General features: G+C 37.0%; 1 protein-coding gene across 1 annotated transcript; it reads left to right on the forward strand.

Annotated features, from left to right (window-relative positions):
- Positions 1-2,771: 2,771 nt before the first annotated feature.
- Positions 2,772-68,874, forward strand: LOC131072132 (clathrin interactor EPSIN 2). The gene is made up of 12 exons (XM_058008199.2): positions 2,772-2,977; positions 3,099-3,164; positions 3,496-3,547; positions 41,094-41,173; positions 41,282-41,360; positions 41,613-41,696; positions 41,889-42,034; positions 42,155-42,475; positions 53,913-54,064; positions 67,055-67,290; positions 67,474-67,885; positions 68,001-68,874. Exons 2-12 carry the CDS (start codon positions 3,124-3,126, stop codon positions 68,441-68,443), a joined length of 2,046 nt encoding a protein of 681 aa, XP_057864182.2. The 5' UTR covers positions 2,772-2,977; positions 3,099-3,123; the 3' UTR covers positions 68,444-68,874.
- Positions 68,875-144,179: the final 75,305 nt, after the last annotated feature.

Raw genomic sequence — 144,179 nt, forward strand, 5'->3', positions numbered from 1 at the left:
TAGTTACAGCAAAGAAAATAGCAATGTCTTGGAGTCTTTTATTTTCAAGCTCCAGGGCATCGATCATGGCATCGTTAGGAGAGATAGAGAAAGTACAAGTAGCCAAGGCAGGGTCCTTACCTCATCCCCCATCTCCGCCATTACAGTCTGCAGACAAAGCACTTACCAGAATGAATTTAGCCTCTTGTGAGACTTGCACTGCGTCACCAACAATTGCGTCTCAGAAGGACTTACCAAGGAATGCTTCCTCGACGACTTTAGTAAAGGGCACACGAGTCGTGTCCGCCCCATTAATCCCCGCCTCCATCGAACATTAACTGTTTCTGCCCTCCCTCGTACCTGCAATAACTGCACCCGTCTCGGCAAGTGGTCGGGAAACGAAAGGAAGAAGGAAACAAAGCTTACCATTGTGGAGGAGGTCTTATGCCTCCTCCACCCGTAGGATCGCTAGGGGTCCACGTCAACCCTAGTTGCAAACCCTACTTGCAGAGCGCCCACCCCAAAATCGTGATTTGAAAACCTTTAATATAAATATTTAATAATTCCCTTCAAATAATAGTTAATTATTTTGTGTCTCCCACACATAAAATAACTAACCAAATATTACATACAAACTTACAAGTGGACTCAAATAAATATCTGAAAGTAAATTTTTTTTAATTTATTTCACATAATTAAATTACTCCATGTTATGAAAGGTGTATAACACCTATTAGGGTATTTAAAAAGTGTGATGGTTAAGTTGTGGTGCTTTGTTCTTCAAGATTAAAACCCTATTGGGGTGTTATTGTTAATTTTTTATATTGGGGATGAGGTCCCCTATTTGTGGCCTCACCAATTTATAGCTCTAAGTAAAAAATGTTTACCCAATTTAAAAAAAAAGGTGTATAAAACCTATTCATGACAAAGAGTAGAAGGAAAATAATTTTGTTTTTCTTCCCATAAGTTTTTCATGTATGTCAAAGATACATTAAATTTTGTGAGGATTTTAATCATAGGTTGGGAGCTCAAGGGTGTAAACTATGTCATTTTGTAAGAGCTAGTTTGAGTGTTATAACTTTTATGTTAGTGTAGTTGTTTTATGGTTTTAGATGTCTAATTGAGACACATGAGGGTGTTGTAATTAGTTGGGTTCTATTTTTTAAGGATATATTCTTTCAAATTATCCTCGTGAAACCTACATATAATATTGTTATCTCAATAAAATGAAAATCAAAATATTTCTTCATTAATAGGATTCAAAATCCATCTACAAAATCAACAAGTTTGCATAGACTTAGAATCTAATTGGAGGATCTTTAAAATATCCAAAAGTGAATAAAATATTCTATTATAAGAAGTTCTAATGGTGTGTCTAGTTTGGGGAATTGATTGTTTAGGTCCATGTCTTGTGGGATCTATTCATAATATTGTATATAGACCTAGAACTGGACCACCTTGAACATCGACATATGTATTGATTCAATTTGATAGTTACTCAAGAATTTCATTTGATGATCGCCATCCATTTATAGTTCCAAACAAAACAATTTGAAGATGTAGTTCAATATAAATACCTTTATGACTCCTTGGGCAATAACATCACACAAATAATAAAGTTTGATTCTTAAAAAAATCATGATTATATAGTACCAACTACTAGAATAAGATTGACATTTTTGGCAATTTCTCATGTAAAGTCTTTACAAGAACTAATAATTATGCCACCATTTATGATAGATTTTTTAAAAAAGGAGAAAAGTAGAAGAAAATAGGTTGAAAGCCCTAGAAAGTAATTAATGTAAAAAATATAGTTATGAATTTAATGAAATTATCATTTCTATAAACACTCACAAGCTATTCACAAATATTGACAATTTAATACTCAAATTAAGTTTTTAATTCTTAGTAAAGCTTTTAATAAGTCTATTTTTCAACATTACAAATATTTTTTACAATTAACATATTATAAATTATTATTATTATCTTTTGTTGATATTTGAAATTAAAAATAAATGAAATCTTAAAGGTATACAATGACATCACTTCACTCTAATTATCAATATTAAGTTCAATAAATCAATAACTCCCCTCGCCATATTTGTAAATTTAAGAATAATTGAAATATGAATATTTGTTTATTTTAAATTATGATTCCAAATTTAAATTTAGCTTTTGAAAAGTTACATTTGAGTTGAATAATTAAATATTAGTTTTTTTTTTCAAATTTTAAAAATATTATTAAATTAAGCTTTAGAACTTCTCTTGTGAATTAAAATACTCTAATAATATAATATTTTTCATAATAATATAATAATAAAAATATAATATAATAATAAAATCATAATTAAATTTTCTTAAATATAAAATAGTCTCTATACAAAGATTATATGTATATACACTACCCAAAATTATATAAAATTATAGTTAAATATATATCATTTTTTATGCACCATCCAAATTATAATTAAAAGATACATTCCTTGAATGTTTTAAATTTTTTATTTTTTATTCCATGTATGTTAAGGGCAACGGTGATTACAAAATATAAAATTATAGTTAAATATATATCATTTTTTATACACCATCCAAATTATAATTAAAAATATATATTCCTTGTATGTTTTTTTAAAAAAATATTTTATTCCATGTATGTTAAGGGCAACGGTGATTACAAATAACTGTTTAAAAAATTAAATTGACAGGCAAGTTCGCCGTCAAATTTAGGCTATTTACTACAAACAGTGGCCAAAATAAATATTTTAAGAATTCCATTTCGCTTTCCAATCTTTCACCTTATACGTGGTTAAATAGAGAATACTTTTGAAGTGACGTTTTATTTCAAGCTGTCAATAATATTTATCCACGTAATGACACTTTTGTTTCTATCCCGAACATAAATGCACTGCGCAGATCTGATCGGCTAATCTACTGCTTCTTTTCACGGATCTGTGAGCAATTGAAGGAATTCTCCACACGTTATTTTGTTTTGATTAAGGTATGTAAAATTATTATCATTTTTTCAGAATGTTTTGAATTACGCAGCTGGAATTGTGATGGAAATAATTGATTTTAGTTTCACAAGCTAAATTTAAGCTTCAATGATGATATTCAATCAGGGGTTGAGCTTGGCTGATATCCAAAATGGATTTCTATAAAGTTTTGGATCAGACTGTCAGAGAAATGTGAGTTTTCTTCTCTTCTGGCATTGAACTTGAATGAATACTTTCATTATGCATGTATGGTAGGTTTAATACCGAATTCATGCAATGCTGCCTGATAATTGGCTGATCTGATGAAACGTCACTTAGATTTTAAATTACGGCAGCAGGTTTTTGGATTCCGTATTAACCCTGTTTTGAATCATTGTGAAATTAATTAGCTTAGAACACCAGTATTTTGGAATCTGCATTAACCTTGGGTAGATTAGGGTTGCATTGGTTTGGAATATGTATTAACCCTGGTTGTAGTCATTCTGAAATAATGTTATTTGTATTGAAATTGTTTTGACTGCAGAAAGAGAGAGGTGAATATTAAGGTTCTCAAAGTTCCTGAAATCGAACAGAAGGTTAGATTTCCTCTGATATTTTTCTTTTTCTTTTTCATGTAATTACTTGTTACTGACCTTGCAAAAGAGCTCTCTATCCAAACTTTATGTCTCTAGATCTGTTAGAATGCCCCTGATGTTGACCTTAGTAGGTGAGTTATAACACCTAAGATGCTTTAAACTAAATAAAGAGGAACGCACCTTCAAATGGTTTTTCTATGTAAACGGTGTGTCTTTAGACCTCCTGTAACAGTGCATCTAGTGTTGATTAGGGTCCGGAAAACTGGGATAAATTTACGCTTAACATGGCACTGACAAACTACGCAGGAACGCATAGTTAATCTCAGAACACCTTTAAGCTTACAAGCTACATATGTCCACCTGATCTTTTCTGTTGTGGCTTTCTTTAACATGGTCTATTCAATGTGAGGAGCTTGTGCAGCGGTACCTAAGCCAGGGTCAGTATTATACCTATATGAATCGCTGTGCCATTCCGCTATATTATGGTCGTTTGGATTTAAATTCAAATTAAAGGGAGATCACTGATAGAGAAGTTCAAAAATCAGGACAAACAACATTTAGGTTTCTTGTTATTGAGGAATGCCATTTGCTTGACGTGAAAAAAATAAAATAAAAAATAGATAGAGGATACCAATAAATGCCGATCGCTGTTACATAAATTACAAGAACCAGCCCTGCCAGTTGCTACTCAGGTAATTTTCTACTGTTGCAGACACATGGATTAGATGAAAATCGCTGCTGAGCTAGGAAGACCTGAGAGCGGGGAGCATAAGTAATCGAATGTGTATAAGCCCAGTTGTACATTATTTTTCTATTAAAACAGGGCTCCTGTAAATAACAAGGAAATGAGCCTACATAAAATTGCTGAAAATATGAACAGCTAAGAGTAGAAACACTCTTACAGGAAAATAAAAGCAATATACTGGTCCTACTCTGCCATGTTTTTACTGTTGCAAAAACTTGGCACTCACCACTGCTTAGCTAGGGTGACCTGAGAGTGGGGAGCATAAGTAGTTGAATGCATATAAGCCTATATGTACTTGTCTTTTTTTCTGCTTAAACAGAGATCCTGTAAATAACAAGGAAATGGGTTTATGTTGAAATAACGAAAATGTGAACAGCTAAGAGTAGAAATAATATTAGAAAATAAAGGCAATGTATGCTTGGATATTTTCCAGCTGTGGTTTGTATTTTGTTTTTAACACGCCCTCAGAAATGAGAATGTCATGGGGGCTGCAGTATGGGGATGGAATGATCCTTACCATTACCAGTGCCTAGGCCCCAACAGGGGACCATCCTTGGGATGCCCCTACAGAGCAGGAATGTACCCCCTTTGGTGGGATGTCCAGGTGTGCTTCAACTGTGCTGCGTTATCAGGACATCTGAGCAGCAAAAAGAAAAACCGGGACTTAATGTAAAAAAACCAATAGAAAAAACTTAAAAAAATCAACTCATTGGCATCCATTTTGCTATTGAAAAGCAAGAATGTAGCCAGGACTTATCAGGACATCTTTATAATATACACAGCCATTATTGAAACTTGGGGACCTATTAAAAAGAAGCAAGCTTGTGATCCCATTTTATTGGTGGTCAAAGTTTTATTTGAATGCCAAGTAGGAGCTTTGTTCTGTATCGAGCTTAATACTACTAAAGCATGGGAGGCTGCCGACAAGTCTCAACAAGATATCCTTACCCTATCCTTTTTTGAGGACATACATTGAACCTTTCAAACTTAATATTTTGCTAAACAAAGTCTTCAATGCATCTGCGATCTGGGAGGATCTACCAACAATGGTTCTTGTGGTAATCTGGAGATGATTTTCATGACTTATGGTAGGTTAACACTACTATGATTTGCAGTACACTAGAGCACCTCCTGGATGCTTGTGGTAACCCAAAGATCATCAATCCAGCTACAGATGCTGCACATACTCCAGTAGTGGTATAGGACATCCTCCACAAAATTGAGGTCTACAGTAAGTAGTAACTATACTTCTGCCAAACCTTTTGTGGTTTCTACCATGGCTTCAGCTGTTAAATTTAGAACCAGAAAAGCATAGAACCAATATTCTGAAACTCAAAATCACACAAGAACAAATTGCACAATTATTTATCCTGGGAAAACCCTCCACTTGAGGGTGAAAAACCCAGCCACACCAAAAACGATCCTTTATTGAATGCACAAATCTGAATACAATGTTCTCAAGCTTAATCAGGAGATAATCTAATCAGGATTGTTAACACTTAACAATCAACAGTAGAAGTCTTTTAACTGTTCAAGCAAAGCCTGCTAACTTCTACAATACATGCAACACATTATATGTTGGTTTTTGTAACTAGGTAGAAAAATAAAAGTTGAATTCTGATTGCCGAAGGCAACATTAGAATTCAACTTAAGTAATAGGGTTGGACCCATTCTTACTATGTGGCATGTGAATTAGTTATGTATTGTTCATTTGTAATGGGCTGGGCCCAATAACCACCATTTCCTAACGTGTGGACCCATAAATGTTCACACGCAACACATTATGTATTCCTCCACATGAAACGTGTGAAACACACACCTTAATGTAACGTGTGGACTTATTTGCATTTTATGTTGGCGCCAAAACAATAAATGGCCGACCTAAGGTCAGACCAAAATAAGGCGATGCCTCATATATATGCACATTCAATTGAAGGGAAAGAATCATCATTTTTGGTGCTGCAAAATACTTCTGCTGTAGTGCGAAATACTTCTGTTGGTGATGCGAAATACTACAGTCTGCTGCAAAGATAGCAAACAAGTTGAAGCCCTTGAATCACACACAAATCTGCTGTTATGAGATAAGTTTGTTTTCAGCTGATAATTGTGCCCTAGCTGGGTTGTTATTGTACTTACAATTCACTATAACATAATCAGATCTGAGGATCTGTTGTTGCTGGGTTTTTCCTCCAAGAGGGAGGTTTTCCCAGGGTATTTGCGTCTCTGTGTTCATTTTGTTTATCTCTATTTATCAGCAAACAATCTAATTAGGAGCTAATTCTAATTTCTGGGTTCTTATATTAATCTGAAAGGCTAATTTCAACATTATATATCTCACAGAGACTAGAAATAATGATTAACACATCAAGAAATGATCATATACAAAGTGACAGAAGCAGATACAGAGATTACTGAAGTAGATACTATAAAAACTCACAGACCCGATGATCACAGTTACAGATACAATATTGTCTCATCCAGACTTCTCTTGAATAATCACCACACTCTTGTTGTTTGTAACTAGGCTAAGAAAAAAGGGGGATTCAGGTTGCCTAAGGCAACATCCAAATCCCTAAAGGGCTGGGCCCTTTTGCCAAAGGGTAACGTGTAGAGCTGGACCCTTCACACCAAAGAAGATAGCGTGTTCCTAGATAGGGCCAGCCCTATAATGAATACGCCACACTCATGAAGTCCTAAATCAAATTGGCACCAAAATATATATTTAAAGCCGACTTCAAAGGGTATATGCACCATATAAATAAAGGCTATTTGGCAAGTTTAAAAACTATCATTCATTCATGCTCTTAGCAAAATTCATCTGCCTCTTGGTGTGCGAAAATAATTAGTGAACTTGGCGAATTTATCCAAGGAAGATATAGCGAATTTTGGTGCACCTTATTGTTGTTAGATGGTGCATTAAAGTGCAGACCTGAGAGACTCATACATGCACACATGAAGCAAACTTGAAAGTGCAGATTCAGTTGTAATGAAAGAGCAGACCTGGTGAATATAGAAGTGCAAACCTGGTGTATTAAAAGGGGCAGATCTGATTCATTCAAGTGTGCAGTTTGAAGATCCCAGATCTGAGTCCCATGATTTGAGCTAAGTATTGTATTGTTGCAATTCAGAATTGAATACATAATCAGACCTGTGGGTCTTTAGTGCTGGGTTTTTCCTCCTTGGAGGTTTTCCTAGGGTAATTGAGTTGGTCTCTTGTGCACTTGTTTTCTTTCTTTCGTTTACTTGCATATCATTTACTTAATGTTAATCTGAAATTAAATACTGAAAGTCTGATTGCTGGTCTGAGACACAAAAATTTACATGGTATCAGAGCTAAGGTTTTACTAACTTCAGATTTCAGTAAATTATTTGGTTGCATCTAGTTGCAGTTACAACCATAGTTCCAGGACTCGCCAGCGCTCGCCGAGTGACCCTAGCCGAGTCTTAGGGACTTGTGACTCTCTAGGACTCGCTATAGGCAAAAATCACTAGAAATTGTTTTTTTTTTGCCGAGTTTTGCCGATTTTTTTGAGTCCTGTCGATTTTTTGCCGAGTCCCGAGTTGGGTCAGCCTTGCCGAGTCCGAGTCTCGTTTCTATGGTTACAACCCACGCCATTCCATGTTCTGTCAACATAAAGATCGACATGTTCATTGTCTTAATCGAACCTCTTGCGAGATAAAATGAATTCTGATAATGATAGAAGACACTCCCGACTAGATCGTTGCCAGCAAGCACGAAACTCCCATACGAGCTTGAAACACGACGACGCTAGCAATTCAATGTGGACGGTGACGGTTATCATAGAGAGCCGTTTTACCTTCAATTATCTTTGAAGCATCAAAGACAAAAAAACATGAGAAACCATAGAAAATAGAACCGAACAGCAAGGCTCATGAAAGAAGCAGAAGAATGAAGTAATGGCTCAACATAGCCGAACTGAGAAAGCTTGAGAACACAGTAATCATCAACAAGGAGTTTGCACAACCATCGCAGGTGTAATGATGTCTCCTGCTGCTACAAAACATTAACACTCCCTCTTAGCAAAGGAGATATCATTTACAGATTTTCAAGTCATGAAGTCTCTCAACATGACAAACACAATGGCTACACCCATATGTGTAAAAAACAAACTCTATCACGGATTCTCTCAACGTGATAGCATCATGGATTCACTCAACATGATGTTCACAATGCTACTCCCATGTGTGAAATAAACATAAGCTCTCATCACATCCTCACTCAACGTGATGTTGTCATGGAGTCTCTCAACATGACATCCACTATGGCTACTCCCATGAGTGGAAAGAGCAACAAGGGCTTTCACCTCAAATTTCTTTGTCATAGAAAAAAATGCACTACAAGGGCTTTCACCTCAAATTTCTCCATCTTAGAGAAAAATGCATTACAAGGGCTTTCACCTCAAATTTCTTCGTCACAGAGAAAAATGTATTACAACATGAAATGAGGATCACTGAAGCTGAGACTCTCTCTCAACAAGAGCATCATTCTCCACAATACCAAGCTTATCTCGAAAATAAGAAATCTTCACTCTAGGAAGTGGCTTGGTGAGAATATCAGCTGTTTGCTCATCCGTGCAAATGTACTTGAGCTCAATTGCTTTCCTTTGAACCATATCTCTTAAATAATGATACTTGATCTCCACATGCTTGGTTCTATCATGAAAAACAAGATTAATTGAAAGCTTCACACTGCTTTGGTTGTCACAAAGAATCACAGTTGGTTCCAAAGGCTGCCCAAACAGTCCTACAAGAAGGTTTTGAAGCCACATTGCTTCTCGTGCTGCCACACAAGCTGCAACATATTCAGCTTTTGCTGTACTTTGAGCCACACATGACTGTTTCCTGCTGCACCAGGAAATCATAGCTGAACCTAAGCTGAAACAACAACGGGAAGTGCTCTTCCTGTCAGGCACACACCTTGCCCAATCTGAATCAGAAAAACCTTGCAAGTTCAGACCTTCACAAGAAGTATATTTCAGACCATATGCCACTATACCATGCACATATCTCAATATATGCTTAGCTGCAACAAGATGAATTTGTCTAGGCTCACACATGAACAGACTGAGAGTGTTAACAACATAACATATATCAGGCCTCGTATTGACTAAATACATCAATGATCCAATCAATTGCCTATACATAGTGGGATCAACTAAATCTGAACTAGCTGCAACCTCATGTAACTTTTTCAGATTTGCTTCCATAGGAGTTGACATAGACTTGCAATCTAACATACCAAATCTTTTCAAAATGTCAATAGCATATTTCCCTTGACCCAGGCTAAACTCATTTGGTCTTTTGCCACACTTCTAATCCAAGGAAGTAGTGCATAAGACCGAGATCTTTCATCTCGAATTCAAAAGCTAACTCTTTCTTACATTTAGCAATGAGATCATCCTCTCCAATAAGAAATAGATCATCAACATAAAGAACTAAAATTAATGCTTTATCATCAATAACCTTGAAGTAGAGATTTGGATCTGCATCATTTTTGAGGAAGCCCAAGCTCAATAAATAATGATCAATTCTTTCATACCATGCACGCGAAGCTTGCTTAAGGCCATACAAAGCCTTTTTCAATCTGCATACATGTGATTCCTTCGCATGAATCACAAAACCATTTGGCTGCTCAATAAATACCTCTTCTTCAATTACACCATTCAAGAATGCCGTCTTTATGTCCATTTGATGTAGTTTCCATCCTTTAACTTCTGCAATAGCAATGATAGTTCTGATAGAAGTGTACCGAGCTATAGGAGCAAATGTCTCCTCATAATCTATACCTTTTTTTTGAGAAAAACCTTTAGCTACAAATCTAGCTTTATACTTTTCAACACTTCCATCAGCTACATGTTTAGTTTTGAACAACCACTTAGAAGAAACAACAGATTTACCTTTAGGCCTAGGAACAATATTCCATACATCATTCTTGATAATGGATTGATACTCCTCCATCATGGCATCTCTCTATACTTGCTGATTCGAAGCCTCCTCAAAAGTTGAAGGTTCGGATTCAATAATGTGACTCATCAAGGCAACATAACCTACAAACTTATGAGGTCTCTTACTTTCTCTAGCAATAGACCACGAGGAGCTGCATATTTTTCAGCCTTTTGCATAGTATGCCTGGCCCACAAAGGTCTCTTCTTGTCACATGAAACATTACTTGGTCCAGCAGTGGTATCTATAGGATCGACAAGATCAATAGGATCTTCTAATTTAGGAGTCTCTGTCTGAATCTCAAAAGGGGAATCAGGGGCAGCAATATCCATATCTTGAGAAATCTCATGGTCTTCTCTATCAATTTGCATAGTATGCCTGGCCCACAAAGGTCTCTTCTTGTCACATGAAACATTACTTGGTCCAGCAGTGGTATCTATAGGATCGACAAGATCAATAGGATCTTCTAATTTAGGAGTCTCTGTCTGAATCTCAAAAGGGGAATCAGGGGCAGCAATATCCATATCTTGAGAAATCTCATGGTCTTCTCTATCAATTTGCATAGTATGCCTGGCCCACAAAGGTCTCTTCTTGTCACATGAAACATTACTTGGTCCAGCAGTGGTATCTATAGGATCGACAAGATCAATAGGATCTTCTAATTTAGGAGTCTCTGTCTGAATCTCAAAAGGGGAATCAGGGGCAGCAATATCCATATCTTGAGAAATCTCATTGTCTTCTCTATCAATTTCCATAGAAGTCTCTTTAGATCTTTTGCAAGATACATCTTCTTCAAATAAAACATCTTGTCATGTCCCCCTAATAAACTTTAAAAGGAAAGTATAAAAATGTATTAATTATTTTATATAAATTTTTTCCCTTCATTTATATAAATAATTAATACTTACAATGATGTCTTTAATTTTATTTCACTCCGTAACTAGTCCTAACTAGTACGAGATTCCTAACTAAATTGTGTTAATAAAAGGATGTTCGCATCCGAGAGTAAGGAGGCGATTTTATCAAACAATATTTGGAGACGAGAATTTCATCTTTTTGTTTGGCGGACTGCAAATAGACTTCAACCTCCTTTCGTCAGTGAAGATTGACCTATTGGTGGCAACGTGATAGCACAAACGGTGGATGGCAACGTGGTGGAAGCCGTGCGGGTATTTTATCGTGGAATGCCGCGAGACCAGAATATAATCTACATAATCCTTAAGAACATAACAGGTGCGGATGTCAGACACGGAGATCAGAGCATACTCTTCATATTTCTTATGAACGTATCGGGAGTGATCGACAGTTGCAGAGATGGTAATCTTCATATTCCTTATGATCGAATAAGAAGTGTTCAGAGACCAGTTGATTTATTAATGCTTGTATCGGGGTGTTCATTCTGGACGAGGAGACGGAGAATATGACAGTGTTCCACGGATGGTGGGGACGGGGAGACGGGGGGACGTGGGGACGGGCTTCGGGGACGGGGGGACAAAGGGAAAAAGTTTCGGGGACGGGTTTCGGGGACGGGGGGACTTGGGCCTGGGAGGGGGAAACGCGTTTTCGTGGAACACTGGAATATGATCATTTTGTAATAAATAGCAAGAAGGCCGATACCGGGAACATTATCTTGTGAGGAGTAAAAATAATACACAGCGGCATTGCGTGAAGGATGGCGATCAAGACACAATGACTGACGCGAGAGGATTATAACTATCTCGCAGTGACCGGGGACCAACCTTGGCGGACTAATCCGTAAGATTAAACAGAGACAATTCCGAGGGAAGCAGTGGTACGTGGTCGGGGCAGAGGCCTCACACACGGTCAGCCAGGGAGCGAACGTTGACATTACCGGAGGGCCACAGGCAACAAGTTGGCATTGACGACATCGCAATTTAGAAGGTGCACCCTGAAAAGCTTAACCAACTGATATTGAATTTGTATAAAAATTGTTCAATCTTACTATGTTGAATAACAAGTACAGAGGTTAAATTGATACTGTAAGAGTATATTAAAGAATTTCATAGGCATGACAAGAATCAATTGGCTAAACTACATAGTGTAGACACCTAAAATTGTCATGTCTAATTAAATAAATATTTTATTTATTTAATTACTTTAGCTTAATTCTTCTATTAATTAAATAAATCTTTATTTATTTAATTAATTCATTTATCCTCTTCTAGCCTTATTTCTCATTTAAATAAATACAGTTATTTATTTAAATTATCCCTTTCCTAAATTAAATAAATATTTTATTTATTTAATTGCCCTACTTCTTCTATTAATTAAATAAATCTTTATTTATTTAATTAATTCATTAACCTTTTCTACACATGACACATGTCATTCATCTCTTATTTCCTACACTACCTACCCCTTTCATTATTTTGGTATTTCTTATACCTACCCTCTAATCCTAGCCGACCTCTCTTTTTACACCTCTCAATCTTAACCCTCCATTTTCTATTGTGTCTTCTATTTAAGGAGATGCTTTCTTCATTACCAGAACCCTAATGACTAATTTTGGAGGACTTGGCTACACTACGATCCTACTTGCAACCACATTCCGTTCTTTGTTGAGCTCTTGTGCATACAAAAATCTGAGAGCAAGCATATCAAACAAGATCAATGGAGATAGGAAGAATGGAGATCAAAAACCCTAGTGGACATGTGATGGTATAATCTTTTTGATTTTTTGAGTTATTTTGCATTGTCTTAGGTTATCTTCATATGTTATGGTGGATCTTTGTTCATTGTTAGGCTAGGGTTTGGTGGTTGAATCCATTTTAGTCTTTCAATATTGTTGTTTATTGCTATCCATTTTCACCATATACATTTTGGCACGCCCGGTGGGACTCTTGTCCCTTTTGCATTTAACATTTTGTTGCAGATTTTGCATTTTTGAAGTTGCAGATCGGACGATTTCGACGACATTTTAGGTTTTTTTTTTTCGCGTCTGCGAGTGTTCGGATCGCGTTTTTGTATTTCAGAGGCGTCTGTGACATCTTTTATCGCGTCTGTGTTTCTGTCATTTTCTATTTTTGCAGGTTTCCGAAAGTCGCGTCTGTGATCCCGAATCGCGTCTGTGAACCCTCTGATCGCGTCTGAAGAATAAAAAGGCGTCTGTGTTCTGAAATCACGTCTGCGAATCACAGAGCCGCGTCTGTGTCGGATAGACGCGTCTGTGTCTGGTATAACAGCGTCTGTGCATTCTGTTTTGCAAAAAAATTTTTTTTTTTTTTTTTTCAAGTTTTTCGATTCGGGTTTTCGGATTTTGTACTTAGGGTTTCAGATCTGGTTTATTTTTGGCTAACCTTTGCAGATCTAGCTAACCTGGTTTGTGCAGCTTGCTTTGGAGGCAAATACGTTTTTGTTGAAGGCCCCTTTTCACAAAGTCTTTTTGGGTTTTCTTAAAATTTACCTAACTCGTGTGCTTGCAGGAAGGGGTTATCATTTGAAACAACCCAAACTACTAACAATTTTGTTGCAGGGCCTTAGCTAGGGTTTTGTAATTTTATTTGTGTGCCTTGTCTTCATAGCTTAGCAAACACTTCAATTGGTGCACTAAAATTGAACCATTGTCTTTTGTGTCTTGAGCAATAGGCTCTTTTTGTTTATTCTTTAGAGGGCCTGTCTTCCCGTGTGGTCATTAGGACTACTAGTGAGAAGAGAACGACCCAAGTGGTAGCGAGGAAAACCCACCTCATCCAAACCACTATAATCAAATGTATTCATGGTGAAAACTATGAATAACGTGTGCTGATTAGTTCATACCGACACTATGTCTCCCCATAAACCCGTTTGATCAAATTTATTTGATCATTTGTAGGGCGTAACCCCTACCGGCTGGGAGCCTTCTGTATTTACAGAGCTGAAAGTGCCGCATGTATGGCCACACGAGCGGATGCCCTTACTAGCACCTCATTGTTTTAGATGCCCAAATCCTTCTAGTTGTTGAGGCAAGAGGTCGGACCTCTGGTAGCGGCCCACACACATACGGTTCTTAGTAGAGATACAAAGTTCGCCATGGGGAGTTTTCATGGGGACTGATGCTTGGCTGACCCGAGAAGTGAGTGCCGAGGGTGGAGCCAGTGAGGTCAAGCATCTAAGTATCCGCTCTGAATAGCGTAGCCTCGGGGGTAAAACCCCATGTGGGATCAACAATTATTGTCCTGGCCAGCCATAAGAATTGTGCTTGACTTATGATAAACACTCAAACAATCAAGACAAAACAGCAAAACATTGTGTCTTTTGTGTTTTCAAGTGTATGCAAAAACTTTTTACATCAAACAACACACTTTTTTGGAGTCTAAACAGTCTGCAAACATTGGGTCATCAACACTGTGTCCTCTTGTCACGAAAAACAGTCGAAAAATCAGATTTGGTCACAGCAAAACAAATTCACAGATAGGAAAGATTGCACTAAGGTTACAGAAACGCGTCTGTGTCTGTTAAAACCGCGTCTGTGTCTGATAAACGCGTCTGTGAAGTACAGAATAGCGTCTGTGTTTTTATCAGCGTCTGTGTCGAACAGAGACACGTCTGTGTCTGGAAATAGCGTCTGTGAAGTATACAGGCGCGTCTGTGTCCGCAATTGCAAAAATCTGTCAGTCTTAGCAAACATCAACAGGAAATCTCAGAATCACGTTTGTGTCAAACAGAATAGCGTCTGTGTCTTAAAACCGCGTCTGTGAAGTATACAGAGGCGTCTGTGTCAGGATTTGAAAAAAGTCTAACAGTCAAGCAAACAAAGAAATCAGTTTCGGCACACTTGAGCTTCCTAGGTTATCTCTTCAGGTTCATCTAGCATTCAGCCTGTTCTAAGGTCTTACACAGTCCATCATTGCTTCATACCTCATACTTGAGTCAAAAAGTCACTTGCTTGTCCTCACTATACTTTGTCAACACACTACATACTACAACACTTTGCTAAGTGATCCCTCATCAAGGTTTCTTACCTTTGGGTCTCATTTGGTCTTACTTAGAGTCAAGGTCAGCTTACCTCATCAAGAGAAACTATCCTCTCTTTGGAAGTCACACCTACTCTACAACATACATACTTGGTCTTACACTTTGGACATTGCAAGTAAACTTCAGATTCATTTACACTCCATACAACTCTTGGTCTTACATACCCTTGTCATTTTCGTCTAAGTCTCTCACATATTGGTCTAACACCTAGTTCATGGTTGAAACCCGTCTTCAAAAATCTAGGAGAAAAGCTAAAGAAGCTCAAGGACCCGTAAACATGAGTTCTTATGAGTATGACAATGATGTCTTCTACAATCCTGAGCACACTACATTACCAGACATGAATGTTTATAGACACAATTCAAATATGGAAAGCGCAAACGCTATACACAACGCTACACACAATGATAATGTGGACAATTCTTCAATACTATCAGCAGACATACAAGAATCTATAATGGATCCTCAATTCAATAGATTGGTTGAAGAGATAATGAGGAGGGATCGTCAATACTTTCTAAACATGATGGCACAAAGTGGAGCTAAGATACCACATGATTTTGACTTATCTCAACTTATGGAAAGTCGACCTTCACAACAAACTCAACCAAATAGTGGAAGACCAAATAATATGATGCCGGAGTCACCATCAGTTTTGCTTCAGAAACCAGCAATCCCACATACACAAGCTCAAATGCACGATACTTACACTCAAAGACCATCATGGAGGCCTTATGTTCAAACACATGCTCAAGATATGGGTCAACCAAGACAAATGGATACTCAAGGACTTCCTCAAAATTTTGACACAAGAAGACCTCATGCCAAAATTGGGGGCAACACAATGGAAAATGAAAGGCCCATTGAATATGGTTTATATACACAAAACAGATATGGGGTTCCTCAACAAGAAATTATGCCAAGTGCTCCATACATGTCGCAACAATATAGACCTCCATATGGACATGTCTACGATCAGTATCATCCATACATGCAACAAGCTCCTCCTCAAATGGGTGTTTCAAACATGGGATATGCTACAAGAAATCCATCTCCTCCCAAAAATAATTTGGAGCAACAAATTAGAGATCTACAAAAGAAAGTGGAAGACATGGGCACATCAAAACCCACATATACTATGAGAGATATATGCCCTTATCCCTTTGATAAGAGCATTCCAATGCCTCCGTTTCCTCCGCACTTTGCAACACCGAAATTTGACAAATATAGAGGGAGAGGAGATCCCAAGGCACACATAAGACAATTCTTCACAGCTTGCATTGAGGTAGCGGCAGAAGAAACATACTTAATGAGGTTGTTCCCACAGAGCTTAGGAGATCAAGCGATGGAATGGTTTTCTCAATTACCTCCTGGTATTAAGTCATGGGGTGACTTGGCAGAGGCATTCATTCAACATTTCTCTTACAACATTGAAACAGATGTCTCAGTTACTACCTTGTGCAATACGAAACAAAAAGAAGGAGAATCTTTTGCGTCATTTTTGCAAAGATGGAGGAACTTAGCTAGCAGATGCTCTTGTGAAATCCCGCAAAAACAAATGGTGGAAATGTTCACACAAAATGTTAACAAGGCTATTGGTTATGATCTCAGAAAAGCTTGTTTGTCTACATTCAAGGATGTCATTGAAAAGGGCCTAGCAACAGAAAGAGTCTTAATTGAACAAGGAGTTATCAAACTATTCAAAGAAAACAAAGAGGACTTTAAGGGAAAAGACAAACCAAAGTTTTGGAACAAGAACAAGAACACAGTTAATGATGGTGTTGTTGATGCCAATACAGTGAGACCAAAGTTCATCTTTTCTGGATCAAATTCTACCAACAATCAAGTGAACAATCAAACAGCTTCCAAACCACGAAGGAAGTACACTCCATTGGGAGAACCACTTGAATCAGTATTCAAAAAGCTTGTAGCAAACAAAGTGATCACGGTCCCAGATTTTCCTCCATATGAACCAAAGGTAAAACCGAATTGGTGGAATGATGATGAATATTGTGAATTTCATAAGAGCAAGGGTCACAAGACAAGTAATTGCCATCGATTGAAAAACATTGTACAAGATCTCATTGACAGAGGAGATATTGAGATTGAGGGACATTCATCTAACCAAGAGCATGAGGTGTTTAAGGAACCATTCCCAAAACATGACAAGGGAAAAGGCAAAGTCACAGATGATCAAGCCAATTACACCAGAACATCTTACAATTATGATTCCACTATTAATCACATCTCAATGGACAATCATATTTCTACCATTACTATCAAAAATAAAAATCCTGAGAATCCTCCTCAGCGACCTAAAATTGTCCTAAAAGGTGTGGGATCTTCATCCGAAGCTACCTCTGAATGTCATGTTACAACCCGTCGAGGTAAGATCACATTGCCAGGAACCTCTTCTAAGAATACCAATCTTCCGTCAACTAAGCCTGAGTACGATCTTGTAGAGCAATTAGGGAAAACACCCGCACTCATCTCTATTCTTGAGCTCTTACGTATATCTCCTGCACATAAAGCTGTCCTTGACAAAACCTTGAGAGATACTGCTGTCCCTACGGATCTAAACGTGGATCAGTTTCAAGCCATGGTGGGATACCTATCCGTTCCACACTCCCTCACATTTACAGAAGCCGATGACGCCTCCATAAGTCAGCCTCACAATGCACCTCTACATATTGAAGCCTTCATACATAAACACCGAATAAAACGAGTCCTGATAGATGGAGGAGCAGGTCTTAATATTTGTACATTGAGCACCATCAGACAATTGGGATATTCTGACAAAGCTGTGAATGCTACAAACCAAATCACTATTAAGGCTTATGATGATGAAGAGCGCTCGTCCAAGGGCACGGTCATCTTACCACTCAGAATAGGGCCAGTAACAAAGGACGTGATTTGTCAAGTCCTGGATCTAGACCTCACGTATAACATATTGCTAGGACGTCCATGGATTCATGAAATGAGAGCGGTCCCATCAACATACCATCAGTGCATAAAATTTCCTCATAATGGAGTCGAGGTAACGGTCAATGGTGATCCAAATCCATTCATATATTGCAATAACTTGAGATCACATACTGAGATTATCATTCCCAGCAATCGTGAGGCTACTCCTTCTTCAGCATATATTGATCCTGAGTCATTAAAGCCCTCGACATCCAAACAAGGTGAACTTAGAGCCAAGTTTCAAGACAAAGGCATGGGAGAATACACTCTGAATCAAACAATGTTCTTACGACAAGTCATGAACTCCCCCAAGGAATATGGGCGACCACATCCAAATAAGCAAATCTCCATCATGCTCCTCAAATGGGATCCTACCGTCTTTCAAAAATGGGGCGAACTAGAGGAAGAAAGTTTATATAAAATGCTATATAAGGACGCTGGAGATGATACACATGATCAAATTATAATACCCTGTGAAAACTATGGTAAAGGTTTCAAAATTCTGCAGAGATTCGGGTATGATGGAAAAAGTCCTCTCGGACTACGCAAAGAAGGTGTCATGGAGCCTCTACAACCTGAGCTAACTACAAGAAGGGAACGCTCTAAGGGGCTTGGTTTTCTAAACCCCAAGATTCAACACAAGAAAACAAAACAGATATGGCGAGTCAAAGTGGCTGAAGTTCAACAAGAGGATAATTATTCCACAGACTCCAATAAGTGGGAATGGGGTTCAGACAAATCCTCCAGCGATTATGAACTTAATGAGACATTTAGAGAGCCAGATGAACCTACAGAGGAGGAGGAGTTTTACAAGAAATTCAGAGTTGGTCAAGAACCGACCCATAAGGATCCCGCACAAGCTTCGTTTCAGGGCCCTAGGTCAGGATCACATAGGATGAGGACACCTGTCCCTGAGGGTGCTACTAGTGATGATAATTTGGACTCACTCACGATCGACACTGATGAGGAGAGTGCCATTGACGACCTCGATGACTACCTTGACATACCTGAATATAACCACATCTTCACTATTAGCCTTGCGGATTCTAAAAACACTAAAGACCTTCCCCTCGTTCACCCCCAACTCATTGACTGGGATCAGGATGGACCACCACAGATCGATACATTTCAAAATGACGAAGCTATCGTGGATTATCTTGGCATTCGCGATGATCTTCCTCTTGGAGACCATAAAGCAGGATACGCCATAGAGCTAAATAACATGGCATACTTTGGTGAGGGTGTCGGGCCTTCTAGTCGCAAAAATGTGAAAATAAAGACAAAACAAGGGTCTTACGGCGAAAACCACACTGTGGCGCTCTCTGACTCTAAAAAAGTAAAAAGAAAGGACGTATCTGAGGGTGAAAACCTCTCTGAGGCGCCCGAAGATGGAAGGCTTGACATTCTCCCAACATCATACGAGGAAAAATCATCCATGTTGGTAGAGGAGACTATAAAGACAAACATTGGTACAGCCGAGGTTCCACACAACATATTTTTGGCTCAATCATTGACAGAGGCCGAGAAAGCAAGGTTCATAAGCTTCTTTAAGGCACGACAAGTCAACTTCGCATGGTCTTATGCTGATATGCCTGGACTAGACCCCGACTTAGTAATGCATCATTTAACAGTCAAACCGGGGGCAAAACCAGTAAAACAGAAATTGAGAAAAATGCATCCACAGGTGGCATTATTAGTCAAGGCAGAGCTGGAGAAATTACTAGATGTCGGATTCATACGCCCAATTGATTATCCTGAATGGATTTCCAACTTAGTGCCTGTTAGCAAACCAGATCGCAGCATCCGAATATGTACAGACTTCAGGGATATCAACAAGGCTTGTCCGAAGGATGATTTCCCATTACCAAACATTGATTTAATTGTTGATCTCACAGCAGGCCATGAGATGTTATCTTTAATGGACGGATTCTCTGGATATAATCAGATCAGGATTGCACCTGAAGATCAACATAAAACATCATTCACTTGTCCATGGGGAACCTTCTGCTGGAATGTCATGCCCTTTGGGCTGAAAAATGCAGGTGCCACGTATCAACGAGCCATGACGACTATCTTCCATGATCTCATGCATGTAAAGGTGGAAGATTATGTCGACGACCTTTTGGTTAAATCAATAGACAGAAATACACACTTGGACATACTTTCAGTTGCTTTTGATAGGCTGGAAAAATACAAGGTAAGATTAAATCCAAAGAAATGTGTCTTTGGAGTAACCTCCGGGAAGCTCCTAGGATTCATTGTGTCTAAAAGAGGAATAGAAGCGGATCCAGCAAAAGTCAAGGCTATCTTGGACATGCCGCCACCCAAGAATATCAGTCAACTTCGGTCTTTACAAGGGAGACTCCAGTCCATACGAAGATTCATAGCACAACTTGCAGATAAGTGTAATCCTTTCCAGCACCTGCTACACAAAAACATTAAGTTCAAATGGGACGAGAACTGTCAACAGGCTTTTCAGACACTTAAAGACTATCTTTTGAACCCGCCAGTTTTGATGCCACCAATTCCGAATCAACCATTGCTACTTTACATATCAGCTACTCCAACAGCACTGGGGGCACTACTAGCACAGCAAATACCTGACGGCAAGGAAAAAGCAGTCTACTATATCAGTCGCACATTAGTGGGATATGAGCTAAACTACACACCAATTGAGCGTGCATGTCTCGCTGTGGTCTTCGCTTCACAAAAATTACGACATTATATGCTCACTCACAAGACCAAGTTGATTGCCAGAATTGATCCACTAAAATATCTGCTCAACAAAGCTACACTTACTGGGCGACTGGCCAAGTGGGTAATGATTTTGAGTGAATTCGACATTGAATACGTGGACAGAAAAGCAATCAAAGGACAAGCCATTGCAGATCAACTGGCAGATGCTCCCATGATAGATGATGTTCCTCTACAGTCAGAATTTCTAGATGAGTCCATTCTAACAATATCACCTGCAAAGCTATGGCAACTATACTTTGATGGCTCATACACACAGCACGGGGCAGGAGCGGGTATACTCTTTATAACTCCCCAAGGCGATTCTATACCAAAGTCATACCGCTTATCATTTCCTTGCACCAACAATATAGCGGAATACGAGGCATTAACAACAGGGTTAAGAATTGCAGTTCAGTGGAAGATCCAGGAACTTCGTGTTTTTGGCGATTCTCAACTTGTCATCCGTCAAGCAACTGATGATTATCAAACAAAAGATGAAAAGCTAATGCCTTACAAACAACTGGTAGATGATCTGAAACAACACTTTGCAAAGATAGAGTTCGAGCAGATACCAAGAGAACAGAATCGCGCTGCTGATGCCATGGCTACAATTGCTTCACTCATTGACCTACCACAAAATGAGACCTGTTATGAGTTCCTGGTTGACAACCTGCTGATTCCGTCATATGAGATCACTCTCACGGAAATGATATGTGTTGTTGGTCTTGAATCCCAGTTATATGGTTCCATATTCACATACCTTCGCGACAACATTTTACCTCCCGATTTATCGAACAACCAACGTCGCACTTTCATCCGCCAATCCTCCCGATACGTTATCCTAGCTGATATCCTATACCGACGAGGTCTAGATGGCACCCTCCTTAGATGTTTAGAGAGTGACGAAGCTCAGATTGCGTTACGAGAAGTGCACGAAGGGATATGTGGTCCGCATACTAGTGGTCCTACCTTGGCCAAGAAACTCATCAGGACTGGATACTACTGGCCTACTATGGAAAAAGATGCATATCAGTTTGTCAAGAAGTGTAAGCAGTGTCAAATTCATGGAGACCTCATACACGCACCAGCACAAGAACTACAGCCACTTGCATCTCCTTGGCCCTTTTGTCAGTGGGGACTCGATCTCATAGGCAAGATTCACCCTCCTTCTTCCAACGGACATAAATTCATTATCACAGCCACAGAGTATTTCACAAAGTGGATTGAAGCTGTGCCTCTCACGCAAGTTACTGGGAAACAAATCGCTACTTTCATCCTGAACTACATCATTTGCCGATACGGGATTCCTACTTCCATTATTACCGACAACGGGCGTCCTTTCAAGAATCAGGATGTTCGTGAACTCTGTGAGCGATTCCATATCTCTCATCGTTTCTCCACACCATATTACCCCCAAGGTAATGGCCAAGCTGAGGCGTCTAACAAAACAATTCTCAAAATACTTAAAAAGACAGTCGACGACGCTGGCCGTAACTGGCATGTCCAACTCAATCCCGCACTTTGGGCCTATCGTACCAGTGTCCGCACACCTACAGGAGCTACACCTTACTCACTTGTCTATGGTGCTGAAGCCATCTTGCCTATTGAGGTCGAGTTACCTTCTTTACGGGTCTCCTTGAGAAACATAATCAACGATGAAGACTACAGGGTCTCTCGCTTACAAGAACTAGAACTGTTGGAGGAACGACGACACACTGCTTTTAATCATCTCAAGGCTTACCAACAACGAATGAGTCGCAGTTATAATCACAAGGTCAAGCCTCGCACATTTGAGGTAGGTGACTTAGTCCTCAGAGAGAACCCCAAGAATCAGCAAGATAGAGAAAAGAAGGGCAAATTTGAACCCAACTGGCTTGGTCCTTACATCATCACAGCAGCATATGGATCTGGGGCATATCAGCTCTCAACTACAGAAGGTGAATCTTTGGAGGATCCTATCAACAGCATGCACCTTCGCAGGTTCTACACATAAGCTCTTTTTGAGTATCCTAATGCAAAAATACAAAAAAAATCAAAAAAAATTCAAAAATACAAAAAAAAAATTATAAAACGAAAAAATTGTTACTTGGTGAAAACCTGGCAAACAGGCGCCTTGTGACAACAAAAAAATTGCAAAATCCAAAAAAGTAAAGAGAAATAATTTCGTCCAACGGTGAAAACCACTTCGGTGGCGCCCTGGGCAAGTACCATGGTGAAAACTGGGTCACCAGCGCCATGCGTAGGGACTTTGCTCCTCCCTCTTTCAGGATTCCCTTTCATTCTTTCACTTCGCACACAATCACGACCAATTCACCCACAATAAACTTACCCATTCCCATCATGGCTTGTTATTGATCTACCCGAGATTGGTTAGCCATTCATAATAAACCCTCCCTTTTCACTCTCTTTCCATCCATAATAAATCAGATCCTATCTGTGACTACGGCCAATTCCTGCGTCTAGTAATGGGTGTGGAACTGAGAACATCACATGTTTCGAGGAATACAGTTTCTTTCAGCTCTCTTCAGTCTATCCGCGCACAATTCGCAATAAAGCAACATTTTGCATCACAGATCCGCAATAAAGTTCCATCTTCTCCACAATAAGGTATCAGTTTCATGGATTCAGTCAGTTTCCAAGGAAACACAGCAGCAACAATGGGCTTCAACAAAATCAAATCTTTTAACAGACTCAGACAACATATGGTTCAGTGCTATCTATCCTTTTTGTGAAAGTAAACATTGTGACCACAATCAAAATTTGACTTAAACAAGTGACAAGAGACACAAACTTGAGGACTACAGTGGATGTTGGTGTCGAGTCTTGGTTTTCTTTTGGTTTTATCTTTTTGGTGACATGTCTTTTAGCTTTTCCGGGATGTCTTTGACTAGAGATTCTATCTCCACGATGTCTTTGACTAGAAAGGCGAGGATGGGGTATCGTCACTTATTTGCATTTGCTGTCTGTGGATTGTCTTTTAGTAATGCTATGACTTGTCCAAGGATATGAGGACACTGTGAGTCTAGTGTGAACTGGGGCATTCCTTGTTTGTGACTGTCTTATCTCCATGCAAACAGGTACAATGACTTTCTGGGCCGAACATATGCCTCGATTGTCATAACCTATTCTGCCATAATAAAGCTCAATGATGATAACGCACAAGAAGCTCTTTCACGTTCATATCTTCTGTCTTCCATCCCCCTTTCTTGATTGACTTCCATTGTCCTTCTCGAGTCCGCGTAGCCCGCTATCACATGACTGAGTATAATGACACACCAAAAACATGTGCATTTCATATAGTTGCACCTGCATCACCACATATAAGCATTTCATACATATAGATATTATAATGGCATCACATCCTGCATACAACACATGTTAGCACATCTCACATTTTCATTATATAAATAATCATTTGCATCACATACATTTTCATTTGCATCATGCATCACATATACAACATAAAAGAACAAAAATATATGGCCTTGCATCATATAAGCATCCATATCATAAAACATGCATCACATAAGAACATCTCATCACACAAGGTACACATGCATATAGCTGCCGCAAAAGATGAATCATCTCATATATATAATCAATCAAATGTGTCATAATACAATGATGTCAAAAGAATCATATGGCTACAAAAGAATCACCCGCAGGTGTCTACAATACAACAATGATACATCTACTGATACAATGGGAGCCCACTATAGCTATGAGGAACTCCCTCCCTCGGAGCCACCTCGCCTCGACGGAGTCTGAGCTGTAGATGGCCCTGCCCCTGGATCCCCCTGTCCCTCTGGTGGTGGTGGAGGCCCCATAACCCCACCGCTGGATGCCTGTCTCCTGCGGCTCCCTCCCGTAGCCGTCGCTGTGCGCGACGACCTCTGGAAGCTCCTAGCCCGCTGCTCTGCTGGCACGGCTGCATAATATAGATCCCTCCAGTAGGCGATCTCCTCTCCCGCTCGCAAAACATAGGCGTAGCCTGCCCCTGCATCCTCTGCTGCCCGCCTACCTGCCCTCAGAGCTGTCTCGGCCTCGGTATATCTCTGGATGGCCTGATCCCTCTCCCGCTCTGTGTCTCGGACCCTGATCCTGAGGTGGTTCCTCTCTCGAACCAAATCCTCAATCTCATCTGCCTGGCCCTGGCAGATCTCCCGCAGCCTCACCACCTCATCCTCCTCGGAGTCTCTGCTCTCCGCCCCTGCCTGTGGCTCCTCCTCTACAGGTGCCTGTCCCTGTGCCTCTGCCTGCACCTGTCCCTGTGCCTGTATAGGTACCTGTGGCTGTACCTGTCTCTGTCCCTCTGGCTGTACCTGTCTCTGTCCCTCTCTGGGACCCTGTGCTGCTGGCACCTGTAGGGGCAGTCCACCCCGTCCTCTCACCACTGGAGCTGCTCTCTCCTGACCTCCCTCCCTCCGAGGTGCTACCCGTCTCTCTCCCACCACTCCCCTCCGCCTCCGCCGGCCCCTACCTGCATCCCCTCCTCCCTCATCATCATCTCCTCCAACCTCTCCATCCACTGGCTCTGCCGGATCTGTCAACCTCGGAAATGGATGCTCTGCCCAGTACGCAGAATACTCTGCGTCCATCCCTGCATCATCTACCTCTGGCCACATGTCCCATGGCATCGGCATCATCTCTGCTAGCTGCATCACTGCCTGATCATAAGATAGCAGTGGGCCAAACTGCACCTGATCTCTAACAGTACGGGCATACATACCCGAGCCTCGGGGCATCCTCTGAATCCGGCCATACTGCCTGCATACCCTATCCACCAGCTGTCTCTCTAATATATAGGGCGTCCGTCCAATCAGGTACCTGCTCCGGAAGGTGTAGGGTAGCTCCAGTGCATCGTCACCCCACTCCTCGCACCCCAGGTACGGCCTCCAGATCACCATATCAATGTCATCAATGACTCTCCTCCAGTGCTCCAATCTCCCAATCCGAGGCTGGGATGTGATCATGGCATACAAATGAACAAAACTCTGTCCCTGTCCTCTGCCTCTGAAATGAATCGGCCTCGTCACTGGAAGGTGCTCATAGGCCCACACCTGCAATAGAGTCACACCGCAGCCCAGCCCCACTGATCCGTGGTATACAAACTGATGCAGCTCATAGTACAAATGTGCTAGGACACATGGCCCCCATGCATACCTAGTGTGCTCTGCCATCAGCGTCTCCAAGGCCCCTCCCCAGCCCACTGCCAATCCTCGTGTGGCCCTGTCTGGACACAGGTATCCACTGATAACTCCCCCAATAACTGCCGGCAATGCCAATCCTGTGGCAGTCATGGTGTCCCAGGCTACATGCCCTGCTCTCATCTCCAACTCAGGATCCTGAAAAACCCGTCTCAAGGCCTCCCTGTCATCGTCACGGTCGTAGGGGATCAACTCTCCATCAATAGGGACATGTAATATCCTGTATACATCCTCCAGTGTCACTGTCATCTCACCCATCGGCAGGTGAAACGTGCATGTCTCTGAGTGCCATCTCTCGGCCAATGCAGTCAGCAACCCCATGTTTGCCCGAAACTCAGGCACATAGAGCATATATGTGAGACCCATCTCCTCAATGGAAATCATGTCCTGGATGGACAACTCTGGACGCAGTCTCTGAGTCGATGGGAATCTCTCCCGTGACTCCAACATCGGCAAATACTCCTGCAGTCAAGCAAATCAATCTTGTCAGTTATCGTGGCATTCACTGTTTATCACAAAATGCTACTCGCTACCCAAATGCATATGGCTATCTACCCTAGTGACACTCACTGTTCATCACAAAGTGTTGCTATTTATCCTAGTAGTGCTCACTGTTCATCACAAAGTACTACGTGTGTGACATTCCCTGTTCATCACAAAGTGTCACTCACATTCGCACTCCCTGTTCATCACAAAGTGCTGCATATCCTGGTGCTCCCTGTTCATCACAAAGTGCCTTGATCTATCCTAATCTTCCTAGAGGACCTGCTTGAGTGTATCCTCTCAGCAGCTTATCCAATCGACAGCGTATGTTCATCACAGAACTGCCGATTTGACCTTAAGGACTAAAACTATGCATTTAAACACATAAACGCACTTTTTCAACACACACGCGCTTTTAACTCATAAACGCGCTTATAGACTGCATAAACGCGCCTCTGCAACACAGACGCGCTTTCTAAACACAAACGTGCCTATGCCAGACATAAACGCGACCAGGGAACACAGACGTCCCTGCATGACATAAACGCTATTCAAAAGCACAGACGCTACTACATTTCACAAACGCGTCCGCATTCAACACAAACGCGGTTCCAGGCACAGACGCGCCTGGACCCGACACAGACGCGCCTGTTGGACACAGACGCGCCTGGCGCTGACACAGACGCGGTTGCGCGTTTTTGCACTTTTAAACTACCCTATTTCTAGCGCATTTATTGCTCCTAAACATGCATTAATGACAAAACTTGAAATGCGTGAAAGTACGAGGAGGTTTTCGGGTACTTACTGGCTCTCCTGCATCGGCTGGTCGCTGGAATCGGCGGACACGATCGAATCTATGAACGAATGCCATCGCTGCTGACTGCTGCTGCTCTTTTCTCGCTCTGCACTGTGATCTCGTAAGGGTGTGAATGACAATGAGGATGTCTTTTGCCCGTGGTTTATCTTATAGCCTACCCTAGCCCTGCCCTTCATTTTCCCGAGTCAGTATTCTTCATCCTGTGATTTTGTCACATTATCCAATCAGCCCATTCTTTCCCATCTTTCTTATCGCGAGATTGTCTGCAATCTTTCCAGACTTTTTCATCCAATCTCTCGAGGGGGCATATCATTCCCATCCTGGGGCAACTCTGTATCAGTTCAGCTTATCTTCTTTGAAACAACGCGACAAGCCGCATTGTCTCAAAGAGGGGCAAAATGTAGACACCTAAAATTGTCATGTCTAATTAAATAAATATTTTATTTATTTAATTACTTTAGCTTAATTCTTCTATTAATTAAATAAATCTTTATTTATTTAATTAATTCATTTATCCTCTTCTAGCCTTATTTCTCATTTAAATAAATACAGTTATTTATTTAAATTATCCCTTTCCTAAATTAAATAAATATTTTATTTATTTAATTGCCCTACTTCTTCTATTAATTAAATAAATCTTTATTTATTTAATTAATTCATTAACCTTTTCTACACATGACACATGTCATTCATCTCTTATTTCCTACACTACCTACCCCTTTCATTATTTTGGTATTTCTTATACCTACCCTCTAATCCTAGCCGACCTCTCTTTTTACACCTCTCAATCTTAACCCTCCATTTTCTATTGTGTCTTCTATTTAAGGAGATGCTTTCTTCATTACCAGAACCCTAATGACTAATTTTGGAGGACTTGGCTACACTACGATCCTACTTGCAACCACATTCCGTTCTTTGTTGAGCTCTTGTGCATACAAAAATCTGAGAGCAAGCATATCAAACAAGATCAATGGAGATAGGAAGAATGGAGATCAAAAACCCTAGTGGACATGTGATGGTATAATCTTTTTGATTTTTTGAGTTATTTTGCATTGTCTTAGGTTATCTTCATATGTTATGGTGGATCTTTGTTCATTGTTAGGCTAGGGTTTGGTGGTTGAATCCATTTTAGTCTTTCAATATTGTTGTTTATTGCTATCCATTTTCACCATATACACATAGTATTCCACTGCATAAACTAATCATACACATCGTCTGGGGTCATTTTCTGTATAATTTGAATATATGCATTATGTGTAATAAATTATTAGCAAGGAATTTTACACATCTCTGCTGATTTCAATCTGCTTTTGACTCAGAATGTAGACTCTGTAAGCTTTTGAAGATTCATTGTAACCAACAAAAATTCCCTTCTTGCCTGAAGGTTCTAACTTAGACCTTTTATCTTTAGATACATGAATGTAAATTGGACACCCAAAAATTCTGAGATGACTAACTTTTGGTTTAATACCTGTGAATGCTTCTTCAGGAGTCATAATGTCTAGAATTTGATGAGGACTATGATTTTGAACATAAACAACTGTCCTGCAAGCTTCTACCCAAAGAAAGGTTTGAAGGCCTTGATCACGAATCATGGCTTTGGTTACCTCAACAATAGACCTGTTATTTCTTTCTGCAACACCATTTTGTTGTGGGTTATAGGGGACACAAAACTCCCTCTCAATCCCAGCTTCAATACAGAAATTTTGAAACACACCAGAAGTATATTCACCCCCATTGTCAGACCTTAAAACTTTGATCCTCTTGTGAGACAAATTCTCTACTAGAGCTTTGAACTCTTTAAATCTAGACAACACTTCATTAGACTCTTTAGTTTTCAGAAAATAAATCCAAGTCTTACGTGAGAAGTCATCAATAAAAGTAACATAGTACCAAAAACCACTTAAAGAAGCAACAGACATAGGACCGCACAAGTCAGAATGAATCAGCTCTAAGATTCCTTTTGCTCTACTTTCACTAGAGTGAAAAGGACTTTTAATGTTCTTACCTAGAGCACAACCTTTGCAGACACCATTGTGTTCTTGATTGAGCTTAGGAAGACCAACGACCATCTTCTCCATGGAGGAAAGAGCTCTGAAATTTAGATGAGCGAATCTTTTATGTCACAACTCAGTAGTAGCCATGGAATCATGTGCTAAGGCTTGAATAGGACGGGCTAAAAGTCTATAAAGGCTCTCATGACAAACACCAATTTCACTAGCTAACTTAATGCTAGTGTTCTTCTTCCATGCAAGAACTTTGCCTTCAGCAAATGCAACTTGGTATCCTTCATCTTCCAACGCTGAAATAGAAATCAGATTTCTCTTGATTCCAGGAATAAGCAGCACATCGCTCAGATGAAGAGGAATTCCTGAATCTAAATGAAAAGATGTAGATCCAGCACCTTTCACAGAATAACAAGCATCATCACCAATAGTAACTTGTAAATGAGTATCCTTTTCTATCAGGTTAGAGAGATGCTTACGGTAACATGTAATATGGTGAGAAGCTCCATTGTCAATCAGCCAAGTATCACTATCAGTAGGAACATTACTTGAAAGAGCAGATATTAATAAGAAACCCCTCTGAAATTTCACTCGATTCTCTATGAGGAGGAGCATTTTCAACATTTGTAGTAACAACTTGATGCTTGGGTCTTGTTGAACAATCTCTAGCAAAGTGATCAAACTTGTCACATCTGAAACACTGAATCCTTGAGAGATCCTTCTTTTTCTTAGGTTCAGGGGCTGAATCAGAATTCCTATCTTTGTATCTCTTGAAATTTCCTTTCCTTCCTTTCCTTTTAGAAGTATGGGCAGCAAGGCCATGATCTTCTTGACGGTGAGATTTTCGCCCATTTCCTCTTGCCTCTAATCTGCATTCCTCCTGAATAAAATCAGCTCTCCACCAATCAAACTTGGGTAGTTCATCTCTTCCACTAATTCCTTGAATGAAGGATTCCCAAGAGTGAGGAAGGCCATTCATGGCCAACATAACCAGGTCTTTGTCCTCAATAGAATCTCCAATAGCATCGAGCTGATCCTTCAATTCTGTAATCTTCATAAAGAAAGAAACAACAGATTCACCTCTAGCCATTTTAATATGAAGGAGTTGACGTCTCAAGGCTAGAGCTCTACTAGTGTTGAATTCATACAAGCTTTGAAGACACTCAAACATCTCTTTGGCTGAATTCAACTTGGATATAACAGGTACCACGTGATCCTTAACAAAATCAATCAAAATCTTTCTTGCCATGATAATGTTCTTTCTCCATTGAGCTTTTTTAGTGTCATCAGAAGGTTCAGCTATATCAGACGTCACGTAGTTGAGAAGATCATTCTCTTCAAGCGCAATTAGGACTCTGAATATCCATGAGGTAAAATTGGATGCACCATCCAACTTGTCTTCAACTTTGAGTCCATTCACCATTGTTGAAAGCTGAAATAAACAAGCTAGGAGACAAGTAAAGAACATTTCAAAGCTAAGCGTTCTGGTTCTGCATCTTTTTCTTTAAACCCGCTCTGATACCATGTTAAATTTAGAACCAGAAAAGCATAGAACCAATATTCTGAAACTCAAAATCACACAAGAACAAATTGCACAATTATTTATCCTGGGAAAACTCTCCACTTGAGGGTGAAAACCCCAACCACACCAAAAATGATCCTTTATTGAATGCACAAATCTGAATACAATGTTCTCAAGCTTAATTAGGAGATAATCTAATTAGGATTGTTAACACTTAACAATCAACAAGAGAAGTCTTTTAATTGTTCAAGCAAAGCCTGCTAACTTCTACAATACACGCAACACATTATATATCTCATAGATACTAGAAATAATGATTAACACATCAAGAAATGATCATACACTGATCATATACAAAGTGACAGAAGCAGATACAAAGATTACTAAAGCAGATGCTATAAAAATTCACAAACCCGATGATCACAGTTACAGATACAATATTGTCTCATCCAGACTTCTCTTGAATAATCACCACACGCTAACTCTCTTGTGCAAAGACTAGACATTGTCCATAATGTCTATATCGAAGGTAACTGAAAAGCCAATGCTTGATGCACGCTAAATGCTTAACGACAGTTATGCTGTGACGTCTTCACACATCGCCCCTTTGCAAATGGGGACCCCCACTTTTCGCTTTTTAGAGTAGAAGTTTTGCCTAGTTTCCTAGTGTTTGCCTAGTGCCGTCTAGGGTTTTTGAAGTTATAGGATCAAGTTGCTAACGTTGATATTTTAATGATCCTAAATTTTGCCTAAGTGTTGACCTTTTGAGCGTTAACGTGTTTTAAACACGCGCATCAGTGATTTTAAAGTGCCAAGGTATTCCGAGACCTTTTGGAGTTGTTTTCTCGCTCCTAAGGTATTATTTAAGTTGATTTCGCACTTTATCCCAATTTTTTCCTAGCGTTTCGCCCAATAGTTTGGAAAATTTGCCCAAGTCCAGTCTAATTTTGAAGTTTCTAAGTGATTTTGAGTGGTTAAAATGTCAAATTCCTAAGGGAAATCCATATTCCAAGGGTTAAAAGGTCAAATTCCATGCTAGAGGTGCTTTTCCCCTCATATTCCAGACTACCCACCCTTTTCCCCCACTCAAAATCCACACTACACATGGGTTTCCCCTGAAATCCATACTGGCTATGATTTTCCACCACTATTTATCCATGCCTAGGTTGTTTTTCCCCTAGAAGAGCTAAAATTTGGTTAAGTGTCAGGATTTTTCCAGACTGCCATCGATTTTCCACCAGGAGTGCGGACTGGAGTGTAGACTATAGTGCGGATGAAGTTGAGGATGATTCCATGCCTGGATCAATTTTCCACCAGGCTGTTTTGTGACAAGTTAGTGCGCATTTTTGTGCAGACTCTCAGTCCATGCCCAAGTCGATTTTCCACTGGGAGCAATATGACGAGTTTTAAGTCCAGAGTTTCATCCAGACTGAGGTCGAATTTCCACCAGGGAGTATTTTTTGCAAGTAAAGTGAATTTGGAGTGTGGATTTTGTGTCTAGACTGCCATTGATTTTCCCCTGGAGTGTTTTATGTGCATTTTGATGAAATTTGAGCATGGATTTTTATCCAAGCTTAAGGTCGATTTTCCCTTATGGGGAAATTTTTGACACTTAATGATTTTTAAAGGGATTTTTAAAATCCCAACTAAAGTCGATTTTCCCCTGGAGGCTCAATTTGGACTTAAATCGAAATATTTAATAAGTGAGCCCCATTTAATTGTTTTTAAATGATGATTAAGGATTATTTAAAATTTTAAAAGCAAAATTAAATAACTTGCAATAATCATTTAATATTTAAACCTTCTAGAAGCAAGTTAGTTTTACCAAACAAGTATATAAGCAAGTGTTTATCCCACATTACTTGTGTGATGAAAACTCAAGGTGAAAACATGTTTAAAGAGAGGTGACTAGCATTAAAATATCATTATATTTGCTGAGTGTGATTGCTAAGTTGCTGATTTGATTTTCTCCAGCTGGGCGATTTTGGTGAAGTGTCTACTTGACACATTTGGAGCTGAAAGTTAGTTTTGTTGTTCATTTTTTGCCTATTCCCAGCTGGGCGATATTTTTTGGCAGCCATTGGAGCAAGTTTTTGAGAGTAATTTCCAGATTTGGGAGGTGGCGCCATGGCTGAAGTTGGGCGATTTTATTTGGGAGGCTGATTCCTCCATATCTTGATGAATTTTGGTGATATTTTTGAGTGTTAAGGGGCTGCCATTATTTTCAGACCTTGCTGGGCACCATTGCTAGGAGTGATTTGATCTCCATTGTTGGTTGGGAACTCATTTTCAGAATTATTCTTCATTGCCCAGCTCATCCACACTAAGGTGATTTTGGTTAAGGGCTGTTTGGAAGAGTTTTCAGTGCATTTTCAAGGGCTGCCATTGTTGTTACAGTCTGAAACTCCATAGTTGCAGGTTGTCTTCAGACTGATTTTCATTTCCAGCCACTTGCCAACTTGGAAAATTTTACTTGGGCGTCATTTCTTATGAGTTTTTTGGGCATTTGGTGGAGCTTCCATTGCTGATCTAAGTTTGAAACTCCATTTTCAGATTTGTCTTCAGACTTAGATTTTTTTTTACCAGCCCTTTGTTTGTGTCCAGATTTGACAAACTTCACTTTGGGAAGGTGAAATTCATCAAATACAGGTGTTTCCTATGACTGCGACAGGTTTAAATGACTGATTTATTAAAGTTGCAGGTTGTCTTCAGACATTTGGGCAGCCATTGTTGGAGCTTGGAAGGGTGTCTTCAGACTTTAAGAACTAAAAATCAGACTTTTCCACACCCTTTTCCAAGCATTTTCAGAATTGTGGTATACTTCTGGGCACCATTTTTGACATTTTTCTGAGTATACCAGGTTGTCTTCAGACTGAAACTTCATTTCCAGCCACATAGTTGTGCCCAGATGTGACCATTTCTGAGTTTTGAAGGTCAAAATAATTTAAATGCAAGCATGTGACATGGCTGTGACCACTTCCAGCCATTGATATTCATCATTTTCAGAGTGTCTTCAGACTTTTTGGAGCCATTTTCAGACTTTTAGAGGGCGTATTCAGACTTAAGAATAAAAAAATCAGACTTCAATACACCATTTTCTGAGTATTTTTAGACATTGGAGGGCGTATTCAGACTTTGTCCTCAGAAAATCAGACTTTTATTACAACTTTGATATAAAAAACCAGTCACTTTCTGAGTTTTTTCAGACCTCCAAGTGATATTTCCAGACCCGGACATTCATTTTTGGGCTATACTTCCGGGCACCATTTTTGACATTTTTCTGAGTATACCAGGTTGTCTTCAGACTGAAACTTCATTTCCAGCCACATAGTTGTGCCCAGATGTGACCATTTCTGAGTTTTGAAGGTCAAAATAATTTAAATGCAAGCATGTGACATGGCTGTGACCACTTTCAGCCATTGATATTCATCATTTTCAGAGTGTCTTCAGACTTTTTGGAGCCATTTTCAGACTTTTAGAGGGCGTATTCAGACTTAAGAATAAAAAAATCAGACTTCAATACACCATTTTCTGAGTATTTTTAGACATTGGAGGGCATATTCAGACTTTGTCCTCAGAAAATCAGACTTTTATTACAACTTTGATATAAAAAACCAGTCACTTTCTGAGTTTTTTCAGACCTCCAAGTGATATTTCCAGACCCGGACATTCATTTTTGGGCTCCAAATACTTGATTTTCTGAGTTTACATGGATGCCTTAAGACTTAGCAATTATGATCAGACTTATCCTAAGTCTGAAAATTGGTTTTTTTGAAGAGATTTTTCCAGATTTCAATCCCGACCTTCATATTTTCCAAAGTTGGTGTTACAATTTTCTAAGACTACCTATCACATGTTGGGACAAATGTCAGGAACAAAGTCCTGATGGTGTTCGGATTTCCGCTCCATGGAATGGTGATCCAGTCAACACAAGATTTTCAAGGACAGTGAGTCTGGATGAGGGTCGGATTTCCACTGCAGGGCGGAATTACAAAGGAAGGAAGTTGTCCAGAAAGGCATCAAATTTCCACCAAGTGAAGAATAGACAAGGATAATGCGGATGGTTTTGAGGAATGATCAGTCCATATGTGGATGGATTTCCCACCAAGGTTGAAATCAAGTTTATCACATGGGTGTTTGATTCAATGCTTGTTTGTTTTGCAGGACTGTTATGAGGAAAGGAAGTACGATGATCAGGGCTTGAGTTGAAGGAGGATGCACGCAATGAGGATAAGGAAGATCAATACTTCAAAGATTGGATGGGGATTTCCAGATAGAGATTCCAGAAGGTGAAGATGAGGACTAGATCAATCATGAAGAAGACTTCACTTTGATGGTGAACAAATGAAGGAAAACAAGTTCAAGAAATGGACACAAAGGATTTTACACCAAGAAATCCAGAACTACATCAAGGAATTCCAACATCAAAGAGCGCCAAGGAAGGTTGGGAAATTTTCCAAACATAAGGAGGGAATAGTTCATGGAATTCCTAAACATAAGGATGGAATGCAAAGTATCATAAAGGATTCCAAACATTGTGAAGATGAAGAATGTACAAGGCAAATTGGTTAAGTTTATAAGGCAAGCTGCGGTGGCATCCTAGTCACCATTCGTTCAATCAAAGGGTACCAAGTCAACATTCATTCAAGGAGGGAATAGGTGACACATGGGCTACATCAAATATTATTTATCTTATCTACCCTCGTTTCTTATTGGCCAATGTAATGGTGGTTGTACAAACCCTAATTAAGGTTTTATCTTGTAATCTTGGCCGTTGATCTTGAATCAATCTAAGCCATTCATCTCTTTTGGGGCTCTATATAAACCTCATTGTCTCTCATTGCAAGAGAGAGTTTTTGTAGAATTGTTGGTATCTGCTGCAACTATTTGAATCATAATCATTGTTCAATTGTTGGTGATTTTGCTCTTCAAGTGTTGTATTTGCATTCATGGTTCTCAATTCCTCCAAGTTAGATTAGAATTTATTTTCATGTATGTTAGATTGAGTGAAAGATTTGTTGAATTCATTTGTGTGGAATCCTCAATCCATACCACTAGCCTCTTGCCGCTGGTAAGTGCGCCTTGTGTGGTCAACTGGAATTTTAAGTAAGCTTAACTTCAACTGTTACGCGTCCCTTGACAAGCATCAACTTGGATGGTGTCAACGTTTGATGGTGATAGCCTGAAAATCTTTAAGTATACCTTAGATGATTGCACTAAGCTTGTGTCAATACCTAATTGTGAGACCTTGCCTGGTTTGATTCCACCAGATCCATTCATCATTTCCTACATTCCTAGGCTTAGAATAGATTTCCTGAACCCTATTCCTTTTGCTCATTTTTTAGTAAGAATTAAGTCCGGAGCTTCATTGCCAAATCCTAAGTTATCGACATACTTATCCTGATCCATGATAAGATTGAGCATTCATGTACAACGTAAGTCCCCTTGTGATTCCAGCATTATCACATCAAACCACTAAACTTATCCACACGTCAAGACCTGACATTTCGTAACCTTGGAGTTTTCTCATTTGATCGCAAAGCATAGCATATGAGAGACTTTGTTCAAGAGAGGATAAGATACCTTGGTATTTTATTCTGTGTTCGCGTGTGCATAAAAAACACATCAACGAGTTACAACCCGCGCCGTTCCATGTTCCGTCAACATAAAGATCCATATGTTCATTGTCTTAATTGAACCTCTTGCCGGATAAAATGAATTCCAATAATGATAGAAGACACTCCCAACTAGATCATTGCCAGCAAGCACGAAATTCCCATACAAGCTTGAAACACGATGACACTAGCAATTCAATATGGACGGTGACAGTTATCATAGAGAGCCGTTTCACCTTCAATTATCTTTGAAGCATCAAAGACAAAAAAACGTGAGAAACCATAGAAAAATAGAACCGAACAGCAAGGCTCATGAAAGAAGTAGAAGAATGAAGGAATGGCTTAACATAGCCGAACTGAGAAAGCTTGAGAACAAGGAGTTCATCAACAAGGAGTTTGCACAACCATCGCAGGTATAATGATGTCTCTGCTGCTACAAAACATTAACATCAGCAAGGTCCAATACAGCTTCAGGCCAACTGCAAACTCTAACTCACACCGCATATCACCACACCGTTTTGAGCTTTATACTTAAGACATCGAATTGTGAAGTCCTTGTAGTAATCTAGGTTGCGTTCTTGAGGCTTGTGCTCTGCCATGCCATCTATCAGCACATCTCATGACCACCAGTCAGACAACTGTTGGAGATGGTGAGTCACACATGAAAATGGTTCCATTTCCATAGGAATGGCTCAAATCTTATGACAACACTCAGCCTTAATGACACACACACACACATGCATATCTGTAACATAGATGGATATATAAAGATAGATAGGTAGATAGCAAAAGATGGTAGTTATACATCTTTCCCAAGGGTATGCCATGTAAATTATGAATAGATAAATAAAAATACATTTACTGTTCCAGTTCTATATCTCTCTCTCTCTCTTTACACAATTTTCTCTCACAAAATCTTCTGTGCATTCATATAACTTCATCTAGATCCTTTTGTAGAGAGCTGTTCATGGGTTTTCAACCTAGGCTCTGAAATGGTTTTCGAGACTAGACAAACATATGCTATCAAGTTGAATTTACCAAAATCATTATTGATTCTGTTTCACATTGACATTTTATTGGCTCCTGTTTATGGTAGATATACTTAAATGTTCACATTTTAAAAATTCATTTAGTTTAATTTATTGTAAGGCATTTTTAACTTCTCTGTATTTAAATAATTCAACATTATATATTTATATATCATTTTAATAGCTATGCCCCCACCATCCCCAAAATCATGAAAACAATTTTCTCTCCTTGAATTAGATCCCCTCATCTTGAACTTAGAGAAACATTGGTTTTTAATTGTTAATTTCCTAGTTCTAGGTAGACTTTGGCTTTGATGACAACACTAAGGGGTATCTCTTCCAACGAAGTCCTTGGGTATCTACAACCATTTGTGTCCTTTGGGGTAAGCCAGAGCTAGAGGTGGATGTGATATTTAAGCTGTATCTGACCCTTAACATTTCTTGTGATGACTTGAATTGTGAAACTGGGGTGTTGCTATGGAAGCCTAGTGATTTATCACTCAAGATAATCTTATATACCACACACAGTTTTTGTGCTTTGCTGTTAATATTTCAACAGCTTTCTAGAAAGTTTCATCTCCTTGCAGTTGTTTAGAAGGTGTCTATTTTACCAAATGATATCAGAGTCTAGGTGAGCTTGTTGGAGTGGGTTTTGCAATCCATTTTCTAGAAAAAGGGACCTGTCAAAGGCTTGTGGTTCACTGACAGATGCACTTGGGAGGTCATAGGTTTGTTTCCTAGCTGGTTTAGGATTTTAAACTGCTAGTACAATTGGTGTTTGATCTTGCGTACTGTGTACAGATTTCTCTTTAGCTTCTAAGGAATTCAAAACTGTATAAGTCTAGTGTTTTAAATTGCTAGAAATCAGTTGCTAGTGATTGACCACCAACATCTGCAATGATCTCATAACCCAAAATTTCAATTATTAAATATTTATACTTCTATACGCTCAAGGTATGAGATTAATCAGGATAGAACTACAAAAATGGTAGCGTTGTCCTTAACATTATATTGGTTATACTAATATAATATAATAGGTCAATGTCTTTGACCAAGTTGGGAGAGGTGAATTATTTGACCAAGTTGGTTCAATAGTAATTGAATGATGACATACTAATAGAGCTGTCAATATTTGTAATACTTTTGTAGGATCTGTAACTAGGTCAACTTGATCATAGTTGACCAATGGGGATACTAATGTAGTTACTAATACTAGAAATTTGGAACCTTGCAAATGAAAACACCATTGAGTATTATTCAAGATTCTCCTTTGATCACATCATTAACTATTATTGAACATTCCTTTCAGTATTACTTAATATTCATATTGATTATCATTGAATACCATTTCTGTAATGCTTGGCTAGGATCTTAAATTAGGTTGATCTGATCCCAATTGACCAGTGAGAATACTAAGGTAATTACTAATATTAAAAATTAGGAACCTTGCAAATGAGAACAACATTAAGCATTATTTGAGATTCTTCTTTTATTACATAATTAACTATTATTGAACACATAGGAGCAAAAATAGTTTGCGGAAAAAAATGGCAAACCAAAGTATAGGGCTCAGTTGGTAGCTAAAGGCTTTTCACAGTGAGAATGTGTTGATTATGAGGAAACCTTTGCTCCTATAGCAAAGATGAGCACCATCCAACTAGTTCTAGCCATTGTAGCACAGTTTGGCTGGAAGGTCCATCAGATGGACGTAAAGAGTGCCTTCCTCAATGGTGACTTGAGGAAGAGGTCTACATGACGCAACCTCAAGGTTTCAAGGTTTCAGGAAAAGAGAACTAGGTATGAAGATTGGTGAAGGCTCTTTATGGCCTAAAACAAGCCCCCAGGGCTTGGTAGATCAAGATTGATCAGTATTTGATTGCACGAGGCTTTTAGGAGAAGGGTATTGGTGGCAGCTGTTTAGAAAACTTCCTGGGAATGCAATTGTTCTTTAAAATCTTTATAATTTTGATTATGATTGATATGAGACATGGCAAATATTTAGGACTGTTGACAGAACTCCAAGAAATTGTAAACCCTTGTTATATGGATATGAAGTTGAAATAAGTTGACCCTGTTGTCAAATGGAGAACTTCCTCTGGTTCCCTGAGGAGGTGTTATGTAGATGGACCATGGTGGATGGACTCGAGGAATTAGGTTGAGTCTAGGCATTTTTCCTTTCTAATTTATGTTCTTTTGTTGCATATAGCTTATTGTCACTGTTAGAGAGGTTCCTTATTAGTTTGGAAATAGTCAAGTTACTCAAGAAGCAGTTGTTTGACATTTGTAATTGGTCTTAAACAATAATGGCAGCAGATTGATGACTAAATCAGTTCTACCCAACTCATAGATGGCTGGATGTGCTTTAGTAATGAAGGTGATGTAACAAACCTGAGAAATTGAACACTCCTTGCTTAGCAGCTCTAAAAGCATGTGTATCAGGTCAAGGTATAGGTGACCGTAACTTGTTGGTTGATCTATATTAGTAGTTTCATCATCCTTTCAGTCATTATAAAATGCAACAGTGATTTTGACCTTGCAGAATACTTAGTGGATCAGATTTCACTGGCACCTTGCATTTCAGGTATATTGTATATATTTAAATATTATGAATTAAGTTGAATTTACATTGAGTATCTCGCTTTGTATAAGATCGGTAGGTTGGCCTACTCCTTGCTACTTTAGGTTCCTTGGTTATGACGAAGAATGGAAATTATAATGTATATTGTGATGTCAACACAGAAAATCTGGTTTTGTTGTTATTTTGTATAATTTTAGTTGAAGACACTCAAGTCAACAGACTTTCTGTTGATGTCCTTTCTTGGATTAAGTGAAAACAGGTTGGTAGAATTTTCAAATATCTCTGCTGATAAATTGTAATTGTTAAATATTTATAAAAAAGTATTGTAATTGTTTAATATTTATATGACTGTTTTCTGTTATTTATTGACTGCATTTTATATGACTTTTTTCTATCATTGGGAACACTTTTCGAGTACAAACTAAGAACAAAACAAGCAGAATAATAGTTATTAAATAATCATGCATATAATGAGATGTTGCAAATCTGCTTATACAAAAAACTTAGGTGACAAGTACAGCACAATCCTAATCAATAGCATTTTTCTAGGTAATGATGTAATAAATACCTATCACATGGATTCTTTAGAACATAATGAGGATTTTCTAATAGAGGGACACAAATTAAAAAAAGAAATACAGTCAACCTTTATGTGCAATTCCTCTTCCAACCTGAGTGCGGGTTGTGACAAATGAACGAGTACCATTTTGAAAGCAATTGAAATTTCAAATGGCAAATAACAGTCCACAACAACTTGAAATTGAAATGGGATCTCTTAACGGCATGGATTTAAGAAGATACTTTTTAGTTGAGAGAAACTTGTGCATTTTTAGCTAAATCTCTGATGATATCTTTTTGTCTGGCATTTCAAAGTAGACACTTGTTGATCACTTTCTTTATTTTCTAGGTACTTGATGCAACAAGCGATGAACCTTGGGGTCCACATGGGACAGTTATGGCTGAGATTGCTCAGGCTACAAAAAATTTGTAAGATAATCTTTTCAGCATTTTGCATGAGAACTCTCACACAGAATTACATTTCTTCTTGGCAATCATCCAAAAAATAATGGATAAAGCAATTTGTATTTGATGCAGCAATGAAAGCCAGTTGGTTATGGGTGCTCTCTGGAAAAGGGTTAGTGAAACTAGCAGAAACTGGCGTCATGTTTACAAGGTAGGCTGCTCTGCTCCTCCTCTGGCAGTTAGTAATTTCAAGCTGCATTTACTTGGCCCATGCCAGAAGTCAATCACTGTATTTGACTGGCCTGAGCTGACATTTGTAATTGTTTTTACATTTTTTTAGCAATTAAAGTGTTTCTGTTTTCATGCTTTTGTCAAAACAACAAAATTGATTTTGTTCTCATCTTATGGCACTTTCCGATTTGTATAATGTTATCTTAAGAAACTCATCTTTTGTGATCTCAAGGCATTGACTGTTCTGGAATATCTGGTGGCAAATGGATCTGAACGTGTTGTTGATGAACTTTTGGAACACACCTTCCAAATCTCGGTATAAGACCTCCCAAGACTACTTTTTTGCTGGCTTGGAAACTTACAGCAGCCAACTAAAATTAATTAGCTTGTAGATTTGGTTCTCGAACTGTTCTCTGCTACGTGGTAAATTTCTTTAGGCAGGTCTATCAAAATATTTAAGATTGCTGTTTTAGCAATGAGATTGATAGTTTGAGTTTTCATTGATTAGACACTTTCAGATTTCGAGTTTGTTGAACCAAATGGAAAGGATCAGGGAATCAATGTGAGAAAGAAGGCTCAGAATATTCTCTCTCTTATCAATGACAAAGATAAAATACGAGAAGTGAGACAAAAGGCGGCAGCCAATAGAGACAAGTAAGTGGCTAAGTATTCATTGGCTTCTTCCAAACATAACTGCAGAAAATCAATTATTGCATAACGAGCTTATTCTTTTTTCCATATGCATGTAACACAACATAAATCTATATTTTTTAGATATGGCGGTCTTTCTTCATCTGGAGGATACAAGCCTAGTTCATACTCAGGGTTTGGTGGTGGATACAATGGTGATCGTTATGATGATGATTGTTATGGAAGTCGGAATGGTGGCAAATCTGATGATAGTCCTAGGCAAAGAAAAGATGTTAATGCTAACAAGTACAAAGACCGAGATCTTAATGGCCAAGATGGTGGTGCTCTCCACAGCAAAAGTACAGATAAATATGAAGATGATGACTTTGCAAGAATCAGGGACCACGAAGATGATAGATTTGGCCCTAAAAAGGAGTATTATGATGAGGATAACTCTTTTTCAAGGTGCATTTCTGTTGCATTACTTTCATTTGCTTATTTGGTTTGTTTCTCAAATTCATTTTCAAAAATATCTACACAAATCAAATTGGTGTCTTATTGATTTCCTTTTCTAAGGCTAACGTTTGTGCAAGCAAATTTGTATCGTGATTAAAAAATGTCTTCTTTGCAATGTTTTGGTAAATGTTTCAATCTGGTTCAACCATTTGAAATGATTACAAGTTTGATGTTTTCTGATTTGAAATTCTAACCAAATTGGCATTACATGTTTAGATTAATATCTTCAATTAGTATTAAAATGTTGTTTTAATTACAGTGATAATACATTTTATTGTGAGAACTTAGAAATCCACTCGAAAATAACTTTTTAGGCCAACCAAAATACCAGATAGGGAGGATGCAAATTTGTATCCACAACTGGTGATTAAGGAGACTGACAAGTAAGGCTTATATTTATAATCATGTGCTAGTATGCACTTACACAAATATTTATGTATGTTTGAGTTCAACTATAGATGTCACTACAATTTTTACAAGTTATTGAGACCAAAGGAAGTTTTATCATTTGCTCTTTGCTTAGAGGAAGTTTATTTTTTTTTCTGTAATTGGGTTAGCTTCTGTTTATAGGCTGTATGGTAGAATCATTTGGCCTGGCCAGCAAGGTACTTGTTGTGACATTTTCACACATCGCCCCATTGCAAATGCGGACCCCCACTTTTTTGTTCGTATTTTAGTTCTTTTGCTTAGTTTGCTTTGCTTGGCAGTAGTTTCTTTAGTCTTTAACCTGTTGCTTGTGAGGGATGCAATGGCTTTGTCGTCAGGATGTGATCAAGTCAGGCAGTCTAGCAGCAGTCAGGTTCCCCTCTAGACTGTTTGGAGTCTTCTCAGCTCTCAATGCTTAAGCGGTCGATTGGAGTCAAGATGATCCCTGAATGATGCGTCACAGTACAGCTTTCAAGACAGGTCAAGGTATGGGTATTAGGTACGATGAACACTCAAGCGAGCAAGTGGACACCCTTAGGTTAGGACGAGGAAGTGAGAATTGATCAAGCCTAAGTGATGAAAAGAGGAGAAAGAAAACACCAAGTCAACCCTACGAACAAGTTATTGAACACTTGGTTAAATCAATAAGTGATGAGGGCGAAGTGAGTTATCCATGACTCACCAAAATCCACGACCTTGAAGGTCTTGATGATGATGTTAAAGGGAAGTGGCAATGAGCCATTTTACCCCTTGAATCCTCCAAGTTTGCAAGAAAAGATACTGAAATGATCAACTTAGACAAATGATGAAGCAAGGAATAATGCAATCAACTTTAAGTGGAAGTCATTGAGATTTTCCTTGAGTCACCAAAATCCAAGACTCATGGAAATCTGTGACTTTGCTAAATCCACGACCTAGTGATGATGATTCCAATTGGCCTTTGAGTGCAAGAAATTGACAGTTAGGAGTCATTGAAGGTGTTGATCGAGTGAGTTGCATCATCCTCAAGTGTTAATGAACAATCTTGAACGAGGTGAAGTCAAATGAAGATCAAGTCGAGGTGGATGTGAGCAAGTTTATCCTTGGTGTTGTGAGTTGTGACATCTTCACACATTGCCCCATTGCAAATTGGGACCCCCACTTTTTCTTTCTTTCTAGGGTAGTGGCTAGAGTCTTGGCTATTAACCTTTGCGTAGGAGAGGTATAGTTGGTCAAGAGGCCGGGAATCAGGAGGATAACCCTTCCTGTGATGGGTAAAATGAAGTGTTGTGAGATGAGTGAGTAGTGGTAAGAGTGGTTGTGAACTCGATTGGTCAAGGCTTACAATGGCAAAATGGTGAAGAGGAGAGGTCAAATTGAGCATCGAGAGAAAGATGTTTGATGGAAGAACCCTTAAGATCAAGCATAATCAACAATGCGAGTGTTTCCCGCATCATCCGGGTGACTCAAATATATTTCAGTGAGAGGTGAGATCTAGGAGCAAAATTTGACTAAGTATGCTAAAATTTCCATTGCTCCCTAGTTGGAGCGAATTTTGCTTCCATTGCCCTCTTTCAGGAGTGAAACCCTTCTCTAGGCCTTTCAAGTCACTAAATTTACCTTTAATCATCATGAGATGTCTTGTTTTGAGTAAAGAATGCAATGCAGGATCAATAACCTTGAATTTGGTTAAGTACGGAGGCAACTTCCTTTGCTCCCTAGTGGGAGCGAAATCCTCTTCCATTGCCCTTACCTTGGAGCGATGTAGTTTTCCTAAGCATATTTGGGGGAGATGAGTAAGTTTTAAAGCCTCTAGCATCATTTTGATCATAGAAGAAGTCAAGTGCATCAAGATTTTGACTAAGGAATGGAGGGAAGATGACAAATTTGGGTCACTTCCAAAAAACACTTCCATTGCTCTCGTTTGAGAGTGAATTTCCCTTCTGTTGCCTTTAGTTGAGGGCGAAATCATATTCAAAGCAAGCATTGAGGTCTTTTGATGCATGAAAGTTAAACCTAAGGTGCGAGTTAGTAAGACTGAGCTAGAGGATGAGTTTGAAGATCATTTCCATTGCTCTAGGATCAAAGCGAAAATGCTTCCTTTGCTCACTTTCAGGAGTGAAATATGCTTCCTTTGCTCTTCCATGAGAGCGAATTCGCTTCTAGAGCCCTACATGAGCGTAATACAATGCATTTAAGCTGATGGAATGAGAGTAAATGGGTAAAAAGGAGCTAAGTTTGAAATTGAAGTCCATTTCCATTGCTCCTCATTTGGAGCGAAATTCATTTCCATTGCCTTGGTTTAGGAGTGAAATACCTCCTAGGGCCTTCGTTGAGGCTAATTTGACATGTTTTCACGTATGGGTGGCTAAAAGACTTAAGGTTTGAGTCAATGAAATGAAGGTAAGTGGATGAAATCGAATTAAGTGTCAACTTGGAGATTATTTCCATTGCTTCTCCTTTGGAGCGATTTTTACTGCCATTGCTCCTCATTCGGAGCAAAAATGCCTTCCTTTGCCTGAGATTGGGAGTGAAATTGATCCCAAAGCCTTCTTCAAGGTTGGATTGACTCCTTCAAGTGCATAAATGGCGAAATACTCAAACATGAAGTGATGAAAGGCAAGTTTGAAATAATTTCCATTGCCTCTCCTTTGGAGCGAAATGTTCTTCCATTGCTCCTCATTGGGAGCGAATTTCACTTCTATTGCCTCAATCTTAGAGCGAAATTATCTTCAAGACATTTGGTGAAAGAAATTTGACAACTCTTGCATATGAGGACTTAAATTCAAGAGATGAGTTGATGAATGAAGAACAAGAATTTGGCTAAGTATCAAAAAAATTTACTTTGCTCCTCTCTAGGAGCAAATTCTTGTTCCATTGCTTCTCTTTGAGAGCAAAAAGCGCTTCCTTTGCCCTTAGATAGGAGCGAAGTTGATTCCAAGGCTCTCCTTAAGGTTATTTTGACCTATTTTCACCCATGGATGATTGGAACCTAGAATTTGAGTTGATGGATTGGAGATATTGAATGAAATTTTGACTAAATGGTTACTTCCATTGCCCTTGGAGTGGAGCGAAATTGCCTTCCATTGCCCTACTTTGAGAGCGAAAATCATCCCAAGGCAATTTTTATGACAATTTCAAGCATTTCACATCGAAGAGATGGCGATTTTGAGACATGAGAGGTGGAAATCTAGCTTAATGATTGAAATTGATGAACTTCCATTGCCTTGATGTTGAAGCGAGAATCACTTCCTTTGCCTCTTTGGAGGAGCGAATTTCCCTTTTGCTCATTAAAAGAGATGCATATGCCAAATTTTGCTAAGTGTTGGAAAACTTCCATTGCTCCCCAATTGGAGCGAATTATACTTCCTTTGCTCCTCATTAAGAGCGAATTTGATTTCCATTGCTCTGACTTCCATTGCCTATCCTTAGGAGTGACCTCCTCTTTGAATGCACTCATCAAACCCGCAACATAGAAAATCAGAGACTATATCAAATCAAGAGGTCGTATAAAGTTTTTATATCATGTATGCTTAATACTATCTTTGTTTATTTTGCAAGAACCGAATAACTAATGAAAAGGATGAAGATGCTGACTGAAAGCAACATCAAGAACACTTCAAAGACATTGTCAAGACAAAGGACTTCAAGCATCTCGACACCTGCAGCATGAAGCAAGCATAACGACAAATGGAGAAGGATACCTTCTAAGTTCTTTTTCTATCATGGAGACATGAAGAGATCAAAGGATTGCAAAGGAGAAGTCATACCCAAGGCAAGATAGGCGAGCAAGGGTACAAGGTCAAATTTGATCATCATCATCACATTAAGCTAGTGGAATAATGTTGAGTATCAAGAGATATTGCTCAATACTCATTCATGGTGATGAGTCAAGTCTACAAAAGCAAGTTGAGGTGGCATCCTAGTCACCACTCCAATCAGAGAAATTCCACCTAAGCATGTCTTGATTCACTGAACCAAGCTCACCCATGGGGGCACAAACTCCAATGTACCTACCCCCACCATCTATTGGTCAAATATTCTAGAGTTGACATGTGTCAAAGCATTGTAATTATTTCATTGGCCTGAATAAAGTTTGTTGTAACAAACCTTAATTAGGGTTTCATTGTAAAATCTTGGCCATTGATGGAGGTTCAAACTTGGTCGTTCATTGTAATGAGCTCTCTATAGAAAGCTCAAGCCCTTCATTTGTAAAGGTTAATAGCATAGTTAGTAGTTGAAGAATAGTTCAATAGCATAGCAATTAGAGTAGAAGTTAGATTAAGAGAAGGCAAAGATTGTTGCCAAAACCTTGTTGTAAAGGGTAATTGATTTCATTGAAGTTATGGTGAATTTGATTTGTCATTTCAGCAACCTGCATGGTCTTTACTTCTCAATTCATTTTCACATTATTTAGATGAATGGAAGATCTTTTTGCATGATCAATGGTGAAGTTCCTAATCCATACCACTAGCCTCTTGTTGATTTAAGTGCGCTTTGCGTGGTCAACTAGAATCATTGAATGAGCTTAACTTCAATTGCTATTCGTACCTTGATATGCATCACCTTGATGGTATCCCTGTTATTGATAGTGATTCAAACATTATTTTTTACCTTAGAAGATCGCACTAAGCTTTGTGGAGTTGTTGCTTTGCATGTCAAAGCAAGGCTTAGTGGAATTTCACCAAAGGTTGTCCATTGTTTCTTGCATTCCTAGGAGTAGTGTAGTCTCCCTCAACCCTTATGTCTTTTGCCTTTTTTATTCTTTGAGCAAGTAGATAGAATCTAAGTTCCAACAATTAAAGCATTCATGTACAGTGTAAGTCCCCTTGTGATTCCAACATAATCACATCAACCATTGAGCTTATCCACACGTCGTGACCCGACATTGAGGAACCTTGGAGTCATCTCAAGTGATCCTTATGCGAATCTTCAGTAAATTATCCTTGGGTGATGAAAATCAATGACCCCAGAAAATATACGCCTAGCTAAAATCCATGCCCTCAAGAAATCCACGACTCTAGCTAATCCACGACTTGGAAAAATCCACGATGAAGAGAAGATCAAAGTGAAATCAAACTTGCAAAACTGAGAAATCAGACCTATAAAGTGGATAACAGACCCGATTCGCACCTGAAAATCAGAAACCAGAACATCGAGAGTCTATATTAGATTACATGTTTTTTGAAATCAAGATATATCTTATGTATTTGATCCGAGAATTCCTTTGTTTTTCAGGTCAAGAACCAACAACTGGATGCATGCTGTGGGGAGGTGAACTTATCAATAATAGGGGCAAAGTTTGCAAGTCAAGGCGTAAGAGGCTTGAAGCAGCATCTCTTTACGTCAAGGCATCACTTCAAGGATTCAAGCACTACATGGGACTAGCTCTACGAACAACATAGAGGTGTTCAAGTCAAAGACAAGTGCAACAAGGTGCAAGGGGCTGATGTCACAACATGAAGAAAGACATCTCAACAACTTGTGGAGGTCAAGGTTCAAGGAAGGATATCAACATAGTCAATGAAGAGGATCAACTCCAAGATGACAACAGGTGCTGATGGATGAAAGATCAATTATCAATATAATGATCAAGGCCAAGAGTAGTCAACCACACACTTGTGATGAGTTACAAGGTGAGGTGAGGACAACTCACCTCCATTCATCAATCAAGGTTAACGTGTCCAAGTTCAGTGAACCTAGCTCATTCAAAGGTGGAGCAAGTGACACATTTCACTTCATCAAATATCGTTTATCTTACCTAACCTCGATTCCTATTGGTTAGAATTCAATAGTGGACATGTGCCCTAAAAAATGTTATTTTATCATTGGTCAAGCATTAAATGTTATGTAATCTTGGCCATTGATGTGGATTTGATCTTGGCCATTCATTTGTGAAGAGAAGTCTATATAAGACTTGCTCTCCCCATTTGTAAAGGTTAATAGTGGGTAGATCATTAGTAGGTAGAGTAGAGTAGGAGAAGGCAAAAATTATTGCCAAGCATGTAAATAAACATACTTTTCTTTGAATTTATGGTGAATGGTGGTGTTTCTTTTGCATATTGTATGGTTTCTTGTTATATCCTCATGTTAGATGAAGTTCATTGATTGTGATGGAGTAATGTGTGGACTTTGATAATTCCATGGTTCATACTATTTATGGTCGGATGATTTTCCATTACAGTGCATAGTTAGCCTGGACTTTAAAATGTGCTAAGTTCAATTGTGGATATGTTTATTCAAATTGTGCCAGTGTATTGGGTATTTGGATGAATGTTCATGATACGAAAACATTTCATTTCCCTTGGAAGATTTCATTGGTTGTGTAGTTGTTGGCAACATGGCGAAGCAAAGCTCGGTTTAAGGAATGTGTTCATCCAAGCATGATCCAGTGCTATCATTGATCTTATGTGTATATTAGATTTCTCTAAGCCCTCAAATCCCTTTTGTCTTTTTATTTTCAAATCAAGTAAATTTCCACGTTCCAGCAGCATTCAAGTAGTCATGTACAACGTAAGTCTTGCTTTTGATTCCAGCAATATCACATCAACAACTGTGTCTATCCACATATAAAGTCAGGATCTGACTATTGAAACCTTGGAGTCTTCTTGTCTGATCACACAGTTTAGCATCCGAGAGGTCTTTGTTCAAGAGAGGATAGAACACTTAGTATTTTATTTTATGTTTCGTGATGTCATAAAAAACACATCAATATTACCTTTGCAGCTCACCTAGTATGGAGTGGTGTACTTCTATAAAGTAGTGTGTTATTGAACATCAAACAAATTATCCTCAATCAAAGGTGGTCGAAAATTTTGAACACTGTAAATTTTCAAGCCATTGTGACCAGAGGAAGTTTCGTCATTTTCTCTTTGATTGGAGCAAGTAGCTCCTTTAACTTTGCTTGAGATTTTGGAGAACATCTTCGAATTTTGTGTGAAGACTGGCCAAAGATTACATGATGGAAGAAATCATCTCATGAATTCTATTGGTGGGCTGTTTTTGAAGCTAGAAGGGTCGTCCAATTCTTGTACGATGACAAGGTCTGGAAGTCATAATAAAATTTGTAAGGTGAATGTGTTGTCAAGATATTTGCAGTTTTCTTTTTTTTTTTGCAGTCTAACAATGTAGTTTGCTGATAATAATTTTGGAGAGCATGAATTAATTTAGACTTATAGAAGGCAACTAACAACCTAGGTGCTTCCATAATGATCGCCACAAGTGACTCAAGAAGAATGAATTGCAATTAGAAATGATCATGAGTAAAAAGGAAATTGCTCATAGATTCTTGAAAAATAAATTGTATACTTTGAAGCATCAACTATTTATATGGGTGGCAAAATAATTACCTTTTGGGAAAACTTACATTTGTTAAAACTAAATTGTGGTCACAATAGAGCTAAGTTTGGGCAAACCATAGATGATATCCATGAAAATGGATTCCGATGGTTGTGAAGGGACTCGTAAGAATTGATGAATCCAAGCTCATGTTTGGAAGGCTTAGATTAGATTCATTAAGAACCAATATATGAAAATAATTAAATACCAAACTTGCTTTTACTTTGAAGGTGTTGAAGGGAATGAACCTGCTAAATTTCCTTCTCTTGGAGAAGTATGATCCTCTCTTAGGAAAGTTGGGAATCAAAGGATCAAGCTCAAGAACATTCGATCAAGATGATCAAGACACAAAGATCAATTGCAAGGAGCTTCATGACCTGAGAGGAGACCCAATTTTTGCCAAAAGGGAAGATTTCACAAGATTATACAAGGCAAGAAAGCAGATTGCTCCACACGATGAACACACTAGCATTCATCAACATTGCAAGAGAAGACTTCTCCACATAGAAGAGATCAAGGAAGCACGAGATTTGGCATAAGAATGCACGTGCTAAAGGATGAAAATTTTCACAATCTTGAATTTCCTTCGAAAATCTAAGAATCATTGCCAGTACATTAGGGAGATTCTAGAAGAGTTAATCAAATTTAGAAAGACTGATCCCCAAGGATGATGCAATTTGGGATTATCTCCTACCTTCATCTCATTTCCTCCATCATCACTGCAGGAGCTTGGAAATGTTGAGTATCAAGAGATATGCCTCAATCACCTGCCTTTGTGATGAGTTACAAGGTGTAGAGCTAGTTGAGGTGGTGTATAGTCATCACCTATCCAATCACATCATTTCAAAATAAGGTGTACAAGTTTAGTGCACCTGACTTATCCAATGAGGCAGATAACTACCACATGTGAGCACAAACTTCGAGATACCTACCGTCATCATTTATTGGTGAATAATTCAATGAAGGACATGTGTTCCACTCAATGTAATTTTGTCATTGGTCAAGCATTAAATGCTTTATAATGGGTGTAACAAACCCTAATTAGGGTTTTCATATTTCAATCTCGGCCATTGATGTGAATCAATTTGAGCCGCTCCACTTCTTCATTTGTAAAGGTTAATAGTGAATAGTTGATAGTTAGTAGGAAGTAGCGGATAGCAAGCATATAGTTAGAGTAGAGTAGGAGGAAAGGAGATTGTTGTCAAGATATTGTTGTAAGAAGCATGTTAATTTCATTGAAGATATGGTGAACTTCATATGTTGATTCAACAATTTGCATGGTCTCCGCTTCTGATTTATTTTCATGTTGGCTAGATGGATGGAAGATCTTATGAATGGTTAATGGTGGAATTCCTATGTTCATACTACTAGTATTTCATTGATTGTGAAATATCTTGCTTGGTCGATTGAACTCTTTATAAGCTTAACTTCAATTACTACTTGCACTAAACTTTGTGGAGTTGTTGTTTCACATGGCAAAGAAAAGTCTAGCCGAATTTCACTATATCATTCATAGTTGCTTGCATTCTTAGGTTTAGATTCACTTTCTCAACCCTTTACTCCTTTTGCTATTTTTTAAAGTGAATTTCCGCGTTCCAGCGACATTCAAGCATTCAAGATTCAATGTAAGTCCCCTTGTGATTCCAGCAAATTCACATCAATTACACTGGGTCTATCCAAGAGCATGTCAAGACTTGACATTCGAAACCTTGGAGTCATACCATTTGATCACGAAGCTTAGAATTTAGGAGGATTTGTTCAAGAGAGGATATAATACTTAATATTTCATTTTGTGTTGCATAGTGCATAAAAACCTAGGTTGCTGGTTCGGGTTCAGGCACCGGTTCAGGTTCGAAGAACTGGTACGCCGGTATGGCAAAATATTGAAAAGGGGTTTGGGTTCGTTAGTACAAAAACATGTAAATTATATATATATGCAGCCTATAAGCATGAATTAAGATTAGCATGTCACATAGCATCATATAAACAACAAAACCAACATAAACTTGTAATCATGGCATCATGATCATACCATAACAGCATCATATACATCAAGTTTAATATCAAAATGATAAAATATTCAAGTATCATTGTTTCAACTTTCAACAATTTAAAGTTTGATCATCAAATGGATTCTCTAATTCGTCATCCTCATTCTTCTCCTCCTCATCATTGACATCGACATTAGATGAATCAATGTTAATGCCAATGACACTTGCACTTGCACTTTAAGTTTGCTCGCTATCTGAGTCATCAAATGCAACAAGCTGAGAAGTGAATTTATCCAAATCAGTATGTTTTGGCTCCATATCCCACATCTTCGTTTCCCCTTGCTTGTAGTCATGTTGCTTGTGTGAAATGAGACAAGTTAATGTTTTAAAACTCACTTTTAGGGTCATTTTAATTTTTTATGTGGTGGAATTAAAAAAAATTAAATTTTGCAAAAAAAAAAATCCATTTTTGGGCTGTCAGACCCCTGGGTTCAACTTGGGTCCTCTTGGGTTCGCCCTGGTTCGAACTAGGCCTGTGAACCACGAACCCTGTTCAAACCATAGGCGAACCGGACCTGAACCCTGAACCAGGACCATACCGGACCAGTACTAGTACCAGGGGTCTAGGGGGCCGAACCCGGTAACTCAGTAAAAAACACATCAGCATGCACGAAGTCCATGAGCCCAGTGAGGACTTGAATCCTTGTGGGTGCAATAATAGTGCTACCCATAACCATTGCACCATGTCCTCATTGGTAGGAATCAATGAATTGTTGTGGTACTTATTTTTCAGAATTTCAGCTTCTTTTGATTTGTTTATGTTATTTTAAGATTTTTTTTATTTCTATTTTAAAAATTCAAATATTAATTTTATATATTATTTTGATTTTTAATAGCCTTCCCTCCTGCCGTCCCCTAACCATCCCAAAAATCCAAACAAATTTGTTGCCCCTTGGAGAGATACTGGTTTCTCTAGGCAAGAAAGAAAGGGTGAAATCAACTAATCGAATTTAATTTTCAGAATTGCATATTTTAAACATGTTTCTCGTTATTTTTTCTTATCATATCTACATTGAAAATTTCGTTAATGATTGAGGTATGTGAAGTGGCAGAAATTTTTTTGTTATTTTGGTTTATGGTGTTTATAGTAATGTTTGTAAGTTATTATGTTTGAGATTTTATTGATTCAGAATAAATAATTAGCTAATATTGTATCCAAACTGTCTTGAATGTGTTAATATTGTTTCTTCTGGGTGCTTGTAAAATGTGATCAAAATTCATATATTTCATCAAATGTTTTCCATCACCAAGCCATTTGAAAAGAAGTTATTGTGCTTCGGTTACTATTTTCAGGTGCTTTAGAAGGTTTGGGTTTTTCATTTTTGAGTGATGAGAATATATCTGATGAGAATAGATCTGTGCTTATTCACAGGATGAAAAAGTCCTTTTTTATATAAAAAAGACAAAAGATAAGACTTTTCTCTTTGCCTGTTTAAGTGGTTACTGTTTTTAGAAATGCAATAAAAATTGTCTTAATGTTGATAAAAAATAAAGCTTTTTTAGAATTGATTTTAATTTTGAAACAATCAAATTCAATTCAAACTCTTTTTATATATTATTGCATGTCTCTAAATACAATTATTCTTGGACAGGGCCCAAGGCACTCGAAGAGTTGGTGCAGCAAAAGCATCAAATTCAGGTCAAAGCCGACCTTCTAAAAAAGTCACACAGATCGGTGAAATTGATTCAGCTAAGGCAAATGATGACTTTGATGACTTTGATCCTCGTGGTTCTTTTAAACCTGGTCAGAAACATTCTTTTTAAAAGCTTACAGCTATTTATATGAAGCAAAATTCATGTATTTGTTTGCATAAAATATCAAAATTTTATTGTATTGTTTCGTTTACATTAGATTATATGCTAGTTAACTTGTTCGAACAGTTTTTTTTATTATGCTGTACCCTTACCTTGGATGGTGTTATTCCATCCATTGGAGATTCAAAATATGTGCTCTCCTTTTGTTCTTGAGGATTTGTCTCTTTATTCCTGAAAAGGACATGCTTGCTAACATATTCATTGTTCCCAATGGTTGTATCAAAGAAGGGTTTCCATGATTGGAAAACTACCTTTTGTGTCTGTCTTGATGAACCTGCCAATTTATGTCTATTATCTATTGTAATTATTATTACACATGGTATTTGCTATTATTCATATTTCGGATTTCTTTATATTTTAGCAAAATTTACTGCTCTATTATAAAAACATTGGAATTGAACCCACACCTGCAGTTGCATCAAAAAGCATAAACTACATAAACCCAAATTTACTTTCGAAGAAGTGTGGGAATTATTGTTTTATAAGTAATTAGTTTTATCTACTCAATTTTATTTGTCAAACCTGGTGGTGAGCCTTATCATATTTATTTTGCATTACAAAATTTGAAGAATTATCTACCGATGGATTTCCAAGATGATCACAGATCAGGTGACTAAAATGGGAGTCTCAATTTGATACTTAAATCTTTTCTTAAGAAAGAGAGTAGGCTTGCATGACAAAGAATAATAGCTTGAACTGTGAACAGCGAAAATATCAATTTTGTATTTTTAAAGTTTATTTGGCATGTTATCATTAAGGACTTGGGACTGTTGTACTGGTGTTCTGTCTACAGATCCTACATGATATATTCAAAAACAATTATTGCATTTTTATGAGCTCATTGGCGTCTTTGGGCCCCTCCCCTTGGACCACCTTCTTGGGTCCGTTACTGTCAATGAGCTGATTTCTCATCTTCCTCACACAAATATATATTGGCATTCTGGCAAAATTAGTCAAGTACCCGGAAAAATAAATGACCTTCAAATGTAATTATGCATGAACATCTCATATCTTATGAATGGTGATGATTTATCATAATTGAAACAAATAACAATATGATTTATTGAACAATTTGTAATTTGGATTCTGATTGTTATCATGTACTTGCACTTATTTACATGCAATAATATGTGTAAATGAAGTCACTGATGACCAGCAATCTCCATCCACAGAATATTCAGTAATAATAGCTGTTTAATCCACAAAGGGTCACTCAACGTCAGTTACAAGGGCTGATATGCCAGTAAGTGACTTCTTGACAACTTTCTAACAAACCTAGACTCAAGATTACCTAGATACTGATCTCAACAACAAATAGAGAGTTGGAGGAGTGAGTGGAATTGGAAAATTCAGTTTAGAAGTCTCCTACATGTTCTGGACACCTAGAGTACCTCAACATTTTTAACGATGTCTACCTATGAGGAGTTTAGCTTTGGTCAAACTCATCATAGAGGAAAACAACTACAGGTGAAGTTTTTGATCATGGTCGAACTGGTCACATATAGGTCAAAATAGCAAGGGCTATGTTCCAAATGAGGTGTTCAGGTGTTTCCTCTTTGGCTTTGCAGGATCTGAAATGTTTGAGCTTCTTGTCAGACACTCTTGTACCTCATGAGTCTCTATGACTTCCTTGTAGATATGTTTCAGGGGTTCCTTTTAGTTGATTGTTTGTAATTGTGGTAATCTGCCACAGTCAAGTGGTATTTGATGTGTTAAAGTGGAATTGGGAGGTGTAGAGTATTGTCAATGTTGTTTGAGTGTTTGGGCATCAAGAACATTATGTACGATGCCCCTGAAGGCCTTTTGAAGGCAGTAAACCTGTGAATCCAACAAAAAGATAGTGACAAGTGGATTGAAAACCTCACTCTTTTGGCATTTTCACTGACATTGGGTTTCTGTGGACCATTTCTTGTGTTATTGTTGCTTATCATGATATGTTTGCTCTCTAGTTACTTGATTCTCTTCATTCACTGATTTGCACACTAAACAGTTCATAAATTAAGGCCTAAGAACAGTTTTTTGGGAACTATGCAAGACATGCACTAAAAAGAGGGACATTCCCCTTTTTCGTCTTTTCGGGGATTTTTTGACATCCCTAAATATCCCAATGTACCTTGGCTGTCTCCATTTTGGGTTGCCTTCGGCATCAAAACCATTTTTTTCAAAAATATGACCTAAGGACTATGTTTAGGCTGTTGCAAGGTGTGCACCCTTGGTCTCCTTGTGCTGTGCAGCGCAACGCTCGGGTTTGTGACATGGCTTAACCACCTCTTGTGGATTCTATAAGTCTAGTGGTTGTATTGAGCATTAACAAGTTGATCTTTTGGTGCAACGACAACTGCACTTGTAACAAGTGGTATCAGAGCTTGGTCACAGGTCCAAACCCCTCGCTTGCGTTTTGGGGGGGGGGGTTGTTGCAAGGTGTGCGCCCTTGGTCTCCTTGTGTTGTGCAGCGCAGCGCTTGGGTTTGTGACATGGCTTAACCGCCTCCTGTGGATTCTTTAAGTCTAGTGGTTGCATCGGGCATTAACAGGTCGATCTTTTGGTGCAACGACAACCACACTTGTAACATAGACATATTTCTACGAAAATGGAAAGTACAAGAGTCAAGACTATATTGGAATACTAAAGATTCATGTTGGTGAAGCATGGTGTGGACTATCCACCGTATTTACATATCTCTATTGCATGTGTGTTTCATGTAGCACCGACTTTGACACAAGCATTTTAGGCCCTCTGAAAGTGTTTATCAACACTAATAAAATTTAAATTAAAAAAAGAAAATTATAATATAATAATAATAATAATAAAAAATAAAAATTAATATATAATTAATAAATAAATAAAACTTAAAATTCAAACTTTAAGCTTGGAGCTCAAGTGAGAGGTCCTATGCTCTACCTACAAGCTAGTATTAATAAGAGTAAGTTTCATGAGGGCGAGCAGCTGCAAAAATTGTTGTTTTGATCATAGTTGTTAGGCTTGGATTCAGCAAAAACTTAGCAAACGCAAAATTTTTGACGCTGCAAAACTCGGGGCAAACCTTGGCAACTTCAAAAATTGCTTAAATTTCTTTAGAAACATATTTTCTTTTTGCAAAACTCAATGACAAGATGTATCCATTGAGTCCATAAATTTGTACAAAAGCGTTTTCTACTAAATTTGATTAATTTGAATGCAAATTGAGTACAAAATTGCATCATCTCATAGAATATTGATGGTTGATAGTGATGCAATAGATAGGTGACAACCATAATGAATTTATGATTGATTGCCTTTGAAAATCATCATCATAATTTGTAAATTACATAACACAAAATTCACCATTTTACATCTTCCTCTTCCCTAATTTAGTGAAAAGTTGAGGAGAGGTTGAGGACCCTTGGAGTCTGTTGTGGCCCCTCACTTGGCATAGAAGGTTGTTTTCGTAGCTTTGGGTTGACCTCCATTCTGCTAATAGAGGGCAATGGCTCGTCCTGAGCTTCATCAATGTCATCCAATCCTATATCTCCTGCTGCACCCACATTCTCCAATGCTTGCCTCTCAAAATCAAGAATCTCATCTTAGTAAACAATGGGGGCTACTCATCCCACCCTGTCCAATCACTTAAGTATCAATATTATCCAAATCAATGAGCTTCTCTAATTTGTCCTCTACCCTTGTGCAAAGTCGAAGGTTGAATAGAACAAGACAAGGTCATTGAGGTGTTTGGAGCTAATTTGTTCCTCTTCTTCGTGTGGATGGCCTCAAACAAACTCCAATTGCGCTTGTAGTTGAATGCACTATAGGATTGGCACAAAATGGAGAGGGATAATTTGGAGATTTGGGGTCTGTGCACCCAAATCTATCCAACAAGAATCTACAAAATAAAATATTGAAGAGTTAGAAAGCAAAGTCAAAACATATTTTACTAAATTATCAATAGTAAATTTGAAATTTGTAACTTGTAAGATGCATGTCATATAAAGACTCCAAATTTTATTACCCAGTGACTTAGTGGTTCTTCCTTGGATAGCTAGTTCCAAAGAAAAAAGCCTACCCCTACTAGTCCTATAATTGTGTGATTCTTGAATAATGAGGACTCTCACCTCAACCTATGGTGTCATCCTTTGAATGCGAATCACGAGGCCCTCCATAACATCTCCATTAAGATTTGAGAAGCTTTTCAAATAGATAAAACTAAGGTTGAGGAACTATCCTACTAGATGGATAGGTTGGTGGAGTTGATTGTTCCACCTCCAATCAATGATCTCCCAAATGTGATCAAATTCGAGGCTGGCCTCCCTTGTAATAAATGTAGATGGATTCTTTGGCCCTATTAAAGTAATATTGCAATATTTAGCTTATAATGGTCATTGTAAGTTGGTTATTATTTACAATCTTTCTATTCTATCTTTAGTTCTCGATTGTTTCTGTTATGAAAAGATCTATAATTGCTTATATAAGGAGGATTCCTCTCCTTTGTTAATAGAACAATCAATTATCATTTCATGGTATCAAAGCATAGGCTCTTTTTTTGGCGATTTTTTAAATAAAAAAATTCATGGTCCATTTATCTAGAAATTTCCTCTTGATTGTTTTTTTTAAATAAAAATCGTGGGGTTTTTATGGCGGATTTTCTAGAGAATAAAATTTGTGGTTTTTTCTGTTGGAAATTGAGGGATTTTACCAACAAAGTTTTTGAACGGTTTTTTGGTTTGCATTTTCTTGTTTTGGGTTTTTTAGCTACTTTGGTCGAGGGTGTTTTTGGGTTGTTTCTACTGCTTTCAAGCTCGCGCAACCTAAGGATTTTCATGGGCATCGACGACGTTATGCGGATTTGTTTTATTTTCTTTTTGAAGAAAAATCATGGGTTTTATTCACTTCGACTAGTTTTTCCTCTGCGTGTTGGTTTTTTTGCCATGAGTTGGACAATTTTCGGCTCTGTTTTTCAACGTGTCGGCTTTGCTTCTATCTTTTATGCGACATCACTAGGGTTTGCAAATTTTTTGAACAAGTTCTGCTAAAAATCGTGGGGTTTTCTCTAGTTTTTCCATGACAAGACTTGTGATCCATTCCACAATAGGATTTTTGAGTTTTTCCATGATTTTTATTATGGCTCTGTTCTTTTGCGCTTGGTTTCTGCAAGTAGAGTTTTCTCTTGTGGTTTTGATGATTTTCATTTTTGTAAAATTGTGGTTTATCATTTGCAGTTAGGGTTTTCGCCAAACTTGGCTCCATTTTTTACTATTTTTTTTTGAAAACAAAATTGTGTCCCTTGCTCATCTAGGGCAAACTAAGTTTTTGCACGATTTTCTTACAAAATTGTGGGTGTTGCTATTTTTTCCAAAGCAGTGGAGGTTTTTTTACGATTTTTTCACAAAATTGTGTTTTGTGCATAAAGGGTTTGTTGGGCACACATGAGTTTTTGCAATTTTTTGATTTTTTTAATCAGACCTGGGTTTGCTTCAGCAAGTGTTTTTGCATGATTTCAGTTTTCTTTTCCAACTTTTTATCAATGAAAATCGAAGGTATTTGAGAAGGTAATTTTTTATCTTGTTTTCCATGTCTTTGAATAGCAGGAGGGATGGGTTGGTCACCCAACATCATGTTGGAAGGCACTCAGAGGTTCAATGACAAGAATTACAATACTTGGAAATAGAGGATGCTCACCATTTTTGAGTACTGGTGCCTAGATCAGATTGTTTTGGGTAATTTTTCTCATGACACAGTGGAAGGCAAAGACCGAGACAAGTTTGATGAGTGTAATTGTGAAGCAGTTATGTTGTGCAAATTATTAGTCACCGATGAGATGCTTCCAGAAGTGCCATCTGGCATGATTGCTGCACAAATTTGGAGTCACTTGAAGGATCTGCACAAAACATCAGACAAGAGGAGAGCTTTCTTAAAAATATGTTCTTGATTATGATGGATCACAAGATGTCTTTGTAGGACATTTAACAATCAATTGGAGGCCATTGGTTGCAAGATGGAAGAAGAGGATATGGTGCTTATCATGCTGAAAAGCTTACCGCGATCCTACAAGCACTTCATCGAAACTCTCAAACCATAGATGGAAGAATTAAAGAGTACTCACCGAGTCTTGAAAAACTTGCAAGTTTTTCTGCTGGCAAGTATTTTATGTAGAGTTCCGGCGAGTTTTTCACAAAACCTCGGCGAGTCTCTGGCAAAAATTTGACTGCATAAAAAAAGAGGCCCAAATGCATTAAAAAATTATCTATTTTTTTTTCTTTTCAAGTTAGTCTTATTCTCTTCATCACGATATATACATGTAATATGTCTTTTTCCTTTCTTATACTTAAGGTTATATTTCATGTATATATTGGCAAGATGTTTGAGAGTGGTTTCAGATCTCTAGAAGTTCTAATGCAAACTCTATGTTTTAGAAGATCTTATAAATTTTCAGACTTAGGTTAAATTTTAATGATCAGTAAACTCCTATCAGCATTCTCTCGTTCTCTCTATCACACTCACTTTGCCTGCCCCGAATTCTAGACCTATCTATCTCCCTATAATTCTTCCTCTATCCCCTCTCTCTACGAGTTTCTATCTCAATCTCTTTTCTCTACCCCAAGATCTAGATCTATCTCTCTACTTCTCTCTCTCTCTCTCACCCTCAGATGCCTACAAGGGGTGCTACCCTCAATGTTGTTTTGGTGCTGTGGAGGAGTCATATCGGACTCCTAGGACTAGACCCTCTAGTTCTACCTCTCCCCTAGTTTTTAATAGAGCTGAGAAGAGGAAGAGGAAGATGTAAAATGTTTTGATGTACTATTTACTTTTAGTTTTACAAAACAATATCTATTTTCATTTTGTTTCAAACTATCAACCATCAACATTACACATGAGGATGCCATTTTGTACCCTATTTGCATTTAAATCAATCAAATATAACTAGATTTATCTTGTTTCTTTTATGTACTCATTTATTGACTCATTGGATGCATCTCCTCATTGAATTTTGCAAAACAAATGCATTTCTAATGAAATTTAAGCAATTTTTTAAGTTGTCGAGTTTTTGGCTGAGTTTTTGCCGAGTAACATTTTTGGGCCTTCCCGGGTTTTTGCCATGTCCAAGTTTTTCAACTATGCTCTCAACATTACATCCACCAATGTTGACTTGAAGTTTGATGACATGTGCAACAAGCTCTTGCAGCAGGATAGGTGGAAGAGGCAGCTTGGTAGCAACAACAAGACAGCTAGTGTGGAACATGCTTTTATTGCCAAGGACAAAGGCAAAGGCGAGTGCACTCAGCATAAAGGACAAGGCAAACTTGATGATTCTTCAAAGAATCCGGAATCTATCACATCACTATTGTGGTAAACTTGATCATATGAAGAAGTTCTACAGAAAGCGGTTGACTGATCAAAAATCTAACCAAGGAGGGTCTCAACAACAGCTCATGTCGCAGAGCATTTAGAGGAGCCAGCCTTGTATGCATTCATGGCCAAAAGACTAGCAGATCATGACAAGTCTTTTGCATGGTAGTTAGTAGAATGATCATTGAGGGAGGGTATTAAAGAAATATTGTAATATTTAGCTTATAATGGGGTTTTTCAGGGTATTTAAACTTTAACTCCTATATAGATTTATTGGAGGTTTCCTATACTTGATTAGTCATGACAAAATGCATTCTAGAATATTATTAAGGGCATACAAGTACTAACTATTCTTATATTTCATTAAGAGGAAATAGTTTCTATAACCTTTAAGAAAATATGTACTCTCAGATTAATAATAATATCCCTTTCACTATTTAATATTTTCATGTCTACTTTCATGAAGCTTATTGGTGATAATATAAACTTTAGATGATAGTTTTATGCTATCTATTTGAAATATAGCACAAGTTGAATGACATTCAAGGTTGTATATAATACTACTATTACAACAACAGCAGCAGCAGCAGGAGGAGGTTGTTTATAATACTACAACAACAAGAAGAAGCAGCAGCAGCAGCAGGAGGAGGTTGTATATAATACTAGTGCAACAACAACAACAGCAGCAGCAGCAGTGACAACAATGGCAACAATAACAACAACAATAACAACAACAGCAGCAGCAGCAACAGCAACAGAAGCAGCAGCAACAGCAACAGCAGCAGCAGCAGCAGCAGCAACATAATATTATTACTGTTCTATACCTCATGGTCTTTATATTCTCAGAGATCATATCAATAGGCATCTCAAGAAATAATATAGATTTAAATTAAAATTGTATAAATTCATTATTTCCTAACTATTGAATATAAAGACTAATATATTTTAAAATAGACTAAATAGTTAATTGTAATGAATAGGTTATTGATTACATATTTCAAGAGCTTATAATTTTTAAACTGAGAGAGAATAGACAGTCATTAGTATCAATGCCCCTACCTTAAAACTTTCCTTAGCTTTAATGCCCTATTGCTGACGGATCATGAATGGAGGTAATATTAATCACCGTGGTCAAGGCATGAAGAAAAGTTTTTAAGAAAGCCATAATTGTAGGATATGAAGGTAGAGTCTAGCATGCGATCTTGGTTGATAGAATAGCTTCAGAAGACTTTGGAAAATACTAGGAGGATCATGCATGCAAAAGAGTCAATTTCTACGATAGTATGAACGAGCAGATTTAGAAAGGTAACCGGATACTTGCTGGTAATCTCTGAGAAAGGGAGCTAAGAAATTAATAATGATACTTGAAACTTGCATGGCTCCCTATCAATATTCTTGTAAGATAAATATCTTCAGTCGACTACAGATGAAGAAAAGAGACAAAATTACTATACCGTGAGTACACGCATAAAAAAGGATCTATAGACTAGACTCTAGAATTATAAGAAAAATACCGTTGGAAAATACCAATCATAATAGAAGGAATATACAAAGCCACAATACTAATGCCTAACCTAATTCGTACACTGTTAAATACTTTAATGCAATGAAATGTTATCATTGATATCACTTGGTAAAGGTGAACAATACAATATGGCGGTTTCGTAGAGGACAAACTAACAAGCATCTCATAAACAAAATTAATAGAATTCATGGAAACAGGCATACCTCTAGAGTCGTCCTAAATCACACAGAGTAGAGTAAAGCTTATCGATGGAAACAAGTATCAATGTTTTTCCTTTGGAATCTCTTACCCAACCTCTTTCATGTTGTAGCTAGAATTCTTCTTCAAACATTCAAAACCCCTTCACATACATAGTGTAGCAATCTACATAATTCTTTTCTCCACAACCTGTTTATTTGCATCATGAATTCTCTCTGGTATATTAATTACTATCTTCCACTTAACTCCCCATAATCTCCACTACCTCCCATGTTGATTACAGTGTGGAAGCCTTAAAGAGCTATAGTGCATGCAAATTTCAATGCATGCACAAGTTCTCCCTTGAATACAATGCAATATGTCAATGCATAGTGGTACCCCTAGTAACTCTTTTTTCTCATGGCTAATAATAGCCTCCGCTTCATGCATCTCGGTGGTATATTTAAACAATGTATTGGTTTCTTTTTCTAAATAAAGTGAGAGGAAGAGATTACATCTATTAATTTTTATAAGTAGCATTAACAACTAAGTTATATGATAGAATAATATAATTAAAATTTATTAATAACTTTTCTTTAATTAATTCATATATTTAATTAAAGAGAAAATTTAGGGTTATGACATGGAGGAGTGCCTTTTACCTGTGTTGATTGGGTTGAGCTTAAGCCTGATCAAGATCTAGAGGCCTATCTATTTGCCATTGTATCTAATGGTTAAGGTACAAGTACAAAGTGAAAATACAACTTTTTGATTTTTAAATACAACAAAAAATAGCCTAAATTCAACAGAAATTACTCTAAATCAGCATAAATTTAGCCTGAAATTTATATAAATCAGCATAATCTAGTTTAAATCAACATAAATTTGATATAGCATAATAGTTTTATTCTCAAAATTAGCTTAAACTCGGAAAAATAATTTGTGTACAAAGAAGACAGTGAATTCCTAAAAAAACTAGCATGAATGAAAAAGAAATGTTGATAAATCCAATTTTTAGAAGTAAATTTCAAAATACTGCTTGGTTTTAGGAAATTATGAGGTTTTCATAGCCTACATGCTTGATTTTAACTGTTAAAATGAATTTAAATGCTTGAAAGAAGAGCAAAAAATAAATAAATTAATAACCTGCCCTTGAAATTCTTGCCATTTTCTCTTCAAATTTGCCTAGAATTCCTTCCAATTAGTTCAAATTTGCTCTTCAATTGTTGTCTTAGGAATAGTGAGGGTGTTAATGAATTTATAAGAAAAAAAGTGTTGTTGACTCATTGATTGTTCCGCATTTTTGTAGTGTCAGGTGAGTTTTTCTGACGGACTCACCAAATTTTTGGCGAGTTTTACTGGCATGTTATCTGGAAAGTAACTTGCCAGAGACAAAACTTGTTGAGTTTGCCAACTATGGTTTTGATACTATTTCAACTTGCAATCTGGGACGAAGACCCTTAGAGAGCTACCTTCTCGAGGATAGTCCACCATCAGAGACAGCTAGAGGTCTGCTCCAGTCATTGCTCATCGCTAGGAGGGAGGAAGATTGGGGCGCACAACTGGATGATCAGACTTGTGACTGGATTGATATGCTATTATCAACTGTTCAGAAGCATCTGTCAGCCCCTAAAACTGCAGTGAATATCACTGGCAGAGTCAGCAATGTCATCTCCAACTGCTAGCTCTTAAATATGCAATGATTTTCCATTGGAAGACTAGTGCAGGCCTTATACAGTCTGCCAGGCACCTGCAAACTGCAGCAAACTTCCAGATCTGCCCTTTGCCCTAGCCCAAAATTACACATGCTCATCCATCTGCCCAGTCAGGCGTTCAGGTTCAGATTGTGTCAGCATTTGGGAGAGTTGTCACAGGATTAGTCAGCCAAGGAAGGAGTGAACTGCTCAACAGGGACAGTGAACTGTATAGAGGAAAAATTGGGAGATACAGAGATCTGCAGACTTCAGGACTAACCAGAACTAGCACCATATCTTTGTTTCCTAGTTGGGCTGGCTGGATTGTAAGAGACATCCGAGTGTCCCTTTTGCTCAGATCTGTTATTCTGATCATTTACGCTAGTTGGGACATTTAATAGTAGCTGAGTCCAAGATAATTTTATAAATTAAAGAAAAGAAAAAGGCGAATTTTGGCACCGATGTCTCAAACATCTTGGATGTTCAAAGGACTTGGAGGGGATGTCCCTTCCCCATCCCCCTTATATTTGAAACTATTGAGGCATCCCCCAAAAACAGGAATGTCCTAGGTACAGCCCCCAATTTTTGGTCGTCTTTGGGATTTCCATCCCTAAATATCTTGACATCCCCTAGTTATCCCCACTTCAGGGTGACCTCCACTTCAAACACCAAAAACAGGAGAAAAGATTGAAAAATATTCTAAAAGAAAAAGAATCTATAATAACCCCCAAGGTTCCCCAACAATAATTTACTGAGATATCAATTCAATGATGACTATGATTTTTGAGCTTGTTGCTCAATATACTGTGCTATGCATGATGCAACATGTCTATAATTATCAGTCTTTTAGAGGGATTATGAATCAGTGAACTGTTATGCTATTCACTCTTTGGAATTTCATTTTTTTTGTTTTTTATGTTTATTTGCGATCTATTAAAATGATTATCATTATTTTAAGTGCCATCTCCCTGTCATCCCCCTTCTGTCCCCAAAATCTGAAAATATTTGCTGTTTCCAAAACCTGTGCCCAGCCCCACCCTCTCCTCCTCGCCCCCTCCTCCTCACATTGCCCCATTTTTGAAATTTGGAGAAACAATGTCCATATTATTCATCTCCTCTTCCTTAACTTTCTATAAGACAGTACAGTTGGGTGGAATACTATTGATTTGAGCTTGTTGAATGGCAAATACCTTCTGACATTATGGTTTATCATATATAAATTATATGGGAGTTGCTTCTCTATTAATTTCTGTGCTGGCAAAGTCACAAACAATGGTAAATGCGGATTATTGTTTCTTGTGTAGATTAGTGTGCTTTGGACCTGACACTGGTTTTTTGTAGCACAATAAAGCACATGTCTAACAAGAGATAAAAAATTGTGTTCCTGACCACTGCATTATCCATCATATGTAGGGAAGGTTTATTGTCAGATCATATGTATTTCCTATTTGAAAATTTACTCATTAAAGTAATCGAGAAGAAATTTGAGTAATCATTCATGTATCTTTTGTTGGCTGTTGTCATCCCCCTGTTGCCCCTAAAATCTGAAAAAAAATTGCAGTTTCCAAAACCTGTTCTTCCCTATCCTCATATTCCCCCATTCTTGGAATTTGGAGAGCACAGTTGAATCCAGAAATATATTACAATCAATAGCATGGACTGGAAATCTGATAAATTTGATAGAAGCACTGAATATCAATCATTTCCTTTTCCTTAACTTTCCATAAGACATTACAGTTTGGTGGAATACTATTTGATTTGAACTGTTGAATGGCAAGTACCTTCTGACATGGTCTATCACATGGCAGATATATAAATTTCTGTGCTAGCTAAGTCACAAATGGTAAATGTGGATTATTGTTTCTTTTAAGGATATCATAAGGATGTTAGTTTTGTGTGCTTTGGAGCTGACACTGGTTTCTTTTAGCACAATAAAACACGTGGTTTGAGATAGAAATGATAAACAATGTGTTCCTGACCACTGCATTATCCGTCTATGTAGGGAAGGTTTATTGTCAGATCATGTCTATTTCCTATGTGAAAATTTGAACAATGAAGTAATCCAGAAGAAGTTTGAGTCATCATGCATGCATATATTGCATGCTTTTTTTTCTGTCCCTATAATTTCAATCTTATCTCAGCTTGGTGCTGTTCTCTTTAAAATGTTATAATTGAAGGAGCATAATGTTGTTGATGTTGGCAGTGGCGGCTACCCTTGTTCCAGATTTCACAGATGATCTTTTTGGACCGCCTTCAGCAGGGACCCATTCTGATGTTATGAAAGCAGTTCTGCCTCCTCCCCCATCGGCTGTGAGTCCATCCATAGGTGCACGGGCACCTGTTAATGGCCTAAAGCCTGGGACAGATTTGTTTGCAGATGCTAGTTTTAATACAACTGTTTTAGATCCTCCAGCATCAGCCACAAACTCTCTAAATAAGGTTAGTAGAGTCATTGCTTATACTCATTCCATGCATATTTATGTACATATCTATATACAATGGAGTTTCATCTATAAGGTTTCCACAGAGTTACCATTTCAACTAAACTGGCTTGTGTAACTGATTTGATATCTAATACTATTTTCTAAAGTGTGGGCAACTGACGGTTTTTCTTTTGCGCAGTCACCACTTGATGCCTTATTTCCATCCTCTGAAGACTTTTTTGCCCCTCAAACATCAAGTACGATATCTGCAACATCTTCGACTTTTGGGATTGATGAAGAATTTGGCATGTTTGAAGCTGCACCTTCTAAATCCGGTACTGCAAAAAGTGTTTATGACAAGGCAGATCCATTGGATGAGAATTTATTCAGTGCATTTGGAACTCCGGAAGCCTCAAAATCTCCCAATATGCTTAAGAGTCAAGGACAACCTTCTTTAACTGGAGTTACCCAAGTACAACCAATAGTAGCTCAACAATCAAACACAGCAGTTGCAGTGAAGTCCCAACAGCAGAATGAAAAGTTTGAACCCAAATCATCAATTTGGGCTGACACATTAAGTCGTGGCCTAATTGACTTAAATATTTCTGCACGTATGTTTTCTTAGTAAACACCTTTGAATTCAACTTACCAAATAAAGATTTTTCTTTTCTTCTAATAGGTGAAACTTCTTGTTGCACTGATTCCAGCATTTCTTTTGTTATGCAGCAAGGAGCCATTCTTTGGCAGATATTGGCATTCATTTAGATTCTATTACCAGCTCAGAAAGAAGGGAAGAGGAGAAGAAGACACCCACTTTTTCTATGGGAAAAGCCATGGGATCTGGTTCTGGTTTGGGTCGTGCAGGTGCGAGTACAATGGCCACTCCTGCTTCTTCTATGATGGGTCCATATGGCATGGGTGCATATGGCACCAATATAGGCATAGGTGCATATGGAACCAGTGTGGGTAAGGTAGTGGGTGGTGGCACAGGTGTGATGATGGGACCTGGAATGGGATTGACTCCAGGGACAAATGCACCTGAAATTGGAATAGGAAATCCCATGACCATTCCATCAAACTCTGGGACAGGATATGCATCAAACTTCACAATGGGTACAGGCCAGGGAGGTCTTGTGAGTCAACAGAGGCAATTCGGTGGATTCAGATGAAGTTCTCTGCTTATCTATTTAGCTTTGAAGTTAAAGAGGGCAATTAAAAAATAGATTAGTTGATTTCGATGTGCTTAGAAGAAATTACCAGGCATGATTAACTAGTAGTAATGTGTCCTATTTGAAAAGGAGCATGCTCAGCCTCATGGATGGAAGTGAAAATGGCATCAAGTTCAAAATATTATGAGTAATTTGCCGGAAATGTTTGACACTGGAAACCTCCTAGAATTATGTACATCAATTATTTTTTGGGCATGATATACATGCATCATAAGGTCCAAGGCTCTCCCAAATATATTAATCTTATCGTGCAAGGACTATAATAATACTGTAATTTGAAAAAGAAGTGAATTTTATTGTTTGAAATATTGTAATCATTTTGGGGTCACTTGAAATTGGTGGCAATTGTATTTGATGAAAATGTTTTTAAATGCTTAAAGTTATCAACGATAATGTATTATTTTTTGTGCATTTGCCATTGCATTCATGCATTAATAAAGCTCTTCTAAAACATATTGATCACAATATTACTTTAATTTAATTTAATTTAATTTTTTATCTAATTAAGATGTTTTATGCACTATGGAGATTACTTGAAATTTAGTCATTAGGCTTTATGCGATTAGCGCTGTCTCACTTCCTTTGAGATCTAGGTACTATTGTTAGCATTCCTCATTTTTTTTGAGCGAGTTCTAGTCACTCCTCTAAATGAGTCCATTTGTTTGGTTTTTAGTGATCCATAATTAGTATAGGCTATGGCTATTACATAGCTAGCTCATCAACACAAATCTTAAACTTACATGAGTATGAGAGACAATGATGCATCCTCTTATTTAAGAAAATATTTGCTGAAGACTTGGTTGTGCTTATTGGTTGTGCTTATGTGTTGGATTTTTTTTTTAGGTTGACAACATAAATAAAAAACATGGAAGAATTGAAACATGCAAGATATAATAATTAACACAAGAAATTATATTCAAAATGAACGACTGAACGATTTTAATGATGTTCACAAGACAAACGGTCTAAAAACATCCTTAATTTATCTTCAGATTCTTTTTGATGTCGGATCTATTAATATTAATTTTGACTCAAAAGTTGGTTGTCTGGTTAATTCTATCTTCAAATAATTGGTGCATGTTGTCAACCTTCAAGCCATTTCTGTATTGAGTATGGATATCTTCATAAGCTATGCATTCTATGATGAAGTGCCATTCCGTTTCCACCCTTATTGCAAAAAACGTAAGCTCTTTCTTCCCAAGTTTTCTTGGGTATCTTCCACCTACCAGTCTCACACCTAAGATGATGTGGTCACATCCTCAATTGTACAACAAACAACCTCGCTTTTTCTTTAATACTTGCCTCTAAATATTTTTTTTTAGCATGATCCTTAGCTGGGTTAAACTCTTTGATGTATGCTTTTTTCCACCCAATCTATTTTGTCTACAAGGCAGTTCTAAATTTTTTAGTGACAACTTTTTATTTCTTCATTGGTGTAAGGACATTCTTACAAATTGATGCCCCACTTGTTTATCAAGTTGTTATTATGCTTCATCCAAGTTTTCTTCTTATGGTCTAGCACCTCCTCCATAACCATTTTGAGCCAACGATGGTTATTTATGTTTTCAACCTTCCTTAAATAGCTTACCAACTCGGCTATTGCTGATTCCTCCAATTGAAAAAAAGAGCTCCTACTTCAGCTAAAAGAAACTTGATGTGAGAAAACTGCACAAGAGTCGGTTTGTGCCTTATCATGTCACAATCTCCATTTAAGATTTAGAATTGATATTGCTTCAATAGAACTTCCACGAAAATTGTGGGACTAACAAAACTTCTTCAAAGCTTATGATTCTCGCCTTGCTTTACAACTCACTTTTACTACTTTAATAAAAGCACACATGCTACAACTCAAAAAATTCGATTACAAGATGATTATCATGCACTCAATGGTGTGTGATGATGATATCAACAATGTGATAAACAAAAAATCTAAATGACTACTGAGCTTTAAAAACATTTTTTGTTAAATAATTATTTAAAAATAGTTTAAAAAATAGCTTAGATGAGTACTTGGTTTCTAATGAGATCAATACTATAATCTGACAATGTTTCGTCAAGAGGATTTTCTTACAAGAGAGTTAAATTTGGATTTTCATATTGAGAAGCCAATAATTTAATCAATTTGTAACTAATCAAAATGATTTTGGATTGGTTTGGACTAACAAAATAGTTGTAAGTATATGAGAGGTTTGTCAATGTTTCAACATACTTTGTATGTGTATGGATTGTCCTTTGTTAATTGTCTAGATAACCTTTTAGCGTTTTCTCTTTTACCAACTATATCTTCGCATTGCCTTATAACTATATTAAGTTGCTTCAATATAATCTATGAATTTGTTAAACAAAATTCAATATATCTAAATAATCCAATCACAATTACAATTGAGAGACCTTTGGTCTCCAATATGTTAAGAACTCATCTTCAAGGGAATTTTTTACTGCCTCTTTGAAATTCTACATGTCCTTAATTTGCAATTGGTACTTCAACACCACATCCAACTTTCTTTTCTTACCTTATTTGATCTTTTCAGCTTCTTTTATAAAACATCCTTGTCTAATCACAAAATTTTAGTTGAAAGGATTTTGGTTTTTCAAACCTTAAGAAATTAAGGAATATTTCTTGAACTTCTCATTAGAATTTCAATTATTTTTATACAAGAAGTTTCGTGTAGTCACTTTTTTTATAATGGACTAGAGTGGTAGAAGGTAAGTGGTGTCCTATTGATTCTACGAGCTTAAGTGTCATCCCCATGGGGATTAATCTGCTTCACTCTTTAGATTTAGATACAAGATTTATGTTGCAAAGTGAACCTTCCCTCCAACATCATCTTTTTCCAACTATTCTTGAACATTATGCCTAGGATCCTGAACAAAATGCAATAAAAGTAATGTGTTGTCTAATAGAGAAAGTTCAAAGAGAATGAAAGTTATCAACAATCAAATTGTTTTAACTTCGTGTATGGAGGAAAGGTGTTGTACACCTTGCACATAGGAATATTTGATATTTGTAAAATTGTGTTTCTTATCAAAATGGGGTGGCACTTAGGGAGTTCTCAATATTTTCATAAGAGGTTATTATGTGTAAAACTACAAATGCATTTAATGTTTGTAACACATTAGAGGAAATGCATTAATATCTGGGGGAATCACGGTTTTAGGAGCACATGGTTTAGTGGGCTCATTGAAGAAATAAGTTTAATTTATGGAGGTCATTGTAAAATGTATTGTAAAAAACATTAATGCTTGGGTCAAATGTAGCAATTCAATCTTGGCTGCTAGGCTTGGAGAGTGCAATTGAGGTGTCTTGGAGAACATGTTGCAACTTGGGCCTAGTGGTATACTTGGGTATCTAGTTTGGAGATGCAACTAAGTGCATTGATTATGGATGGTTGTGGCATTAAATAATGGTGGTAAGAATCTTTCTTGTTTCTCTCTTGCCTACAAATAGGAGGCTAGACATCACTTATACATGCTCATCATGAGTGAAGCTTCATGTAAGCCTTGGAGACTTGAGTTGCTCATGAAGCAGATTCTAATGAGGATGAAGTGGGACTTGTAGACCTCATTTATTCATGAGGAATGCACCAATAGTTGCTCACTACGATTGAAAAAGGCCATATCTTGCATAGTTTCCTCCTTGATTAAGAGTGTTGATCACGTATAGGATAAAAACCTAATACTTGTATTGTAATTGTTTTGTTGATGATAATTCATTAAGTTTGGTGCTTTGGAAGTTGGATTTTTTTGGAAGGGTTTTCTTAGGGTATGGCAATGTCTTTTCTCTCTTATGTGGTTCCATTTTCTATTTATTTTTGTTATGTATTATTATGCAAGAAATTTGCTTGAATTTATTTATATTGGACATCTTGTGACATTTTTCTTTTTAGGTGTAATGGTGTAAGTTGTTTCATATTTCCTTTCATTTGGTATCATACCATAGTTTTGAGTTATTGTATGGATAGGTTTCCTTTTCACTTCACTTTTTTTCTCCTCTTTCTTCTCCCATAGTTAGATTTCAATCTTTGCTCTCTTCATCATGGTGATGGATCATGGAGTATGAACTAAAAAGTTGATGTAAAACCTCACATAGTTGAGCATTCTTGATCTTGCTTCTTGATTTGTTTTTTAATCATTTTTTCACGTGAGTGAAGCTACACTTTATGCCCAACATGGATCCTATGTTCAAATTTGTTTTGATTATGTCTTACTTTATGCTTAAGTTGAGACTCCTCTGGACTCTTTTAAATGTGTGATATATTAGTTTTATCTTCACAGGTTTTTTAGCTTTTAAAATTTTAGAATAGACTTTCTATTTCTTTTGTGGCTATGACATCACAATATAAAATGAACTAGAAGAACCATAACATGTTTTAGAAGGAAATAGTAAAACACATAGTATCTTATGATATGATTGCTAAAAATATGCCAAGTTCACATTCCACAACATTAAATGCTTCTTATAAAATCCTCTTTAAGAGTTACACCGAAATTGTGTTGAATATTTTTGCTTAATCATTTACTCACGAACTGAAAGTATCTCTTCAAACTTATATTCATTTAATTTTCCAAGAAATATTTTAAAATGATATATCTAAACAAAACCAAAATAAAATAAACATTAGTAAAATTTTTTTTTTTTTCTACATTATTACCCCAAAAATATTTTTACATTAAATAACTATACACATCCTTCTAAATTTATCTGCAACAACAGAATATCATTATAATTCTGTGATAAAGACAATATTTATGAAAATGCTTTACCATGGTCTAGAAAGAACGAACAATGATTTGTACAACTCCCTACTTTATCTTACTCAACTTGCTGTGTTACCCAAAGTACCAAAATAAATGTCTTGCAAATGTGCCTATATCTTTGCCACAAGTATGTGGCTGTCAAATTTTGAAGTATGAGATTACCTCATGAGTTGAAACACAAAGTTTTCCAACTTGTAGAGATACCTTTTTGGAGATGGCCATATTTTTTGGGCTTGAAATTTACACACTTTTCTACTTCTAAAAGTAATACACTTTTTAAAATTTGCATCATGTCCATATCCTTCAACATATATCTTGTAGATAAGTGCTTCGCTTTATAGTTTCCAAAGTTAAATTAAAGGTGGCATAGGCAATATACTAACTAGCTTGTTAACTCGTGAGACACATTTTTATATTTAATGACCAAATGAAATAGCATGCTTTAAATGTTGTTTAATATGATGAATTAGATAAGTTTCTAATAAAAAAAATTGTTGAATGAAATCTCATCTATTTGTGGTATTTAATTTTTTGAAGTATTTTTTATTGTGTTAACAAATATTGAAGTGGTTGTATCAATAGTTGATTCACAAATATTATGAAAGCAACATTTAGGTTGCACAATCCCTTCATATAAATTTTGCCATATTTTCACATATTCTCTCATCTATCCTCACTTGATAATGTCCATTTAAAAAATAAAATGACAGTGCTTATCATGCGAAAGTTGGTCTCATGAATCATCAACTTGTCAAAGAAGGTACCTTTTTTTGCTATCTTATGCAAGACCCATTAATCAATACACATTTTTCATGGGCTATTTTTTTAAGGGGTAGTTGTAATAGGATAATCTCATGAAGAATTGCTAAGATGCATTACACTTTGATTTAACAATATATTGAAGTGGATTCTTTAAACTATTTGTCTCTATTGATGATTTGACAATAAGAACTAATATTTGGGAGATGATAATCTAACTTAGCAACTGGATTTCATGATCTATTGCTTTCTTGGGCAACATGGGTTTGGGGTCTTAGAAAAAATACTTCAATCTATGCAACTCTTTCATTTATTTTGTTCCCCTTTAGTAGATATATGCTAGAAAGAGATTTGTGTTTAAATCCCATATCTTGTTTATCCCTCAATTGAAGAGAAACAAATTTACCACAATCAAAAAATAACCTTTCGAATCAATTAGCACTTACTAGGAAGATTTTGTATTAACCTACACATGGGTTGATGATGTGGGTCTCACTATCTTTGCTTGATAATTTTTTGTTGACTTGCCTCACGAAGACATCATATCCCTCATATATGTATGGGTTTCCAAATATTGCACTAGAAACTTCAATTTGAACATCTATCATAATCTCACCAATCAAATGCTATTTATTTCAAACATAATCTTTGTATTGATTGAGAAATTTGATCTTTATTCTTTGTTTCACCAACCTAATGAGTTAAGACGAGGACAAATAAATCTAACCAAACTAGAATTATCTATTATATTTTTAGAGACTAGTTTCTTTAAGAAGAATATGAAAGGCATTGACTTTTTGTCTTTAATCTAAATTTTGATATGGAAAATACTTATAGTAAGTGAACACTAAAATTTTTAGGGGCATCATAGCTACTATAGCATCTCTTTCTCTAATAGAAATGCAAAAAATGATTTCCCCCACATCAGAATTGCTCTATTTTATCTTCCCATCATGACCGCCTTATTATTGTGTGGTTTATATGATGCAATTTGAGTTGTAGTTTCAAACATTCCTTATTTATATAACCCTTTACATCAAAATATCCACTTTGATTCTTGATATCGTTTTTGTAATAGTAGTAATAGCCTTATTCACATCTTTCATTTCTAACATAATAACCACCTTTCTACTTTGCAACATATGAAGAAGATGTAACCATTCCCCATTTGCATCTTGTGACAATAGTTGTGTAAGCATGCCATATTTATCTATTTAGGCTTAGACAAAAAGGCATCCTAAAACAACTACGAAATCATCAAATATACTTATCTTGAGATGTAATTTATTATTTTTCATATTTCCCAATTTTTACATCTTTTTTAAAATACACCTACATATTTGTTTTTTCTTTGATATTTTCTTTTTCAAAATTACTTCTGGATAATAAACATTTCATCTTCAAAAATACTATAAAATTATTTGTTAATGTTTTATAAATTTATAATATTTAAAAATATGTGGTAATGTATTCAAAGGTGAATAATGAGCATAACCCTTATATCAAGTGAATGCATGGCTAGCTAATTTCAATTGTATAGAGGACATTTTCTTTTCTTTATTGATATTATGTAAAATGAAATATACCTCAAGTTGGGTTAACCAATGTTACGTTTTTGAATATTTGGATCATCATCATATAGTTGAATTTAAATATTTACAACCTCTCTAAATGAATATTGAGTTTGGGGTTCTCAAATGACACAAGGATCTACTCTTTCTCAAAGACTTAGGGATGTGATTTTCTCACTCATTTATTTTCCTTGGGGAATTCTATGGAAATTCATTGCTTGCTACCCACGATTACCTATGCAATTTACTACATCTTATCCATCTTCCCCATTAAGTGGGAGATGCTTACAAAATATCTATCCTACTTGAATAATCTCTATTCATCCTCTTGAGGTATTACCTCTTTTTCTTGGTTGTGCCTCACTTATATTCTTTGCTTCCTTATGGAGACATTTTGTTGCAAATGAACCAAATCACCCTATCCTCTTGTACTATATTATCTAGTAAGCGTATAAATATAAAAAAATGATTACACCATAAGATAATCACCAAAAATAAGGACAAAAGTTCTTACGATTCTAATTTGATCCATAATTAACAGATAGTCAATAGATAACACATCAACATAAATCTTATGGATTTGATAGTGAACGCATCTAGAGTTATCTAAGTTCCTTAATAAAATTAAACTTTGTCAATTATGATGTTTAAATGCGAAAAAATATTATAGTCATTGTATGGAATGGACTAAAAGCAATAAATAAAAAAATACAAGAAAATAAAATCAACACAAGTGATTACTTTGGAGAAACCTGTCATGATGAAAACCATAAGAGAGGGATCATGCCTTTATAGCACAATATCTCCATACAATAAATAGTTAAACCACTTTGATCCTGACAAAGCCTTTGAAATATTGTAGGACATGACAATACTTCTAAATATGTGCCAATTTGTGTAAAGTTTTAGTCATGTTGTTTGTATGATATCAATATTTATCTTATTATTTACTTCATTTATTCATGTTAATGCCTATATCTACAACAAGAATTTGAGATCTTGTAAAATAAATTTTTATAAGTAATTATTTTGGAAGTATAAATTGGAGATGTGTGCTCCCTCCTTTCTCCTCTCTCTATAAGTATATTAAATATTTTGGAGGATAAATTTTTATGTTGAATGTTATTTCAGATAATAATTACTAAAGTAGGAATTTTTTAGGATTATTCTTTTGTGAAGGAGAAATATTTTTTGCAATAATTTTTTTTTATAAAATATAAAATTTAAAAGAGAATTCAAATATAAAGTATAACTCTTCTATAAAATGTTGGAAATACTGACCTACCACTCATCTATTATGAATATACTCTTTATAAACTCTATAAACACTTTCACATAATCATATAGCTACCTCTAATTGATGTGGTTATAGTCAATAATGTTCATTTCTTATGTATAAGAATAAAGGAAACACAAAAACTAGTATTATACAAAGCACACTCAATAGCTAAAACAACTTTTTTACCCTAGTAAACCCTAAAAATGGGGAAAATCTAATAGGATTGAGTTTTTTCACCTCTTATTTCACTAGTCTAATTACAAATGTATTACAATAGCTCCAAGTCTATTTTAAATATTGACAATATCTAAGAAATCATATTTGCCCTTGCAACATGCCTTTACACCTTAGATACCCCTATTCTATCACTTTCACTCAAAATGAACATGAAAATGAAGGATACCCTGAAAATCAACCTCGTTAATCACATTTTAACCATAAAATTACATATTTCCTATAAAATACCAACATCAAAAAAGGAATATCAAACATAAAAAAAATATATTTTGTAATATAGAAAAAGCTTTCACTACTTTTGTTAGACAATATTTTTTAAATTTTCATAATCAATGACACTTTTTCCACCTACACAAACGATTGATCATAACACACCCAAAAATAAACACTCTTTAATATAAAACATGAGAAAACTTCAAACTATTGATGATGACAACATGAATTTAATGGCCCAATATCTTGACTTGTTTTTTTGAATCACGCCTCCCACATCAAGAGGCTTTTGGTAATAAAATCTTAGTGAATAAAAAGGCGAGGACATCCTTTCGCAACATCCTCTTTGACATCTTGTTGGCCTTACTTGTTAAAAACATTGTCAAGTCTAATTTCCCTTGAAGCTAATATGAAATAGATCTTATATTCTTGACTAGTCAAAGAAAGCATTATAACACCTTAAAGGAAGACTACTCACATGTATTAGAAGGCAATAGATTAACTTTATTCTCATTCTCACTAGAAACTTAGTGCATTTTTTTTGTAATCCTTGTTTCTCCACTTGTAACCAAAACCCATGCAACACTAACTATAACTATCTCTTTCTCTTGTTGTCCACCTAAAAATAGAAGATGAAACTTTATTCTAAAATTGATTAGCCTCTTGCATTATGAAGTACTAGGAGAAATGACTATGGCTTCCCAATATAAGAATATAAATTATAAATCGATTCTTCTCCCTAAAGTGAAAATCTCTCTCATAGAGATATGGGCTCTCAAAATGGCATCATTAGCATCTAATAAAATTAAATCTACCAAGAATACATATTTAAACTATGGATTATGTCCAAGGTACAACTTATATTGCTTGGAATTTATCATTTAAAATCCATACATTATGTGTGATGAGCATATATCATGACATTTTGATTGCATGTTTTAAAACTTTGTTTAAACTTTTTTTAAGTATACTAGCACTAGATACTTACTAATATAGTTCCTTTTTGTTCTATGTGGGACATAATAGTTAATGAATATGGGAATTATATTTCTATACATGGATGTTCTTTCCTTTTGATGAGTTGTTCATGTTGTCACTAAAATGTGCACCCTTGTTGAACCCATTTCAACTATCTAGTGAAATATGGGATGACCTCTAAGGTTGTGGATAACCTGTCAGCAAAGGTCAACCTCCAGAGAATGTTGTTTCCTTATGACGCCTCACCTAAAAACCTACTCTAAACTATTAATTTGTCAAAGAAAAGGGGTAGAGAATGCTTGAAAATGAACCTACAACTAATGTGGTGATGCACCTAATTTGATATTTTAGACCTAATCACTGATTTGACACATAATTCTCATATATTCAAGTGACCTTTTTGCATAACTTTGAGCATTCTACACATCCACACTGTGATATTATGCTTGAAGCAACCAAGATCAAAGAGAACAATAGATAGCACAATGACAAGAGAGATAAAATATGACAAGAATAAACTATATTCCTATCAAGATGCAAAAGAGATCAACTGGATCATCATTACATACAATGTATGATAAGCCTGCTTATAAAGGCAAGGCTAAGAGATAAGAGAGCACATAATGATGACATGTGGCTCAATGAGATGCATGGGTAAGTAGGGGTAGGTAGGAGAAATAGTAAAATATTCCACATGAGGTGGATCACCCACCAAAGGTGGAATTATCACTCCACAATAAGTGGATTTGATAAAGTAACAACAAGATCACACCATAAAAGGTGGAAATCCTCCTACATACACACTCCCAATGTATGCACATCTCCCTAAGTGTCTCATATGCAAACTACAATGTTATGCATGTACCTAAGTAAACTCAAGTAAAGTGTAATTATATCCAACATGAGTAAATAATTACACCAACACCCCCCCTTAAGTGCAACTTAGGGGAATGCAATTAAGTCTACAATGCAACTAAGCAATGCAAGATGGGTCCCGACTACAAGGCCATGCTAGGTGCCCATGTACAAATGCAAATGCAATCTCCCATAAAGTGGGGAAAGAGAGAAAAACCCAATGGGAAAAAACCCTCCCCTAAAAGAGAGATGGAAATTATACAAAGAACTCAAAGAAGTATGTGAAGGACAAAAACCCATGTGATGAAAAAGTCCCCCCCATATGAGAGAAGAAGAGAGACCAAGTAGCCCCCCCTCAATGAAGAATCTGCACAAATGGTAGAAGCTCGAAACTGAATGAAGAAACTGCTCCATGAACGTCGAACAATGTTCCTCCCCTTAGGAAGAAACCAAACCAAATGTGTATCCATTAAGTCTCCCCAATCATGAAGGGAAGATGTAGGAAAAAACTCATGATGTATGAAGTCTCTGAAAACTGCTCAAGTGTCCCCATGTCGATGCTGAAAATTACCCTCTCCAAAGGTGGTGTACTAATCCACATTGCTGAAAGAGGCACTCCAAGATCTAGTGGAGATGAATGTAGAACAAGATCCAAAGACTCACATGTCTCCTCTAAAGTTAAAGAGACCTCCTCCAACTATTGTACATAAGTATCCACAATCATGTCAACCTCGAAAGAATGATCATGTAGAGAATGAACAAGAGGGTCGGAGTGTTCCCTCACAAACAATCAAAGAAGGATCATCTTCATCAAAGAGAAGATGAATATCATCAATGACGTCTCCAAATTATGTAATGTAGGATTCCACAAACAAACCTGCAATGTTTGTCAAGTACTCATCCCATGAAACTGAAGCTGGAAGACAAGGTATATCTTGCTGCATTGAATCACAAGAAGGCAAAATTGTCACACTATCTGCATCATCAGGTGCAATAGGTGATGTGATATCAAGAGGAGGAGATGAAATACAAGGCTCAAGAATGGGGTCACATGTGAGAATCCCCAAGTTCAAGTACCCAAAGTTCTCAAAATCTGAATCATCATATGTAGAATCATCATGTGAAGAATCATCATATGTAAAAACATCCTCATCAATAGGAACAAAATATGAAAAGGAATATAACCGAGATGCATGATCCACCACCCCAGTTGCAATGATAGCTCTACTCTCCAAGTCTCTAATGATAACTAACTCAGGTGTGAATTCCACAGTTTTCTTGTTGCCCCATGTGTGATTTGATAGATGGAAAGAAGATTGTTTGTCAAATGGGGTACACACAACATATCATTGAAGGAGTTATACCCAATGGCAATAGATCCTTTCCCAATCACATCCATGTATGTATGATTGTCCATCAAAATCTGCGGCATGGTGCAAGGCTCAAATGAAGAAAATATAGACTGCGAAGATGCCATATGATGAGAAACCCCTGAATCTTGAAGCCATCTCCCTGATTCATGACTTATAGTAGCAAAAAGATCTTGTCATTTTATTATCCCAAAAGAGTGAGTCTTCCTACTTGTTGAGGCCATGAATTCTTGTCCTTTCTCCTTTGATTGTGAGGAAGTGGAAGGTGACAAATCGTCCTTCTTGTAGGCATTAGGCAAATCAATGTTGTTCATTTTGAGGATATGTATGAGCTCATCAATCTTCTTAGAATGACAATGATGCTCCTCATGACCAACCTTTTTACAATAAGCACAAGTAGGTTTCTCCTTCTTTGGTGAATTGTCCTTCCTGGAAGAGGATGAATCTCCTTGTTGTGGAGAAGGTGGTGCTTTGTCCTTAGGTTTTGATTGCCATTTCTTCTTGTTTGAGTTGTCCTTTCCTTGAGTTCTTTTGTTCCCTTGAGTTGCCACATATGCTTGAGACTTAGAAGTCTTAAGAATGCCCATGCTTATCGACTTAGTTTTCTCCATCATCAACATGTCGGCGAAAGCATCAAATGTAGGCATTGTGTAGCTTGAACCCATTGTCATCTTATGGGTTTGAAAACTAGAAACAAATGTTGCATATTCTTGTGGAAGCTTGCCCATCAAATTGGAGATCAATTGACTATCCTTCTTATCAATGCCACAATCCTTGAGTTGTGCCCTCAACTCTTTTGCTTTAGTGACATAATTTTGTATTGTATCAAATTTCTTCGGATCTAACATGGTGAGATCACTATCAATTTGATATCCCCTAATCTCATCAACTTGACCATACAAGTCTTGAAACTTTTGCCAAGCATCCTTAATTAAAGTACATTTTTCAATATGAAAGATGAGATATTTTGATACATAATTTCTTAAGGTATCAATTGCCATGATGTTCTTAGTGAGCCAATCCAAGTGACCATTGGGATCAGCCTTAGGATCAACAGGGTCAACAATAGTTCCATCAATGTAATGAGTTAATATTTTTTCCATTAGTTTACTCCATGCATCAATTTTTCAAGTAGCATAATTATGTGGAGTTAAGAGAGGAAACTTAGGAGAACCCATAGCAGAAAAATGAAAGAACACAAGAACACAAGAGAACAAGAGAGCCCCGCCCCCCCCGAATTCACTCAATCAAAGTACCCCCCCCCAAAAAATAAAAATAAAAATGATGATTTTGACACTTTATATGTAGTGCGTGTACAGTAGGCCACTTGCAAATAAGGCAAAGTGGACTTCTGATTTTATTTTACAAATTGCCCGAATAGGCTGAGAACTATAATGCAAAAGACCAAAAAGATAGATCTATGCAATACAAGTGCCAAATTGGCCAAAAAAGACCATCTACTGAAAATACAATTTCTACTCAAAATCATTATAAACTGATAGCATATTATGAAAGTAGATGAAAAATAATGCACTTTAGAAAAAAATGGCACCTAAAAAGGAGTTCGTATGAGCCCAAATGGAGTCCCAGAAGTTGCAGAAACGGGGATTGGACAGGTACAGTCACCAAAAATTGAGTTTTCTAAAAAATATGTCCACCCAAATTAGAAAATAACTCCACCACGTGAAAGTACACAAAAAATTAGCCTATTTAGAAAAAAAATGCACTCTTGAAGTTGGACTGCAAAATAAAAAAGCTCAACGAGAGGAGGCAGAAATTTTTTCAAGTTTTGTTGACATTAGCATTTCACGATACTAAATTTGACAGTCATTTGATTGTCATTAGGTCGTCGCTCCCTTCTACCTGACTGTACGGATGATGACATCAGCTGCTGATGTGGGGGTACGACCAATAACGTGGCAAACATGTGTCAGGATGACGTGGATGTACAGATTCACTGGTGCAGGAGCACCTAGGACTTAGACTTTTTAGTTTTCTCAATTTTGCCTTGTACTAACCCTAGCCAAGTCAGTAGTGAATAAGGACTTCAGGAGGGTCCAAGAGTTAGTGTTTTGAGTCAATGTAGGCCTAGGTTGATTTCATTCTTCTTGGGTTTGCATTTTTGTGTAAATAGTGGATTTGAGTAGGTAATGGACCTTCTTGATGGTCAAAAATGTCAAAAATTGGTATAGGAATTAGGGAGGGTTAAATTAGTCTTAGGCATGTTTTAAAAGTCATGTGTGATGACTTAGAATAGGTCTCATAGGTTGGAAAGACCAAAAAGTGCAAAAGTGCAAAGTCGCAAAAAGTTGTCATGACAACTTCTGTCCTGAATTGGTTAGCGATGGAGTTAGGGATTGTCAAACGCCCTAGGATGACTCCATGTGTGGGAAAAGATATAAGTACCCTCCATTGCATGGTTACCAAGGTTGGAGAATGTGTCATGTAAGTTCAACAATCTAAAACTACTCATTTTCAGACTAGTTGGCAGCATTTTGGCTTGATTTTACTCATTTTGTAATTGAAAATGGATCAAATCGATTGATCCAGAAATGGATTGAGTTTCTCTAGTGTGTTATAGTGTTGTTGGTTCAATTTCAAGTTTTGTAAATAGTTTTCATTAGATTTTTCTTTCTTTAGTTTGCAAACAACCAGTTTTGGCTTGTATATAGCAGTTTTATGTGAAAAATGGTTGCCCCATGAACTCCACATGTGCTACCATCATGGCTTGTTGGGAAATGAAGGGAAACCACCTATACAATGTACATATGTAGGGGCAGATGCTGGAGAAGAGTTTCAATATGACTGTCACCTTATTCTAGGCAAGTCTAGGAGCAACTCGACTAGAGGAAATAAGGTGAAAATGTGGTGTAAAGTGCAGGGGTGAGTACCAAATCACTATCCAAGATTTTGGAGGGGTCCATGGAGTTAAGACAGAGTTTCCAATGCATGGAGAAGCCTTGAAAAGTTCATTTGATGCTCAAACCCCAACTTGACCATTCACTGCCGGCTAGAGGCCTAGAAAACCCTTCAAAACCCCATTTTGGGGTTAGCACATTGTATGGTGGAATAAGAAGCCAAAACCACAAACATATATTGAGGTTATATGAACCATTGAAGGAAAACCAAACTTGCTAGGGGGTCTTTTGGACCATTTTCACTCAAGCCCTAAAAAACCGGTTTAGGGAGGCCTAATTGGGCTAATTCCTTGTAGCCCTTTTCTAGGCAAGATTTTGAAATCGGTAAGAAACCTAATGATTGGAAACCTCAAATGGACCCTAAATGAATTCAAAACATAAAATAAGACACCTCCACACCTCTGCATCATCTCACAATGGTAAGAGGTCAATTTGACAACTTGAAGCCAAGAAGCTATAATTGAGCACATGGAAAGCACTATGAATTGGTAGGGTTCCTAGCCAAAACACTTGAAGAAAACACCTTGGGAAGGTAAAGAGTCAAGCCCTAGAGGAGACTGAGAAGGACTTGGAGGTCTGGAGAGCAACTAGGCCTGGTGAGTTGGTGGAATTGAGCAACACCAACTAGGTAAAGTGTTAAGCAAATTAGGCGAACCCCATCATTCACATGTGATGCTGATTGGACAGTGCGGAAAGGCTGATGTGTCTATACGAAATGCTGCGTGGTAGTACAAAGGATGACTAGGCCTACTGATGTGGCGCTGAAGTGGATAGCCGTACGACTGCATGGGGCAGACTCGTCGGTGAGTTGGCGGGAGACTGTTAGCATGTTTGCTGATTGTGCACCGATGTGGGATCTCGTGTGGCGCCTGGGTGGTGGCTCTGTGGTATTGCTATCGCCAGAAGGAAAACCGTTGCTAGAAAGGAGTCGGTTGCCGATGGGAGGGGCCCAGGTGTTTGAAGTTGCTGATGGGATGATGGAAGTCGGGAAGGAGACATTGGTGACGGAGGCCGGTGGGAAACCGGTGTGGCAGGGTTGCCGGAGGTAGCAGTTGCCTGCGGGAGTTTCGCTGGTGGTATGAAGGGGCCTGCAACTTCTGTGACAGGAGCAGTTTGGGGGGTGGGGTCAACGTACCCCCCCCCCCCCCCACCACATAATTTATATATTTTTTATAAAAAACTTTTTACAATGAAAAAAAACTGCGAAATTGTTTTTGAAAAAATAAAAGATTGAAATTACATTTTCACAAAAAAAAAACAATTTAAAAAATAAAATAAAATCGTACTATACAGCCTAATAGGTTGATGTTTTCCTCAAATGGCCAAAATTTTATTTTTAGCCAATATAGATGAATTTATAGTGAAAATTCATGGAAACGGTCTTCCAGACGCAATGGTGAGGTCGGATCTAGTCTAGGACGCCTCTATAAGATGCTGATCCTCAGATCTGCCTCCTGATCTCCTTCAAAGACACAATAAAATCTCTCTAAAGGCTATGCAATGGCGCTCCAACCATTCTGATACTATGTGAGATTATGCTTGAAGTAACTAAGATAAAAAAGACCAATAGATAACACAATGACAAGAGAGATCAAATATGACAAGAATACATTGTATTTGTTGGCATATGATGAACCAACATGTTGATATGATGATAATGTATGCTGCCATTGATGACAATAAGTACAAGTAAACTGGTATGTAGATTAAAAGAAGTTGGTGAACCAGTATGAAGAGGTATGAAGAGATGTTGTGAAGCGGTGTCGGGGTTTCATTAAGCATGACTACCGATTGGTAGTCTCAGCTCTAGGGTTTCTGGTTTGGCAATCCAGCTTGTGCGATGCAACCAATGATACTCTGTGATGAGTTAGCTAAGAGTTGAGAATAAGATCGAGGTGCCATGTCAGTTTTGTGCACGTGAAGGATTTCCTTGAGGATCTTGCATGTGAAGATTCATTGCATTAAATGTCTACCTCAGGAATGAACATTCTTCTTAGCGGTGTGGGAAAAAAGCGTGATGGGTTACTGATTCCCATATGCGGTGAAGAATGAACGATGCAAATTGTCTTGTGATCTGTTTAAGATTGTATTTCTCTATGCAAAGTGTTTGGACGGTTAGGATTGGACCACTTGTATTGTAAACCTAAGATCCTTAGGGTTTAGGGTTTATGCTACCGACCTAACTATTGTCTATAAGGTCGATGATGTTTGTTGTTGTAAGTTGTTGGCAAATATTGTGTATGTATCCGATTGATGAGATACTTGCCAGACCAGTAAGAGGAAAACTGCAGAGTGTGATTGCAGAGTAGAGGAAATGAAAAGGATCTGCCTTGGCATGTAGTGCTGTTATCAGATCAGAGTTTTACCTGTTGTCTTCTAACCATTTCAACAGTTGGAAAATCCCTTTAATGGGTAGCTTTAACAGGATTATTGTAAATCCTTTAACCAGGTGACTTAAGATCATTGAGTTCTTCAAATCCTCTAGCGAGGTAACCTCTAACAGGGTCTCAACCTTTAACAGGGTATATAGCCATCCCTTAACCGGGTGATCTTTAACAGGATCGATTCCTAGCAGAACCTTATTGTAAAGTCTTTAACTGGACTAGGCTCCTAATAGAGCGAGCTTCAAAAGAGTTTAAAATAAGCTTGTGGGTATACATCCCCACCATGGTTTTTACCATTTGGGTTTCCACGTGAAAAATATGTGTCATGAGTCTTGTATTTTTCATGTGATGATTAAGCATTCTGTGTTTTAGTAATTATGCATGCAGAGCTATTAGGTTATGGTATTACTGATATACCACATGCATATGTTTATGGGTGAAGTTGTTATCAAGTATTTAATGTAATTGAAGTATTCAGACTTATCAGTTTATGTTGCCTGAAGTCTTACTGTGTTTAACTGGTATTGCCATGGTTAAGTCCAGTAATGAAGACAACCGATTGATATTGCTTTAACTTGATAAGTTGTTGGGAAAGTTTTTGTCTGTACTGATTCACCCCCCCCTCTCAGTACCGATTAGGGTATTTGTTGTTCATCATTATTCATCAGTATTCCTATGAAGATGCAAAAGATATCAACTGGATCATCATTACATACAATGTATGATAAACCTGCTTATAAAGGCAAGGCTAAGAGACAAGAGAGCACACAATGATTACATATGGCTCAATGAGATGCATGGGTAGGTAGGAGGAAAAGTAAAATTTTCCACATGAGGTGGATCACCCACTGAAGGTACAATTATCACTCCACAATAAGTGGATATGATAAAGTAACAACAAGAACACACCATAAAAGGTGGAAAGAAATTCTCCTACATACACACTCCCAATGTATGCACATCTCCCTAAGTGTCTCATATGCAAACTACAATGTTATGCATGTACCTAAGTAAACTTAAGTAAAGTGTAATTATATCCAACATGAATAAATAATTACACCAACACATCAATATGTTTTTAGAAGGTTTGATTTTACAGAGTCCTTAGAAGGAAAACAAAGTTTTCACAACTAATGACTGACTTTGCATACTACACAATTAACAACCTACACGAAAATATGTGTTTTATTGTTCTAAGGTCGTGTAATTGAAACATCTATTCAAGGATTTCATAAAAATCACAAGAAAACATGCATCAACTATTGGAACGCACAAATGAACAAGCTTTTGAAGGCAACACAACTAAACTTTATTGATGAAAAGGCATTTTTACAATGATAAGTTTTAAAAAATATTTGAAATATAATTGAAAATAAAAGTTTATATCTACTATTTCAGTCAAAAGGTGACTGATTTTGAGTTACAAGACAATATTTTTGCTTCAAAGAGATTCAAAAGCTACAGTAGTTGCAAAGATGAAAGCAAGAACTCCCTAAAAGAAAGCCCAATCCTTCTCATTTAAGTATCAAAGCATCATAAATGCTTGCATCGTGGGATTTTAGATTGCCTTGAATGGTTGAAGAAATCTTCAACATGTTGGGTTGGATACAACTAATTTTGCCCTCAAAAAGTTCCTCAAATTGAAAAATTAATGAGGAAGGACCTCCTTCTTTGACTTGCCTGAGTTAGGCCTTTAATTTTGCCCCTAGATGCTTGGAATTGGCTTGAAAGGTCTTCAACTACCCCTATATCTTCTCAACTATTTTGAAGAAGTTCTGAAACTCCTTCTAGATGCTCTCTACTTGTTGTCCAACTCATCCATATGCCCCAAGATCTGGTCTCCGTAATGTCTTTAGCTCGTAGGGTCGGATTAAACTATTTTCTTGCAATAAAGACCTCCATAAATGCTTCAAATAACCATCTAATGGTTTCAAAATCCTCCTCAACTATTATCTTATCCATTGGGAAATTGAAAAGAGGTTTTTATGACCACTAAGGGCCCTAAAACATTCAAAAATCTGAAATTTGACCCCTCAATTTATGACATCTGGTCTACCTTTGTTAATCTCTTTTGATAATCTAGTCCTTTGTCATATTAATATATTAGACCACTATTATGATATATCATACCATAAATAAGATGATTAGGACCTTAAATAAAGAGGACTTGTCATTTTGAACCTTCATCATGAATAATTATATCACTTTGACAGTGAAACATACACGATCAAGTTGTTATAGACCTCTAAAAAGAGAAACAAACTTAACCTATGAATGACAACCTCTAGCATGAAAGAAGAAGACCTCAAACCATGATTAATTTTCTCCTTAAAGCCCTATATCAAATTTAATTCATGTCATCCCCTTAGATCTTATGACAATATTACCAGTGAGCTACTATATTACAAAATTTTCAAAGCTTGAAACACACTTGTTTGCAACTTATAAATAAAAAAACACTTGTAGTCATTCTTGAGAGGAAACCTCCTAATATGTCATTATGAAAGTAGTTTTTGTGATGATGAATAAAAATAAGAACCCCCTTCCTATCTCTCTCTTTCCTGATTACCATCACAATGCCTTCATATCCATGAAGGTTTTGAAAAGACTTCTCTAAAGAAGGTGAGAGCAAAAATGATTTGTTTCAATGTTATCCCTACTTATCCTTTCCAAACATTCACATGTAGCTTTTCATACCAAAGTAATGAAATAACACTCCTTTCTCTTTAATCCCAAAAATAAACCCTCTACCATTCTCAATGATGGAGAGTTTAGAAAGGGAAGCTAACCTAGAAAACTCGTACACAACCATACATTGATTTTGTTTAGCTTCAGCCTTGAATGGTGCAAATTCTACGTCCAAAGCTATGAATCAATCTTCTTTTCCTTAAAAAATGAGGCAACATTGAACGAACAACTTCTTTACTAAGGTTACATGCTCAAATCCATGTATGATTAGGCCCATGTGAGCATTTAGATGAATAAAAAATCTAGTTAGTGTCATAAATGGAGTTGTAATGGAGAAAGAGCTAGCTAAAACTTAGGGTTTTTTGTTGAAACACAAAGCTCTCTTCCTAACCCACATTAGGAACTTCTAACCCAAGTCAAAAATTGACTTTCTCCATTATGGTGCATTGAAAATTAAAAAATAAAGTTCCCTCCATTTTTTTTAAAGAAAACATTTACTTTTCCCCTTTTCCAACGTGATGTTTGCCAAGTAGAAGATCTTTTCTCATGACTTCATGACATTTTAAAGCAACTTTTAACAACAATAAAGCTATATCTCATTTCAATTTTAATATTGACCCAACATTAAACTAGAAATGAGCTTTTTCTAAGGCAAATAAGACTAAAAGTATGATTTGCATAATAGTTCATTAAATTTTGTTCTTTCCAATTAATCTTTGTAGGTAGTATATGACTCCTAGAAGTAGGGAGCTACCAAAAAATCTAAGGATTTTATTTTTATTTCCTGAATTGAAATGTATCCCTATTATTTTTATGATTTTGTAGAGCATACTCTAGTTTTTAAAAAGTGGTTTGTGACACCTTTAATCTTCTTATGTTGAGCATTACGTGCTAAAACATGAATCATCCTTATCTTTAGTGGAAGTCCTCATTCCATGAGAATTGTCCCTTAATTTCCTCTATCTCTAGATCCTTTTAGATTCATCTCCAAGTGTCTTATTCTAATTGTAACCATCTACTAAAATGATGAAAGTTAGTTATTTATTTTTCTCTTAGTTCTATTTTTGAATAAGGCTAATATATTCAAGCCACTTAGTCAATCATAGAAGTTAGAAGTGTAGAAGTTGATGATCAACCATAGGAGCCAAGATTCATATGCAAGCAAAACACCTGTCACACAAAAGAGATCAAGCAAAGATTGCATGCTCTATAACAACCAAAGAATTTGTATTATTGCACAAAAGAATGATTGGAGATACAATATTATAGATGAATGAATCCTTATTAAGGATGAATGAAACCCTAGGTACAAAACCCTAATGCTAAAATTAGGATAACTAAAGCAATGCAAGGAGGAGCCAAAATTAAGCTCAACTACATGTTAGAACTAATGCTAGAAAAGCAAACTCTAGATAATAGAAAGCACCCAAATTTAGCTTAAGTGAAAAAGTAATAAAGGACATAATTAATAAATAATTAGATAAATGTGTCCTAATTACTCCAAAACCTCCCTTAAGATTAACTTAGGAAGTAGGTACATAGCTAATGATGAATGCAAAATGCATGCATGAATGAGTCCCAACAACTAGGCTTGATTAGGTACTCATGTACAAACCAATGCAAATAAATGCAACTCACACCAATGAGGTCTCTCTAAATAGAGAAAAGGAGAAAAACCACATGGGAAAAAACCCCTCTCCAAAAGTGAGAGATGCAATGCAATAAAAAGGGTACTACATGTGACTCAGATGAAGGACTCCAAGATGCCCCCCAAGTACTGAATTAGGCACATAAGTATAGTCAAGATTCCCCCCATAAGAGAGAAAACAAGAGAAAAGGTATCCTCCCATAATGAAGAAGCTCCAAAGATGAAGGCTTGAGGACAAATGTTGATGAATACCCAAGGGCAACAAACTGTGTTCCTCTCCTTAGGAAGAAAAAAAATCAAGTGGTCAACACTGAAACAACTCCATGAAAGGAGATGGAAAGAAATGTCTCATGATGTGTGCCATGGAGGAATGCTCAACTATTTGAATCAAAAGATGCCAAATCAACTAAAGAAAATCCAAACAACTCTGGAGATTCTTGATAAACAACCATTGAAGGCTCTTAAGATGGGGTGACAAGAATGCTGAAACTGCTAGCAAAGAGGAATAAATTATCCTCAGTCATGTCCTCAATGTCTAGAGTATGTGAAGTATCAAACACTGTTGCAATATGTGGCAAGTACACATCCTACTCTACTAAAACTGGAAGGGAACAATCAACTTGCTAAACTGAATTGATCTCTAAAGAAGCAAGAGGTGGATGAGGATCAACATAAGTCTCAAGAATGACTATGGATGATTGAAACACACATAGGTTCACGTGACCAAACCTCTAGAATTTATGATCCACTCTCTATGCATGAGAGATGGGAACATATGCTTGCTCAATAGGAGAAAAATGTGAGAACTCATACAACAGTACTGCATGATCAATTTGGCAACTGTAACAAGCTATCTACTATACAGATCTCTAATGAGAACTACTTAAGGGGCGAACTCAACTGTCTTTCCTGTCCCACTGTGAGTAATTTGGTAGATGGAAAGAAGGTTGGAAGATAATACAAGGAAATAAAGAACTTTATTGAATGTGTCACCATCAACCTCAATAGAATCACTCCCATTTACACTCGTGTAAGTGTTATTACCCATCAAAATTTGTGGAAAAGGATGATTCTCAAAAGAAGAGAACCTGCCCTTTAATGATGTCATATAATGTGAAGCTCTTGAATCTAGAAGCCACTTGGAGGAATGAAGATGCGTTGATGCAAAGAGAGAATGGACGTTCATCTCATCTTCACCATGTGCCATAGAGAGACAAAGAATACCCAAGGCCTGAAGTGTGGAAGAGGATGCACTAGATGAAGGTGACTAAATATTATCTTTCGAGGAAGTTCTTTCATCTCATCAATTTTCTTTGCATAACACTGATTCTCATCATGTCCTAGATTGGTGCAATAAGCACACTTAGGATTGTCCTTCCTAGATGAAGAACTCTTGGAAGAATCTGAATCATGTCCATGTGACTCTGAAGCTAGAGGAGTAAATTGTGTACCTTTGTTCTTCTATTTCTTTTATTTCCCTATAGATGTAGGAGTTTGAACAACCAAGGCCTGAGATTTAGAACCAAAAACTAAATCAAGTTGTGACAGCTTGGCCTGCTCTCATGTTAAGTGCTCACAAATAACCTCAAATGAAAGAATAGTGAATACAATATCCAAAGCATAGAATGATGCAATAAAGAACTGAAATTGGCTTCAAAGTTTAAACAAAATAGGGAAGATGCACTCCTTATCAATCTTCTGCTTTCCACAACCTTGTAACTGTGATATGAGGGATTTGAACTTCTCCAAAAAATCCTCAATGGAAGGAAATAAATCAAGAACCAATGATTTCAAATCTATCTCAAGCTAAAGTGCACAAAACTCATTAATAGCCCAAAAAAAATTCTCAAATTTGAGACACATAGCCCTAGGAGTGGTGTAGGAATCAATGTGGATATGGAGATTGTCTAAAACATTTAGTACAATCAAACACATATCTTGATCCATCTTATCCCTACAATGAATGATCTCAAACTCATGAGTCAAGTTGGGCAGGGTCTCATCTAAAGAAGACCATAAACCCCTAGACCAAAGCAATCTAGTTATTGTGGTCTTCGAGCTATGATAGTTATGGGGTGTGATTTTATCAATAGAAGGATCCACCATTAAGCTAGGGTTAGAGAAATATAGGAATAAGAAAGATGATGATTCTACTATCCACAATAAGAAAATAGAACCCTTTTGCACTTGTATAAGCTAAGAAATCACAAAATCAATAAATGACAAAAACTAAGATCATTGAGTACTTGGTGAATATTTTGGAAAAATTGATTGTAGCTTTGAATAAAGGACTTTGAGAGATTTTTGACTATGTGCAAAAGTCAAAATACAGAGTCTGGATGTGCAAGATATGGTCCTAGAAGTGAAAAATTGAAGGTTGAATTTGGAGGCCTAGTATGAAAAATTGGTATAGGATCTAACAAAACTACCACCAGATTTAGATGGCACCAGAATCAACTTTCTGAGAATATTTCATTTGCTTGATTTTGACTCACTTCGACAAAGTTATAAGAAAAAAATCGAAGGTAGATTTTTAGGGAAAACTGAGCTTGAAGGGGGTGAATGTAGGTTGTACTATGTTGATGTCAACATGACATCATGATGGCATCAACACTAAAAAAATCCCCTTGCCTAAAAATTCACCAAAATATTCTTTTGGAACCAAAAGATTCCTTGATACCTTTGCTAAAATTAGGGGTTGCTAAATTTAGGGGAGGGCTCCAAATTTAGAGGCACCACCAAAAAAGGCCAAAAAGCATGAGGTAACAAAACTGATTTAAGTGTTGTACCAATGCAAGTACAATATTCTTTTGATTTTTTTTTGTAAACCCTTATTTTTCAATAAAAAAACTTTTTTGCAATGATTTTAAATGAATGTGCAAAAACTTTAAAAACTAAATGATTTTTTTTATTAACTTGATTTTTTTTGAATTTTTTGATGTAGGTACATGATGATGCATGCACATGTATGGATCTGTACTTGCATGAAAAAATGTGTCCTCCAAAAATTCACCAAAATATTTATTGATCTTTGATTTCGATGATTTGACAAGCGATCTTAGGTTTGTGGCCATTTTGAGCACAATGGTGACCTCCATTTCATGCCAAAGTGCATAATTTTTTTTATCTAACCACTGATTTTGCCTTGATTTTTGTGCCCTCACCCAATTTGACCGAATTTTTTAATTGCTTGAATTTCGACAAAACAATAGTCGATCTTAAGGTTTTGAGGCGTTGCGAATGCGATTGAAACCTCCATTTGAGCCTAATGTGCACAGAAAATTCACCCAGGTTGGATCCATCAAGCATGCAGATAGGAACTTGATAGAATATCTTTGGTACCATGTAGGAGTTGATGATCAACCACAAGAGCCAAGATTCATCTGCAAGCAAACCACCTGTCACACAAAATAGATCAAGCAAAGATTATATGGTCTGTAACAACCAAAAAATTTCATATTATTGCACAAAAGAATGATTGGAGATACAATATTATAGATGAATGAAACCTTAGGTACAAAAACCTAATGCTAAAATCAGGAGAACTAAAGCAATGCAAAGAGGAGCTAAGTTAAGCTTGACTACATGCTAAAACTAATGCTAGAAATATACCTTAAGTTGGGTTAACCAAGGATTGCATTTTTAAATATTTGGATCTCCTTCATATAGTTGAATTTAAATATTTATAATCTCTCTAAATGAATATTGAGTTTGGGGTTCTGAAATGACACAAGGATCTACTCTTTCTCAAAGACTTAGGGATATGATTTTCTCACTTGTTTATTTTCCTTGGGGAATTCCATGGAAATTCCTTGCTTACTACCCATGATTACCTATGGAATTTACTACATCTTATCAATCTTTCCTATTAAGTGGTATATTCTTACAAAATCTCTATCGTACTTGAATAATCTCTATTCATCCTTGTGAGGTATTATCTCTTTTTCTTGGCTATGTGTCTCACTTATTTTCTTTGCTTCCTTATGGACACATTTTCTTGCAAATGAACCAAATCACCCTATCCTCTTGTACTATATTATCTAGTAAGTGTTTCAATTCAAAAAAAATGATTACACCATAAGATAATCGTTACAACTAAGGACAAAATTTTTTACAATTCTAATTTGATCCATAGTTAACAAATATTCAATAGATAATGCATTAACATAAATCTTATGGATTTGACAGTGAATGCATCTAGATTTTCCTTAATAAAATTATACTTTAAAAATTATGATTGGAGACGTATAAAAATGACCACATTCCTAAATGAATATTTAATGTTCATTTTATTCTCATTCCTCTATTTAGTTAAATCTAATTTAATTAAATCACCCACATTCTTCTATTTAATTAAATAAATTATTCAATTGATTTATTTAAATTCACTAAAGCCCTTTGCATCATTTAATTGAATAAATCATTTTATTCAATTAAAACCCTTCTCTCTACTTTTTAATTAAATTCACATTTAATTAAATAGTTTTACCCCAATTAAATAAATCTAATTTATTTAATCCCCAATTTACAACCAAATTGAAATAAAACAATTTATTTTATTAATCCTATTATCCCTCATCCACTTGCAAAATCCTACATCTCGCACTTGCATCCTAACCCTATTCCTAATTTCTTCTAGAATCCATCTAATCCCAATCAATTAGCCTAAACCCATCCATTATCCCATTTCCCTAAATTTGAGGAGGTCACTTCTCAAATTTGGAGTAAAGTCTTCAAAAAGCATTAAAGCCTTTATGGCTTCAACAAACTAACTTTTTGAATACCCCCAAATTTGGAAGGACTCTTACAAATTTGTCCCCAAAGTCTTCAAACCATTAATGGTTAACTAACCCTTAGTGGCATGGTTAGAGACTTTTTTACTAACTTAACCTCCTTCTAACCCAGGGGTCTCATCAAGCATTAATTGCTTTGACCATAGTTATCCCTTTAACCTTTGCACAAGAGTTTATCCTTTGGGTAAAAGCTTTATCCATTGGATAACCCTAACCTAACCTTAAACCTTACCTTCTAAGGTAACCATGAGGTCTTCTCAAGCATTTAATGCTTCTTACATCTCCTCTCAAGTAGTCTTATGTTGACAATTGTCACCATTTCATTGGTGAGAATTGTAAACATGGATTGATAACTTTCAATCCTGACCCTTGATTAACTCCTTCAATCCTAACCTTCCATTGCCCTATTTTCCCTATAAATAGAGCTCTCATTCCTCCATTTAAAAAATCATCCAAGCTTTTAGTATCTCACTTATGCTCAATTTTATCAATACATCTAGCCTCTCTTTTTTAAAGGAATTAATCTAATAAGCGTTTTAGAATATTTCTATTATCATTAGCTTAAATTATCAACTAGTATAGCATGTTAGGATAGTATTTCTACTAACCTTGTCATCTTATAATCTAGTTTAATTCATTCATAGAATCATGCATAAATAGGATGCATTTCATGTTAAAATTAATCTAAAGCATCCCTCGTTCTTGCAATCATCATCCCTAAGTCACTTTGCTCAGTGATCTGAGAGCAAAGGCATTGGCTTGAGGGACCTTGTGAGATAGAGAACCATGGAAACTACCTTGGGAAGTTGAGTCATTCTTCATGACTCTATAACTTGCACCAAGAAGTCCTGTGGGTGTGTGGACAAGCCCCTTGAACATAATTTTCACATTTTGAGTTTCATCGACCTGCTTTTCTTGCATACAATGATGTTTAAGCACTAAAATTTATTGTAGTAGTTGTATGTAATGGAATAAAAGAAAAAGAGAAAAAAATACAAGATAATAAAATCAACACAAGTAATTACCTTGGAGAAACCTTTTGTGATAAAAACCATAGGAGAGGGATCATGCCTTTATACCACACTATCTCATTGCAATAAATAATTAAGCCACTTTGAAGCCTTTGAAATATTGTGGGACATGATAATACTTCTAAATATGTGCCAATTTGTGTAAATTTTTAGTTGTGTTGTTTATATGATATCAATATTTAATTTATAATTTACTTCATTTATTCATGCTAATACCTATATCTACAACAAGATTTTGAGATCTTGTCAAGAAAATATTTGTATGTAATAATTTTGCAATTATAAATTTGATCTAAGTATGAGTGGAGCTTTTGACGTGCCTCCAAGAAATGAAGTGACATATTGCTTTCAATGGAGCAATAACAAAGCTAATATTGAAGATTTTTTTCAAAAAAAACTTCACGATTATTTTGGAAGTAATCAAGATTGTGCTTGGTCATGCATTTAATTGTTTTGTTAGATATCTGAGAGGATAAGGATTCTATTAAAATGGTATCTAAGACATTCATAAGGCCCAAATGAAATGTGGGTCTCAAGTCCATCCTAGACTAGGCTTATTAGGACTTAAATCTTCAATTGTGTTTTTTCTTAAGTCCTTTCCCTCTATATACCAATTTCATGGTCCCTCATATATAATTGATCTAAGATAAGTCATTAGAGTAACCATTTTGGAAAATATTGAATTCTGCTAAGGGTGAGATGTATTTCTTCCCTCTACCTTGTAAAACAATCAGATGGGTATTGAAATTTGGGGAATTTTAGAGTAAAAATGTGCAAGTAATGGCCAATGAGAGGTCTCCCTTACTCTTCGAACCTTCATATATGATGTCAATGTTGGGAGCCATTGAAACTATCAATGGGTTCCTAATTCCTTGTTTCTAATCAATGATTCCCTCTTTGTGTCTTAGTTATTTTTCAAAGGGATTTTTTGTATTTCCAATGTGTGCATAAACAAAGAAGAAAAATAATCTTTAAATATTGATGATTTCTATTGGTTTTGAAACCTCATTCGACCTTAAACTTGGTTCACAAAACCCCTCCTAACCTCAATTTTATTTTGGATAGAGATCAAATCATCAACATGGGCAATTTTGGGTGAGGTAAGTAAAATTTTGAGTTTCCATCTTGTTGAGGGCCTTAGTGTATGTTTATATTTTCAATTTGATGAATTTTTGTCAAAGGTTACACAAGTTATGATGGGTCAAAGGTTTTTTGTGGTTATATGAACTATCAAAACCGTCAATCAATTATATCAATTCCTAGTGAAGCTTTGACCATCAACAAGGAGGACTGTTTTAGAATGTGATCATGAAGTAGACCAATGACCTGATCCTCGACAACTTCTCTTGTCAAGGATTGCTAATATTTAATGCTTATTTATTTATAAGGTTAGTTTTGGCGTGTGTTGAAGTTTTCAATCTGTTATTTGGGACCATTAAGGTGCAATTCAAATTTTAAGTGTTTTATAACTTGATGGTTTGCTGATTTTTCTTAAAACATGCATTTTTCCATCTAATCATGTCATCAGTTCCTTCCAATGCCTATATTCACCTACCATAGGGATATGAGGTCTGTTGGCATTTGCATGAAGATTGCATTAATGATATGTTATGTTGACATTGATGTCAATTAACTGGTAATTATATTGTTGTAATATTGTTTTGTAACCGGTAGGATGAGCTAGTGAAGGAAACTATAACCAGTAGGAAGAATTTGTGGAGTGAACTGGTATTGCTATATATTGGAGAGTTGAACCGGTAACCGGTAAACCCTACCTGTTGTTTTTGATAAACCCTAACCGATTAAGTTTGGTGAATTGGTTATATTGGTTTATGATTTGATGATGAGCGGCAATGATTATGACACGTATGATTATTGTATGAAGATAATTTCAAGTGATTTTGGCGAGTTGATGTAACGGTTTTTGTCTAGGGAATGAGCAAGTATATTGCATATAATGCAAAGAGGGCGATGAGTTACTAAGTTCGATGAAGTGGTGATCAAGGAGCAATTGAGGTTTTCTTGATTGATGTGCAAAGATTGCTATGTAATCTAACGGTCATACTTGAACCGACTTGTTTATAATCTCTATGATAATTAGGTTTTTGTTGTGTTACTGACCTAATTGATTTGTTTATAAGGTTGATGAAGTTATTTAGTTTCAGTGTTGGCAAAGATCAGTTGAGTGTGTGGTTGTCGAACCGGATGATGTATCTACAGTTTGAGTAAAGGCAGATAGGAGCATGAAAGTCTGATCAAGCAAGTGTAGTGTTATTCAAACAGATCAACAAACACCTGTTGTTTTCTAACAATTACAACATAATTGAAATCCCTTAACTGGGTAAGCTCTAACAAGCTTGGTGCTATTCAAATCCTCTAACAAGGTGATCCATTAGCTTGAATTTTCAAATCCTCTGCCGAGGTTACTCCTTACAAGGTATTGCTTCTAACAAGGCATTGTAGTCAATCCCTTAACTGGGTGGTCCCTAACAAGATCTATTCTTAATAGGACTTTTTGTAAAGATTTAACATGCTAGGCTCCTAACAGGGTGAACTTTAGAAGAGTTCAAATAGTTATCTTGTGAGTCTCATCTCACTGTGGTTTTTCCCATTTGGGTTTCCACGTCAAAAATATTTGTGTCAAGTGGTGAATGTTTTTGTGGTTATGTTCTTATGGTTGATTTACTTAACTACTTTGATAAGTCGTGATAACCAAAAGCATTGAGAAATGAAGTCTGTTGACATATGCAAAAGAATTTGGATGTTTATAAGTTTGAAGTTGTTTATTGTTAATTTGTTGTAACAATCAACCTGTTTATCTTATGAGTTTTTATCTTAATAGTGGTGTTGCATTGATAGTTTACTTTGAGAGATTGATTTTGAGATTAGTGAAGGTATTATCAGTTTTTCTATCTACTGGTTCACCCCCCCTCTCAGTAGTTGATCTAATACTTATTCTTTCATCATACCATCAATTGGTATAAGAGCATATCAGGTCCTCTAAGGTCTAAGCCTAACAACTTGAGGTAAATATCTTGCAGATCATGATGAAGAAGGAAGGTACGAAGTTTAATAGAGATAACTATAGGATATGGAGTGACAAAATGAAAATTTATATCAAGAGTCTGGGAAGCCAATATTGGGAACATGTCGATACTAAATATGTTATACCTGCTGGGATTTTGACTGATGATCAGAAGAAAGAACAACAAAAAAATCATCAAGGATTAGAGGCTATTATCAGTTCTTTATCTGATGCAGAGTATGTAGATGTTAATGGTCTAGAGATTGCATATGAGGTATGGGAAAAACTTAAAGATATTTATAGCGGTGATGAACATGTTAAGATTGCTAAAGAAGAGAGTCTAAGAGGAAAGTTTGATGACATGCGAATGGTTGCAGGTGAGAATATCCAACAGTATGGTCAAAGGATAAAAGAGATAGTCCGTGAAATTAAGAGTGCAAGAGGTAAAGTGGAAGATGCCACATTGATCAGTAAGGTACTGAGAACCCCACTACTAGTCTACGCTATCCGAGTTCCAGCCATTCAGGAGCTAAAGTCCATTGACAAAACTATGGTAACTCTTGACTCCATCATTGGCAAGCTTACTGCTTTTGAATTAAATGGTTATGATGGTAGTGTACATAAATCTGAGTCTGTATTTAGAGCTTCTATTTCTAACCCATCTGTGAGGAAAAGTAGAGATGCCAATCACAGTTATGAATCCAGATCCAGCAGAGAAGCTGATGATGAAGACAATTTAGTTGAGCTTGAAGCATTGTTGGGCAAGCATTTTCCTAGAGGTACAAGTAAATATAGAGGTAAATTACCTTTGAAATGTTTTGCATGCAAAAAGATTGGACACATAGCTGCTAACTGTCCTAATGGTGATAATGAGCACAAATGAGAGAAATTCAAGAAGTAAAAGGGTAAAGGCAAAATAGATTGTCTTATTGTTGTTGATGGTGGTATCACTGATGAAGAATCTGATGGTGATTGTAATGAAGACATTGTGTTTGTAGCTATTAAAGAAGAGATATCAGACCAGAAGGCATTAGTATCCAGGATGGATAACTCTGATGATTGGATCATTGATAGTGGTTGTTCACATCACATGACCGGTGATCAGAGAAAATTTCTTTCTTTGAAGGAATTTGATGGTGGAGTTGTAATATTTGGAAATGACTCACCCTACATGGTTAAAGGTAAGGGAACTATTTCTCTTAATGGAAAGAGCAGTGTAGATGATGTCTACTGGGTTGAAGGTTTAAAGCACAATCTTTTGAGTGTAGCACAACTCAATGACAGAGGATACCCCTTGGAGTTTAAGAATGGTATGTGCAAAATCTATGGCAGAAAAGGTGAACTGATTGCAACTGGGAAGCAAACTAAAGGTAACTTGTTTCACCTTAATCCTAAAGTTAGCAACTGTTTAATTGCAAAGATAGATGATAGTTGGATTTAGCATAGGAGATTTTTTCATATAAACTTTGATAACATTGTTAAAGTGAGTAAGTCCAAGACAGTGAGAGGTTTGCCTCAGTTGGACAAATCGGTTAATGCTCTATGTAAACAATGTCAGTTGGGAAAGATGACATCTTCAACTTTCAGGAGCAAATCTTTTTCAGTAGAACATTTGTTAGATTTGGTTCATACAGATCTTAATGGACCAATAAGGACAAAAAGTATTCAAAGTGATAGATATTTTATGATCTTCACTGATGATTGCTCAAGGATGATGTGGGTCACATTCTAGAAGGATAAGACTGAAGCTTTTGGTAAGTTCAAGGCATTCAAGGCCTTAGCTGAGAAGGAGAGCGGTAAGAAGATAAAGTGTCTGAGGACAGACTAAGGCGGTGAATTTACTTATGAGGAATTCACTAGATATTGTGAAGGAAATGGTATCAAACAACAACTTTCTGCATCGAGGACACCACAACAGAATGGTATCACAGAGAGAAACAACCGATCAGTTGTTGAAGCTGCTAGGATGATGTTGATACAAGGAAGTGTAGCGAAATTTTTTTGGAGAGAAGCTATCAACACAACTATCTACACTATGAACCGGATTCTGGTAAAGAGAGGTAAGGACAAGACTCCTTATGAATATTGGTATGGAAGATCACTCGATGTTAGCTATTTCAAGATATTTGGAAGCAAATGTTTTATTAAGAGAGGTGATTATATTAGCAAATTTGAAGCTAAAAGTGATGAAGGTATATTTCTTGGCTATTCTACTAAGAGTAAGGCCTACAAGTATTTTAACAACCAGACACAGAGAATTGTTGAGAGTCCTGATGTTCGAGTGGATGAATATCCTGAAGTCTCAGAGGAAACCAGTTTGGAGAAAAAGGATGAAGATCCTTGCATTTTATTTTTGGAACCAGAAACTGTGAAATCTGAAACCGACAAAGCAAAGACTGATGTACCAGCTCAATCAGAACAAATAAATTCAAAAGAAGATGATGATAATGAAGAAGCTAAACCTGAAGATAATGATCATGTTATTCCAAGATATGTGAGACTGAATCACAATCCTGAACAAATTATTGGGGATAAGGATGTTGTAGTAATAACCAGAAGAAGAATCAGAGAGAATTCTTGCATGATCTCCACTATTGAACCAAGAACTGCTAAGGATTTGGTGATGATCATTGGGTTAAAGATATGGAGGAGGAACTAGATCAAATTGAGAAGAACAACACATGGACCCTAGTACCCCGACTGGTAAATAAAAATGTGATAGGTACTAAGTGGGTATTCAGGAACAAGTTGAATGAAGATGGTGTTGTAGCTCACAATAAAGCTAGGTTGGTTTGCAAAGGTTATGCACAAGAGGAAGGAGAAGATTACGGTGAGACTTTTGCACCAGTGGCAAGACTGGAAGGTGTCAGAACTTTACTTGCATTTGCACCACATAAGAAATTCAAGGTATACCAGATGGATGTTAAGTCAACATTTTTGAAAGGAATACTGGAAGAAGAAGTATACATTGAGCAACCAGATGGTTATGCTTTGACTAATTAGAAAGGCATGGTATGTAGACTGCATAAGGCTTTATATAGATTAAAGTAGGTACCGAGAGCATGGTATGAAAGGCTTCATACACATCTGATGAAGATAGGTTTTCTGAGAACCAGTGATGATAGTAACATACATCTCAAATCTGAAGGAGATAAAATACTGGTCAACGAAGTTTTTGTAGATGATATCATATTTGGAGGTAATGATGACATGAGCAATAGTTTTGCAGATGAAATGAAAAATGAGTTTGAAATGTCTTTAGTGGGAGAAATAAATTTTTTCATAGGCTTGCAAATACAACAAACAAAGAATGGTATTTTCATCACAAAGTCTAAGTATGTGAAAGACGGCTTGAAGAAATTTGGCATGAGTGATTGTAAACCAGTTGGGACACCAATGGTTATAGGTTGTAATTTGTCTAAGGAAGATGAATCCACAACTATTGATGAGAAGGAATATAGGTCAATGATTGGAAAATTGCACTATGTAGTTCACAACATACTGGATATAGCTCATGCAGTTGGCTTAGTTTCTAGATTCCAGAAGAATCCTAAGGAAACACATCTGATAGCAACCAAGAGGATTTTTAGATATTTGAAAGGTATTGTTGACTATGGATTATGGTATCCATATGGAGGAAATTTTACTTGAAGGTGTACACAGATGCAGATTGGGTAGGAAATGTTGATGACTGGAAAAGCACAATAGGTGGAGCATTTTTTCTTCGAGGAAGACTTATTTCATGGAGTAGTAAGAAGCAGAGTTGTACTTCACAATCTACTATTGAAGCTGAGTATGTTGCAACTTACATGAATTGTACTAAGGCTATCTGGATGAGGCACATTTTGGAAGGTTTTAAGATAAATATTTCAGAACCTATAAAGATTTTATGTGATAATACAAGTGCCATAAATATTTATAACCATGTTTTCCAGGCACGAACCAAGCATATTGAATTGAAGTATCATTTCTTAAGGGAAAAAGTGTAGAGTAAAGATGTGATCTTGGAGCATGTTTCTACTAAGGAGCAACTTGCAGATATCTTTACTAAACCTCTGCCTAAGATTACTTTTGAGTATCTTAGAAGTCAGCTAGGGGTTGTACCCCTTCATGAGGTCAGTTAAGCATGATGTAGATTACATCAGTCTCGGAGCTACTTGCAGAATTTTACAGAAGGATTGGTGTAGAAGTGGAGTTATTCCATAGGGGGAGAATCAAGTTGTAGGTTGTTGAGGCTGCACAGTGAAAATTGAAATTACATGTTTTACTTTCAATTTGGCATTGCTGTCAAAGGGGGAGAAGAATTATGTGATTAAAAGGAGAAGAACCAGTGACAAGCTGAAGATATGGAGAGCATGGTGAATACTTGGTAATGTAAACCATGATTCCTATTCACAATCACAACAAAAATCAATGGTATTGATATTTGTATTGCCATCAATGCCAAAGGGGGAGATTGTTGGCATTTGAATGAAGATTGCATTAATGATATGTTATGTTGTCATTGATGTCAATGAACCGGTAATGATATTGTTGTAATATTGTTTTGTAACTGGTAGGATGAGATAGTGAAGGAAACTATAACCGGTAGGAAGAATTTGTGGAGTGAACCGGTATTGGTATATATTGGAGAGTTGAACTGGTAACCGGTAAACCCTATCTGTTGTTTTTGATAAACCCTAACTGATTAAGTTTGGTGAATTGGTTATATTGATTTATGATCTGATGATGAGTGGCAATGATTATGACACATATGATTATTGTATGAAGACAATTTCAAGTGATTTTGGCGAGTTGATGTAATGGTTTTTGTCTAGGGAATGAGAAAGTATATTGCATATAATGCAAAACACGTGATGAGTTACCAAGTTTGATGAAGGGATGATCAAGGAGTGATTGAGGTTTTCTTGATTGATGTGCAGAGATTTCTATGTAATCTAACGGTCATACTTGAACTGACTTGTTTGTAATTTCTATGAGAATTATGTTTTTGTGGTGTTACCAACCTAATTGATTTGTTTATAAGGTCGATGAGTTTAGTTTCAGGTTGGCAAAGATCAGTTGAGTGTGTGGTTGCCAAACTGGATGATGTATCTGCAGTTTGAGTAAAGGCAGATAGGAGCATGAAAAGGATTTGATCAAGCAAGTGTAGTTCTATTCAAACAGATCAACAAACTCCTGTTGTTTTCTAACAATTACAACATAATTGAAATCCCCTAACCGGGTAAGCTCTAACAAGCTTGGTGCTATTAAAATTCTCTAACAAGGTGATCCATTAGCTTGGATTTTCAAATCCTCTACTGAGGTTACTCCTTAGAGGGTATTGCTTCTAACAAGGCATTGTAGTCAATCCCTTAATCGGGTGGTCCCTAACAGGATTTGTTCTTAACATGACTTTTTGTAAAGCTTTAACAGGCTAGGCTCCTAACAGGGCAAACTTTAGAAGAGTTTAGATAGTTATCTGGTGAGTCTCATCTCACCATGGTTTTTCCCATTTGGGTTTCCACGTCAAAAATATTTGTGTCAAGTGGTGAATGTTTTTTTGGTTATGTTCTTATGGTTGATTTACTTAACTACTTTGATTAGTCATGATAACCGGAAGCATTGAGAAATGAAGTTTGTTGACATATGAAAAAGCATTTGGATGTTTATGAGTTTGAAGTTGTTTATTGTTAATTTTTTGTAACAGTCAAGTGGTTTATCTTATGAGTTTTTATCTTGACAGTGGTAGTGCATTGATAGTTTACTTTGAGAGATTGATTTTGAGATTGGTGAAAGTATTATCAGTTTTTCTATCTACTGATTCACCCCCCCTCTCAGTAGTTGACCAGATACTTATTCTTTCATCATACCATCAAGGTCAAAGGTAAGGAGTTATTAGTGTGCAAGTTAAAGAAGAATCCGTATGGCCTAAAGCAAGCACCCTGACAATGGTATTTGAAATTTGATAGTTTTGACTAAAAAAGGTTACAATAAATGTCATTCTGATCATTGTATTTATTTTAAGAGATTTCATAATGGTAGCTATTAGAGTTATCTTGTATTAGGTAATAATTATTTATTTAATTATTAGTCTATTATACTCTATGCTTAAGCTAAATTTAGGCATTTAATAATATTGTAGGTATTTAATAATTATTCTAATTATTAAATACACATTATCCCTTTAGGGTTTCTTTAGGGTTGCTAATATCCTTTTATAAGGATTGTATTGTACTTTTTCATTACTGATTCCCTCTCTGAATGATAATCTTCTTCTTTAGAGACATTATTGCTTTTTTGCCTCCATTCTTCTCTTGTGAGAGGTGTTTTGCTTGCAGGTGTTCTTGGGATCTTTGAAGTTGTATTTCTCAACTTCTTCATGGTATCAAAGCCTACATCTACTACTGCTTGTTACTGATTTTTTCAGAAGATTTTTTGGAGGCTAGGGTTTCAGAGTTTTATTTTGGATCTGGGGTGCTTATTTGTTTCGGGGCATTTTGGGCTCAAACGAACCTCACCGTTGAGCTCAGAACATTCTAAAACCCCCATTTTCATATAAAATTTGTCCAATTTGGATAACTTTGGCTATGGGATTTTTATTTTTATTTTGGCCCTTCTAAGGCACATTTTTCGAGAAAATAATTGTTTTTTTTGGGTAGTTTAACGACTTACCCAGGCCAAAATTCCAAATTTTTTTGTGGGAAAACCTTTAAACAAAAAAGTTTTGTTTTCTTTTAAAAAAAGGCATATAAAAAGTGGGGGGGCCAGCAGCCTCTGTAGGGCCGTACGACCTCTGCAGGTCCGTACGGCCCACAGCAGGCCATGGACCTGCCCTTCGGCCTCTGTGCCCACTGGTATTCCCCTACCTGGCTGTCGGCCTCTATGCCCACCGGTATTCCCCTGCCTGGCTGCCGTCACGGTCAAGTCCCATCACCCAAGTCCCGTCGGCCATTGTCCAGCCTCTGCTGCCGTCGCCTAGGCCCCGCTGCCTTCTAGTCTCCGCCGACAGCGGCCCCCCTTTGCTTTGCCCTCCGCCTCCACCGCCCCTGCACCACTCCCATCCTGCCCAGGAGCCACCGACCCATTTCTGACCCTCCCTTGTCTTTTTCGGTGATCGAATTTTTTTGCAGGCACTAGATTTTTTTTCCGGCGAGTTTTTATAGGCATACTGTTTTTTTGCCTGCGACGGCCATACGGATGTAAAATTTTATGCTCGTAGTCTATTGACGTCAACACTGTGTAGGCAATCTTCAGGCCTCTTCTGGGCCCATCCAGAGCACCTTCAATCTTTTGGCCATATCTTGGGCACACGGAGGCATTTTTTGACAAACCTTATATCGTCAGAAATCTCTTTCCGAGGTCTATCTAGATCTGGAGGTTTGAATTTTTGATTTTTCTTTTTTTGATGGTATTTTTTCCTGTCAAAACTAGAGGTTCGATTTTGCACTCCGGGAGACATAACTTGAGCATCCTAACTCCATTTTTCAAAAACTTTATATTGTTGGAAATCTTGTTGTGTGCACTTTCCAGTCATATGATTTTTCTTTCTAGATTCTGCTCTAGGTACATTTTATTCATTTTTTTTCTTTTCAGCACTTTGGTGAATATCTTGGATGTTTGAGGTCCTAGGATCTCTTTCTTTGAGTAGGATGTCTCGTATTTGGCTGTTCTTTCTGTATTTCCAGTCTTATGTCTCTTATGATCATTATAGACATTTTTTTGTAAGCATTTTCTTTAGGCAAATGCACCGAGATAAAGTGCCACTATGCATTGTATGTTTGGGATCTTGCACATCTTGTGCCTTATTGTACTCACACTACATTATTAAATGCCATGGGGGGTTTTGATGTTTGCCTTGTTTTCCATCTACCTTTTCCAAGTGAGTCTTCCTTCCATGATATTAGCCTCATGATGTGTGTCAAGTGAGTGTTCCTTCCATGACACTAGCCTTTATATGTGTTTGTATTTTCTGTTGCACTCTCGTTGTTCCTGGTTCTTTGTGATGCAATTTTTCTTGCAATTCAATTTCAATGTACCTGTCACCTCTCCCTTGTCAGCATTATGGGGGGGTTTCTCTTGTTGGTTGTTGGTTCAAATGCTTCCTTGGTTCATTGGAGTACACTCTTTCATTCCTATTTTTGGAGGCAACCTTCCATCTTCGAATGATCGACTCTTCAGACTTTGGTGTTTTTTGCCATCTGTATCTTTGAGTTTAGTTGTTTGCCTTTGTTTTCCATCTTATTTGAGCAATGTTATTTGAGGGAACTCATGTAGATTACAATCTTCTCTACCTGATCATCTTCTATTTCAATGGAAGTTCTTCAGATCGATAGTTATTCTTCGACAGTGCTTGCAGGTTCTTCATGCTACAGTGATTTGTCTACTCTTCTTTTGTTCCTATCTTTTTGGAACATTCTTATTTGGAGACTTCTTTAGTCCTTCACTTGTATTTCATCTCTTTCTGGTGTAGAGTTTTTTCCCATGAGGTTTTCTCTATTTCTCCGCTTTATAGAGATCTTTTGTACTTGGGCACCTCATCAGGCTTTGTTTTCGGGACCCAAATTTGCCTTCTTCATGTAGTTGCATCTTTGCTTTCATGCATTTAGTTTTTTAGCTACTCGTTGAGTTCATCTTAAGGGGGGGTGTTATAGTTATCTTGTATTAGCTAATAATTATCTATTTAATTATTAGTCTATTATACTCTACGCTTAAGCTAAACTTAGGCATTTAATAATATTGTAGGTATTTAACAATTATTCTAATTATTAAATATACATTATCCCTTTAGGGTTTCTTTAGGGTTGTACACCTTTAGGGTTGCTAATATCCTTTTATAAGGATTGTATTGTACTTTTTCATTACTGATTCTCTTTCTGAATGATAATCTTCTTCTTTAGAGCCATTATTGTTTTTTGCCTCCATTCTTCTCTTGTGACAAGTATTTTGCTTGCAGGTGTTCTTGGGATCTCTAAAGTTGTATTTCCCAACTTCTTTAGTAGCTATAATATCCTACTATTGTATGATGATGAGATTCTTGTTGTTCAATCTAATACACAATAGATAAGTGAGATTAAGAAGAAATAGCAAATTTATTTTCTATAAAGGTTTAGGTTATCACAAAACAAGCCCTTGGTATGAGAATAACACGAGACATAAAAAATGCACAAAGAGGTTGAAAATATTTTAGAGTAAGATACGAAAAAAGTTAGTACACCTTTGCACAATCATTTTAAATTGACTTAGAAGATTTTCCTCTAAGACACAAGAGGAGATAGACTACATGTCCAAAGTTCCATTCTCTTCAACAATTGGTAGCTTGATGTGTATCATGGTGTGTACAAGGCTAGATATTGTACATGTAGTGGGAGTTGTGACTAGGTATATGAACAATCCTAGAAAAGAGCATCAGAATGAAACAAAGTGTATTCTTGGGTATTTGAGAGGTACTACTACTCATGCATTATGGTATGAAGGTTCCAACTTTACTCTACAAGGATATGTTGATTTAGATTTGGCAAGTGATATTGTGTAATGTACTCGACGATGCCCCATTCGTACGACACCTCTCTCGAAGACTCACACACCCGTACGATGGCTAAGAACTCAATGTACGGTGCTACACCATACCGTATGACAACCCCCCCGACTGTGCTAATCTGTACAAAAATAATCTGTACGATAACTACACTCGGCATACAAGTCCGTACGATGGCTACACTCCACCCGTATGGTGGTGTTATGTTTCTCGTATGTCAATAATGTGACTGTACGGTCATTTCCTTTTACCTAGCGTACGGTCTAAAGACCGTACAACATCAATTACCTTCCCTCCATGAAATAAATACGATTGTCGATTCACCACCTACTACTTTCCTTCATGTACAGACAACTCCAGTATTGAGAGGCGAAGGGAAACACAAAATATTATGCCATGTAGTGAAAGGTATACAATAAAATCATATTAACACAATTTGGCACATAAATGAACACGCCAGGCATGCAAGTAGAAATTCAGATTCAATAATGATAGCACTTCAGATTACAATAATCTCAAACCGAGAGAAGAGAATAGTAGGGTGAGGAGTTACTCCCAACGAAACTGCGGATGCTAAGTAGGGAGGATCTTCCACCTCCGAAATGGCTGAAAACTAAACTCCAATAGGAATTCGCACATACAGAGCAAAAATACCAAATTCACATACCCACAACTAATCCAAACTTGACCATATAAATGGGCTCTGGGAAGTTTCCCGAAGGGTTACACGTAGACAGACAATAGTTTATAATTTTATTAATTTGGGTCCCTTTATTTAATAATTTAATTAATTAATTAAATAAGTCCATATGATATTATTTAAAATTTAGGACCACTTAATTAATTAACTTAATTAAGTCACTTTATTAAAATTGGGGACATTACAGTTCTCTCGGCCCAAAGATCACTTGCCCTCAAGCAATCTGCAACTATTTTTCATCTGACAAGCTCCGAGATCTCGGGCCATGCATGGATGTTGGTAGCCATATCCACTGAAAGCTTGACACTGCACCATGACTACGAGCACCACCTGCAAATCCCCAATCAGCTTGCACTTCTCCACTTTGATATAAACATTTCTCGGCTCGGAGTTGAGGAATAACTCATCCAAATCCAACTTTATTTCTTCATATAGATGCCACTCACAAGGAGAGATGACAATCATGCACGCCTCATGCCCAACTGAAAAGGAAACTTCGTATTCAACCAGCTATAGAGATTGCTCCTATAAGGGATCATTGCTAGAGTTCGCATCTCCATAAAGTTCATCAACAACTACTGGCTTGACAAAATTCATACAAACATCTTCATCCTTGTAGTTGTCATGAAAGTTTAAGTGTTCTCCACTTGAAGGGACAATTGTTGTCTTTGGCTTGTCCATATCCTCCTGTCATTGGGGTGAACACATGGACTTGTCTTCATATTTCTTTGATTTTGCTTGAGATCCTAATTCAGGATCCAACTCCTCTTTTCTTTTCCTTACATAGTACCTATCAAAGGATTCGATAGCCTTGGTCTCCTCAGGTTCACTTGAGTATTCATCAAATATTCTGATAACCTCCTCATGCACTTGTATACTTTTTCCTATAAGAACTAGATATTCTTGAAATGTCAAAAGATTCTTCCTCTTTTGATATTTGTTATACCACTTGGTGATTTTATTGGCAGCAATTTCATTATCCCTTTCTTCCATTTCTGTAGTCATCCCAAACATTCCACAGGCTGGTAGGATTTTGGCTCTGATACCACTGTAAAATACCCGACGCCATCCAAGCCGTATGACACCTCCCCTAAAGACTCTCACACCCGTACAGTGACTAAGAACTCAATGTACGGTGCTACATCGTACTGTACCACAAACCCCCCTGCCATGCTACTCTGTACGAAAATAGTTCGTATGGTAACTACACTCGGCATACAAGTCCATACGGTGGCTACACTCCACCCGTACGATGGTGTTATGTTGCTCGTATGACAAAAATGTGATCGTACGGTCTTTTCCTTTTACTCAGCGTACGGTCTAGAGGCCGTACGACATCAATTCCCCTATAATGTCCCCAATTTTAATAAAGTGACTGAATTAAGTTAATTGATTAAGTGGTCCTGAATTTTAAATAATAACATAAGGACTTATTTAATTAATTAATTTAATTATTAAGTAAAGAGACCCAAATTAATAAATTATAAACTATTGTCGGCCTGCTTGTAACCCTTCAAGAAACTTCCCAGAGCCCATTTATATGGTCGAGTTTGGCTTAGTTATGGTATGGTGAATTTTATATTTTCTTTGTATCTGCGAATTCCAGTTGGAGTTTGTTACTGTTGCAGTTTCAGAGGTGCAAGATCCTCCCTATTCTGTAATCTTGGTTTCGGTGGTTAGCAACCAGCCTACTTTGCCATTGGAGATATCATTTATGATATTTCACTTTGTACTTCATTATCGAATCTATCTCTACCATGTGGAAATATAATTACAAATATGTAGTTCTTGGCCATTCAATGTTGTTGGTGTATACTCTGTATTGATAATTCATTCCCGTATCTGCAATATTGATAGTAGGAGGAGCACCAAAGAGCATGCATTTAATGTAGGTGGAACAATAGTTTGTTGGATTTAACAATTGCAAAATATTATCAGACTTTAAATAACAAAAGAAAATTATGTTGCTGCTACAAAGGCTAGTAAACAGATGATTTGGTTACAAAGGTTTATGGAAGAATTGGGGAACTCATAGGAGAGTAAAAATTTATAGGGTGATAATCAAAGTTCCATTCACATTGTAAAGACCTTATACCTTCATTTTAATACTAAATATATATAGCTTAGGTACCATTTCATATGACTAGTTTTAGAGGATGGACAATTGAATCTAGAAAAAGGTACACACTAGCCATAATCCTGCAAATATGTTAAGGTAATAAGTTGAGGAAACTGATTTCATGCTTATTTTTTATTAGCCTTCAAGCATGATATTAGTGGAAATAAGAAATAATTCAGGTCTAACCTTCTCAATCCAGTGGAAGCTATAGGTATAGTTCTCTTAATCCAATATCACTCTCCAACTGGGAGATTGTTTGGTATGGAGTCTAATCAGTCTTTAGGTGGGAGATTATTGATATGAGGGAACTAATCATGTTGTTGAGATTAAATTTTGGTCTTTTTCAACAATGTTTTCCACTTAAATTAATTAATAGGTGAATGCAATGGGTAGGATCTGAGGGATCAAAACCCCCAAAGGGGGCAAGGTCCATTGTAAGGGTCTAGGGGCAACACCTGCAAATTAAAAATTGCCAATTATTTAATAAAGGAGTTAGTTAGTGTTTTGGTACGTAAACCACCTAAAAGGCTTAATAAATAAGTGGCCATGGGATGTGAAATATTATCGTATTATAATTTTCTCTTCATTGGATAATAAAAAGAAAGTGGAGAGTTGTTTTTTTGTGGATGTAGCCTACATTAGGTGAACTATATTAAATCTGTGTTATTGTGAAATTTTATTTTTTTCTCTTTTATTTTGTATTATATTGAATATTTTTTATTTCTTTTGTCTACCTAAACGCCAACAAGTTGCACAATAGACCATATAATATCAATTGGTAGAAGAAACCACAACATAATGGAAGGCCTTCTTAGAAAAAATGCAAATTTAAAATAATAGGATCACATCACCAAGGAAACTATCAACTATCAAAATGATAATATATGGTTTGATACATGTTTCCTTCCACGTGATCCTCTCAACCATGTTGTTGCACTATATTTTTGTGGAGATGACGAGTTCCCAAATAATGAAGGTGGTCTAGAGTATTATGAGGATAAAATTAACCAATTTGATGAATTGGTTTATGACCATACAATAGACACATCATATGAAAATAGCTCTATTATGATTGAGAATATTTCAAGTTGATGACAAGCATGGTCCCCAACCATATCAATTGTTGGTTTATGAATTCAAGAATATGAGGTCACTTATGTAATGGAAGTATAAGATAACTATACCTTTGAGTGGGGATAACAAAACTCTCACTAATATAGTTGTAGTGCAAGCCCAAAATGACATTCAATTGAGAAATAGGATTTCCTAGTGCAACCATAGAAGGATGAAAAGTCAGATGTACTGAAATGAAAGGTCATAATTGGTAAATAGAAAATTGTGAGAAAATGAATGTTCATGAACAATAATATAGTGTAGCTAAGAAGGTTGTTGATAATACAACAAGTCTAGAACAATAGAAAAAGAAAAAGAAATAAATCCTCAAGACTCATTGTCCACCTGTGTAGGAAAAGGATACCATTGTTTGTGGATATAAGATGACAAATACAAAGGAGTCTATGAGACACAAAGGGCAAATGAAAAACCATGTGCTTAGATTCCCTAGATTAAAATTAGGTAAGAGATAACCCATTGCTTTCTTTTTTTAGTCAAGTAGTTTCATGCATACAAAATGCAAATGTGATGACGATAACACCAACAACTCCTTTACCACTATACAACCTAATTGACATGGGATTGATTTTGAGTTATGTAAGAGTTTCTATTCCTTTAACTTGAAGTTATTAGAATCTAAAAACATTTCTAGTTTGATCTATGTCTTTTATTTTAGAGGTTATGCAGGAACCACCAACTAACTCCTAAATCGAAGAAGAGAAGAAGGTGGATAATATTGCAAAGGTGTACTTCAGTGCATCAATTGTTAATAGTCGGTTGGGTGTTGATCATTTTTATGACACATAAATTATCAATGGATGATGGTTTATCTATAATTTCATGCTTTATTTGGGTGTATTTAGTGATGTGATGCAATTAGAGATAATGAATGACCTTTGTTTGCAAGTGGAAAAGTCCTATGGTAAGTGTTTTTCATGGATTGAGAGAGGTGAATGTCATTAGATTGGTAAGTGATGTAGAAGTTTGATTGAATACTTTCTTGGACATGGTATTATAGATGGCGTGTAAGGGAAAAAGTGAGACTAAGCAAACAAGTCCTAATCCCACTCTCATGTACACACTGTGGAATATGAAAGAGCCTAGGGAGGTAACACACTTCGGCTACTTCTTGTGAGGAAGAGAGAGCCAAGGATTACCTCTTAGTTTTTTTATTCCTTTGTTGCAAATGAGAGGAAGAAGTGATGCAAGAGTGCAGATTTGAATGATTGAACCTAGAATATAAGTATGCATAAACAACCCTAATATGAAGATGCAGAAGTGAGAATAACTGATATGCTGCTGAAAAGTATAGATTAAGAGGAAAATTCAGAGGTGCACCTATGTTAGACATCTGACCCAAAATGTTCAGGACCAGTGTGTTGCGCCACTGTCCTGATTCTACAGACCTGAAGCTGTACCTGTGAAATTGGAAACTGAGATCTAGAACCTTCTGCTGTACCAAACCTTGCTGAAAACAGGGAGGACCAGGGTGCCACGCCCTTGTCCCAGGTGTTTTTTGTGATTTTTGGCCCTCAGAACATTCCCTGTGCACTTTGTCGGACTTGAAACTTCTAGCGACGCTCAAATCCGAACCTTTACCTGTACCTAAAAAATAGGGTTTTGGGTGGCTATATAGGGTTTTGCCTTAGTCAAACTCCCATTTTGGTGATTTATACCTCAACAAATAGCCGATTTGTAAAGTAAAATAGTGTGTGCAAGAACCTTGTGTGTGTGCAAGATCCTAGGATGAGAGTAAACAATCTAGAGCAACCCTAAGAGTAAACCCTAATTGCTTGTAATGACAAAGTAAATGCTCTAAATCAATGATGCAAAAGTGATCTACGGAATGAATTTAAATCAAATTGATGTAATAAATCTTATACAAAGACATAAATAACATGAAATCATACCCAACCCTAAGAGAGAGGTACAAGCCAATCTTCAGTGGGTGATATCCTATTGTTTTTCTATATCTTCAAAAGCCCCCAATTGATGAAATAATGCTTGATGAATGCTTGATAGGTGTTGTTGAATCTTGTTGAAGAATCCAAAGATATTCTCTTTTGCTACATAGAAGGCTCCTTGTAATTCTCAAAAAGCTTTTTCTTGATTCGATCCCTTAGACCTTCAAATGAAGAAAGAGAGCTCTTATGTATGAAACCCTAGATCTTAGTTTCACCTTTAGGTTGACCTAGGATTTGAATTTCGCGCCAATATTTTGGGGTTAAGCATTATAATATCATAGAATTATGCTCCCAAAATTTAGGAAAAACATTGGGGGCCGTGTGCAAAGTGCACAAGGTCCGACCAACTTTTCACCAAATTTTTGGGGTCGTTAGATATGATGATATTAGAGCGAATCTCAAAGTTATAGCTGATTTTGAGATGTTTTGATATACAAAATCGGGCCTTAAAGATCAAAATAGAACATAATTAGGGTTTATGATTTAATGATTAATTGGAGGAATAAAATGAAAAGGGGCACACTTAGGGTAAAAGCCCCAACTTTATAACATGTGAAGAGGTGAAATATGAACTTAGATTTAATTTAATTAATTAATTAAATACTTAAAGGAGATGAGAAATGCAAGATGCAAAACACACTAAGGCGGGTGCTAAACCAAGTGTGGAATTGTACCACCCTAGCAAGGGTGTACAATTTACGATGCTACATTTAGCCCCCACTTTAGCGGTCACATGTCACTACCTGCAAATGCAAGTTAAAGTACATAAAAAGTAAACATCATTTAAAAATAGATATATCCATAAGTCTTCGAACGAAGCCCCTAGCAGTATCTGCAGTACACAATTAGGAACCACACCCTACAAAACCACATGTTAGATCACAAAATAACCTAATACTTACTAAGGAAAGTGATGAAATTCGCGGGTATCTATATGCCTCCCCTGTTTCGGCTTGCTAATTAGGGAGGTGAAACAGGGTATCATGTTTACCACAATGAATTGTAATGAAAATCTTGATGAGACATGTTCACAACAAGGCTCGATTGTGCATCCAAGCACTTTATGGAACAAATGTAGAGCAAGAGAGCGAATTCATGATTCCAACGCCACTGACAACATGAAAATTGCATCTCCCTAGCTCAAGTTATGATAGATTAAGCGAAAAGGGTGAAATTAGGGTTTAGAACTTAAAATCATAAAAATGAAAAAGTGCATACCTCATAAATATGAAAGTGACACTCTCATTTGTCACTTTTTGACTTTCCTCACTATTCACTGCAAAGGATCCCACTTATCAGTCATCATGCCTCGACACCAACCCGAGTGACCTACATGGATGGAGATCTTGCGTCGAGCCGTTTTGATTGGCAGACCGCTCTACAAGGTGTGTTGACTTTCCATTGACTCTTGTTTGACTTTATTGATTGCATTGTTTTTCAAAATTGATGATGTCATCACCTAGATTCTGTATGTGCCCGCAGTTTGGGCCTGAGGGCACCTTGGTCCACCCTAGGTGCCCTGGTCCTAGCTCAGAGCGGCAAGGGTCATATGGGATCAGACATCAGACAGTTAGGATAGATTGATGATGCTTTTTGTTAGATGATTATGATTGATTGAGCGATTACTGATGATTTCATGTTTTCAATTGTGCAGATTCTTCCCTATATCCAGGAGCATACTACCGGTCACACCTTCCAGAGTCTGCGGAGTCAGATTCCAAGGCTCTCACTAGAGGATAGAGAGTTGCTTCACGCGGTAGGATTTTGGTACGTGATGACCATGCCCGCCATCAAGTTCCATCTGATGATGCTGATGGCACCGATGGAGAGATGGGATGTGGATACTTCCACCTTTTTGCTACTCGTAGGGGAGATGACAATCACACTTGAGGATGTATACCACATTCTTCATCTTCCTGTCAGGGGAGAGAGAATGAGATACCAAGCCGATCGCACTGCTACCAGTTACAGGAGGGAGTGGGTCTACTATATCGAGAGAGAGATGCCCAGTGAGACGAGGGGCCACATCATGATCAGTTGGTTCCTACATCCCACTGGCGAGGTTCCACTAGTGAGACAACTGATGATTGTGACCATTTCATTAGCCGTGCGCCCTAATGAGTGTGACACACATATGCATGTCAGTCTCATTTACGTAGTTAGAGACATGGAGAGACATTGAAGGGTATTCTCCTAGGGGCGGAGCATGCTAGCCCACCTCTACCACAACCTAGGAGAGTACATGTTTGGATAGGGATGCAATCTGATGACCTACACACTACTACAGATATGAATATTCAAGCACATTACATGCACTAGACCCTTTGGGGTACCCATTGACTTTGTTTCAGAGCAACCTAGAGTTTTCGCATATCCACTTACCCGTTAGTGGCGGTTCGGGGATCTGTTGCATTGGAGAGTGAGTTTTGACAGATTGACCATAGAGGTTATCAAATGGAGACCCTACCTTAGGATGTACATGTGGGCGGGGATACAGAGGCAGTTGTTCTGCATGCAGCAGAATTATCTACTAGAGGGGTGATACAACCACCTCGTGGTCCCATTATACTTCGAACGAGTCCAATGATAGGTTAGGTTTGAGCACTGTGTTCCTACAGATGTGCATGCCTATATCCATCACTCACGTGTGACTCCTAGGTCGGGATCCATTCTGAGGCCTACTAGCAAATCAGAATGACATCATAGATTCAGATCGGTCAGATCAGGACATCGCGATCGATTATAGAGATGATGTGGGCACACACCGACATTACATCACATGGTGGGGTAGGACATACCCTGGAGCCATCTTTCCAGCAGACTATCCTAGAGGGAATCCCGGGCCATAGAGACACATAGGTGACGAGGAGGAGCTTGACACATCCGAGGATCCTGGTGAGGAGGACACAGATGATCAGAATGATGATGTAGGGTAGCACAAGGCTGGCAGTGCAGAAGAGGGAGAGCATGATGGTGATGATGAGGAGGATGGAGAGGAGGAGGATGAGGATGAGGAGGGAGAGGATGAGGATGACGAGGAGGGTGAGGATGATGATGGGAGGGTGAGGAGGACGAGTCAGATATAGTTCCTCATCACTCTGGGGATGACACTATAGCCCTAGATCCAGCAAGCATACCATCGTGAGTGGAGAAGGACCTTATAAGTGGTCCTTACTCTAGCCCCCACTGTCCTATGCCCACCGTGCAAAGACACTATGAGCACAAAGATCCTAGTGGGTCCTAGTCACAGGAGGTTCCTTTCTCCAATCCCTATTAGTGAGAGGGAGATCCAGGTTAAGTGTTTTATGATTATTTTAATTTATGCATCTTAATATTTAAATTTGATGATATAGAATGTTACTAATGAAAATCTCTCTCTATCTTTGCAGTTGGTGTCCAGGAGTGGTGCTCCCTGATCTAGAACACTCATGACCACACACATCCCTAGCTTCTCATAGATAGTCCATAGACCACAGAGGAATGTGGGGCAACATGAGGACCTATTCAACATTATTTGGCTAGAGATGGAGGTCTGGAGAGAGAGAGATCCATGCTAGAGAGACTACAACAGATAGAGTGCGATCTAGCAGCATCTCGGGTAGAGGCAGCCACATACCAAGGGATCATGATGGAGAGGGATCATAGGAGATCCTCGTGGAGTCACTCATGTTCCACATCATGATACACACCCATGGGCCCACCCCCATGACCAAATCAGGAGGGGACATCTAGTCACCATCCTCCAACTACTAGTCCTAGGGATAGGAGATGATCATGATATTATATTTTTGATAAACAATGATATACATGTTATGAAATTTTATCGATATGTATCTATTTATGCTTATGTTGTGTCTCAAACATGCTATTTTAATTCCTGAAACAATGTATGCATTGCTTTGATTGAAAGTAACATATTCGGTAATGAACATGTATGTCTAACTTAATTTCCATGTGATTGATTTCTCAATGCTTCATGATTAAATTGATACATGTGTGATTTAATTAAATAACTAAGTATTTAATTAAATGCTACTTTAGTGATGTAGGAGGAAAAATGTGTTAAGCTTAAGAATTATATGACTAATGTGATTTAATTAACTCTAATTAAACACAACATGATATAACCCTACTTAACACATAAGAAATTGGATAACATTCTAGCACATATAAAATGTAAATCTATTACAATTTACATAAATGAATCCAAGACAAACACTAAAGTGAAGAAACATGCTTGTCAAGAATGAAGTAATGTAGACTAAATAATGCAATATCATTTAATACCACATACTTTAATGGAGATATGCTAACATATTATTCAATTTTGAAGAAGGAAAAGACACAAGGAGAGAGATAGAGAAATTAGGCATAATATCTACAAAGGTGCATAGCATTTATGGGTTCCTTGAGAGGCGTACCTTCCACATATACTATCTTGTAAGCACTTGATCCATATACTTCAACAATAATGTATGGTCCAAGCCAAATAGGGCTGAATTTTCCTTTCTCCTTGGGTAAGGCATTCACGTTGCGCTGATTCTCATAAAGTACAAAATCACCTACTGAGAAGGAATGTTGAATGACTTTATCATTGTAGCTTTGTTGTAGAGTTTTATGATACACTAGAATATGCTCAAGAGAATTTATGCGACGTTCATCGAGAATCTCAAGTTGTTGAAGCCTTTGTTCTCTATAGGAATCATCATCCATTATACCCTTATGAGAACTCTTAAAGATGGAATTTCCAACTCTAAAGGCACAATGGCATCAACACCATAAACAAGATTATAAGGAGTAAATCCCATAGCAATGTGTACAATTTTTTGGTAACCCCAAAGAGCATAGATTAAATTAGTATGCCAATCCTTACCATGCTTATTCACATTCTTACGAAGAATTTGCTCAATTATCCTATTTGAAGACTCGGTTTGACCATTTTACTAAGGATAATATTGTGTAGAGAATTTATGTTGAATATGATATTTCTCGAGAAACTTCTTCACATCTTTGTTTTTAAATGATGTTCCATTATCTAAAACCAAAGTGAAAGGTATTCCAAATCAGGAAATGATGTTTCCTAAGATGAATTGACAAATTACTTTAGCGGTAGTGGATCGAAGAGGAACTACTTCTACCCACTTCGTAAAGTAATTAGTTATAGTGATGATGAAATTGTGTCCTTGAGATGAAGGAGGAGATATTTTACCAATGAGATCCAAACCCCATGTAGAAAAGGGCCAAGATGCTACTTGAGATCAAAGTTCTTGGGCAAGAGCATGGATCAAATTGCTATGTTGCTGACACTAATGGCATTTCTTAATAAACGCAAAGGAATCCTTTTGCATGGTCTGCCAATAATATCCCATTCAGAGCAATCTTTGAACTAAAGATATACCTCCAAAATGCCCCCCGCAAGCACCTGAATGTGCTTCCTCAAGGGAAACAAGGATTTCAGGTTTGTTAAGACATCAAAGGAGAAGACCATTATAACCCCTCCTATATAGAACATTAGAAAGGATAATGTATCTAGCGGCCAACTTGCGAATCCTAGCCCTAGTATTCTTGTTCATAGACTTGGGAAAGGTACAATCATTCAAATATCTAATGATATGTTGTTGGTATTATGGATGACTTTTTCATGTGTTGCATTGGTTTTTTCATTGATGTCAACACTTATCTTCTTGGAGGTTTACATTATGGTTCACCGGTATGGTTAGTGGCTTATGCACAGTCACCAGTATATGTTCACCAACATGTTATACTGTTCACCGACAATGATGATAACTTGGAGATCATTTGGTTATGTTGAAGACATGGATTGGAAGTTTGGTTTTGGTGTTTTGCTTATTGGTCTAATTGGGTTGACAGATTTGCCTTTATTGACAATTAAGTCTAGGTTATGGACTGGTACATGTTATCTATTCCAGATCAACACGACACGTCATGGAGATTGTTTATTGATTGGTTATTATGGTAAATGTATTGAGCCGACATGTTGTATCGCATCAAGACTCATTTGTAATTGATTTAATTGTAATATCTTTAGTGAGCCGACCTATTCATTTGGTCTTAGGTTTTGTATATATGATTGTAAGATCTTATTGAAGATCATGGTCATATCATAAGTGAGTGTGGATAGTGAAAATAATCACATCCTTGTGTGAATCATGCAGACATTATTCGAAGGTTGAAGGAAGGTTATGAAGGTGTTTTGACACTCATGTTCAAAGCTTAACCGGTAATGAATCCAGCATTGGAGATGCTATTTTGAGCAATACGTTATCATTAGATTTAACCATCCAATTGTGTAGTCAATGTGACTCATATTTTGTGATTGAGCAGTGAGCTCTAGGCAGTTGGCCTTTCTGCATGTGCAGACCCCATTTGTATACACATACTATCTGCAGTAGTATCATCTGATTGTGGGTAAGGTTTCCCACCGTGATTTTTCCCTTACTGGGTTTCCACATCAAAATCTTTGTGTTGTGTTGTGGATGTTGTTTCTCTTTATGTTTTATGCATTAAGTTAAACTGGTACTGCTATATCTATTAATCTGTTTTACCGACACTTAAGTTTGGTTTACTAACATTAAGGTTAAATTGGAATAAATTGCATTTGGATTACAATTTATTTACAATTGGTTCACAACTGATTCACCCCCCCTATTAGTTGTCCTTCCTGGGACCTAACAATTGGTATCAGAGCCAAGTCCTCTTTTTGCAGAAGCCTAACAACTTGAGGAGATCCTATGGCAACAAATATTTTTAGGAAGGACAGTCTGAAGCTTGATGGAAATAACTATGGTATATGGAAGATCAGAATGGAAACACATCTGAACTTCATTGGAAGAGATATATGGGATGTTACAAAAAATGGCTATGTTGCTCTTGTTCCGAATCAACCTCATCCACCAACATTGGCTAAGGACATGGACAATGATTGCAAAGCGAGACAAACACTTTTGAGCGCATTAGTAGATCTGAAAATCATGGGATTATCAGACCAATCTACTGCTAAAGATTTTTGGGATAAGCAGGAGACACTGAATGAAGGAGATACCACTGTCAAAATTGCAAAACTGGAATGTTACAGGGTCAGGTATGAAAATTTGAAAATGGAAGAAGATGAAAGAATTTCTGCATTTATGGAAAGAGTTAATGAAATTGTTTTAGGAATACAATGATGTGGAGGATCTTTAAGTGAAGATGAAATTGTATCTAAATTTTTAAGAGCATTGCCACCAGCTTACAAAATGAAAGTAACTGCTATTAATGAAATGAGAACAATGCCTAATACTTCAGTTTCTAGAGATACTTTGGTTGGAAAACTTTCAGCATTTGAACTTGAGGAATTTGGTCCTATTGCTACTATAAAGACTAATTTAACTTTCAAAGCATCATCATCATCATCAGCATCATCATCATTTGACAAAACTAATTGGAAAGCACTTTATGCAAAAGAACTTGAAGATATGAGAAGAGAAAATGAAGAACTTGAAGAACTGTTTGCAAGGAAAATACCTAAAGGTCCAGCAGGAAGTAAGTATGAAGGTAAAACACCTTTCAAATGTTTTAATTGCAAGAAAGTTGGTCATATGGCATCTAGATGTCCTGATAGACATGCAAGATTAAGGGAGGAAGCAAAAAGATCATATAAACCTAACCCTGAATATCATAGATATAGATTCAAGAAAAATAGAGATAAGTCATGTTACTATGTAGATGAAGGTGTTACAGATGAAGATCCAACAAATAACAGATGGGATTTTGTTGCAATAAAGGAACAATAACCGACACCTATTGTCAAACTGGTAGAGCAGGCACTGGCAACAAAAATTGAAGAAAAACATGAATGGATTATAGATTCTGAATGCTCACATCATATGATTGGTGATAAAAGAAAATTGTTATCTTTTCAAGGTTTGGAGATGATAAAGCTTATTTAATCAAAGGAAAAGGTACTATATCTTTGGATGGTAAGTGTAGCATCCTAAAATTGCAACACTTGCAATTTCGACTGCATTTGGGTCTTTACGATGGCGATGCAACATGGAACCTGAATGGAGACCCCGAAACTTGTTCATGACATCAAAAACTGCATTTTTCAGCACCCTGGCCTGATCCTCCTTGCACCCCACTGTCCCTGGAGGTGGGACCATGGCGCCCAGTGCCCTGGTCCCTGGCCCTATTTTGGGCCCGGTCTCTTATGGGGCTTCGGGTCTTTAAGTTTGCAAATTGGAAAATAATGTTTCCTGGTCGGCCTAAGGTCAGGAAAATCAGTCTATCAGCCCTAATTGACAAGTATATAAACTACTTTTCCTCTCCTAGAAAGGGAGAAAAAGAGGAGGACATATATGAGCAAGGCGCGAAAGCAATATTCAAACATCCGTACATTCAAGCATTCCTGCATTCCTTCAAGCAATTGAGCATTCTAAGTCTCCATTCAAGGCTAGGTGTTGCATTGAGGACAAGGATTCAACCATTGAAGAGGAGATCACATACAACATAAAACATACTACATACATTACACCTTCGCATGTAAGAATACAAACATTCTTACAACAAGGTATCAGTACTTGTTTACATTACAAACATTTACATTTACAACATTCTCATTTCTTGGTTAATTCCAAAACCGGGGTTTGACCTAAAGGCAAACCCCTCATCCCTAACCCCCCAATCATCCTCTCTTTTCTGTGTGTAGGTTGCAGGTACGCGACTGTAATTGAAGATCTGGAATCCTTGTGCAGAGACGAACAGATCCACCTTCGTTTCGCGGATTTTTCGGAGGACCGTGTGCACGCCGGGCGCCATCGTCCCGTCAACTTTCGCTCAAATTTGCAGAACAACACCATCTCGACATTTTACTGCTAATTCCAGGTCCGCAGCTTCATCCCATATCCCTATCTCTGCTTATAAGCGAATCTTTCCTACTTTACATGCATTCCTAGTTCAATCATTCTTTCCACATTTCTTTACAAAAGAGGGTATCCTTGATGTCTTAACCCTTGAAACTCATTTAGAATCCAATCCTGCATTGTGTGGAATTGGATCTTGTGGGTTTCAACCCCTCTTTTGAATGTAAAGTCTCTCCTAAGTGAAAACCATCAACCCTAGTGACCTCCCTTCTCTCTCCTCGGAGTTGGGGAGGGGAGAACAACTAGGGTTCGATTTTTCCGCTTTACATTTTGGTGAACCCGATGTGAACATCCTCATTCTGATTATTCATGGTTAGATCTGAAAAATTTGCTTCCTTAATTACATTTCCATGTTTGATCTTTTTGCAAATTTTAGAGGCTAATTGCATAAAAACCCTAAAATTTTCTTTTTAGTAATTAAACTTGTGGAATGTTTAATTGTTAATGCTTGTTTCAGATCTACCCTTCTATTGTAAATTGTCAATTCATATTTGTGCTTTAATTCTGAAAATTAAGTGGTTAAATGTCAAAACCCTAATTTTTAAAACCTTCTTGATTCAACCTTTGACTGATAATTTCACTGATCAAAACACCTCCAAATCGGCTGTAACTTTGGATTCCGCAACAAAATCACAATATCTTTCATCCCTGAAAATTTGGAAAAAAGTTGCGAGGACCGTGTGCACCCCGAGAGCCATCGTCCCCGACATTTTTTCCGAAATTTCGGGAGCTAGATCTTACTATATTTTTCTGCTAAAATCCAGAATTTTGGCTGATTTTATCAATTTTAACAAATTCAAAATTAAAGTCAAAGTTGGTCTAGCGATTGCTTGGATTGAGGCTTCTAATCATTCAAAAATTGTTGAAATTAAAATTCATGTCAAAATTGTGTTTCTTACAGTCCTAAATCTGAAAAGTGTGTTAGCATTCATCCGAAATTTCAGTGCTTTATTCAAATTTTTGCAGTTTGTGACTTTTGAAATTAAGTGTTTAATTGCAACAACCTTGATTTCCACTTTCAAATTCGAATTTTGCATGAAATCGAGTCAACTTTTAAATTTCAAAGCCTGCATTGCTTTCAGTATTCCCTCTAAAATCATAAAATTCAAAATTTCAGTTTCCCTCTCTTTTTCAAAATTCAAATTTTACATTTTTCAACAATCTTGGTGGGGTTCAATTTTGAGATTGCAACTTTAATTTGGCCTATCTACAGATCATAAAATCACTCAATTTTTTCAGATTAGCTTTAAAATCATCATAACTTTCATCCTTGAAAATTTTGAAAAAAATTGCGAGGACCGTGTGCACTCCGTTCGCCATGGTCCAGGACATTTTTTTTGAAATTTTGGGAGATTGTCCTGATTGCATTTAACAGCTTAAATCTAGGAGATTGGCCGATTTTATTGAAATTTGCTACCTCTAAAATTCAAAATCTTCTCTCTTTCTTTAGTGCATGAGTTTTACAACAATAAGCCCTACTTACACTATTCCCATTAGACGAAGCCTTAGAATTAAGTCTTTCCAAGGTGTAATTACCGAGGAGATGGAAACTAATTTGAATGACCTTTTTAACGAGGACATGGGTAATTCCTCTAATCCTCTTAATGATGAAGAAGCTCTCCATGAGGTTTCTGTAGAACAACTTTTGAAATTGGATAACCAATTTGATGATTTTCGACAATGGATGTCTCAAGAATACCCTGATAGCGAAGCTCTTTCATTAATTGAGGGTCTAAAACATATGGTTCAAAGTGATAAGAATGGAATTGATATTTTGCATGGTATTGCACACATTGTGGATTCGAATGTGATGCCTATGAAGAGTTGTGCCGAAACTTTGGGTTATACACAACCTCCTACTCAAGTTAATCATTCTATTCCTTTGACAACTCCTATTGCTAGTATACCTACTTTTACATCAAACATAATGACTACTTCAACACAAGACATTCCTCCTATGATTACCAGTCATGGGGGCAATCCCTCTTCTTCAATCAACCCTCTTCCTTTATTCAATCCAAATTCTTCATTCATTCCTTCAATAAGTGTTCCTATTATATCACCACAAATGAACATGACGCAAGGGGGCAATTCATTTAACCATTCCATTCCTCCTTGTAGTGTTCCTCCTTTCCAATCATCTCCTATGACTAACTATCATAGTGTCCCACCACCTTACTCTCTACCTTCTTTCAATAACATAATACCTCCATCACAATCTAACATGTCTAATATGAACTCTTCGACTGAAGCGACCATTAACAATCTTGCACAAACTGTCTCTTCTTTACAGCAACAAATTGCCTCTATGAATCAATCTAAGTTTAGTGTGCCCACATTTGATGTTGCGAGCCCACTTTCTCTTGACATTGTTCGAGCCATCCCCCCTAAACATGTTGAAATTCTGCATTTGGAGCTTTATAATGGTAAGGGTGACCCTCTAACACATGTTAAGACATTTCAAACAATATGTACCGATTTTGCTTATGACCAAAGGTTGCTTGCAAAACTGTTTACTAGAACATTAAGAGATAAAGCCCTACAATGGTATTGCTCGTTGCCTTCTTATTCTATTACTTCTTTCGAACAACTTGCAAATGCTTTTATTCAACAATTTCAAAACAATATAAGTCCTAAAGTTACTTTGATTGATTTAATGCATTGTAAACAAGGTGCTAAAGAAAAAGTGACTGATTTCATTGGTAGATATAAGCATTTGTATGCTCAAATTTCCTTTCCAGTGCTTGACAATGATATTCAAAGAATCTTTATTTCTAATTTACAAAAAGATATTAGAGAAAAACTTCTGTTTTCTGAGTTTACTTCTTTCCAACAGTTGTGCACAACTCTTCACAATTATCAACTGACTGTGAGTCAAATGGAACAAGCAAATCCTATGGCTCCGAGTGATAAGGGTGATAGTAGTCAACAACCATTTGGGAAGTTTAAACCGAATAGAGAGTCCATTAAATTCAATGAAAACATCATCAACAACAATGTGAATGTAGCATCAGGTGTGCCTCCTATTTCTAAGTTTTTCAAGAAAGAAAGAAAGTTTACTCCTTTGAATGAATCATTGCATAGTATTATGAATAAGTTATTGGAACAGAATGTGCTTACCCTTCCTCCTATAAGGCAAATAGATCCTGCAAAGATTAATTCACCCTATTTTGATAACAAATCTTTTTGTCAATTTCATCGTCATCCTGGGCATGATACTGAAAAATGTTTTGGTTTAAAGGGTAAAATTCAAGATTTGATTGATAATAATAGTATCTCTGTTTCTAGTGTGAATGATAAAGGCAACACATCTGTAGCTCCTCCTAACCAAAATCTTAAGATTTTTACTGATCCATTTCCTTCTCATACCTCTAATGCAATTGATACTAATGATTCCTCTTTCTCACCTGATGATCTTGTGTCCATGACTCCGAATGTGATTAACTTTGTAGAGCAGCAGAAAATCCCTAAAGAACCTTCCATCACATTTGATTCCAGTGAAACTATCAGGGCACCTGATGGTCCTTTATATATAGTTGCAAAAGTCAAGAATACACCTTGCCGTGGAGTGCTTATTGATCCTTCTTGCATGATTAATGTCATTACTGAAGAATTCCTGTTTACTTTGCAATTGAATCAAGTGATCTATGACGAAACAAATGTGGTTGTGAAACTATTTGATGCATTTTCTTCTCTTGCAATTGGTTCTATTACATTACCTATTGAGGTCCATAACAAATCCCTTGATGTGGACTTTGCTATTATTCCATCATCCGAACAATTTCGTGTGAAGCTAGGCTATCCTTGGCTATCTTCCATGAAAGCTATTGCTTCTCCTATTCACAAGTGTTTGAAATTTCCCCATAATGGTGAAGTTGTTACTATCAATCATAGTCTCTTTAAACCAACTGAAAGAACTTCTAGCGTTCCTATTGATTACTTTTGGCCTAAACAATTCCAATCTCTTCCACCGCGAAGTGATCATCTTTTCAAATCTTATCAAAAGTGGAAAAAAGATATGATCCTATCTCTAAGTGAACCTAGAACACCCAAACTTGACATCCCTATCATTCTTGAGAAGGAGGTTCTTCCTTTGAAAGATAAAACTAATGTCTTTCCTCAAGAATATTCCCAACCCATCCCTATGGATGTGACTATGCCTATATCTAATAAACTTCCTAAAAGTAGACCTATACCTCCTCGTCATGATGGGCTTGGTCTCCTTCCTAAACCAAATATTCCTCCCTTATATGGAGCAGTTCCTCCTCCTTCCTCTTATGGAGAGAAGAGACCTTCCTCTTCTCCTATTATTCAACCTAAGAGACCACAACCTAAACACCCAAGTGATAAGGATGAGAACATTCCTCCTCCTCAATCTTCTCAACTTCCTACTAAGACTAGACAAAATTGTTCTGCACGTGAACGCCGACGAAAGCGTCGTCTTAGAGCTCAGGCAACTGCTTCTCAAACTTTGCAATCCCCAAAAACACCTTCAGCTAGTATTATTCCATTTTCTCCTCAGCCGAAAATTGAGCCAAAATCTCCTAAACATAAGATGCATGATGGTCTTGATCCTGTGTGAGTTAAAGATCCTATTTTTATAAATCTTGATGATGATATAGATGAAAATGTTATTCATGATGAAAATATTACTCCTGTTCATTCTGATAGTGAATATGAATATGTTGATGTTGATAACCATTTATCTAACGAATTTTCTAAAGCACTTATCCTAGCTCCTAGACAAGAACAACATGGCTCGAAACATGAACATAGCCCTTGTTTGGATCTTGTGATAGCTCCATCTGCTGTGTTGGATGTTCCTCCTCTAGCGTGTTTCCTACCTTCCCGAAATATTGATCAGCAAGATCGGGGGGTAGATGACGTGCTAGACTAGTTTCATTAGCATAGCAGACTCTCTCCTCCTCTCTTGATCTCTTTTGTTACTTCTTCTATGTGTTATTCTCATTCTTCTATTTGTTGTCCTTAGTGTTGCCTACTTGAGGACGATGCAAAGCATTGAGATCTCTTTTGGTCTCTCTCATGTTGACTCAAAAGACACATGTGTTCCCTTCTTCTAGGTGACCTTCCTTGATTGGGGAATGAAGAACAATTATGCATACATACATATGATATACATGAATTATCATACAGCATACTGACCCCGAGGAAAGCGAAGTCACCTTGTGCTTTGTGTTTTGTGTTTATTATCCTTGGGCTTATTTCACACTTGGGGGCTAAATCCTTGTGATAACGTGCTCCTTTCCCTTCTCATTATTATATGTATCACTACCTTAAAGCAATCACCCTCGGTGAGGCATGTGCGATTGCTTTAACATAGGGGGGCATACATCCCGTTCATATCTTTTCAAGATACTTGAAAATTTCTTGACAAATTTAGCTTTGCCTTGAAAATTTTTGATATCTTTCTTGCATGACTCATAGTGAGGGAACCTTACTACTAACAGTCATGGTTCTTCCTCGTGATCTTCCCTTTTACTTTGTCAATCAAAGTCGTAAGATCCTTAGTCCACTGGGGGCTTGGTGTATCTTGCCTCCTTGACGTGGTGAAAGTTTTTCAATGTTGTTTCCTTGTACTTTACCGGAAGTATGAGCGTACGCTTATACTCCCGCTAAAGTGGGGGCTAAATGTAGCATCCTAAAATTGTGACACTTGCAATTTCGACTGCATTTGGGTCTTCACAATGGCGATGCAACATGGAACCTAAATGGAGACCTCGAAACTTGTTTATGACATCAAAAACTGCATTTTTTAGCACCCTGGCCTATCCTCCTTGCACCCCGCTGTCCCTGGAGGTGGGACCATGGCGCCCAGCGCCCTGGTCCTTCAGGACTAGGGTGCCTAGTGCCCTGGTCCCCAGGACCATGGCGTCCAGCGCCCTGGTTCCCCAGGACCATGGCGTCCAGCGCCCTGGTTCCCCAGGACCATGGCGCCCAGTGCCCTGGTTCCCCAGGACCATGGCGCCCAGCGCCCTGGTCCCTGGCCCTATTTTGGGCCCGGTCTCTTATAAGGCTTCGGGTCTTTAAGTTTGCAAATTGGAAAATAATGTTTCCTGGTCGGCCTAAGGTCGGGAAAATCAATCTATTAGCCCTAATTGACAAGTATATAAACTACTTTTCCTCTCCTAGAAAGGGAGAAAAAGAGGAGGACATATATGAGTAAGGCGCGAAAGCGATATTCAAACATCCAAACATTCAAGCATTCAAGCATTCCTTCAAGCAATTGAGCATTCTAAGTCTCCATTCAAGGCTAGGTGTTGCATTCAAGACAAGGATTCAACCATTGAAGAGGAGATCACATACAACATACAACATACTACATACATTACACCTTCGCATGTAAGAATACAAACATTCTTACAACAAGGTATTAGTACTTGTTTACATTACAAACATTTACATTTACAACATTCTCATTTCTTGGTTAATTCCAAAACCGGGGTTTGACCTAAAGGCAAACCCCTCATCCCTAACCCCCCAATCGTCCTCTCTTTTCTGTGTTTAGGTTGCAGGTACGTGGCTGTAATTGAAGATCTGGAATCCTTGTGCAGAGACGAACAGATCCACCTTCGTTTCGCGGATTTTTTGGAGGACCGTGTGCACGCCGGGCGCCATCATCCCATCAACTTTCGCTCAAATTTGCAAAACAGCACCGTCTCGACATTTTACTGCTAATTCCAGGTCCGCAGCTTCATCCCATATCCCTATCTCTGCTTATAAGCGAATCTTTCCTACTTTACATGCTTTCCTAGTTCAATCATTCTTTCCACATTTCTTTACAGAAGAGGGTATCCTTGATATCTTAACCCTTGAAACTCATTTAGAATCCAATCCTGCATTGTGTGGGATTGGATCTTGTGGGTTTCAACCTCTCTTTTGAATGTAAAGTCTCTCCTAAGTGAAAACCATCAACCCTAGTGACCTCCCTTCTCTCTCCTCGGAGTTGGGGAGGGGAGAACAACTAGGGTTCGATTTTTCCGCTTTACAGTAAGCATAATACTGACAATGTTTATTATGTAGAAGGTTTAAAGCATAATCTTTTGAGTTTTGGTCAGTTAGTGGAAAAAGGATTTCAGTTACAATTCAAGAATGAGAAATGTAAAATCATAAACAGAACTAGATTGGAGATTGCAACCGGTAATCAGACTAAAGCTAATATCTTTCACTTGAATACCAGTGATAAAACATGTTTGATTGCACACATTGATGAAAGTTGGTTATGGCGTAAAAGACTTTGTCATGTAAATTTTGATTATATTGTAAAGATCAGTTCAACTAAGGCAGTAAGGGATTTACCTAAGATTGTGAAACCTCATAATCCGGTATGTAAGGAATGTCAAATGGGAAAGCAAGTTAGAACAACATTTAAGAGAATTATTGAGAAATCAAATAATACTCTTGATTTAATTCATACTAATTTGTGTGGTCCTGCAAGAACAAGAAGTCTACAAGGAGATAGATACTTTATGCTAATAATTGATGATTATTCTAGAATGTGTTGGGTTACTTTTCTCAAGGAGAAATCATAAGCTTTTGGAAGATTCAAGATATTCAAGGAAATGGTATAAAATGAAACTGACAAGAAAATCAAATGTTTAAGATTAGATCAAGGAGGAGAATTTACATCTAGGAAATTTAATGCATTCTGTGAAGTGAATGGAATCAAAAGACAACTATCAGCACCGCGAACACCCCAACAAAATGGAGTTGTGGAAAGGAAGAACATAACTATTTTGGATGCAGCAAGAACAATGTTAATGGAAGCAAATCTACCTCATGTGTATTGGAGAGAAGCAGTGAATATATTGGTTTTGTTGGTAAACATATTTGTTGCTTTAAGTATTCTTCTTGAAGATCCCTATTTCACCCTGTAATTAGCAATAAAGTGTTCACAACAGTTGAAGAATTGCAAAACAATAACAATTCCTCTCTGCATTTGAGAGGGGCAGCTCCCTCGTATGATGGGGGTATATAGATTTTCTAAAATTTAAAGAACAATAAGATAAGTCAAAACTGATCTAGAAATAAGATATAAACTTATCAATTTTAAATTCTCCACATTCAAGTTAAGATACCAAAACTTGAAATGATAATCTTCCTCACATGCAGTGCTAAAGGAAAGCAAATGGTAATCATTGATAGGACATAAGAACATTAAAAAAAATACTCAAAATGAATTGAACGCACATCCAAACATTTCTCTATTGCTTTCTTTCTTGAATAGTACTATTCGAGTCCTTCATACAATGCTTTGTGAAAAAGTGGAACCCCTTTGATTGAATTGCAATGAGGTATATATAGGTGAGGTTAGCAACCCCTTAGGGTAACTACCTTAACCACCTTTATAACTACCTAAAATAACCAACTCACTTTAAGTGCAACCACTTGAAATAACTAACTCATTTGCAATATTAGTTACTTAGAGTAACTACCTAAGTTGAGCATTTAAATTAACTACCTCAAAAGAAAGAGTTAGGATAAACCTAACTTGACAAAAAGAAAACAAGATAAGACTCAAAGGAGAAGACTCGATCATGAAACTTATTTACAAAGGAAAGCCAAAAACATGATTCGAGCAACACACACACGACAAAAATGAAAACTATACAATATGCATCACTGCATTTATTCTACGATAGCTAAGGGCGCCACTGATGAAGTTGTTGATTCTGAAAGCAGGTTCTGCTGACCGGATTCTTTATCCTTGAATATTTTGAAAAGTTTGATGACTGGGGTAACAAATTTTCCTTTAGGAATAAGGATGTTGGCTATCCTCATCTTCCGAGTCTTTAGGTTTTTGTAGATGTCGCTTAGCTCTTCCACCATATTAGGTATTTGAGAAATATAGGCCTTCAAGGATGTGTAGGTATCAAACAACTTATCCATTGTGTTTTCATTGAAGACTTCTTTGTTGAAAAGTTGTTGGTCAACCATGCTCTGGAAACCATTTTGTAACATTTGTGAATCTTCCATCAATGATGCACTTGGAAGAATGACAGTGAGCTGACTTTGGAATTTTTGCACACACTTGATCACAAGAAAGCATAAGCTTTTCTTGCTCGGATGAAACTTGATCAATGATCAATAATTTCTAGCTTATACTTTCTGTCCATATCTCTAAGTAGTTCTCTTCAGTGTTAGGTAAAATCTTCTCAGCTACAAGGATGTCCATTCTGATCTCCATCATTTGTCTGAAATCATTCATGATTTCCTTCCAAGCTACTTCTTCTTTCTTAACATTCTTCAGATCCTTTTCAATGGTTTCTTTCTTGATTAAGGCTTCATCATGAACAACTTTGGCCTTAACAATGAAATCAAATGTAAGAGATTTGACTTTCGCCACCTAGTTTTTGGTCACCTTCCCGTAAACTTGATACTTTTGAAGACCTTCAATAACATCTCTTTCGACCTCTCCTTTTGGACTTAAAATAACTATTTGGTGAGCCACATTGAGTGGCATGGTAGAAGTGTCAACTATGGACTTCAAGTAAGAGGACAAATTTTGCACTTGTTGCTTCAGTTGATCCTTTAATTGCTTTTCTTTTTCTGTTCTTTCCACTAACTTTGCAACGAACACATTGAAATTTTGTATGTCAGCTTCATGAGTAGATGGACCCATATCAATTTTGGTCATAACAAAATCTGCAGGAGTAGCTTCATTCACATCTTTTTCAGCGATGGGTTGAGCTATCTCTGGGTACATATTCCTTGAATTCAAATCAGTCTTTATTCTTGAAGACACTTTGATTTTCTTTGGCTTCTTACGTCTCCTAAAAAGATCAGATATTGTGTTGAATTTAGGAATCACTAGTTGCTCCAGTCTTCTCTTTTTCAATAGGCTTTGTTCTAGCCATGGGAGTGAAATATTTTCTGAGGTCTCTTGCATATTACTTTGTTGAAGATTTTGTTGTTCAGGCACTGGAGAGGTTGCTTCCTCTCTATCCTCCTCGATTTGATCAACTGGATTCCTTAGGAAAAAGGGCTCCATAGCTGAAATAGGGTCTTGTACTTCATGATGAGGGGATTCAATAAGGATTGAAAGTGACATAGTTTGTATATCTTCATCAGGCCTTGGATCATCCCAGACCTCTACTGGATCTTGATCTTTCTTTTCTCTGGAAGTAGATTCTTCTTCTTTGTCCTTTGACCTTGATTTCTTCTTCCTTTGTCTGGGCTCATCTCCACATGTATTTTGGAGATTATTTCTTCTTGGAGGATCTTCATCTCCACCGCTTCCTTGAGTTTTCTGGTGAGAAATAATACCCACAATCGGTGTATGAGAATGAACCGATGAAGTATAACTATCTTGATGGCCGCTTCTCCTTGGTGTTTTCTTTTGACTTGTTGGCTTTGTAGCAGTTATTTCTGCTATCTTCTTTCTAACCCAAGCTTCTGACTTTTTGATCACAAAGCTGGCTCTTTCTTTGATGTCTCTAACTTCTGGATCTGCCCAATTAATAGCTGGTAAAGGTTGAGCTTGGACCTTATCAAAATAAAAGGGATCGATTAGATCCGATTCATCATCTTCAATGCCTTCAATAATCCATTCCATCTTGAAATCACAAATTTGTTTCAAGGTGAATCTTGTCCAATCTCTTTTTCTAACTTCAAATTCATCTTCGCAATCTTCCCAGAAATTTTCAATATTTGGAAAATGGAGGTATCCAGGACCAAGTCTCAAATTATTATTGATATATCCTTTGCTATCAAGGGGAAATCTCATCTGACAGGTGTACAAATTGATTTTGGCCAGAGCCCTTTTTGCATCTTTTGCTTTTGATCTTGACTCACATTTATAATGACCAAGGCAAATCGGGAATGTAACTCCTTTGTTCTTCCTACTTCTGCATTTCTTCTCGACTAACATTAGTTGTCTACAAATCTCAATCAAGAAGAGCTTATCATCCACATACCTTGGTAACCTATAAGGATAGCCATTGAATCCCCCTACTCGAAGATAGGTGAATTTTGGAAATTGAATGAAGAAACTTCCGTACTCCTTTACCAATGTTATTGTTTCTTTTGATATCCTCATAGCTGTATTTTCTTGAAGTAGCCTCACATATAGCATTGTAAAAGGCATAATTTACTTGTCTAAAATGCACGAGGCTCTCCTCCAACTGTAGCTGCTTGTAGTAGTCGTAAATTTGTGTTTCCGTAATCAGAATACCAGTGGTACTCAAACCTAGCCATGATCTTAAATTAGGAATTGCATATATAAAATAAGAAGACATGTGGAAGCGTTTAATTGTCTTAAAATGAATCAATTTATTGTGTATGCAATCACTAATAAGACGACCCCAATCAATGAATTGTTTTCCTATAGATATGACTGTGATGAAAAGGTACATCCACATTTCAAATTCAGTAGAATCAAGGCTTCCTGTTACTTTGTGAAGTAAGTTTATCAGATGAAAGATCTCTTTAATAAAAAGAGAGTGGTGAAGTGTCTTAGGAAGTTGCTATTGTCCTCCTCATGATGTCACCATCCATTCTTTGGCTAATTTATTCAAACATTTGCTTCTGTTGTCACTGAAATATTTGTAAGCCTTCTGCCTTGTCGATGCAAGTGAACTTCACCTTGTATGGCAATCGAAGAACAGTGGCAATAGAGATTCCATCTAGCTTAGCCATCAAATGTCCATCAATAGTCCTTATTTCTCTGGCATCAGGGTTATAACCTCTTGCACATTCTACCACCAGTTGTGAACATTGCACTGCTATGGGAAAACAAGCTGCATCCGCCAACCTGCTGTCAGCTATCCTATGGGACAATTTTGATTTGTCTCCTTCTGTTAGTGATTTGTGGATGTCCTGTAGGTTGATATGCCCTATTTTGGTGTCAAGAACTTTTGGAAGCATAGTGTCAATCATAGGAGCATAATCATAATCCTGAGATTTATACTTCATGATGAAAATAACTGAAACTTTGAAATCTCCTTTACTCCAACCAGATGTGCTTATGAGAAAATTTCTAAAGCCCTGTCACAATTTATATAACCTTCATCTTTTATACTTCAATGTATGTACATTACATGATTTAACATTCATATCCCAGTGCATCAACATGATCACGAGAAGCTAACATGAATATCTAAGATGAGACTTTGTGTTTCTTTAGAGAAGAATTTAGAAAACTTCACAAGGCATCTCTATGCTTCTATATTTGACATAAAAATCTACAGAGCATTTCTAACTAGAGACTAACAAAATTCCTTCTTCATCATGTTCTGATGTGAATCGACGTGCTGATTATCTACTACGGGTAACTTGAAATCTGCATTTAGAAAAACCATTCTCCTTTGTAGGGTGGACCAAGGTCTAAATCTCATCAGATGTCTTATTTATCACAGCAAGCCGGTATTTTTGAACCATTATGGAGGTCGACAGGAGAGTTCATCTGGCGACTTTGTAGGAGTCACGGTTGCAATGGCAGCACGAGGTCTTGGTTGATAGATTCTCAGCCCACCAACTAGCACGAGGAGCTTTGAGGCAAATGGAGAAGTCTTCAAATACCTTGTTGATTACATTTAACCAATGCTTGCATCATATAAACCATGAGGCACTGAGAGAAGACGTAAATGCATTCACTGCAACTTCAAAGCTACAAGGATCTCATTTGCTTGTGAAATCTGTCAAATCCTTCACGTGCATTTTAGATGATTATACTTTCTGCATGTTCATGGAGGAAAGGATCAAAAAGGGACTTCAGCTCCTTTTGCATGCACAACAATGATTCAAGAAATCATGAATGGTGATTTTATCTACACATGATATCATTTGCTTGAGGATCCTATTGATCTTTCACGTATGTTGAGGTGCATGTCTATGGTGGAGAAGATGGACATGGATCTTCAGCTTCCTCGCATGTATATTAACGATCCAAGAAACTAATCTCATTCAAAATACTACGACTTCATCTATAAGCAACGTGCAAATTCAACATCAAAACTGGTTATCTTCCTTGCATGCATGCATTGGCAAAAGCTTCGAAATGGCTACATGAAGATTTGGCACATCTATGTTGTGTGATACATCTACAATTACAAGACTATTGACCTTTCTAAACTTTGAAATAAGGAGTTAGTTATAGAAGTAACCGTGCATTCATTATCTTTCAGTCATGGACCACGTGGTGTGTTCACGATGCCAGATGGAGGTTAAAATGAAACTGTAGAAGAGATGTCATCTTTTAAAAATCTCCCAAGTTGCCGCTGAAGATAGAACTCCAAGTTTTATGGTCACTTTATTACTTTGGCCAACTAGCCGATGACTTGATAATTTCGCTATTATCCTTCATGAGTTGATTAGAACTTAGAGTTACACATTAGTTGAATCACTTGATTCGTCAGTAGTTTAGGGAGAATCCACAAGTTACTGGAGGAAACAAAAGAAAATGTCTGGGCTACTTTTCATCAACTTGGTCAACTTACCAATAAGATCAATTATATTCGCCAAAATGCATTGCCCATATCGACCCACCAAGAAAGTTGCCGATTAAAGTGGATAATAGGATAATTGGAGTGTTTGAAACTAACATCAACTTCATCGTTATCATCTTGGAGATTGGTAAGTTTATTGCAACTACCAGTTTGAGTGAAGAGATCTTTGAATTAAATGCAACATTGGATACTAACTATACATATTGGCGAAAGATCAACACTTTGCAAATTTAATAAGGTGCTAAGCGATAAAAAAGACATAAATCACTATTTCTTGCAACGAGATTGATGAACACTCAAACACTTTAAATGTATCCAGAAAGAGCCTATCTTTGTTTCATCAACCTTTACTTTATTCAAAACTAGTGTTAAACATTCATGAAGATTCAACCAACTGGTATATTTGAACACAACATCTTGACTACTTTCCCTTCATCAATCATGATTTAAAAATGATACTCATGCAGGATTTATAACTTCACAACGACTTAAAATTTCAATTGTCAGACTCATGGGGCGAACAATTCAACATTGGATGACAATTGAAATTTGTATGCAAGAGACTCTTATTAGAAACATAAAACTTAAATTTCTCAAATTTTGCTATCGAGGTCAATAGGTTTATACTTTCAATAGAGTTCACATCAAAAGTGAAACCGGTAAGACCCCTTATGAACTATGGTTTGGTCATATTCCTACTCCTAAATACTTCAGAATATTTGGAAGCAAATGTTATATCAGAAGAGATGAGTACATTGGCAAGTTTGATCCTAGAAGTGATGAAGGAATATTTCTTGGTTATTCATCTAAAAGAAAGGCATATAGATGTTATAATAAAAGGTTATAGAAAATCATTGAGAGTACTAATGTGAAGATAGATGAACACTTTAGAGGAGATTCAAGATCTGTGGAACTGGCAGTTGAAACGATTATAAATGAATCGGCACAGACTCCACCGGTACAGAATGAAGACCCAGTCACACCGATATCATCAGAAAACTCAACAGTGACTGAAGAACAACAACCTATGAATGTTAATCAGAAAAAAACCAGGTATGTAAGATTGAATCATTCAGAGAATTAGATAATTGGAAACAAGAATCAAGGTGTTATGACTAGAGGGAGATTGAAAAATGAAGAGGTGTGTTTAATATCTCAAATTTAACCAACATCTGTTATTGAACCATGTAAGGATGAACATTGGATAAAAGCAATGGAAGATGAATTAGAATAAATTGAAAAGAATAATACTTGGACATTGGTTCCCCAGCCTAAAGACAAAAATGTAATTGCAACTAAATGGGTATTTAGGAATAAACTTAATGAAGATGGAGAAGTAATCAGAAACAAAGCAAGATTAGTTTGTAAAGGTTATTCACAGAAAGAACAAATTGATTATAATGAAACCTTTGCATCTATAGCCAGAATTGAGGCAATCAGTCTATTTCTTGCATTTGCAGCTTATAAGAACTATAAAGTCTATCAAATAAATGTAAAATGTGCATTTTTGAATGAAGATCTTGAGGAGGTAGTTTACATTGAACAACCTGATGGATTTTCTTTGACAGATAATAAGGATATGGTTTACAGGTTAAGGAAAGCTTTATATGGATTGAAGCAAGCTCCCAGAGATTGGTATGCTAGATTGGATAAATATCTTTTGAAGCTTGGTTACACAAAAGGTAATGCTGACAACAATTTGTGTTACAAGGTTACCAATGATGACATTTTGGTTATTGAAGTCTTTGTAGATGATATCATTTTTGGAGGTGAAGATGGAGTATGTAAGGACTTTGCTAATCAGATGCAAAAAGAATTTGAAATGTTTATGATTGGAGAGATAAAATTCTTTTTATGTTTACAGATTTCATAAATTGATAAAGGTATATTCCTATGACTACAACTAATAAATTGACATTGAAGGATGATTCAACTCCTATTAATCTGACAAGGTACAAATCTATGATTGGAGGTTTACTGTATTTGACACAAACAAGACCTAATATAATGAATGCAATATGTATTGTTTCAAGATTTCAAAGCAATCCTAAGAAAAATCATGAATCAATAGTAAAAAGGATTTTTCGGTACCTAAAAGGCACAACAAATCTTGGTTTATGGTATCCTAAAGATGAAAATTTTGATTTATGTGCGTACACCAATGCAAATTGGGCAGGTGATGTAGATGACAAAAAGAGTACCACTAGCGGTGCATCATTTCTTGGTAGCAAATTGATTTCATGGATAAGTAAGAAGCAAACTTGTACATCATTATCAATAGCAGAATCCGAATATGTTGCAGCAGCAACTAATTGTACTCAGGTATTATGGATTAAGCAAATGTTGAAGGATATAAAGGTAAAATGCAAAGAACCAATAATAATTTATTGTGATAATTCAACAACAATTGATATATCAAAGAATTCAGTATTTCACTCTAAGACAAAGCATGTTTCTATTAAGTATAATTTTCTGAAAGAGAATGTTGAAGAAAATGATGTGAAATTGGTTTATGTGAATACTAAAGAGCAAATTGCAGATATCTTTACAAAACCTTTGCCTAAGGAAACATTTGAATATCTCAGAGAGAAGCTTGGGGTAATTTCCCCACCGACAGAGACTTAGATGTTGAAGATTGGCATCAAACTGATAGGAACTCATAGAAAAAAAAATCTTTTTCCAGCTTTGATAGAGGAGAGCTACTTCTTAGGGGGAGTAGTTGGCAGAATGATAAGTTTGAACTCTTAACTGCTTTGGCATTTGATGTCAAAGGGGAGACATATCTATGAAAAACATTATTCCTTTGGGGAGAGATTATTCATTTTGGGAGAGATATACTTTTTGGTTTTGGTTTTTGTTTCTTTTACAAAACTTTGTATTGATCTATCTTTAGGAGATTGATTGGTTTACTGGTTTTGGCATTCTTTTTTTTGGCACTTAGATATTTCTCCATCTAGTGTTGCCATCAATGCCAAAGGCGGAGATTGTTGGTATTATGGATGACTTTGTCATGTGTTTCATTGGTTTTGTCATTGATGTCAACACTTGTCTTCTTGGAGGTTTACATTATGGTTAGTGGCTTATGCACAGTCGCTGGTATATGTTCACCAGTAGGTTATATTATTCACCGACAGTGATGATAACTTGGAGATCATTTGGTTATGTCGAAGATATGGATTGGAAGTTTGGTTTTGGTGTTTTGCGTATTGGTCTAATCGGGTTGACAGATTTGCCTTGACCGGCAGATAAGTCTAGGTTATGGGCCGGTACATGTTATCTATTCTAGATCAGCACGACACGTCATGGAGATTTTTTATTGATTGGTTATTATGGTAAATGTATTGAGTTGACATGTTGTATCGCATCAAGACTCATTTGTAATTGATTTAATTGTAATATCTTTAGTGAGCCGACCTATTCATTTGGTCTTAGGTTTTGTATATATGATTGTAAGATCTTATTGAAGATCGTGGTCATATCATAAGTGAGTGTGGATAGAAAAAATAAGCAAATCCTTGTGCGAATCACGCAAACATTATTTGAAGGTTGAAGGAAGGTTATGAAGGTGTTTTGACACTCATGTTCAGAGCTTAACCGGTACTGAATCCAGCATTGGAGATGCTATTTTGAGCAGTACATTATCATTGGATTTAACCATCCAATTGTGTAGTCAGTGTGACTCCTATTTTGTGATTGAGCAGTGAGCTCTAGGCAGTTGGCCTTTCTGCATGTGCAGACCCCATTTGTATACACATACTATCTACAGTTGTATCATCTGATTGTGGGTAAGGTTTTCCACCGTGGTTTTTCCCTTATTGGGTTTCCACGTCAAAATCCCTGTGTTATTTGTTGTGGATGTTGTTTTTCTTTATGTTTCATGTATTAAGTTACCCCTATACTATTATATCTGTTAATCTGTTTTACTGACACTTAATTTTGGTTTACCGACATTAAGGTTAAATTGGAATAAATTGCATTTGGATTACAATTTATTAACAATTGGTTCACAATTGATTCACCCCCCCCCCCCCCTCATTTGTCCTTCCTGGGACCTAACATATGCGAGTACCACTCATCAGAATCTATAATGCAACAAAATGCCACATCACTAGGATTATCAACAATAGTTGGGGTAGTGAGATTGTGAATGATGAATTTTAGATCTACCAAGGGGTCTTCTAAAGACACAAGAGAGGCCACACATGGCATTGCATCAACATGTAGATTATCTTTTTGAGGAACACGCTCCATGGTATAAGAGTCAAACTTTTGCAACAAGGATATAGCTAAATCTCTATATTGTGATAATTTATCTTGCTTAGCTTGATAAATTCTTGTCACTTGTCTTATGATTAATTGAGAATCTCCATAGATATGTAGATGTTTCACATTTAGTGCCAAGGTTGCCTTAATTCTAGCTGTAAGAGCCTCACATTCAACAATGTTATTGGTACATAGGAAATTGAGACGATATGATAAAGGGATAGGTTTCTTCTTAGGAGAGATTAGAATCATCCTTGCCCCCGATCCTGTATGACACCTAGAGCCATCGAAATATAATTCCCAAACCTCATCAAACTCAATAGAGAAAATGCATTCATCAGAGAAAGACTCTGGGTTAGGTAGGGAGAAGGGTGAGGGAGCCTCCACTAAGTGGTCGGTCAACACGTGACCCTTTATTGCCTTTTACGAGACAAACTTAAAGTCAAACTCATTCAACATCATAACCCACTTGGCTAAGCATCCTGAAAGATCAATTTTAGAGAAAAGGTGTTTGAGAGGGTCAAATTTAATGATAACATGAACCTCAACATTCAAAAGGTAATGCCTTAATTTTTGTGTTGCAAAGACTAAAGAAAGGAACTACATTTCTATCACAGAATATCAGACTTCGTAATCGAGTAGAGTATGACTTATAGAATAAATTGGACATTCTCTACCATCCTTATCACGTTGTGCCAATAAGGTTGCAAGAGCATGAAGGGAAGCAACTGTGTATAGCAAAAAGGGTTTCAAAGGGTCAATGGGTTGAAGAATAGGAGGATTGGCCAAATAGGTTTTTGAGTCTTCAAATGCTTGACGACAATCCTCATTCCATTGAAAGGTGATATTATTTTTAAGTAATTGAGTAAAAGGAAAGGTACAATCCACAAGCTGAGAAACAAACCTACGAATAGCTTGAATCTTTCCTTGTAAGCTTTTTAGTTGGGAAACATTTTTAGGAGGTGGCATGTAAACAATGGCATCTATCTTTTTCGTATCCACCTCAATTCCATGATGTGAAACTATGAATCCTAATAGTTTTCCATTATCCACACCGAAAACACACTTTCGGGGATTCAAGCGCATGTTGTACTTGCGAATTCTTTCAAAGACTGGTCGAAGGATCTTGACATGATCTACACAAAGAATGGATTTAGCTAAGATTTCATCAATGTAATCTTATAAGTGAACCAAGGGAAATCTCACAAATGCAAGGTCAGATTGAATCAATGACAAAAGATATAAAACTACCAAAAGATCAAAATATGAAACAACCTTTATACCTTGCCAAGAGAGGATTCTCTTGTTCCTCTGATTCAGACTCTTGTTGAAGCCAAGAATGCACCTCTTCCTAGCTTGATATGATCGGTCCAATAGGAATAATGTGGTTGGCTCTCCAATATTGTGCATAAATGGTATATGATGGATGGATGAGAGAGGATGGATTGATGATCAAAGGATGAAATGGCTAAGTATGGATGAGTGCAAATTTTGGTATAGTAAGGGTATGAGGATGATTTCTTGGGCACAAACTAGCAGCATGGATTTACTAAACTTGGAGATGAGATATGAGGGGATGGAGTCCTCAATTTATAGGAAGAGAGGAGGAGAAATGGAGGGCTAGGATTGACCCAAGATAGAGGGTCAGGATTTCTTGTGAGCCCACACAAGGCCCAAGAGGAGATGACAAGACAAGTGTGGAGACCAAGAGATATGCCTTAAAGACATTTCTTGTCTCCACACTCCTCAAGGCTCATTGGGAAGAATAAGGAATAAAATATTCCTTGAGGGAGGGAGATGAAGAATTAAAAATTCTTCAAAAAGGATGTTCATGGGGATTGGAGGAATAAGGAGGAATTAAAAATTCCTTGGAGGATGGGATGCCTAGAGGAATGTGAGATTTTGACAATCTCACATCCACCTAGGAAAAGAGAATTTAAGGAAGGTGGTTGGGTGGAAGGGACAAGGAGTTGACTTTGTGGATAATCATGGTGATTAGCCACTAGCAACTCATTAGGAGAGGGATTAGAATAATGATTAGGTGGGATTAGGGTAGATAAGATTTGTAGGAGGATTTGACTAGGAGAGAGAATGAGTGGAGGGAATTAAAAATTAAAAGAATAATGCTAAGTGAGTTTAGGGAGCTCCTAATAGAATTCATTAGGTTAATGATGGATTAAGAAAAAGGTGATTTGTAGGAATCACCTAGATTAATTAATTAAAAGGAGGAATTTGAGGAGACTTAATATTAAGGATTTTTAGAAGAATAAAGGTGTAATAAATCAATCAACAGACTATATAGGTTAATGATGGATTAAGAAAAAGGTGATTTGTAGGAATCACCTAGATTAATTAATTAAAAGGAGGAATTTGAGGAGACTTAATATTAAGGATTTTTAGAAGAATAAAGGTGGATTGATTTATTAAATTAATCAATCAACGGACTATAGTGACAAAATTAATTATATTAAATTAATATTGAGGAGGAATAAGAATTGGCACAATTAATAAATTAATTATGACAAGAACTTAAAACAATTAAAATAATTATTTTTAAGTGTCTACATTTTCCCCCTCTTTTACGCAATGACAAATTTGGTGGTGGGTAAAAGATAGAAGAAAAAGAAATAGATGCCCCAACGTAAAGCGTGGGAGGTGTATGCCCCCTCAAGAATTTTGTCAAACTTTTTTTTGTAAAAAATTGACGAAAAATTCTCGAAATGAAGAAGGAAGAATTTGGGTGGAGGAGATAACTGAAAAAGAAAGAGGGAGAAGATGTAGAAAAACTAGAAGAGGAAATAGAAGGAGAGATATTGCGGAGGGAATGGGCCCTCAAGGGGGTCCATATAAGCCACAAAGGGCCCAATGAGGAGTCATTGTTACACACAAGCCTTGGAGCCAATCAGAGCCTAGAAGGAGAGAAGGAGAGATGGATCACATTCCCATATGTGAGCATCGCACCAAGAGGATCTGACGGTATGCCAGACCCACAGACTATGGACCATCAGTACGTGGGACTATCCTCCTTTGTGTATTTTTAGGTTTAGGGTAGAATTAGGGCTTAGTTTTGGGCCAAAATTAGGCGAGGTGGACGTGCTGATCGTCGTTT

The sequence above is a fragment of the Cryptomeria japonica genome, chromosome 6, assembly GCF_030272615.1.
Source record: "Cryptomeria japonica chromosome 6, Sugi_1.0, whole genome shotgun sequence".
NCBI lineage: Eukaryota > Viridiplantae > Streptophyta > Pinopsida > Cupressales > Cupressaceae > Cryptomeria > Cryptomeria japonica.

Coding starts and splice junctions, on each gene's coding strand:
- LOC131072132 (XM_058008199.2), top strand. CDS start 3,124: ATGGATTTCTATAAAGTTTTGGATCAGACTGTCAGAGAAAT. Junction 41,361..41,612: donor ACTGGCGTCATGTTTACAAG/GTAGGCTGCTCT, acceptor TGTGATCTCAAG/GCATTGACTGTTCTGGAATA. Junction 41,697..41,888: donor AACACACCTTCCAAATCTCG/GTATAAGACCTC, acceptor TTCATTGATTAG/ACACTTTCAGATTTCGAGTT.